Genomic DNA, 137340 nt, shown 5'->3' on the forward strand with positions numbered 1-137340 from the left:
TTGGCCGTCTTCAAGAAAAGCGAACCGCCGTACTAAATACCGTTATCAAGGAAACAGATTTTGATAGCTATTCTCCAATATGGAAATTCCTCCATGCAATATCTACGACTGCCTCGGGAGTCTTTAATTAGCCTCGTTGTATGGAGCGGAACAAACATTTCTATCACCATTCGTTTTCCTTCGGACTTTGATATCTTTTTTAACACTTCTTCCTTGATCTACGTACCAGTGTAATATATCTTGCACATTTTATCAACGTCACTGTTTAGAATCAGATTAACATACTAGGGTAAAAAGTCTCACCCACTTCGTCTTATATAATAAAAAAAAAATGCAACTGTAAATCCCAAGTGTAAAGTAGGCCCTATGTGTTAGGAGTTGCAGAGTTTGAGAAAGTAGGGTGACGCCATTAAAACTCGTCTCTATCTACAGCCGCAAAGAAATTACGATATTAGTGTTTATTATAGGCCTGGTAGATTTGAATGCACTCCAAATGAAATACATTGTAGTAATGTATTCCGAATCTTGTATATCGTGATATATATGATATAATGATAATGTGGTAGATGACAGCTGACAGAAAAAAAAAGCTCTTATAAGTATAGAAATGTGGCTTACTGTTTGAAATAGTTCAGGGAAATCGGTTCTTGGTTGGATTACCATTGTTGACCGCGGTGATCACAACCATGGTTTTACGTGAGGTGGTAAGATTCTGATAAGGAGGTGTTCCGTGCACGACCCATTTAAGACCGATTGTTCTACGTTCTACCAAACTACCAATCGTCCAGTGACATCTCACACGTACTGCTAGGATTTGTGAACAATGTGGGACTAGATGAATGAAAAGCATTGTTTGAATAGAAAAGTAACAATTCTAAATTAAGGATTATATTAATTTGATTTGATATGACACACGTCATGTCATGTCTTCTATGTCATCCTCGACTTAACCCGGAATAAAGTTTGAAACTTAGAATCATCGAAGCGAATCTCTTCTGCAGGATATAAAGTTATATTACCGTGCCTGTGAATTGTCATGTCCTTTTAAGGACCTGCATAATTATACTCGAAGTGTGTGTGTGTGTGTGTGTGTGTGTGTGTGTGTGTGTGTTTATGTGTTTGTGTGTGCGTTTGTTTGTCTAATTGATTGATTTATCTGTTGATTAGACCTATTCTTTTATGTTTTACTGGTTGTTTGTTTGGAGTCAATCCACGAAATGAAAAAATAATCCATGAAATGACTCCATGCTTATGCCATGGTCTTGTCAGAGGTGAGACTGTGGGTGTGGTTAAACCATTGGACGAAGTGATTCTTCGGAAACCGTGAATTATTCTTACAGAATGCGGGCAACAATACACAGCTCTAAGATATGAGTGCTCTTTGACTAGTTTGAATAAGAAATGATAGATTTGTTTAATCTAATTGAGGCGAGTGACTGCATAGATGAGGAGTATGTGTGCTGATACGTCGTTATGTGTGCTTCAATGAGAATATGAATATAATATATATATGTATATATATATATATATATATATATACGTATACATATATATATATATATATATATATATATATATATATATATATATATATATATATATATATATATATACATTTTCTAAGGACATAGAAGAAGACCGTAATCATGCCTAATACGTAACACGTTCAAGCGCACGAGACCACTGAACGCATGAGTATAAGTCATACTTCGTGCTTTGAATGAGCCTTTGTAAAAGAGTCGGACACTTTAAAAGGCCTTTCATGTTTTATTCCCCCCCCCCCCATTTGCTTAAAATAGTAACAAGCCCCCCCCCCAAAAAAAAAAAAAAAGACAAGATAAAAGGAGACATAAAAGAGACTAAAAATGCTTTATATAGGTGGATAGCTAATTACTTCAAACCACTGAGCGTGACTTTATAACATGAACACACCATGCAGTGGTGGCGCCAGCGCATTGCGCGTATAATATCATGGGTGGAGAGTTTGCCTTGCGTGTTACATGGTCTGAAGACATACCTCGTTATATCAGGTGCATTCTGTTGTCACGTAACTCAATCGATGCTATGCACGTAGTCTGTCTGACGCGAGTAGATGGATTTAGGGGAGAAGGAAAGTCGTATGCCTGTCGTGTAGATGCAGGTAATGCTGTGATAGTATTCATAATAACTCACAGGGAGTTCTGAATGAATGAACAAAAAGGAAGAAGTAGATGCATGATGATAGCTTGGGATGGTAACGCATTCACATTTTTGTTTTTACCTTTTCTTGTTTCTATTTTCAGTGCAAATTCGGCACTACATATTAAATGGAAATTAAGCATTCGTTCTGCAAGACACTGAGACATAATATGTGTTACAATAAACTGTTAAAGATCGAATTACATGAAGATGAAGGGGTAAGATAAGGATGAAGAGGAAGATGGATAGGGATCATTCGAACAGCACCTTATCGCTACTCTTCCCCCCCCCCCCCCCCTTAATTTCATCGTATTATTATCTAGCATTCTCAACTGTCGTGGATGGACATTACAGAACAACAACGATGATTTTGTATAACCTACATGAAGTGGCAGTTTTGGAAAAAGAAAGTATGGTAAACTTTACGTGAAGAAAAATAACAGAATGACTAGCTTTCTGATGACAGCAGCTTTCTGATGACAGCAATGTCTATGTACTGCCACGAAAAGTACAACAGATGATTTGCGGTAAGAGAATTGGCCGCCGTATCGGGGTACACAGCGGGGCGTTAAATCGGATCGTTTAACCCAGCTCAATGGCAGACCTGTCTTCACTCCAACGCTTGCGTCAATCACTTTTCAGCTTAATTAAACAAATTGAGCGATAAAATATTCATATCAGGTATTGCGCTTATATCGGGGCCACACGAATTCAAGTTCAATCCACCACCTCTTCCTTCCTCGCCCTCACCCATCCCCCCCCCCCCCCGTCTCTCTCTCTCTCTTTGTTAATGATTTTGTTTGAAAGCATAGGGTTCAAACTAAAATATCACCTCTCGGCTGAGCGGATGGAACGAACGTTTTGATAGCATTCAAGTTTGCATGCCAATTCGGTTTCTTCCTTTCTCCCTCTTGCTCGATGAGTAGTTTCCCCGACTGATGGGTGTCGTAATAATGGACATCAGAACCAGAAATTCTGACAGATGAATTGAAACATAGAGCACAAACGTAGATGTTGACTCTTGTAATGGTTAGGTCAGGTTATGCGCTTGTCAATAATTACATGTTCGTGAGGTAATTTCGCACATGAGTTGCGCCAACATGTCTGACGCTGGAGTTTGACAGCTTACGCTATCGGTTCAAGTGCCACGAGACTCTTAAAAGGTCATCGAACGGGTCTTAGTACCAGGGGAAGAAGTCCATGATTTCTTCATTTGCATAAAACAAATCTTGAAATGAATTTGAGCTTCAGACCAAATGCCATATGAATGTTGAACACAATATCGAAATTTTGTGCATGATTAGCTTTTTAAAGTAGCCACAGTTGGTGTCCTGCATACAGTATGCTGATTTTTCTACTTTTTGACGCTCGAACGTCCTTTTGCAAATACAATGTACATAAAAGTACGCAGAATCAGTACATACTTGGGTCATGTGCATTAGCGCCACTCTACGTTCTTGTCAGTTATTGCCTGATTTCTTTGATAAATAATGGCCTTCCCTTTCACGCTAAAGAGTCTCAAACGTTATTTTATCTGCTAACAACATCTTTGTCTCAAAGGTATGATTTGATTTAACCAAAAAAAAAATCACATCATACAATTTCACAGGCATACCTCCCCCCCCCCACACACACACACATACTTTCAAGCACACACAAGATTGTTTTGTTTGTGGTTATATTACCGTACCTGTAAACTTCAGATATCTGTAGGTTACCATTGAAATCCGGTCCAACCACCTATCCTTCATCTAATGGAACCAACGATGGCTAAGAAGATTGATCAGTGTTGTCTCTGAAAAGAGAACAAAATTAAACGTAAAAAACAACAACTAAATCATGAGACATGCTATATATATATATATATATATATATATATATATATATATATATATATATATATACATATATACATATATACATATATGATGCGAGAGATTGTTCCTTTAACAAACGTACGCGATGCCTTATTGTGGGAAGCATATAGTGAAAGAAATTAGACTTGAAGCGGACTCGAGAGCAACGTTCGCCTCAAGACTAATTTCTCTCACTATATGTATTATATATATACATACATACATGATATATATATATATATATACAATTGAAAGAGTATATATATATATATATATATATATATATATATATATATATAATATGTACGTGTGTGTGTGTGTATGTGTGTGCGTGTGCGTGCGTTGTTTAGGCATATGTGTAAAAGAATGCAAGTGCCGAGAACATTATCAAGATAACACGAGGTTTTCCGTAAACAGACATACAAACATACACACACACACACACACACACACACACACACACACACACACCAGATTTTGGCCCCCGTTGCTTCGCCAAGGCGGCATATTTTTCAACCTGCAAATGATACGTGACAAACCATATGATTGCCTGTAGGGTGTCAATTTGTTTCAATTCTTCGAAAACGCAAAGTCTGAAAAGAGAATTACGTTGAGACTGATTTTCAATGAACTTCTTATTCTGTCAGGGCTTGTTACATCCACAAAGTATACAATCTTTGCAAAATCATTTTGTGGTGGCGTCTTAACTTCTATCTCACTACTTTCCATACATTGTTTTTAATAAAAAGGCATTCGGTATGAGGACTGTTTCCGACGATCCATATGAATTCATTATTTGTGATCCTCTAAGAAAATACAAAGTAATTTCTTCATGACATTATGTTTTGTTTGTTTGTCGTTTCTTAGATTGTTGCAGAAAATACTGCCAGTTTTGTTCTTCTTCACCTATACCCATCAAGAGCGTATCAGATCTTGGAAATGAAAGTACCCTTGTGCAACATGGTACATGAGAAGCTATTATTTGGTTTTTAAGCTCAGAAGGCTGGTCATAGATCCAAAGACTTGGACAATTTCCCAAACCTGTCTATTTTTACATCACGGCCAGTGGAGAAACCCGGTCATCCAGAGAACAAGCGAGCTGTAATAATGGAAATTTGGAAACCGCTGAAAAACCGCCAAGGATGTCCCCAAGAGGATCGAGCCACTGTCCAGCAAGAGCGTGTGTGCGTGTGTATGTGTGTGTGTCTGTGTCTGTGTCTGTCTGTCTGTCTACCACTATTTTAGTACATGATGTGTGTATGTATGCAGCCGATAGTATTAAGATCTGCTCAATGCTTCGTTGTAATCATGTAATTGAGCTCAATTATACGAGGACGATGATTACTTTGAGTGTGTGTAAGAGAGGAACTGTGTGTGTGTGTGGGGGGGGGGGGGTGGGTTATCCCATCACAGGTTTGTCCCAGACGTTCTTTATTGATTAGCCCATTGGGCGACAGAACTTCATAATTGCCCATATTGTCGTGCGGAGGTCTACCAACAAGATGCATCCAGTATTGGGAAATTTCCGGGGTATCTAATAGTAAATGTGTATACCTCTATCGTCTTTTTCACCTTTCCTCTAGTCATTGTTAACTGAACACTGGACCTATATTGAGAAGAGTAAAAACATATCCCCGAAATATAACCGCCGAGCAGACACAGTCTACCCAGAAACAAAGTAGGGCTGCAACATGACGATGGGACATCGCAGTGCGACATTTTGACGAGACATGTATACATCTGTCTTCTTTTCTTTTTTTCGTTCGTGCCAGATACTGATAAACTTAGGAGGCAAAGTGTCAAAAGATTGGTGAGAACATTTTACAGTGTCAGTACATCAAGATTGTGAAGTAAATGACAATCCAAGAGAAATTGCATACCGGTACTCGGACATTGCACACACGAACACACTTGTACGAAATCATGAACGCATGTCTATGATAATTTTTATCGTTATTTTACTACTTCTACGAGAGAGCGCGCACACACTCAAGCACACACACACACACACACACACACGCAGTGTTCTTGTGAGTGTATTCATTTTAGTTACATAAATCATATTATTGCCCATCAGAATAATTCAAATGAGACCTTTATGATACCATGTCGCCAATTGTTTGGTTGAATGTCATCTTAATCACAATATCGAATTTGTCTGTGCCGAGGTGGTTTCATGCCTGTGCCCATTGGTGACATCAACCTCACTGGTCTTGCCGCTGCTTCGCTAAATTGCTAATGATCTGGGATGTCATCCAGAGTAGGGGTCTCTGTACCGACAAAGACGCTGGTGATGAACCGTAGTTGACCAGACCGATAGCCCAAACGAGTCTTGAGCTGAGCGCACAAAGTATCGATATATATATGTATCGTCAGAACGTAATGATTTAACAAGGCACCGACTGAGTCCTGCAACAGGGCGTGACTCGTTTAGAGCCAGCCGACAAACTACCGCTGCTCTCCACGATGAGGTATACGTATCAAAGAACCTGTAAACCCCCAACTGACCTTACAGACTGATGAGATTCACATGTCGATCCTATTACCTTCTCTTGATGAAGAACAACCAAAAAAAAAAAATGCAAGCGAAACCGAAGACACATATTTGATAAAGGTCAAGTTGACAGCCTACCGCGCATACATCTTCACGAGAACCAGAGATATTCCAAGGTCAAAAATAATCCATAAATGTTGACACATTTCTGCACCCAGAATTTCTAGTGGGTGCTGCTGATTCTTGGAAGCAGGCATCAGTGTCCCAACCCATCCTCACATCCACTCCGAAATTCAGCAATTTTAAGAACTTTGGTTCGGGTGCGCGGTACGAGTTCGACACCCACGAGTCATACAGTCAATATTAGTCATATACAGCCCGTGAGCTCGACAATAGGCAAATAAGGCCCATGAGGCCGACACAAGGCAAACAAGGCCCACGATCCCCATGATGTAAAGTCGAACTCGTGGGCCTTGTTTGCCTATAGGGTCGAACTCATGGAACTCTTTTGCCCTCTGTAGGACTCGCGGGCATGTTTGCCTATACTGTCGTACCCGTGAGCCTTATTTGGCTATAGTGCCGGGTTCATGGGATGTATGTCTCCAACAGGCTGTATGACTCATAAATTTCTTTTTGTCAACGTAGAACTCGTGGGCCGTATGACTCGTGGGTGTCGGTTTCGTGGGATGACCCCGGTTTTTCATGTCTTTTGACGAACCTGAAGCGCTCAAAGATTCAAACAACTCGATGTCGAGAATATAGTTTCGTAGATCGTATTGATTGTTGTACTTGTTCAATTTCGACCACAGAATAATTCCCCCATGACAACTCCACTCACCTAATGCATGCTTCTCATTTCATGCTTTCTTGATCAAAGACTATTTCATTGATTTGCAGTGTCATGCCGTTGCAGGAACTGTGAGTCCATCTTGGGTCCAGTTATGAAAAGGGAACTTTGTCATACCTTGAGCTAAATAAATCCAAAGAAACAATTCATAACTTAATGAAAGCTAAAGAAAATTGACTGATAGCTGTGAAGATTGTGATAATTGTTCTATTGTCTTCGAAAGGAAAACGACCAGCGCATCAATCAACATGTTCTAATTACTTGTTCTTCACCGACGGCAACGCATGACTCCGGTCCATTTGATTGCAATCATCAGTGTCCATCCCCCCCCCCCCCCCCCCCCCGACATACACACACCTCATCTTTTCCCCTTCATCTTAATTTCAAGTTTACATTGCAGGTTTCTCAGAGAGCACTGTTACAATAACCTTCAGCTGATCAGCAGGGTAGCCAAGCAGAGTACAACGGGGAGGATGGCCTGATACATCCCCTTGCCTGTTACTGGCCCCCACGTTTCTGAATCCGAGCTAGGGTAAATAAATCCGACGGAGGAATGAAAATAGGCTCTCTTGGTCCCAATTATTATCACATCCCATTCATTACTATAATGACGCATAATTGGCGTGATGTCGCGAACCATTTCTTGGGGTTCTTGTTCCCCACTTATTCACTTCGCGAAATGTCTTGGAGTGTTTAATCTACGTCGATTTCATGGGATCCAAATTGGGCGTATCGGATTTCTCTAAGATTTGGGATCCTTTGTGGTGAGAATGCAATTCTTCATCGAATCATCAAATCGGATCGCCATCGAACTCGCTCTCCGCGCCCAATGCACATCAGAAACTTAATTACGCTATTGGACAGTTTGATTCCCGAATAAACCTGTTGCGCATTCTTTTTTCTTGAACTCTTGTTTAGATTTCACATCGTACCTCACGAAATGCCTTACTTGACGTGGCTGGTTTTGAATGTGAATGATTGGAGGGATTTCTGCACATGTTTGTAATTGGCGACAGTGAAGTGCAAGGTATCTTTCGGACCAAAATGACGAATCGGGACCGCTCTACACATGCGATGAAAAAAAAAGCACAAACAAAACGATCTAACTACCGCAGTTTCTAACAACCTGTTTTACTACCGACACAGGCATTACTCGACAAGTCATGTGGCAATTGCCGATGATTATGCCGGTATGAACACAGGCTTAGATAGACGTAGGTATGCCTTCAAAAGGACAAAGTAACGGGGCACACTCGGAGTTTTCTTCTTCCTACCTGGGTGACACATTTGTCTTCGCTTAAATGTGAAGAAGAGAGAGGACGCGGTGTACCCCTTGTGTGTGTGATGGTGTGAATTGTTCCAGACAGACGGTCATTTTATCCGTAAGTCATAAAGGGGGGTAAACTTTCTCGGCTCATGTGAGTGTCCTTTATTGGACAGATCGGAAACTCGAAAAGAAGACCGGGAGAGACGCACAGGTAACAATCACTGACACATCAATCGCTCTACGGTGGCAAAGTATGAAAGCTCTCCCCCCTCTGGTCGATTGAATACCCGGCCAATAATCTCGTCACAAATCCTGATTTATTAGACTCAGAAGGAGATTCGAAGTTGCGCTGATTGCAAGGGCACAGTCATCCGAGTCCGCCCAGAAGATCGGCCGAACAATCCGACGAAACTTACACAACAAAGCGTATACAAGAGTCCGAAAACCTGAAGATGATTCGGGAAGATAAATTGGTATCTCATCACCAGCATGTGTGAAACGAGCATAGAAATTTACAAAAGGTGTCCTGCAAATCAATTCGTCTTGGTGGCCATCGTGCCACCAATGCACCCTTAACACCTTCCCTACATTGTCCAACGGTCTTTGACCCCTAGAAGTTTTTGAAGCAGGTATTTTTAGAGCTAATATTTCACATTCGTTCTTTCTCAATTTTAACGAGCAGTCACCTATACTCACACAAGGTTACACTTTGCATCTAAAATAGTTTGATATTTGTACAGACGATTTACTCACTACTCCTAATCTCTGGGAGGTAATATCAATTAATGAGGTCTCAATATCTTCTGATTCTGCTAATATCTTACCTATCAATATCATGGATTAATGAATAATTTATTTCGGACTCCAGATGCGTTCTCAGTAAGATTTTCCTGTATACAAATCAATGGATACTGTACTACTGAAATTTGAACGGTTATATTGTGCCGAATTTACGTCATGTATGTTCATTTCGAACAGATTATGGAGTGAAATTTCAAGCTACACACACATACACTCCCATACACACACACACACACACACACACACACACACACACACACACACACACACACACATATGATGACCCATAACAATGCAGAGTCGCAAAATGCATGCGTCGTTGGTCATAATTATATCGGAGTTATGGACCTTACCTTTTTTGAAGCAGGATAAAATCACAATGATTGTTGAAGCAAAACTCCACTAACTTTGAAAACAGAGTTCATGATTCAAAGAGTGACGGAATAAGAAATTCTTATTAGTTGTAATAAGACATACATTTAGATTGTATCATCACGGTTGATAGCTCAACATCTTTCCCCACAATGTCACATTTTGTGTGTTTACTGTATGTCAATCTCACGGACGTTTGTATAGCAATCCCTGGGAGACAACGTTATACCCCTACTCTCTTTCTGTGCAAGAAACAAAATAATTACTATTCCTACCGTCAAATCAGCATATTCAAGTTTCCATTAGGAATACCTAATACATGTAATATGAAGCTATTTCTTACACTTGTATAACCGTAATACCCGGCCCTATTCTTCTTGGTATCTGTTGTTGTTCAGTTTGCAAAGTTAATCAAAAAGAAATTCATCCACGTCACTTTCTCTGATTGATGCAGACAGAAAGTTCTTTTGCGCGTCATAACGGTTGTATTACAGTTAGTCTTTATATTTGTATGTTCATTGTAAAAACATGTTCACCTGATTAAACAACGACAACAAATGCCAGCATGAACATGAGCAGCGTTCATGAAGACTTCATGAAACGTTGTACTCTTACATAACAAGTAAACCTACAATGTATTTTCAGAATGCGATTAGATTATCTTTGCGTGAAGCTGATACTTAAGGTCACCGCTTTCTTAGGATCATTAGGAGTTGGTCTGTTCCTCACCTCAAAATCACAGAAGTCGACACGCTAGATTAAGCAGCATTCTGGATCTTCGTAGACCAGTTAGTTTCAGACCATTTGCTGGTAAACGAACCGCGTCGGGACCGGGCATGCTAGACGTAATACGATTTCCCCCCTCCTGACATGTCTCCGAAGCAAACACCGTGGCCCAAACTCCTCCGCCGTTTGTTCCATAATAATGCGCTCCTGGTTGGAACAATGACACGAAATGGTACATCTCAGTATGCTTTGGATGTTATTTTAGTCGAACATTCAACCACAGAAGATCCGAACAGTGAATGTTATGTGTTTTCTCCGTTTCATCACCCTGGGTGTTTTGTTGGTGTTGTTTTCATTTCTTCTTGTTGTTTATGAAGCGATCGATCGGGGCATTGCCGTGGTTTCACTTGGAATAAGCCCCGTACAACTTAACACAAAGCAGGAATAAATTCGGTTCTTAGTCCATGATTCTGCTCTTCACAGAAGTAATGTACATTTTATCCGGTTTTCTGATTTATCTGGAACGCAGTCACGTCCAGAACCGAGTAGTGCTCTCATAGTGAGTCTTGTTACTATTACGAACACTTTTGTATGCCTAAAGCTATCTCAACTTTACGCAGGCATAATTATTGTATTTTACGTCAATCACTTGGAAGCAATAAGAGATAAAGATAAGATGACGGATACATTTGATCGTATATCTTAAGCCAGAGATTGGCGATAAAATCATACCATGTCACGACGGCTGTCGGAAGGTGGATTCAGGTTGTTGGTATCCTTTCTATTTCTCGACGCTCCACTGTTTGTGATTCACATATTCATGTGCACCTTCTCCGCTCCATTTCGAGAAGAACTTATCAGAGAAAAGTATTATTCTACTGAATCAGGTCTACCGATGGCGCGTTATAGACTTCTTGAGGTGCTATGGTTCTTTTTTTTCTTAGATCAGACATTCCTTAACGCCAAATATTAATAAATGTATAGCTCTAGCAATTTCTCTTAATTCACTTTCTTAATATAGTTGAGGATAAAATCCGAACCAAGCCCGAGCATTTTGTTCATTTTAAGACTCTTTTTTTTTAAAGTAACGAATAACAAAATTCATATGATCCTTCAAATCGGTTTCCGAACTATCTTGTCGCATACGATTATTGACTCGAACACAAAATCAGCCTTCGATAAAATATTCTTTAAATGCTTTATCCCTTAAATGTTAAAGTGATTTCAATCATGGGACAAGGTCTTTTATTACTTCAGACACGTAAGTGCGATGGCCATTCATTTAGTCATGTTTATTTTAGAATTCAGACATATAAAACATAACGAAACATATCACTTCGGCATCAACAACATAATATCTGGCCAGAAGAATCTGTAGGTATTGCATTATCCATGATCTTACATCTCCGGGCTTAAATACATTCCAAATTGAATTATATTATCTGGTGAGGCATAATCTTCTTTGCGGTATGTAAGTGCAATTTTATCGTATTTCATAATCTAAGATGTAATCTATTTTGTGGTATACTGTAGCCTGAAAGAAATATAATCTCTCAAAATTACATATTTTCATGCAAGCTTGGTTGTTGTTGTTTATTGTGTGCCTGTAATCTTCTCTCATTTATATCGTAATTATTCATGTCAATCCTTATTAGATCAATTCGCCTGCGTGACTGTTTCTTGTCTGTTGTTCTGGACCCCATTTCATAAAAGATGTTAGGATCGCATCTCTTGCTGGAATGGCAATTTCACATAGCAACAGCCAATCACGAAGCTGGATTCTTGTCGTTACCATGTCAATTGTTATTGCTGCAAGAGTTGCTATCATGTCAACTTTTTATGATATGGGGCCCTGGTCTTTCAAAATGCACTTTTACACCCAAAACAGACGCACACACTTACACACACACACACACACACACACACACACAAACACAAACAAGCAAACATTACTGCTGCATCTCCCATTCATCTCTCATTATTTGATTCGGTACTTATGATACCAGTAGGTGTTTGATAAACTATCAAATTGCATTCCAAATGATGTATGGCACATTAATATTCAAAATTCATCTTTTTCTTGCAACCACGGTACACGTATCCATGTGCAGTCAACATAATAAACTTAAAACTCAAATCATACAATTTGATGTGTAAATTGTTCACACAGGCATTGTAATATTTTGGTTACAATAAATACAATTTTTATATTCATATCACTACCTTCAATATTCGAAACCCTGCAATCTGTAAATGTATACATTAAATCGCATAAACATAGTGTAACGTGACGTTAATATCGAATTCACAGATTTTTTTTCTTTCAGTCTAGATTACATAGATGTTATCAGAATGTAAAGGGTTTTTTTTGAGAGAGAGAGTTCATTTAAAGTAAACAAAGTCTGATGAAGGTGAAATCTGTACACATACTCAAAATATGATTAGTGCCATATATATATATATATATATATATATATACATATATATATATATATATATATATATATAATATGCATATACATATAACGAGTTTGATCTAAAAAATGAGTTAACTGTTAACCGCATTCTTGCTAAGTTGAGATATCTGCGATTAAAGCTGCTAAAAACAAAGAAGATGATAAGAAGATATCTTAATCATAACTTCAAGAATATTTCGTGTTCATGTTGTAAATGAGGAATCACTGGAAAATTTGCATTTTGCTTTATCCGATTATGGACTTATTTTGAAACGTTTAAAAGATGGCACTTAGTCCACTTTGCGATTAAACTCTTCATAATATGAACAGAAAGAGAATGAGAAGACAATACAGTGTGCAATGAATTAATTTTATGGTCAATAGCATTCAGAAGACACAGACCTTCTTTTTGTTGAGATCTCTGTTATTGCTCAAGAATATTCCATATTTTGTCTATTTGCGTGATTTTGACATTTGCAACACTTTTTTTTTCTGAATAACTTCCGCGTTTGGGAGCGAGAAATTCAAAATACTGTAGTGACAAAATCAAACGAGCTTCTCTGCTCATGGAAATTTATGAAATGTACACATTTTCACCTAAATCAAAGTAAGTAATTTGTCTATTTGCGTGATTTTGACATTTGCAACATTTTTTTTTTCTGAATAACTTCCGCGTTTGGGAGCGAGAAATTCAAAATACTGTAGTGACAAAATCAAACGAGCTTCTCTGCTCATGGACATTTATGAAATGTACACATTTTCACCTAAAATCAAAGTAAGCCTTGAGCAACGTCTAGGCAGCTAAGAACGCCTATGGTTTCAGAAACACGGTCCATCTCGCAAGTACCTTTTGAGAGGAAAAAAAAAAGAAGAAAAAAAGTTGACTCATTCTGTGTCCCTAGCGTGGGGTCAAACACATGCTTGAAAGAAAACTGTAAAGTGTAGGGTACTAGCATTTCATTGCTTTGTCCGTTCTTACTTCTTCAAAATTAAATAAAGACATGCTTGATGTCTACATATATAAACATTGTACGTGGCTTGAATGAATTCATCACGATTTAAGTACCGTGGTAGCTAAACTTTAACCGCTGTGATATCTGTATAGCAAAAAATGCTGCTGTGATATTTATGAACATTTGTTTGAAAATGTCGTCTTGTGGTGGTTTGAGATTACACGTTCACTGGAAATATTGTTGAATTACAACTTGTCAGGGATGCTCACTGGAACCAGCAAAGGAACGCTGCAGATATTAGATTTTAATGGGTAACTGGTCCACGGCGGTAATGTCACGCGGGTTCATCTGGTCGTCGGCCAATTAGAGACGCGCTTGCAAAACGGGTTAAGAAAGCGTTTGTAAGTCGGCGGCTGCTGAACCAATCACACAGTTCGATCTATCGCCTTGCCGAGAGGTGACGCCGTAACTGAACTGAATCGGAAAGTCTACTCGGGAGATTTCACAACGTTGTGTTGTTGTTTCCCGGGCCCTGTATCCTTTTCAGTAGGCCTGACAGAGTCAACAAAAAGCAACGTGCTACACCAGAAGTAACGGCGAGTTTGTTTCTCAAAGACGTGCTCACGGAACTTAATGTGTGTGTAGCTTTTGAAGATGATTCCTGACTGACCCACTTATTCAGTCTCAATATAAGTCCATGAACGAATGGTTTCATCTGTAGTTTACACTCGTAATCACGCTAGGTATAGAAACAGGCCCCCTGGCATATTTTTTTCCCAAACTCTTCTCTGCAGTGGACTGCAGATATCATTGATCGGACAAGCTTGACTCTTTTGTGACACATTTCCCCTGAGTCGAGAAGCCAGCAGAAACATTTTCATCAGCGGACGTGAAGTGAGAATTAGCTGGCCATGCAACCTGCTGGTGTAGCATCAGCTTTTTCCATCGCGTCGCTTACAGCGAGTCTCTCTCACCACCATCCCCAGCCCTACCCGCATCCGGCAGCCGTCACCACCTCTGCCATGATGTGCGCAGCGGGCTATCCACCAGCGGCGCTGCCGTTGCCGTACGCCAACGCCACATCGTGCTCATCCGCCACTTACGGGGGATCCCTTGCCTTGCCATCGGCCGGCACGACTTGTGCGGGACGCAGCGGAGTCGACGTATCCGAGATGTCGATGGTAGCGGCCGCCGGAACCCAGTGTGCAATGAGCAACGCAGCGGGGAGCGCTGGCGGGGGATCAATTCAGTTTGCCGCTTCACATCACCATCCCGAATCGTACTCGCGACAGGGCATTGGGGACAGCGCGGAAGTGAGCCGAAATCTCTCACTTATACCCAACTCTCGGCACGGTCTGATGGGAGTAGCAGACCTTAATATACCTCGATGGAGCGCCTACAACGTTGGCCTGGAGCCGGGAACAAACAGTGCAATTTCTTCCAGGATCTCAAACGGACATGGGCTGGACGCAATCCCCACGAGTCTGGGTAGTGGAGGCGGCGGAGTAGGAGGTGGCGGAGCGGGAGGAGGGAGCAGTCGAGATTACGCAGAAGCGCTCAACTCGCCACCGGCAAGTTATAGCCCAACAGGTATGTAGGTGAAACACAGACATTCATTTCACGGAATTAATGGCACATAATGATTGTGGCAGAAATGTGATCACTACAATTCAAAAGTTGTTATGACCTCTTTATCTGCAGCACCCTTAAATTCGCTGATATTCTGTTGTGTTTTAAGTCGAACTGCAGTCATGAATGAAATACTGTGTACAGTGAGGTGTCCTGAAACTTGTTCATAGATATTCTTTTTTTCTTGTTTGCATGTGTGTTTCCATCAAACTCATAAACGGCACAAAAGGCAATGCATCCTCTCATAAATATATGCAACACAAACAGTAGTTTCCCTGAATAGTGTTGCACTCACTGAAATAGAAGAAGAAGTAAAAACCGATGACAGCGTTATACTATTAGTCACCGTTGTCTTGGCTTTCGCACAAAACTCTTTCCATCAGACACATTTTCTTCCATAAGCAAGGCTGAATTTTCTTCCCGTTAACATCTGAAATATTCACTCTCAATTTTTTTTCAGTGTATCACACACATAGTGCTTTGTAAAACGTCAACCATAATCGCTAAAATCCTGTCGATATAGTATAACCGTGTATCTACGATATCGTCTGCAAAACGGCGCGACGCCCAGACAGTCAGTTGTTATGGGCGACTTGTCGGGAGGGGAAAAAATGAATCCTCTGACTAACAACCAAGACGTTGTGTAAATCATGTTTGCATAATATTCTCTTTAGTGAGATGACCTCATGCTATGAGTGTGTGAGCTTTTTCTTGATGTCCTCTGCGTATATCAGTCCTCACATGTCCCAGTTTTGTATGGCAAACAAAACAAAGAGATCTCTAGCGGACTTTCTGAGCAAAATGTCGCCGTCATTTTTCTTTTCTTCTCCAAAATAACTTCCATGTCTAAACAAAAAAAAAAAAAAAACAACAACAACAACGTAGACGTTATAGATGGCGCAATTACTTTCATCGCTTAAACCATGTGATTTCAGAAGACCGTATTCATGGTATATCACAGTGATAGTTATGATTCTTTCTACAGTATACGGGAAGTAATGTAGCCAAGTGTAGGCAGGCGATTCCTCAGTTGCGCAATGCCTATATCTCCACCTCCTACTCGATACATCTATATAGTGTTTGTAAAGTTCGATAGCTGAGAGAATTTGGTAGCAATACTCACGTGGCATCTTCGTCATCCTTCTTAATTTGGTTTGAAAAATGTTGAAGACAAATCTCGAAGAGACAGCGGAGTAATCTCAAGAAGCTCTTGTACAGACGATGGCTACCTCCACAATGCCTTCTCGTGCATTGCACTCCGACCTGACCACGTGACGCAGTTTCTCATACAGCGTCTTATATCATTGTGTCTTTGTATGCTCGCATCACACACGGCATGGTTGCAGATTTAGTGTTCCATGGGGATCGTTAAACACGAAGACTTTTCTCCAGACACATTATGGTGAATTCAAGCAGAGAGAAAATGGAAAAACGTAAAGGGGAAAAAATGAATGTATGCTTCGATGTGACGCAATAAGCGGAATGCATCTAAGGCAACAGGGGATAAAACGTATAAACAGTATAAGAACCTTATCACGACACGAGTAACCATGTCACTGACCTTTAAACTTACAGGAATCATCGCTTTCACAGTCAGAATTTCTTCAATTGGAATCAGTGCACAGTTTACCTCATCTCATTCATATTAAGAATTATTAAGTAAAAAGTAGGTAATGTAATCCCGACAGCATAAGTCAAGTAGGCCTACGTAATCTAGACTGTTGCATTATTTGAAACTTAGTGGCTCTGTGCTCATCACAGTCTCATAACTTCAATGATACATCTTCAGCGAATGCAAGATTACAACATAAAAAGCATTTATACCTTGCTATACATACACACACACACACACGTGATATGGAAAGATAGCCACTCAAATTGCTCCAAATTGTCATATCTCAGCTAAAATGACTTACGCCTTTTTATGTCCCCTCTTCCGATGCTTCCTAGCATATTCAGTTGAGCGATGATGATCTAGTTTGCTTAAGACCAACTGTTTTGTAAATATTGCGGTTTAATGGTCCAAAACAGCTGCTGACACAGAAATGTCGTCATGCAGTTTAGCTTTCACAAACAGGACACCGTCACGTGCTGTTTGTCTTTCGAGGTATATATAGAACTTGATAGAGAATATAGCATTCTGTTGTCAAATGTCTACAGATTACTGTAATTTACTTTGAGAAGAGTTATCTTATCCTTTTAGGTTTCTAAGACAATAGATAGTACTGAGAATGACAGTAGTTTACTACGTGCCTAAATATTAGAGAAAGTACTGATTAGAAGCGTTGTAATTCAAATTTATATTACCAATTTAAAATTGAAACGAACGATATACAGGCAAGCAGTGCTCGATTCAAATGTACAAATGATCTGTCAAGGTCATCTATAAATAACCGCCTCAGTGATATCTTAAACATCGTTGATGGAGATGAGAAGTTCACGAACACCGTAAAAAGTTCAGAAAAGGCTTCCCTCTTCGTAATGACCCCTGCTGAAGAACACCATGGATATTCTGATAGCTCTGCTTCAAAGGTCAAGGTGTAAGGTCTCGTTCAAAGCCCTCAGCTCAGGAAATACCGTGTAATGAATCTCGACCAATTCACCATCATGGCTAAGGTAGCATTCTTTTTCGTAAATTGTTTTTTTTTTGCAGTCATATAAAGATATACTTACAAAATAAAAACGCCTGAATGATCATTTTCTGTCACTATTGCTCCTCATGATGTGACTCGTCCATTGTGTTTGTTTGTTTGTTTGCTTGTTTGTTTTTTCGGTTTTTTTTCTTTGACAAGACGATACGAACAATTGTATAATTTCATATGAAATCGGTTTGGTTCGATGGAAGTCGATTACATTTGGTTCCTTCATGAACTGATAAATGAGCACGAAATATGAAATGATTATCATCTCGGTATAGCATAACTAAAGTTTTGTTGAGGAATCAAACAACTCATATAATCGAAAAACAACAACAACAAACTAACAAACAAAAACAAAACAAGCAAAACAAAGCAGTCTGCAGAAGATAATATGCAACATTATAGACGGTCGATGATGCATTTAGTGCTATCGTTATCATAATCAGGATGCATTTTTTTCCTTTATCAAATATCCATATTAATTGTGATACATTATATGCATATTTTGTGTTTCTGTGTTGCATAATCATAGGTCGCAATCTACTTCAAGGCAGAACATGAATTAAAGAATCATCGAATCTAACGTTTACTCTCAAATTGCGTCTGTTCGTACGACATGTCTCTTAACCATCAGATTATTAAACCACAGTCACAAAATCATATTTTTCTGTATTTTTTATGACTTTTGTAATGGACTTGGGTTTTGTTAGGATGTAAATCTTGGAAGGAGTATAACAGGAATTCCCATGCCTTGCCGAGTATAGAAGTGGGAAGAAGTAAACAATGACAGATTCATCCAATGCAAGTATGTTCACTGTAATGTTCTATGTAAATTTCATGTTGTAAGTTCAATTTATTGAGCAGCCCACATCTCTACAAGCTTGTATTTTACGTGGATCTCTTTTGCAATAATTAACAACAACTATTTTGAAAAAAAAAATAGTTTCATATATGTATGTTTATAGATTGTTGTAGTACATTGTTCGTTTGTTTTCCTTGAAATTGTATCTCGAAAACAAAAAATGTGATATTGGAAATGAAGTTTGATTTGAATTGAATTGAATGCTTGTAATAACATGACTATGTTGTGCCTTATAGAGAAAGCTCAAGCTGTGGAGATAGAATAATGGTCACAGTTCAAAAATGTAAGAAACAAAATACAACATTTTTCAGCTACTGGTTCTTTTTTAGGTTGCGTCCTAATGTTTTCTTTGAATGTATTGACTTATTGAAAACACTTCTAAAATAATGTACAAATCTCCGACATAGTAGACAGCGAAAAATGGCAGAGCCAGATTTTTCGTTTCTTCTTGATTGCCCGTAGGCTGGAAAAGGCGGGAATTCACAACTCACTGTAGGATGTGTGAATTATACAGCCAGTCAGTGACAAAGAGAAGTAGGAGGAAGGGGGGGGGGGGGGTGGGCAGTAGAGTGACTTAGTCTACTGTTTTAACGTCATATCTGAATCCTTCCTTTTTTTCTCTCTCTCTCTTCTTTGTGTATACCCATTATGGTAGCATGAAGGAGATCAGTAAAACTATAGAGCATTTTTTAATTTTTTTTTTCAAAAACTAAAAGCAGTGATTACTGATTTGAGAAAAAGAAAGAAATAGGAAGTCCAGTAAATTCCTCTCTCATGCAAAGTAACGTTTGTCATGATGCTGAATTAACATCATTTTAAAAACATATCATTTGTTGCTATTTTTGCTATGGATTCTATCATGTATACACACTGATGACTAAATTCGTGAAATCAGTAAACTTTGTGGTGCAGAAAATAAAGGGAGAAAATATGAGCGATGGTAAGAAAAAAAAAAGAAAATGAAGGAGAACGAAAAAGAAGGCAGATAGTGATATATCGTAAGGGAAGTAAAACAGATACACTAGTATTTGAAAGAACAAAACGTCAGATAGATAATAGAAAGATAGATAGATATGGGTAGATAGGTAGATAGAGAGAGAGTGAAAGAGAGAGAAGAACGAAAGGAAAGAAAGAAAAAAAAAAAGAAAGAAAGAAAGAAGGGGAGAGAGAGAGAGAGAGAGGGGGGGGGGTAGTATTGTATCGAGGAGACATGAGACAGTATGGCCGTGTCAGCCGAGCTCATCCTGGCGTTTTCCGCACGGGTGTGGGACAAGGGGACAGCGGGAAGAATTCTGCCCGGGTTTTGGCCGTATTCTCTCCACTCGAAGTGTGCCCTGAAAGGCGATATCGCCTTGCAATAAATCAATTCCATTTGCAGGGCACAAATATACATTTACAACATACAATCGTTTCATCTCCCCCCATCCCCCCCCCCTCCTTTTTTTCCTCAGAAGTGCCTCGTATCATTGCTTCTCTCTAATCATACAGATTTGTTAACTTTAGCTAATAGTGTTTGCGGTGGGAAATCGAGCATACACTGTAAATTTGTACTCCAACAGCAATTTATCGTTGTTTACACCTGTGGCATGCATGTCCTATGCCTGGGTTAAACCAAACACATTGTGAATGCGTAACCAACAACAAAAATACAGTACCCTGGCGGGGAAAAAGTGTATTTGATCGTAGTAAAGTGGTCTGTGAAATGAATCGAAACTTATTTGAGTTTGTCTAGGATTTTGACAATTTGCTTATTATTGGAAGTTTGTATGTGTCCCGATGAGAATTATCGTGCTTTTTTCTCATTTTTCGGTATACTTTTTTTTTCCTGGATCGCTTCTTACTGGCTCGGATCGAGACAAGTATTGCATTCATGTCATCGAGGCAGGCCAGACAGAGTTGATATTGAGAACATTACGTTCAAGTTGCTCTGTCCATGTTAGCCTGCAGGATCCGGACGTATGAGTCATGCGCCGAGTATTCCGAGCCAATCATACGAAATGAACTCTAATATCTTGCTTGTTCTGGCCAATCATCCGTGGTCTTTGTTTTTGTTTTTGTTTTGTTTTTGAGGACCAGGAAGAATGATACAAGTCGGCCCACTTTACAGAGAAGAGTAAACTTGTTTTTATAATCGCTCATCAAAACGGAAATTTACCAAAATCAGAAAAACATTTCACTAGAGTGAGGAGAACCTCGATTTTCTCTTTTTTAAAATTAGTTTTCAGCAAAAGAAAAAAAAACGGAGGCAACTTGTGTTCTTCCAAGTTGTGGCAACAGGTTGGAATGCGTCTATAGAATGTGACAGTTCTCGCGCACTTTCTCGCGTTCCTGAGGCATTGGTAAAACGGATCGCCCTCGTAGCTCGTTCGTTATTTTTTGAAAGCGCCGCGCCCAAATTTGCCAAAGAAGATGGATCTGTTTGAAGTGTTCGAGGTCAATGATGTCCGTATTAGGCCAAGAAGCGACGAAATCGAGTTTTAAACCTCGCGGAGAAAACGAATGCGTTCTGACATGTCGTTCAAAGAGAAAGAAGAAGAAATCGCCCGCCCTGCGTAAATTGAGGGGAGGGATGAATCTTCATCGAACGAGAATTCGCGATTTTTCTTACCCTTTATCAACTGAAGTGAACTTTATTGTTTCTCGCCATACCAAGAACACGAGCCTCGCTCTGCATCAAATTTAAGTCATAGAACTTGTCGAAATGTGTCGATGTCTGTCTTGTCGTCGGTGACATGTTGGTGGTAAAGACAGACGACTGCCGCCGATTAGTGGCACTATGTGGCAATTCAGACGTTTTATTCCACATCAATGGGCTCCGCGGGAAAACCATCAAACAAAGCTAAACGCGAGAACCGAATCTCTTCAAACTCCATCATGAGGGTGTTCGTCTGAAAAACACACAGTCGTTGATGTCATTTCTCCACCACCGACAGAATTGGCCCGACGCAATAAACCGCAATTTCTGCGCTCATTCTGCTTTGTTTTGTGTGTTTCCTTTTTTATTTTCGAGGCTTTGTGATTTGTGGCGCTCTCTTGCGCTGCTGACGAGAAGTGGCACGCTGAATCACGAGTGGTGGAGGGCTGCTCGCTTCGGCAGAGCGTCGACGCGGCGAGAATTCTTCGCCGTCGGTTTAGGACACAACACACGGGTGACTGGAGGGCATTTTGTGCCTTGGCCTGAGCCAAAATTTCTGTGAGGCTCTTGAGTCATGCGCTTCAGCGATCAACACTTGTAATTCCTCAAACGGAAGTAAAGAAATCTCTGTTGTTGTTTTTTTTTGTTCTGTTGCCGTTGTTGTTTGCAAATGATTATTTTTCATATAAAAAGTTTTCTCGAAGGAGCAACACTTCAATGAATAAACTAAGCATAAAAAGTTGATCTCAACCACGAGCTATACAAGGGAAGCATAATTGCTTCGTCGGTGAAAAAGAAAAATTAGTAGATCTTTGTTTCAATCTCGCACAGTATAATATAAAATGACCCTTAATCAATTCACAGCACACAAATGTTATCCACTGCGTGTAAAGAAAAATTCGCTCTTATCAGTAGACCTTGAGGTCCACTCGGTCGGCACGCCTTTAAACTATCGTCTTTCTTTGACGCGTGCTACTGTGACGAGCGTTATTTGCACACTTGCAAATTATGCGAAGTAGAAATGAAATATGCTCTTTGTTTATTAGTGACTTTTTTTTCTGCCTCCCCGTTTGCTTTTGGCACGGTTGATACGTTTCCGTCAACAGACGTGTACGAGATGGCTTTCATGTTAAGCCTGCGTGCGTTGAAATGGATAAAGCCTGCATGTCTTTGCTAAATACCAGTTTTAATTGATATATTTTATAAGGATTTGAAGATATGTACTCTTAGAAGAAACATTTATGGAATGCGTAAAGGCGTATACTGCCACGCATTTTACAAACGTAACATCGACATCATGTGAATGTCAACAATACTTTACATCTATACAACTATCTACGTTGAACGCTTAGGCAGAATATAATGATACAATATAGCGTTGTAATATCGTTGTATTCTTCTTCTTTTATATTTCTGGATTTTATTGATCAGAACGAAAACATTGTTCTTTTTCATAAATCATATGACATATACATTTTTGACATCACGAAACAAACATTTTAATAGCATTCAATGATAGTAAACTTACCAGGCGTCTGATCCTTTTTTTGACTATACTCTTTTGTATTCTTCTTGATAGCAGACAGGCTTCAGCTGTCTGGTTAGAGAATAGAAGGGGGAGGGGGAGGGGGAGGGTAGAGGGTGCAAGACTGTATGACTGGTGGTCATCACACAGCCGAACAAGAACGCATGATCATATGTCTTCCTCGTCCAACATACCTTTTTTTATATCCAGAGTCCCTCTCCTGGTGTTCTCTTTGCTCTATCGTCTCACGTCCATCCGTTCTTCCTTAGCCTTTCTTTGTTTCAATGTGGCTATATAGCGCCCTTACACTCATCGAGACTACGCGTTAAGTGGACGCATGATGATTATCGTAGGCTATTACACTGCGCCAACATAAAAAAGAGAACAATAATTGATCTTATTAACTTGTTCCATTGAAGCCATTATTGGGAGCCTAAGCCAGAGCTATTAAAAGGAGCGTAATCGCATGTTGGGGACTCGAGTCTCGCAAAACGACGGTGCAGGGGGGAGAAGTTGTATACAATGGTTCACTAAGTGTAAGCAGGAAACACAAATGCAGTCCTAAAAGGAACGAAAAAACGTGTTTTTCTCTCTCTTCTCACCCTCTCTCTCATTTGTCGTCTCTAACGGAGTATGAGTTTCATGAATATTTTGGTCATAAAATAATCCGCTTATTGTTATAGAGCGTATCAACTATAATCGCTTTTGATGTTTATGTGCGCCCTGCTTGAATGTGGTGAGTGGCATGATCTTATTTATAGGGTACCAAAAGAGAGGTTAACGGCTTCCAGGGATAAGGCACTATAGTTACAGGTTTCTGGAATACGACATGAAATATGTAATGCAAACATTCATGCATCTTCAATTTGTGACGAGAATTCGTCTCTCCTTTCCTTCGCAGTGATTAGTAAACCGGGGCTAAAAATTGATATCTGCCACGGGGTGGTCTCTTTCGCTCTTGGTTTTCCCCCTCTCTCAGAAAAAAGCTTCAACGTTTGTCAACACTTCTCAAAGATCTTGGTTCCCTCATTAGTACATGGCTATCCTAAATGCCATTCTTTAAACCACCGTAATTTTTCCGAATGAAATCATACTTGTGTAAAGGGGAAACATATTGTGGTTGTCGATGTGTATCAACTGAGTGCGTGTGTGAGCCATGTTTGTGCTCTCTTGTGTGTGCTTGTGTGTAATCGTTAGAGTTGGTCTGTGAGGTTAACCATGCAGTTCATAATGGCAGGATAGATTCTTTAACGAATCATGCTTCAGTTTCATCGTAACTTACACAAAGAATTAAACAAAGGCTTTGGAAGTTTGAACATAATCATTAATACACTGACAGGGGCCTTGGCAGCTAACCCATATACCTAGTTATCATAGTTTACCTATAGTTATCAGTCTAGAGACCACTGAAAACTGACACAATAGGAATCACACAGTCGCAGTACATATCTTCATGGTGATTTATATTTACGGCGAACTCACATCTTCAATCATATTCTATATCAAATGCAAATTTACATTTATTTATTCGTTTTCAATGCCTCGATCGAACGAAATATGCTTCCCATAATACTGAAATATCTATTGTGTGTATCTTTGTTTGATTGTTCCATTGTAGAATCATTTGAGTCGAATCTGGAACGCATGGTTGTTGTTTGTTTTTTCAACAAAAGGTTAATAATCGTTCTATGTCTATAACAAGCGACTTATTCGTTGAAATATAACGTATAGCATGTGACTGACTAATTTCTGTATCAAAGAAAAAAAATCTTATAAAGCAATGTGAATCAATATTACACGAATATGAAGACTTGCTAAGATCTCTTTTTTTACAAAATCTGAAGACATGCGCACCAGTTTTTCCATTTGTTAAATTCAATTGAGATTTATTTCCATTCCATTCGTTCACAAAAACGTAAAAAACACAAAGTGTACATAATATTATGTATAATCATTATTTTATAATTTTCCAGGAAATACATCATAAACTATCATGAAGTATAATGAACTATACATACACAATTTCTTTAGATAAACAAGATAACAATGTAGGCCTACACTTGAAAGATTGACAAAAAAGTTAGTGGCCCACTTAAAAGCAGAGCTTGTAAGACGTGGGTCACTTGAGACATAATTTGTATTAAATATCATCCAGAATTAATTCATATATTACCAAAAAAGAATCATAATAATCCAAACCTATTTTCAAATACCAAAAAGTACAAATTACAATAAATTAATTAGGTAATTAATGTGTGTTGATTATTTACTAATTGAGACACATTTGGTAGTATAGCTGTTTGATAATCACACGCGAGGTACAAGCGAGAGGATACATTAAAAATGACACGCAAGTCCTATACCTCTGACCATGGAGCTCCATGCTCTGACTCATTCCAAAGGTTTGAATTATTTTTCATCGTATTTAAAGTACTGTGTACATGTTTCACCGCTTCCAGCCTCTCATCTCGTCTCTCCCATAGATGTCCCTGTCCTCCCCCCCCCCCCCCCCATCCCCCGCTCTCTCCCTCTTCTCCCGCTCCTCGTCGTCGCGATTCACTTGTTGAGATTCGAGAGATCAGCAGAGATTTGTATACGGGGAGCTTTGTAGATCCCGACCCGGCTCGCTCTGCTCTTGCGCACACTCCACAAACTGTGACAATGCTTTGGACGTTGGCGTGGGTCCACAGCTGCGCAAGGCGTGTCGAGTCATTTTATGAAAAGGGATGTTTTCGTTTCATTTCATGTTCATTTTCATCGCAAATGAAACATTTTGGTGTACTCTCCATTCGTAACTTTCCGATCGTCTTTTACAAGTTTCTTTATAGAGACGATTGCTCAGAAAATGACTTAAATTTTAAATTCTAAAATTCATAATAGATTACAAGCTCTCGACGTCTGGTTTCCAGCTAATCCAACATGTGTTCAGTTCTAAAACATTTCAAGGGTTATATTATATTCTTCTGCTCAACCCTTGTAGAGGGGATGTTAAAAGTACAGACTACACGTGTGATTTCTTCTGTTTTCTCAGAAATTTTGATTTATCGAACAATACAAATCACAGAGTATAATCATGGATTTTACTAAAATGTTAATTTCACCGTATTACCACCATTGTTGCAGGACAATCACAAAAGTTATGATGGCTAATGATACTAGTAATGTCGTATTTTCATGATCTAATCGTGTTTTTTTTTCAATGGTTTTCCTGGTTAAAAAGAGGAAGGATTTGTATCCATAAATAGAATTACAATAAGACAATTGCACACACAATTGCACACACAACACCCAACATCCAATTTAAATATGTAAAAGTCACGTGTTCTAGTCCATTTGATAACATGTCGATGATAATGTATGAAATATCGAGCTTATCTACTGTTTAATGAACGAAATCGGCAAAGTCATGTCATTTTAGTTATGCTCTCTTAGTGCCTTCCGATGGGGTATAAGCAAAGAGGTTCCAACGGAAGATAATAGCACGTGATATTTCCCACATTGTGCTACCGCGATTTGTACGTTAATCCATTATTATATCTTGCTCACGCGACTGGGTGAATCACGAGCGGGTTTTACTGTTCGTGTCGTACAGGTGTACGATGAAAGCGTGCTCATCGGCGTGCACAATCACGATATTTTAACCGAAACGCACGTACATCGATTTAAGACACACAAACACGATGTTCCTCGCATTTACCGCGTCAAGGATGCTCAGATAGAACAAAAAACAGAGCAAAAAATAAGACATTACTCAGCCAACGTGTTTACATTATAAGGGTTTGAGGAAATCAGCTTTCTTTTCTTTTCTTTCAGGTGTGACTGTCTGTCTTTTTCATTTTCGATATTATCTCCGAGTGTTTGTGCATCAAAATTGTCTACCGACAGTTCGTTTCCTCTGTTACAAGACTCTGCCAAAAAATAAAGTACTGAGGAACAAGACACGGTCTGCCATAATTGCCAGCTGCACGAAACAGTTTGTTACCACGCAAACTCTAGCTTGCGAAGTACCCTAAATATATCATTTTAAAGCGGGATTTTCTGTGGTCTCATTCCGGATACCAATATAAAATTACCAGGACAATAGCGGTCAAGAATGGCAATCAAGCTATTGTCTTCAATATTAAGTAAGCAGAGTCGGAGAAGTTACATCTATATCACACTTCTGGCTGCAAGGCAGAAGGAGAATTTTCCGAATATTCCCAGAGGTGATCTGCCACATTGAGATACATACTGACACTGAATTCAAGAGTTTTCAAAAATAACGAAAGCTGGGTATAGCATTTTTCTTTCATTATCATCAGTGTCAATCATCGTTATAAGGCTTATGAAATTTCACAACAAGCAATATCATGATTATAGGAGTACATTCTAAACATTCAGCCGTTGTTGTTCATCCATTGTTGTGTGGTAATACATCAAGCCGAGTGAATTTTTATCTATTTTCGTAAACGTCTCCAGGAAACAGCTTAATAGCCGCGCACATACAGGTGCCAAGCCGACCTCATGAAATTCATATATTCCAACATAAAGCCACTCATTTCAGTTATTTCTTTATGACGTTCACGAGATGATTATACCTTCCATGCAGACCTCCTTCATTGGAATAATTCAAGATCGTGGCAATCTGAAAGTATTCTCCTCTAACAGGAAGGAAGTGTCTCACGATGTTTTGTCTCAAAGACACTGTTCCCGGAAAGATTGTTCTTAGTAGGCCTACACGTTTGCACAAGGCAGGATAAGACAAGGCCAAATTACATACCAAACGAAACAACACCGCGCACATGAATGATAGCCAGTCAAAACAATAACATTAGTTATCTCTTGGAACCACGTGACCGATACGTTTGCTTCATTTCACCAATCAAAATATTTGGAGCACCCGTTTGCGCAATTACATATACATATTGTACAGATGTACATTCACTTATAGCTATTGTTGCGCTGTGTCATGAAATCTGTATGTATACCGTGAACATTCTGTACTAATACAAAAATGCGGGTTCTTACTTTACAAAGATCTCTAGTTCTGTTTACAAAAGTGTAATGACATTGACTTGAAACATAAATCTGTATCAATGATCGCATGATTTTCTGGTATATTTCTGTGTCCCTGGCTCGTAAAATGAAAGAATGAGGAGGCACTCGACGTTATATCTGGACCATTAGATTGAAAGTTGAAGAGTCTCTGTGATTGATATCACAGTTCACCTGAAGAGTTTAGGAAGGTTTCTCTGTATTTAGCTGGCTTGATCAACCTGTACTGAGCTATCTATTCTCTCGTTCACAGAGAAGTATCGGCACGCTTGGAAGCTCTGAATCTGTATAAGAGAGACTATTTGCCGCTCTACTTTCTTCTGCAGTCCCCATCAACCATCTCAGTAGCAGACGACGTAACCAGAGCATGCAATGCTGTGGTACGGCACAATGGGTGGGGTCCATCGAGGACAGAACCTCGCCCGTACGACGAGATCAGGCGGGAATGCTATAGGTCGTTGCGCTGCTTGATGATTCGAACGAAATGACCCACTCAACGTCCAGTGCGCACGCGCGCGTCATAGTTACGTCTTGTTTTACGGTAAGTCTTACTCAGTTTCATCAAACGAAACTACAGGTATATCTGGGCTCGTTGATACATCGGTCCAATAGTGCCAACGAGCCTCCAGGCCATAAGCCCTTCAATTATTTCCTGCATAATTGCCTCAGATTCAACGCTTACTCGTAGCGCATTTTCTGCATTTTGTGCTCGCGCGCGATGTGGCGTTCTTGGCCTACGAAATGATACTATTATTACACACGGACTCACAGGCAGGAGGGATTTGTAGTTAGAGGAGCACGAAGTTGATAGTAAGATAGGTAGACCGATTTTTGCTGAGAGAAATGTAGAAAAGGAAAGGAAATAAAAATGCTGGTAAAGTGCTCGATGAAAAGTAATGCTAAAACAGGTTATTTATCTATCTATCTATCTATATATATATCACTTATTGTAAACGAAATAGAAAAAAGAAAGATTAAGAAAAAAGAGTTAGCTTTTTTAATAAAACAGGTAGTCTGGGTTAAATTAACGAATGAGTTTAGAGCTAATTCACTCATTATGATTTCATTATATTACAAATATTATCATATTACCATTTAGTCCACCCCTAAGTAAGATAGTTCTACAACGGACATTTCTGCAGTCAGATTCACTCGTCCATACCGGAAAAAAAAATGGTTGCTGATCAAACTTTTTGTTCCAACTTATCAATTCTCCTGTCTTCGAATATCCACACATATTTGACGAATCGACATGTAAATTTGTGTGAATCTATAGGAATTTCGAAATATCAGTCAATATGCAAAGATATATCTTCCTCGTCTTTATTTCGACACTTTCTCTTCATCAATTCCGAAAACACAACTTATCACAGTGGGTTACGCAAACTGAAAAGGTTGTAGCCGAGCTATTATCCTGCGGACTCTATAACCAACTTAGCCGGAACAATGTCAGAAATTCTATGCGCAAATGTGATCTTTTTTTTTTGAGTCAGAACGGGATATGAAATATGTGTGGTCCGTCCACACTCGAGTGCTCGATTAGAGTGAACTAGATGAAAGAATGATACAGCTTGTAATCTTCGTTAATGTGTCCCTCAATATCTCATCTCAGGTTCAAATGATCTCCTACATCTTTCTAAACAACACAACTACAGCTTGAGTGTATCAATTCCCTATGTAAGGACACGTCTGACTTACCTCCTGTTTTCTTTTGTTTTTCCTTTGGTTTGCTCCCCTCAAATTCATTTTTATTAATCACTGATTTCAATTTATCTTTGTATTTACCTGTTCCAATAATCGGTCTTTCGGAGATAGGAACTCTCCTTCTCAACCTCATCTTCTTGACTTTCCTTCTCAATGACGGCAATTCATTCCTTCTTTTGCAAACACTCGTTCCATAAGGTGAAAAATTCCTTTAATTTCCCTTTTAAAGGAGCTTTTGTAACTCCAGGAAACAACACACAGATTTCCTTTCCTATAAAATGTGTTATCATTATATTACAGCCGTAAAGTGCCAAGAGTTGTGTGAGGTTTTGTATTTGTATTATCCATATTTTGTGTCGTGATTTGCTTTTCGTGGAAGTAATGGATGCTTGTAAGACAGCTTCAAGACCTCTACGCAGGACTATAGACAATGAGGATGAAGGGACTTGCTTATAATATAATTATAAGCGCACAACCGCCGCACCCAGGGCACTCGAACCACCGACCTCGGGTTGACAGTCCGTTTCGCCATCCACTGAGCCATACCATCATCCCAGGCTTCAGGCACGAAATGTCTTTCGGAAGCGAAGACCGATAAATCGGACTAAGTAGACAGAATATTTGCTCACATAATCGCACCATTGAAGAAGATTTCAGCATTTTTGCTGTTTCACCTATCTACTGGAGGACGTGTCAGCTTATAATCACCTTCTTTTTTTCCGTTCTTGACAAACCCTCATTTCGGAATAATGGCAGTCTATTTCTATCTGTTTTTATACAGCAATATCTTATAAACAGCACTGGTTGCCTATAGTGATAGATAGCTTTTTTTTTTCTTCATTCGACTACATTTTGTAAATTTCGAGGATGAAACATCGATAGAAATCGGCACTTTCAGATGGAAGAAATGATGATAGTTTCACGATTTGAGGTTGTTTCTATTAAAAAAAAAAGAAAATCTTACTTGATTTCAGTAGGGACACGTCACGTCATGTAGAGTTCTTAAACTAGGCTTCATGACAACTTTTCTTTATTTTGTTCGTTTGTTTGTTGTCGGTTTTTTTAGCAAACTCAGAAACATATGCGTCTTTAACCTTTAGCTGTGGGTTCGACGTCGATCTTTGTGGGATAAGAGGCTTGTAGCGGATCATTGAAGACGAAGATTTATTTCATCTTTTTTTTTCAACGGAAATAAACTGCTTTGACGAAGTATGTCGCGTTCGTCTGTATCAAGGATCGAGTGGCAGCATCAATACATGTTCCTCTCCAGTACAGCTGGATTCATGCGGATTTATAATAGCAGACGTGATTTTTTTTTTTTGTCTGGTGTCATATTGCATATTATTTTGAATAATTATCCACCCCGAAGTCTCGGGCATTACTACTCGATATGAGCGCGATCCTGAATGATAACGACCCGAGCTTTAACCGCATCGTATAGACATGAGCATGGCTACCCATCCTCGCTGTTTTATCCTCTATCTCCAATCAAATTACCCATTACCAAGAGATCATTTGCTCAATCTAGCCAATTGTACGATTCCAATTTTATCGAAGGATAGCTTCAAATTAGACTTTCGTTGAAAAATCTTCATTTCCTCCCTTGTCAGAATTTGTGAAAGGAGGTACGACAACTTCTTTTTTAGTTCTAATTAACATTTTAATGAAATCAAAATTCAAATTTCATTAGAATAATCGTTGGCGATACATAGATATCTCTAGAGCTGAGTTGACAAGCAACTTTTTCTTTTGGAGAGCATGCGAACACCTAATAACATAAAGTTTTGTGTGTTTTTTTTTTTTTAGTTTTAGAAAAAGTATGCAAAACATGCGAACTTCGTAGTGTAAAGTTTGTGTGTGTGTGTTTTTTTTTAAAGAAAAGTTTCAACTTCAAAATGCGTGCAATGTGAATAAGCAGTGATCAGTGTGAACAGGAGAATGCGTAGTTACTATATGAATACTAGTTAAACGAATGTTCTCGCTTAAGAAATAAACACACACACACACACACACATAAAGCGAAACAGCACAAAACAGCACAAAACAGCACAAAACATGAAGTCGGCTTGAGGTGAAATCATTGAAAGACAGTGGTATCAGATTGGGTACAACTAATTTACCAAAATAATTATCCATACGACTGCTATACATCGAAATGCCCATAAACATTTGGTAAGCTGTTTTCAAGACGCAAGACAGACAGACAGACAGACAAACAAATAATCAATCTAATGTTCCTCGTACCAGTTAGCATTACATCATGTCTTGTGTGGGTAAATCGAATGCCACTCAGCGATTGGACAATCATCATCACGTGATGGTGTTTTTTTTTTGTTTGTTTGTTTTTACGTTCTCCTTTGTAAACGTTTGACAACTCAAATGATACCACTCTATTTAACGGTGATATTTTCAGCGCAGTGGGTGGAGTGAATTTTTATGTTCTTTGCAAAGCCAACAAATTGAAGGACCGATTATTCGCAACAAAAAGGGTGATTTCGGGAAGTAGCTTGTGATAAAATCAGGTACGCACATTTGGGTACGCATCACGGTCATTGTACTGCCCTGATGTACAAGTTGTTGATGATGCGAAATGGATTCCACTGAAAGATTCAAGCTGATGGTACGCGTTTAAATGTTCTTTGCCCAACATATGTAATTTTGCTGTCGGGACCACACAGAATATTCTAACTTCAGGGTGCTTCGCGCTATTTCGGGAAGGTTACGAGTCCCTAACGAAACCCCTCGGCATTTTTTAACCGTCCTAATTAGCATTTCAAAGCCTTTTGATGAAACTTTTTGTATGTGCCCTCCTACCATGAACGTAATGATGCTTGAAGATCCTCGTCCAACATATCAATACACGCTAAAACTTCCAGTCACCCCCCCCCCCCCACCAAGAAAAAGAAGAAAAGACAAAGTTATACTTTCGAAGGTTTGTCACCATCCGATGGTTGGCGAAGAGCTACTAGTATATAAATCATTATACCTTACATTTTCTGTACAATGACGATGCAGTGACAAAAAAACAGAAAGAACTTAATAAAAAAAAGTGTCTATTAATAGAAATGATAATGATGATGATGATGATAATGATGATAATAGTAATAACAATAATAATTATAATAATAATAATAATAATAACAATAATATAAATAATATTATCATAATCGTTGTTAACTATTATTATCATTATCATTGTTATTATTATTATTATTATTATTATCATCATTATTATTATAACTGTTATTATTATAATTACTTCAATCATGATAATGATAATGATAACAATAATTTATTGTTCCTTCTTAAGCACTTATACTGCAAACTGATCTGTTATCTGGTCTGCTATTTCAAGAAAAATAGAATAAACATACGCGGTACGTTCTAAACTACGACAGGAACATTTTGGCTTTGAGTTTGTGTGTGTGTGGGGGGGGGGGGGTTCTTGAAAATGTCTTCTTTTTTGTTAATTGTTGTAGAGTGTTCCAGGTGACGGATCCGGCAGCATAATGAGAATAAGCGCTCGGCTGCCTTAGTGTTTGTGCTTGGGATTTGAAGTAAATTTTTGTCATTTTGTGAATTGATATGATATGTGGAGACTGCAGGAGTGTTTAGTAGTGAGACAGCTACTTGAGCAGCAGTATCTATCGTGCACTTGTAAACCAAAGGAGCTTGTTTGTAATCACTTCGCCCTTTGATGGGAAGTCTGTGTATGAAAGGAGCACCGGGTGATCTTTTCTTCGCACCAAGTACCAGGCGAGTCATTCGAGTTTGGTCTTTCTGGAGTCTTGTCACATCGTTGGCATCATGTTCGTCCGTAGGGAATTTCTAATATCGATAACATGGAGAGAGAAAAAAAATGTTCACAGGAAATCAAATTTCCTCTCATTCAATCGCTTGAAGTATTCTTCGTTGTTTTTTTTTAATGCTTCATTTTAATCCCACCAAGGGAAAAGGCTTGCACGCCACTTGAAGATGGCGTCGCTGCCTTATTTGATCGGTGAATCCTCCTTATGTAAAACACTTTTATTTTCACAGTTGCTCAATGAGAACCAACATTGGATGTGTCAAGCTTGAAGATTCTTGAGTTTTGTGATTACATTTTCTTGATTCTTTTCCCCACGCAATAAACTTTCTCAGATTCTCACTGAGTCGTACAAGATGTAGGCCAAAAAGGGATGGTGGAAAGAATTGGGGTTGAGAGGTGAAAAAAGAAGACGGATATGGGAGTTCGTTGGGTTTGTCAGATTGTGGGGACCATAGGATGAATCAGAGGGCTGGAGTCAGTGATTCTTGGCCTCTTATAGAGACGTCATTGTCGAGTTTGAATCATCGATGTCCCTCTTATTACCCTCTTTGTGACGATGATGGCCGACATTATTATTTGTCAGGATGGAACGCCAAGTCACATCGATGCAGACAAGAAAAGTTACCCTCCCCTTCTCTCCCCCCCCCCCCCTAAAAAAAGGTTGTGAAGAACAAGGAACCAATGAAAGTAGAATCAGTGAACCCTAAAATGTCGGAGTCCAGTATTAACTTGCTCTTCGAAATAACAAAATGGACAGACCCTAACGAACGAGCGCGCTTTGAGAAATCGCGCGACATGCAGCCTTCGTTCACTTCGTCGTTTGGGGACCAGCGAGCATTCGTCATCCGGGCGTGGAGACACTAACAGTAGATTCTTTTAGGCCGCCAGTCTCCCGAGCGGGAGACGGCGGCGTATCGCTCGCCGAACCTGCCTCAAGGCATCTTGTTGTTTCGGTAATATCCCCGCGATTGGTCAATCCTACTCAGAGTACAATTATTAAATAATATCTGAATGCCTGCAAGGAAAGTGGGAGAGAGGAAGAAAATATCCCCACACGTCTATGTTATCATCGGGTATTTTCTCTTTTCAATTGCTGAAAATTTCTGGTGTTATTATTCTAATTCCATAGCGGCTGTGTGCGGTAGATCGAAGTTCCCCGCAGCCGAGGCGCAGCACCACAAAAAGTTGCCTGGCTGGTCGCGGATAGCTAGTGAGTTAACCCGCCAATGTGCGCCACTATCCTCGCAGACAATCACATTCGATTATTCTTCCTAATTTTCGCCCGTGACGTTGTGGTGGGCCTTAAGATTTAATTTCATTTGTCGAGCGATTTTTTTTTTTAATTAAGAGAGTAAAGTAAAGTCTCTCTCTCCTTCTCTCCTTGTCATCGATTCTGATAATTTTTATAGAGATCACATCACCATCAAATACCCAGCAAATATGTTTTTCAGTGTTGTAGTTGTCTCAATATAGGGATTAAACAAATTAATAACGCAATGTGGGTACTCTTATTAAAATGTAATGAGTCACATTGGTTCTGACATATCATACAAAATCAATTGATTACCTGCATTATATTCAGACAGGCATGTCTGATAATAAATTCCATGTCATAAATGCCGTTCTTAATATTGCTGAGACAAAAAAAAATCCATAGTCTGAGGTAGAACAAATTTTCTTTGCTGGATACGAAGTCTTGATGTGAAGTCCAGAGAGTGATTAACATCCTATACTCCTCTTCTATCTTTACGCAATTTCGAAGTTGTTTTATTAGGAAACTTACAACTCTGTACATGCATTAACTCATATTATGTGCTTCAGTAACATTTTAGGATTTAATGATTAAAGTGCACCGTAACAGTGCTCCTGTGGAAAATTAACCATGATACTTTTATTCTTCCTGTCACTTGACTGCAGAGGGACATTATGTCTACTGTTGTGTCTGTTTTAATTTATGAAGATGCTGGGCAGAGGGAACTATCTTTGACAGGATTATTGTGAAAGAGTTAGTTTTATTGACAAAGGGACTTCAGTAGATCAGCGTAGTAGAATCGTCGACTTGGGTCTTTACATTTACCATAATGAGCCTAACATGTGGGATGATATAGGCCTTGAAATCCTAACGTATTTCGGTATCAATCACCAATCAACACTAAATGTTCTCGTCAGCTATGGTGATTTTGAGACGAGCTCGTCGATTCAAACAGCGACATTATTGATACTGGGTGAATGGACACTCTGTCGTTGAACTGCCAACAACTTATAATGTTGTAATTTATCTATCTTATGAGAAGTTTGTGCCATTATCTTTTTATGGTTACCTCGGAAGCGTTAGTTGCTTTAATGCTAACTATATACCATAACCATACGATCGCCATATTAAAAGTTTACGCTTTCAAAACAATTCTCTCAAGATTCGGTCGTATATGGAAATTCATCTTCATTTACCTTAGAAGCAATTCTGATGCAGGGTTATCATGTAATCCACAAGATCGCTGTTGGCAGTGACGTCAACGGATTGCATTCGATCAACTCCTCTGTAAGCAAAGTGGAATAGACCACGGCACCACGCACAGAGATGAGAGGATATGTAACTTGGTGGCAGGAGGCCCTACTTCTTGTTTGTGGAAATGCACAAAAATAATGCAATGATAATAAATAGCATAATGCTTTCTTACCGAATGATTAGTTGCATGAAACAGCGGGAAGGAAGCAATAGCATTTCTATGAAAATATTATGGCAGTATTGATTCTATTGAATATCATGTAATAGACAACCTTCTAGGATAAAGGTGATGACTATGATGATGATGATGATGATGATGATGATGAACATTATCATCAAGAATAGACAGTAATGATAATAGCGAAGATTATAATGATACGTGCCGCAATACTACTTGTATTACATAGATAAGAATAATGATCATAATCAAAATCATAATCATAATCTAATAAGAAAATCGATGTCCTCCTTAACCAGACCATATAACCTCTGCAGGATTATTCGTATTGGATCTATCTCTTTAGCGATAGTTGTAATTAGTGTACAGAACATAAATTTAAAGTACAACTTTAGGTCTAAGAACTTTTAACCTTCTATAAAATCCTGATGAACGAACTGGTGGAAGTTAGTGTTGATGAGCGACGCATGTTGAAGATCAAACGCACGATAGGCACGAGTGGAACTGCGGGAAAAGGCTAGCTTTTGGGATCCTTTTATTCTTCTCTGGTTTGGTGATTTTGAACACATATCGGTATTTTCTCTAGATTGATCTATGATGAGACATTATGTACCCTGCCACAGAGTGAAACCTTCGTTGTTTGCTTCTACGGAATTGAAAATGCGTGGGTGTATTTATGTGCGTTAAATGTCGTGTGCATCTACAGGTTAGTATCATCTCTTTTTCTCGGATTTTCCCTTTTTGAATAAAATATTTTAGTTTGAACACACCTTTTAAAGAACAGAGTATTTGTCCCTTTAACCCACGACCTTCACCTGTTTTTCTTTCTTGCAAGAGTACTCGTGACCCCGACGATAACTCGACGCTTGCTCCAGAAACAAACCGAAAACAACTGAGACAACTCAGTCAAACAAACTAATATTATATGCCTTGCCGCGTTTACTGTTTCTCGTGTCCAAATGACTGGCTACAAAATCTGTGGCCCGCAGAAGCACTTAATGCTTTGGTGTAGAGAAGGAAGAAGGGGGGAACAAATGGTCCCCCGACGACATCAATCGTCTGTGAACGAGGGAGTGCGAGACTGGAGGTTAAGGTGAACCAGAGAGCAAGGAGAAGAAAAACCAAAGCCGCGACTTTGCTAGCATGTGGGGTTTTGTTGGCGGGGAAGCTTGCCGATCGATTCAGCAGAGAAATGCTGTTCCGTTGTTTGCTTTCTCTCTTTCATGACAAGTCACAAGAATTAGAAAAGTCATTTTACATGATCCTTCACCGTGCATGTCTTTCCAGAGGTTCCATTCTTATCAGTCTTGGTCTTACCACAAAATTCCTTCCGATCGCTACGAATATAATTACGTGCTTATCCGATTTCCAGAGTAAGAGAAACACATTTCGATGTAGGCGTAAGTACGCCTACATTGCAAACAGAAACATGGTTAGAAAAATAGTCTAGTTTAGATTGTAACAAAGATCATCACAGATTGCGTTATTTTGGTTTATGCCGAAGAAGTTAATTTGTCAAAAGTGATTTTAACAAACGCATCGGCAAACTATTATTAATTTAGGCCATTATCTTTTATTGTGAAGTACTAGTACTATATGAACGCATACGATGGATTCTGGGTGTTAAGGAGGAAACCAGATTATTGATAAAGCTAGATGGAGTGAACACAGAATAACTAGGTATAGATGTTGAAAATGGCTCTGTAGTCGAATGTTTTTGCTCTTAACAGGCCTCAGAGTTGCACTATTTCATGTGTGACGAGAGTCGCGAACATGTTTACGCATATTTTTAGACTAGGGCGCGGGGAAATCATTAGCTTCTGCGTTTGTTTTGATGAAGGCTGCAAATATGAAAGAAGTCGGGGGAAACCAAGAAAGACTCACAGGCGGAGAGAAGTCATTCGAGAGGCAGCCATCGCCCCCTGATGAAGAGGAGCCGTTTACTTAAAGTGTCGAAATCTGAGCCCGCCCAAAGTCGGAGCCGTATTAAGCTAATATTGCTTCCCCTTCCGCTTGAAATTGCCAAGGCAGAGACCGCATTACCGCATTTACTTACCCCGTGATGCATCGTGAGAGGGAACAGCAACAGACGCGATCACGCATCAACGTTTTTCATGAAAGACGATATGTAAATATATATATGTATATATATATATATATATATATATATATATATATATATATATATATATATATGTTTGAGCACTTTTTTTATCCGTATCAGACTAGCATTTTTCTCTTGAAATAAGACTAACTGTTGGTGCCTTTTACGCTATATAGTCATGAGCCCCTTCTTAACGGACGTTCAGTGCTCCCTGTCCGAGACACATTTTGTCAAGGTGATTCGACCCTTACACCTGCATAACCATACATTATTTCTCATAAGTTCATTCATTATATTACAGAAATAAAGGTAAAAAGGGTGTTTTACATTAAATCTTGTTAGGAGCCCTCTATCGACACGCAATAAAACACCCAACAATTTATTGAAATATGAAGCACAGTCTTTACCGGCAAGAATCGTCTCTATCAACTGCCGTATGTCTAATAGTTTGCTTGTGTGTCTGTCTAGGTGTCTTGGCCCTTTATTTTCACACAAGAACACAAACAGGTCTTTACCTGAAGCATAATAAGGGCTGTTGTTCTAGGATACAGCTGCCAGAATGATACTTGGATACTTTTATATCACTCGACTGTGTGTGTCTTTTATCTCTCCCTCCATGTAATGTTCTCTATCCATCTATCTATCCATCCATCTATCTATCTATCTGTTTGTCTGTCTATCTATCTATCATTACATCTATATATCTCTTTCTATCTCTATTTGTATTCATATACATATCCAACTATTCATTCATCTATATATCCCTCTATGTATCTATCCAAATATCTATCTTTAATGATCTCCTTCTTGCTACCCCTCCTCCCCACACCCGTCTCTCTCATCTCTCTTTGTCTTCTTGCATAAGCTCTAACTTGACATATGATGGATTTATCATAACGTAAACGAGACCACACGTTTGGATCTCGCCACAAATGACTGGCGCTAACCATGCACACGGCCAAGCCAAATATTGCCAATGACACTAATCGGTCCCAACCCTGCTCGTCCGTTAAGCAAAACTCTACGTGTCTACGTGTCATTTAAACCCGAAGTATAGTTGCAGTCAGCAAACCGTGTTCTTTTGCAGTTTTTTTTTTCTCTGGGTTTTTCTCAACATTGAATGGCACCATTGCCTTCTGGATGTCTTTTTGTTTAACTCTTTTTTTTGAAAGCGGTCTCATTTTTACTCATCCATTACAACCTTATTCAGTCACTAATCCATCCAGTCATTTGATCATTCTCTCATACACATCTATCAGTTTATATCTTAATTAATCATACGTATTTCTTCTTGATTAAAGGGAAATAATTTGTTAGTAACCATCTATCGATTCACCTATTCACTTATTGAGTCATTGCTCTCATCTTCTATTTCCTTGGTTGACCATGATTTCTAAAGATACATGAATGAAAATGTTATCATCTGTGTTACCATGTATTAAAAAGTCCATAAAAAACTAAACTGGGACATTTCAGGAGAGAAGAAGGATGATAAAATGATAAGATATCTACATAATAAGATATAATACCACACGTCTTCACTATTGCATCAGTGGCTTTGATAAACGAATAGACCCTATATAGATAAATATATTTTTCAGCTATGTCACATATAAAAGAGCCAAGGCCTATTAACTTAAATACGCCAAAGGAAATGGATCAATAGACCGTCGGAGGGTATCCTAAACTTTTTAAATCTTCTTCGCATGCTAGGCAACAATTACCTGTATATTTTCACGTAGCTATATAGTTCGAACATAATGATGAAACACCTTATTTGTTTAGGCGGCAAAAACGCTTCGCCGTACATTTATCACACGTACAATGCAACATCCATCATTCTTGTCACCTGAAACTGGAAAACTGTGATTTCTTAAGGCAGTAATATTAAAGCGTTAAAATTTTGTCTTGTAGTGCAAGAAAGATGAGTTATCATCTGTGGACGATTTTCCTTGCCAGTGATTGAAATAGGACGACAAAAAGCAGACTTATCAATTATAATAAGATCATAAATCAAGGATGTTTTCTTAAACTAAATGATTTTATTCTATTCATCTGAAGTCTGCACTTACAAAATGTATGATACTTGTACATATAGCTATAAATAAACCTCTTATCCCTACCCCCCCCCCCATTAAAAAATGAATAAACTGGAAAATTTACAAGACTGTAAATGTCTTATGGCAATAAAAGATCTTGCTATCACTGCCATAAACTACTGCAAACTAGTTTAATAATTAGAGTGACTTTGCCATACGTGCCTAGAAGTACAGAAAATACTTCTGCACAAAAAGAACTAGATGAACAAGTGTAATACATTAATACTGTAATTTCTATTGATTTATTATATTCAATTATGTTATGTTCGTTCTTTAAGTTTTAACTTACAATGTGTGTAATATGTATCCTGTATTTTGTTTCATCTTACTCTTTACTTCATGACTGAATTTCTCCTTTGTAATTTTTCTCCATTATGAGACACATAGCACTTAAAAACTGAAGTAATAAGCGCTTTATAAATTATATCTATTATTATTATTATTGATACGAAAATTAACCACGATGTAAAACGAATAATTACCGTTTTTAAAGATAATTGAAATGGATTTAAATCAATGATTTATGAATGCACGTGATAAACAGAAATCACGAACTGTTCGCGATTGAAGGACAGAATTTCCATTGTAATTGAATGATAAATGAAAGAGTAAAGAACACATGCATCAGTTTACGTGTAAGAAAAATAAACACTAGTCCACGAATTCATTCATTCATTCAGTTCGTTTTATTTCAAACGTTGATATTGATAAAATGAATTATCACTCGATGTGGAAATATATTTTATCTCTGAATAAACATTTCAAGATCATGAAATTGAGGAATATCATGCAATGGCAGTGGCGGAAAAAGTGTCTGCGTATTATAGGCTAATGAGTGTTGTGAAGGTTTCCGTTTGAGAGCCGTTATTGGGCAGATGATCTCGTTTTACGTGACTGAGAGCAGTAGATGAGAGCTGTTAGAAAAGTGTCATGCGGACAGAAGTGGGTTACAAGGTCTTGTGGTTTGAGGTTTGGACTCCGACTCTCTGACTAACTTAAACGATGCGGATAAACCAAGAAACTCCTATACACGTGTTTGAAGTTCCATGGCCGGATTTAAGACGTTATGTGTGTTATGTAGTTTATTTGCATTGGAAACTATGTAGTATGTTATATCGCTGTTCTCGAACTAAGTGAAATTATTTCTGTCGTGACGTAGACAGACTGGAAAAGTCCCACAAACGAAATTATGGTGGAAATTACAGTTACAATAATCATGATAATGATCGTATATATTAATGATACATAATACGTAAATGATTTTTAAACAAATGTCTGTCGGCAAAGCAACCGGTGACCGTTCTTCCGTCAAAGCTTCGAGTTCTTAAAAACATGAGTAATGACGGTAACCCTGGTAGAAGAAAGTAAGAAAATAAATATCTTAGCTTCTGTAGTTGCAGGATGATGTTGACTTTATGATTTGGAGATCAACTCACCTCCAGAACGAAACCATTTTGATACATCAAGCTAAGTTGACCGTTCACAATTAGCCTTTTTGGATAACAGTGAAAATCTCAGAAATCATATATCTTTGTAGTCCCTTCATACTTTCACATTATCTTATTGATGACAAGAAGTGGCAGGTAGGGTCAGAATGGATGATCATCAGCCATACAAAGACCTGTCGAGTGTATCCAAAGGAGAGTGATGCATGTATTCATACATTTGAATGGTTCTGATTATCTTGACGTGGGTGTGTGCCAGCTGGGGTATATGAATAAAAGAAGAGAGAAAGAGAAGGGACACACGTTAGAGACATAGAGAAGGGAAAAAGAAACAACCCACACGAAGCTGCAAGACTCTGTGCGTCACGTATCCATCTTGGTGGTAAAGTTGACCAATTCCCATTCCTCGTTAACACCGGTGATAGTTTCACCCGGGAGAGGTCAGCGTCGCAACCTCCTACTGCAGTGCCGAACGAGCGCGAAACTTCACGTCTCACTTCTGTTTTCTCACGCTGTTGGTGATGAGAACTAATACCATCTTCTCTTTCTCCCTGTTTTTCTTTCTCTCCCTCTCTCTCCTTCTTACACACACACACACACACACCCATACACAAAATACATGGCCACAGTGATAATATGAATTATAAAATTTATCTAGCATAGACTCTTGTCTCGTAACATCCTTTGCTGTATAGGCCTACTTGATAGGATAGTTGCTTAAATAGACATCAACTGCAAGTGTTTTTTCCCCTCTACGCTTAATAGCTCCTTAAAAAATTATGAAGGAAGCGGCATGGGCATTCTTGTGGCATGTACACGGGTTTATGGCGTATGCATTTCGTGCATGAACCATCGTCGTAATTGCATCAGAACGTAATTATATCCTCAACTCGCGCGCGACAAATTTTCCTCTAAATCGTTCTCAGTCTAGTGAGGCCGTAATCACCTTCTAATATGAGAGTCGTTAGGAGCCTATCAGGTGATCTGTCATCATTAAAAATGCCAACCATGTGGAATATTTATTAAAATTTGCGTGCCATAGACACACGAAAGAAGACACCGTCTTTTTTCCTTCCACTAGATTCCGACATCTTGTCGGCAAGCCCGATGAGAGAGCGTGTGTGCGTAACGTGAGTTGTTTGTTTGTTTGTTTGTGTCTGCGAGCCTGGTGTGAGTATTACTAATATTTCTACATGTGAGAACATTTCGTCAGGTAAGAGTTTGGGTGTATACGTGTGTCTATCCGTCTCTCTTTCCCCTCCCTTCTCTCTCTTTATCTCTCTGCGCTCTCATTTTTTTTTTCATTTCTTTGCCTCTTTTTATGATATAATATGTGTTAAATTTCTTTTCCCGCTTTTTAGATTTGTCTCTGTGTGCATGATTGTGTGTTTGGAATTTGTATCGCTTTGTGCAAGTACTTCGTCATGTTTTCACTCAATAGTCAAGGAAGTTGAAGCTCCTTGGTCTAGTATAAATCGCACATGTGTGTGTGGAGGGTGGGGTGTGTATAAACATTTTTCGGCGTAGTCTTCTCAGATCAGTACTTGACACCTTGAGGAGAGAGAGAGAAAAAATACTCGACAACATCTTCCATTCTCATGACGGAATAAATGAATCGTCAGCGACAGGCTTAATGAACTCTGGTTCGGTCCTTTCTCACCCATCGATAAATCGAGGCGACAGATCGAACCCTCTGCGATCGTGGTAAGCGCCGAGCAGCCGGTGAACCAGTACTTATTTCCCTTGCACCCCGACATCCCGGGGCCGACGGATAGTTGGCATCGTCCTGGAAAACACACACACACAAAGTTGACATCGAAGTCAAAGTTTTCACCCCTCGCCGTCTGACAGGAACTATCGAGACTCCTTTGATCTAGTTTTTTTTTTTAATCTTTCTTTTTTGATCAAGTTGAAAAATACTGAACTGAACAAAAATTGTTTCTCTGACGTAAACCATACTCTTAAGTACAAGACAAGTACTAAGGGAGTCAGTCTGAGTCTATTTTGAAACCATTTCAGCTTTTTCTTTGTAACGTACTATGATAAGTACAGCAAAGGAACTACAATATTTAATCAAGACTGACAAAAGCATAACAATAATGTAACATTAAACCCGTTGATATTTGCACAACAACAACAAAATATCTGTACATTGCACGCCAATATACAACGAGGCGTACTCTAGTGATATTCATTTTGTTAGCTTTATGTTTATGTACAGTTTTATCAGTACAACTATACAACGCCTTAATCAGCACTTTTAAGGTGCTATAATCACTATTATAGTGACTTGTCTATTGGTGACATCCAAATCTAGGTTAAGCAGACATAATATGGTTGTCCACGTCATTGTCTCCCCTGCAACACGGAGGCAGGTGAAATGGCTTAACGTTTGTAAGACTCGAAGAATATAAAATGACACCAAAGACGTGTGACCTGAAGTTCTGAACACTTTTCTTGTCAATAACAATGTTACATGAAAATTAGACGGCAATTAGATTCTTGATGGATAGTCAGGTTTGTTTTGCAGTAAATGTCTCAGTCAATGGAACATGTTCCATTCCAAGACCTCAAAACCCATGGAAATTAAGAAATTTCTTCCTTGTAATTTTTTTTTCTCCAACAATTTGGAGATCCGATTCCTGCCTTGCAGGTAAAGATAAATAACACACTTATCACGACCAAATCTAAATCGGAGCAGGCAATTTTTTTTTTCTTTCTGTTGATGATTATCCATATCCGTATTCTAGTTAGGCCAAAAGTAAGGATACGGGGATGGAAGCACGCACCAAGCCAGACATCATAAACATATCAAGTAAGAACAATGACTGGTGTGCAGGGGAGAAAGAACATGAGAAAAGGAGACAAAGGTTATATGAGACTAAGTGTAAATGAGACAGAGAGAGAGAGAAAGAAAGAGATAGATCGAGAAAGAGAGGGAGAGAAAGAAAGAGAGAAAGAAGAAAGAGAGAGAAAGAAAGGGAGAGAGACTCAGGAAGAGAGAGAGGGGGAGGGGTCGTGAGAGTTGAATGCTGAAGAGCGCGATATCTAAATCTTCAGGAGTAGTGAGTTCGTCACACAAAATCGAAAACCAATCTCGAGGAAATGCTAATGTTTGCGGCTATCGGATTTCCAGGCAGAGCTGTTGCTTCGAAAACAGTCTGAGAAGAGGCAAACTATAAATATACAAAGGAAAGAAAGAAGGGAAAGAACAAAATTTAGCGAAAATGGGAGATAGACTGTGACCTTTCTTCTTGCGTAAGTCGTCATCCTTGCCGGCATCTGTGATCTGGCCACAGTGTGGATCAACATGAACATTATTTTTTGGCTGTTGGCAGCATCAATATTGATTTTATGAAGAGTGGATGTGCATGAAACCGATCCACTTCCCTATTCATCAAATATTTGGAGATCGTTCACTGCCGACAAAAGAGTCGGATTATACCTGTCTGAATAATACGGAATTTTCCTGCTTTTGCTCTCTTTTTCCTTCCTTCATCTCTCTCTCTCATTCCCTGTGTGTATTTCTTGAAGGGCAGTTAAATTTTCTTCTGTATCCGCTTAATTCGTTCCTTCTTTTCTTCAACGGCAGTGTTTTGACGGCAGAATAGCCCGTGGAAACACCCGATGTAATCCGTTTTATCACAAGGGAGCCGGTCTGTGGCTGCATTGTGCGTTTCATCGGCCATTCTTGGTCTCTTTTCCCCGAGCGCGCCGCCGGGTGATCCGATTTGGATCCACTGAGCTACTTTTTTAACGTCGTCTGCCCCAGTGTAGAAACGGCCCCGGTGCCTCTTACTATACCGAACTTTAAGTATAGCAAGGTTGATGCCGCCAGAGAACAGCTTAGGGAGTACCGATTAGGAATATTGTCGTTCACATGCATTTTTCGTAGTAAGATGTTGAATTTACGATCATTTAAGAATCTGCAGTCTGTCCTTGTTGAGACGTTGTTATTGTTACCGACTGTTTCTCTACTCTTGAGAGCGTCTGACAGTCTTCACGAGATCACTCTACTCTCAAGACACAAACTATTCAAAAGTTTCTCATCTACACTTACTTCTCACCTTTGTCGATGCAGGATGGATGGTTATGAATGACCAACTGACACGACTGAGCAAACTATTTTTGATCGATACCGTATATGGTAGCTCTAGCATGAAGCCTGTCATCCGTTCGTCCATAGTTGGTGAAACTCGCGTGTCTATAACATCACCCGCCATTCACAATGTGTTTGGGCCCAGACGATCGAGCGCAAAATAATCTGACAACCAGGTTATCATATTTCCCTTCAGGGATGGAGTCGATGGAGCCGAGAGGTATAACGAGACAAGCGATGGTGATATACTTCGATGGAGGAGAGAGAGAGGGAGGAGAGAGAGGAGAGAGAGAGAGGAATGATAACAGGGAGAGAGAGGGTGAGGGGAAGAGAGATGGAAGGAAAGGGATACGCATGAATCTATAAGGTACTCGCCTTACAGATCGATAATTGCTCCATAATATTACGCGGCCAAACGTCGTGACATGTCGGCGGCCATCTTGTCAAGTAGCCTGTCTCCAGGCGTTTCGACGTATATGCCGTGAGTGCTGGAATAAGCTGATCGCGCTCTCGTGTAGTCATAAGAAATACCCAGTTTGTTTGTCTTATGGGCTTAGACATTTACATTAAGCAATTCTTTGTCTTTCCTTGGCGCCCATTTGCGTTCGAATCAACAGTCATACTAAGTTTTATCTAAAAGTTGCAGAAGATGAAGTAGAATGTATACAGCTGGTGTAATAACACATGTTTATTTTACGTTTAGTCTTCAAGAGTACGACAACAGAGATCAGTTCTTCAGAATAAAGCTTTTGAACTCCTTTGCACTTCTAGTCTATAGTAACATGATATAACTAGTTTAAGTGTTTCTAATGTTTTCATAACTACAGTTGTTCCAATCACAATGTTCTTCAACATTATTGCAATCATTATTGTTTGAGTTTGAAGCGAAATATCTCAGGGTCTGGGTTTGAAGGCTACCCAAGCTTGCGACGGTCACCATCTCACATCATGCAACGAGGTACTCGTCGTCGGTTTGCCCAAAGGCCTGGGGCGATTCTTGGGGCGATTTCTACCAGGCCGATTTACCACGGTCTCGATGTCTAAAGACTGATGAACAAATTCCCTTCTTCATAAAAGGTGTTGTTATTGATTCGCATTACCCTCTCGTTTGGAAATGGTGTCTAAATCCCGTCGCTCACTCATTTTATACTCAAAGGTGTTTCTCGCTTACTCCAGTCTCCCCACAGCGCTGAAAGTTATCACTGATAGCTTGCACTTTGATGAATCCTCTAGAGGACAAAAATAATGGAATAAGAACCCCGATATTGCAAAGGTGTGTGAGTAAGCTATTTATACGAATATCATTGAATAATTCGTTTTCATAAATTTCTTGAGGAGTGCATCAGCGTGGCAAAATTCAACCTTCTTGGACTATTGTCTAAAAACGTTGAATATATATATATATATATATATATATATATATATATATAATCTCTACATTTTTCGTTTATTGTGTGTTTTATCATTAATGGTTGGGTATAACATGACGACCAGATATCTCGTATGCAGGCAAAAAAGTAGGATTTTAGATATCAGATGTCCAATGTTATTGAGCGGTTTTATAAGATAAATATGATTGACGATGAATGAAAATAATGGTAGTGAAATTATGAAAAAAAAAATTTCAACACCAACCTCTTGAAAATTCAAATGACTGCAAGTTAAATGTCGTTGTCAACACCAGGTAATTGATCATGAAAATGTCGCATATTACCTAGGGATCGGGCTAAAATATTGCAAAATCCTTGCCAATTAAAAAACAAAAACAAACAGCAAGCTAAGATTGGCACATACAATGATTGGTCATATCAAGCGAGCTATCAAGGAAAATGCAACTTTTGCACACATCTGACATATGCTTCCTAAGTGTTCCACGCACGTACTGCTTATGTAGGGTTAATAAGATAAACATAATGTCAATATTTGCCTAATTAAAAGTTTGAAAAGTGTTTATTGACAGGTACATCGATTGTTCTCTCCGATAGGTTTGACTCGTCTCATGTAATTGGCCATTAAGGATAAACATGAGAATAGATATGTTTGAAAATATGCTACCATGGCATTTGACATGTCAGAACAATGTGGAGGATCACTCCATTGTAATCTGCGACGTTTTCTCTAAGATTCTATGAAGTGTTCGAAGAAACTTGTCTGATGATATACAGGCTGAGGTCTTCCAGGAGACGGAAGGCAACAAGACACCTTTCAGTACGTGTGTATCCGACAAGATAAGTGTTTCGCATCACGTAATCTAATTTTGTCGATTCATATTGATTAGATTACGATTCTACCCCTCTACGTAATCTCGCTAATTAGATCAAGAATTGAGGCAGTGGTTTTACAAATATCGAGAATAATCATGCCATGTTTTAGAACACTCGCTGTCATGTGCGTCCCCGATACCTTCTTAAACCCATTACACTAAACTTTTGGCACAACCATTAGTCTTATTTTTTCTCCCTTCCTCTCTCGGTCTCTCTCCCTTTCTCTCTCTCTAAGTCTCTTACTCTTTCCGTCTTCCTTCTCCGGCATAGCACAGCCATTTTCTCTGTCTCAGTCTGTCGTGTTTGCAATTAGCGCCTTCGACGGAGAGAGACCGCCCCAATTAATTCATTACAACGATCGCTAGCAATTAGGCTTAAAACACCATGTATGAGACACTCATTCCATGAGGTAAGGGACTGAAAGAAGGGCAAAGAAGATCTGGAGAAATTACACTCACTAGTCGAAAAGGGAGAGGCTAAAAGCATCGACAAACTTGTCTACATTTTCCTACCCAGCGTAGAATGTTTTCTGATCGCAGGTTTGTACCACACCACTTGTGCTCCCCCCCCCCACGTCTCTTTATCGTGACGTGAACTCTTTGTTCGCAAAGCTAGACAACTATATTAGGACGTATTTTCAAGTAAATGCAAGCTTCTCGCCTCTACACACGTTTGGCCGATGCATCCAAATATTGATTTGCTGCACTAGTCGGAATAATTTTCCTTTCTTCTGTGACGACATTAAACTTTGCGCATGACATGCAACACCGCGAGTGTAATTAAATTTGCCTGGTAAATGCCACGATTATGAGGGGTTAGTCAGGAAGGATCGGTTGCTAACAAACGTACCCACGCACACATACAACACATACATACACACACACACACACACACACACACACACACACACACACACACACACACACACACACACACACACACAACATGCACACACATACACACATCCCCACACCAACACTGCCTTTAAAGAATCAACTGACCGTTTCCATGTGGTCAACAAGCTAGTAGTAAAATCCCTAATAGATTTACATTGGCATGTTCGGCATTCTTGACTTCTAATTGTGCGAGTGAAGAGGAGAAAGTGATTAAAGTTCACATCTACCGTAGAGGCTAGAAGCCTTCGTTGATGTCGTATACTCATATGTCATACGTGCTATGGCACATGATGATATTTTGCGAGCACTTCGCGGTTTGTTCTGCTACATCACTATTCTTCCGTTCCGCGCAGACGACCGAGGTTCGGAGCTGCGAAAGCTATCTGCTGTAATGCGCGTGCATCTTCGGCGCGCCTCATTAGCAGGGTTATATATCCAGCTAATTGCTGACGCTAACGATGATGCTTTTACTGGTCCCTCTGCTAGATCTATTGAGGTAACTCCCCGTGAATTAGTGCCGAGTTTCGCGATTAATGATCGGTCGTGGTATGCGGGGAAACAGTCGTAGACGGCAATCCCGCCACCCAATGAGGCATAACATCACGGCGCTGTCTGTACACGTGTATATTCAAATCGCAGCAGGGATTGTTTATTTTGATTTGTTTGCAAAACTTTAATGTACTCGGTATGCGTGGTTTTCTTTTTACGTTTTGGTTTTGTAGGTAAAGTTATTTAAGTTGTGATTTGTTTTTTTGCTCTGACCATCATTACCTGAGTCAATTACATCTGATGAGCCGTTATGCTGAAAAAAAAAGACCCTGCTAAACCAATGAATTAGTGCTTGAGAATTTGCGAGGGAATCTGAGAGGACTTAAATTCTCTAACAGGAAAGGATAATCCACAAATTGGAGAACCAGCTTGGTTTACCCGAATACAGCAGTTGAATATGGCATAATCCGTTTCAGACCGTAGGGTCAGTTTTTTGTGATGTATTTTGCGCGATGCCACCTTGTTTTGTGTAGGACCTATTTCCCTATTCTGTAAGTAATCTACCTGAGTGTGGGCAGAGAACTTAGCTAAGGCGAGGTAAATTGGATGCGCATTATAGGATTGCTACTGGTGATTATCTAGTCCGTTGTCGCCACGGTAGCTGATGTTTTCTTTTGTCTTCGTTCTCTTAAAGCTCTTGCAATTAAAAACCTATATTTTATTCTTGTGTTGGCTTAAAAAAAAAAAAAAAAAACAAGCCCGGCTCACCGGCTGGCAATTTGGTCAAAACGCATCTCTGGGTTGGTGCAATTTGAATTTCCCTACTTTGTAAGACAAATTTCTGCTGGCGACTATTTCTACCATGTTTGCCTGCAGTAAATTACTCTACTTCGTGTTTCCACTTGTCCTTTTTCTTTCTTCTTTGTATACCCCTTCATCTCCTCCACCTCCTCCTCCTTTTGTCCTTTACGTCAGCCGCTCTCCAATTTCACCAATCGGGATCTTTATTACCAAGAAGAGAAGATGTGATCCTCGCTTTATAATAAATCTGATATTAAAAGCGAAAGTAATAGTTGACTAATGATCATAAAATAACAGTAGATGACTATCATAATCATCATCATTAAGAATACAATACGACTCTTCCCGCGAGTATGTTCCAAAGATAGTAGGTATCTTAAATAAAAGAGGACTCTGCTATCACTTCTAACCAAGCAGTGCAAGGGACCTATTTTCACATCTGCGTCAAGAGTGGCTTTGTTGTTACACCCCCTTGTCCAGGATTAGTGTGAATACACCGCGCGGGATGCGAACTGAGGCTCTCACTTTTCTGTGTTCTTGAGCCTGAACCACAGCGCTCTTAAAGGGATTGTATAGTATTGGTTAAGATGAAGATTCAGCTTTTACATTTTTGCGAGATACTACGTAGAAACCACTTTATCAAATGTTAAAGAGCATACAATTCTAAGAGTAATTCAAAGTTTATTCGACGAAAATCGGTTTTGAAATGGCTGAGGTGTCCAAAAACAAAGTGAAACAAAGTGACCCTAATAAAAGGTGGGTTCCACCTTTTATTGTGATCGCTTTGTTTGGATATCTCAGCCATTACAAAACAAATTTTCATTAAATAAACTTTGAATTCCTCATAAAATTACATGTTCTTTCATATTTCATAAGAGGTTTCTCGTTATCTCAAAATATCATTAAAAAGAAACACGTTGAAAACCTAAACACATCTCAACCGCGAGTATTTAATCCCTTTAAACTATATAGGAGAAGATAATGTGTCCGTATATCATGGTATGATAATAATTGTGTACTGAACCAGGCTACAATCAAGTACGGTATAGTTGAACCTGTATACAGTTTGAGACTGTGGACTTTACCTAAGGACAAACGGTTTGAAACTCCGTTCTGCCAATATCTTAATTGGTGTTCGTATAGAACTCTCCTAGTGATTTGGGGCTGAGGAACCCCCCCCCCCCAAAAAAAAAAAAAAAAAAAAAAAAAAAAAAAAAAAAACACCCAGCAGTGATGAATGAAAGTGACGAATTACGAATATTAAACAAAGTAATTGACCCTCCCCGGCCGACTGCACACTGCACAAATCATTTATAGAAATAAAGGAATTGATAACATAAGGCAATGAACCCGGAATATTCACTCTCCTGTTAAGTAACCGTTTGTTCCGCCAATACTCTTTTTGCAATCAATTCTTAACGGGAAACCAAAATCAATAGCGGAAATGTATGGTATATCAACCACAGAATGGATTCCGTCATTCTATAAATTCCTGGCATGGAAATATAAATCGATCTTTTCAGCTTCTTTCCCTCTCTCTCTCTCTTCTCGTTACTTTTTCCCTCTCTTCTTTCTCTTTCTTGGTCGCTAACTTTATTTCTGCTCCAAAATCCAGCTTGTCAGATGCACGCAAAATAAAATCCAAAGCAATCCAAATGAAAACGATTGGAAAATGCCGCCTTGCCACCCTAGTTTATACCACTTCTTGATTTTCCCAAACAGTACCAAAATAACCAACTAAAAAAAAAAAAAGCCCTCAACAACAGACGTCAAATAAAACCCCCTTACTGAATACCTCGTTAAGATGTTATACAATAAATATAAACACACACACACAATGTTTCCAAAGACACGGTCGATCATTCACGACAGCGAATGGATGTTGCCCCCCTCTCTCTCACACACACACACGCACACGTACACGCACGCACACGTACACGCACGCACACACACACACACACATACACACACACACACACACACACACACACACACACACACACACACACACACACACACACACACCATATTCATTCTTAAAACTGGGATGATGAAGAATAATATTGCAAAAGCACAGACGGCATCGAAAATCCATAGAAAAACCACGAATAAGATCATGAATGATGACGATGATGATGGTATAATGATGTTCTTGATGATGACACCAAGGTAGAGGAGAAGGAGGAGGATGAGGATGAGGATATTTCCTTTCAAAGCAACGATGATGACGATGAGGATTTCTGGATGCAGCATCTGATAATGATAATAATAATCTGGAGAAGAGTGAGGGTTGTATCATTGGTTGATTCAAATAAGCCTCTAACCCCCCTCCCCTTGCAGATCCTTACAGCTTTACCAGGATATTTTTTTTTCATATTTTCCTTCATTCCTTTGTCGCTTGGTAGCGCTTCTTCGGCCTCAAGCTTTGTGCGAAGGTCCACTCTTACTAAGCCTCTCAGATGACATGAACCAAATCCAAAGCTTTTAAAAGAGTTGCTGCACTGTCCGCCAACCTGAGTAAACATGGTAAATTAGAGACGATCTCATATCATCTCATTTTCCTTCCATCGACGGTATATTGAGGGGGAAAAAATCACGGTTGTATGAATTTAGCAAGATATATAATACGCCTGTAAACACGCAAATATAACCTTTCATGCGTCACTTTAACGGTAAGGCATTTAGTATATCCATATTAAAAAAAAGGAAATATACGTTGGAGGATTTTTCCTAGTTTATTTTATCTGCTTCTTTCTCTCTTTCAGATAGAGGGTCATTGCTTGATGCGACGATTAAAGGTAAAAGGGGGAAGATCAAAACAGTAATCACGGTTCTTTGAAAATATGCTACAGTTCCAGAAAGATAAATCTCTCGATGTAAACTAGTTTAGAATACTGTCAGAATATTTTTGCAACGCAGATACATTTATTAAATGTCTGTTGTGTATCTTCTTAAAGTAGTTTCCATCAGTAAAAAAACAAAAACAAAACAAATACACGTTTGCTCTTCCCACACGGTTTTTGGTTTAAAGTGTAATATTTCAATCTCAACAAGTCAAGATTTTGCTCATCAAATTTCTGCACTCTAGGAGCAAGAGGTGGACGCTATATCTTTTTTTAATGATCAGGAGTGAAGGTTGACTTGGAAGTAGAAAATACCACTTTTTGGGTATATCCGAAACCCATTTCATCATTCATGACGTCACAAGGGTATTTATAGACGATGGTATAACAATCATACTTACGGACGCATGAAAGAAGAATTAAAATCACATTATATTGTAACACGTGTACCATGGCATATAATTGTTCTCAATGCTACCATTTCGTTTTCCGAATGTGCAATCTACTCTCTCTCCCATCTCCTCTCCCCCACCCCCCTTTCCCTCTCTGTCTTTGCTCTCACATGCTCACAAGCCTTGGCATCATGCTTGCACGCACATGCGCGCTGATATCGTGTGTTGCAGATCCCCGGGGTGTCGGCATTCGCCCCCGCCGCCTTTGTTGTTCTTGTTTGGACGGGGTATTGTGAGCGCCAGTGATACCCCAGCCAACAAAGGGCCCAGTTTTCTGCCCCCTACTACTGATACAGTCGCCCCTGCCGATAAAGATTCTCGAGATTCCAGCCCCCTCAAGCAACCGGCTTGTGAAAATACCACCGCGGCGGTTCGGGGGTTTGTAAGAGGCGGCGAGCGATAGGGGTAAGGAAGAGAGAAGGGGGGCGCCTCGGCAGTGGACCATCCAGGTCTATCAGACCGCGTATTTTGAACTGTATACGTATCCAAAGCCTCTAGCTGTGAATAAAGGCTACCTTCCATATCCCCATCGTGGGGATTTCGTAACGAAATACTCCCATTTTGCTTCCTTAAAGATTTGTGTCTTTTCTTTTTGCTCTGCAAAAATTTCGTATCCTCACCTTCCCTTACTCGCTCCCTCTCTCCCTCTCTGTATGATGGTCTCTCTCTCCCGCTCCATCTCTCGCTGAGCTACATTTTAATTTCCAACGGAATATCTATTTCAGCATCTGTTTAGGATGAAATGGAGATACGAACGGATTAGAGTCTTGATTGGGATTCGAGCACCTTGTCGCACTAACACTGAGTTGCAGCTACTTCTAGTGCAAGGACATGAACAGACCGAGAAAGGGGTGGAGGAAGGGGGAAAGGAGAGTCTTTCGTGGAGAGAAAGAAGAGTGAAAAAGAGTTCCCCCTATCGTTACTATTAAGCAGGCCTAACCACCGCATCCTACTAACTCATATTTGAAGTTGGGTCTGTCCCAATCTTTCTGAGGATAACCTAAAATTGCAAAGATATTATACGAGTTATGCTTATGTTTACTCACATTTCGTCCTTCTGTTGCTAAGATATACCATAAAGTAAACCAGGAAATAAAGTATTTCATGCCTTTTGTGGTAAAGCAACAAACTGTTATGGTTAGATTATATTATAAGTTACAATGAGCTCTAAAGATGTTTCCCATCCGCCCTAGGGAAAGGAAAAGATTTAAACTTCTTAGACATTAAAAGTCCTTCGAAACTTGAGTTTACTTTACAGTGTTTTTAGTTAACTGAACAAATGAATTTAAGGGCAAAATACACATAGATGTAGTATATGAATGAATAGCTAAACAAATAACTGAATAGATGAATAAATGAATAGATATACGCAATTTTTGGTGCATTTGCAAGCCACATAGATTTCACATTTAATAGCTTGCAGTACTTTAGGTATTAGATATCGTTACCCAGGACATACACATGCATGGTCAATTTTGTTTTTCGGAATTCAAGTGTAAATATATAATTCTCTGAGCGCATGAAGAGAGTACAGACAGTTACTGCACTGCTAAGTTTCAAAACTGTTATATCAAAATTATGAAGCATAGATCACGAATGCTCGATAATCGGGACCATTAATGAAACATGGAGGATAATTGTACCGTTTAAATATAATAAAGCTTGAATTTGGGTGTGTCAGATCATGTAACCAATTCTACGTTGGTTTATTGTGTATGTATTTGTGTGTGCATCCTGGTAACCAGAAAAGACGTTACTGTTCCAGCAGATATTTTACTCGTATTGGAAAAGTGAGTGGGACTGTTCATGCATTCGATTTCTATTTATGATAACTCTTGAAGAGAATCAGTCTAACAATTACTTCGTAATCGTTGCCTCGTATAGTCAGCCTGATAATGAATTCAGCAGGAGTGTATATCTATTTCGTATTTCATTTTGAGAAATAATATAGAGAGAAAAGTTGAAATTTGAAAGTTTAAACAAATATGAACTCTCTTAATTCCTTAGATCGAGATGAGGGACAAATCCGAGTCTAATTTTGGATTTGTCCCTAACCATAATCTCGTAGATTGATTTCCAATCTGAGGAATTACGATAGAAGGCGTGCTTAGAAAGAGGAGACAATATATGTATATATATATATATATATATATATATATATATATGTATGTATATATATATATATATATATATATACATATATATATATATATATATATATATATATATATACATATATATATACATACATATATATATATATATATATATATATATATATATATATATTAATACATAGAGAGATAAATATTCAGACATAAAAATAGAGGTGCAGCGTTCCCAAGAGCACTCTATTATGGTATAGATGACAGATTATGGAGAAAGGGAAATGTGAGTTTGATTAAGTGGCGAAAGTAAGGACTAGGATTGAGCTTAGGTTCTCTATACATGCTTCTGGCAGAATGTAGGCCGTAATGATCGAGACTCAATCACTGAAGGATCAATAACATACCGAGTGGTTCGCCCTGTTCAACGATTCATTCATTTGAAATATCCATCCGCCCTTAGTCTTGTCCATTACCGCTGCGACTAATGTAACGCAAGGAGGAAAAGAAAGTATTAACGTCGGTGGATCGTACTGAGTAAAAACACGTGTTTGCCAAGGCGACATCCCTGAAACCATTCGATCGTTGTTGTTGTTGTGATTTCCTCGAACGTTCTGTCCCTCTGCCACCTCGTTAGATTGCCATTAGAACTGTACAGAATATCTCTCTTAAGCATCGAATGTAAGTGGGGTATGAGAGGGTTAAGTATGTGTTTCTTTCGTCGCAAAATCTTTTATGTATACCGTGGTTTGCCGAAGGCTTTTGCCCTTTGCATCGTGTGCCGCTCCCCAGATCTCTAAGTCCCGTGATTTAGGTTGTACGATAGCACAGATTAAGAGTAACTTATCTCATCGTATCCCTAACACCAATTCGGGCATTATCTCTGCTGATATGCTGAGAAAATACAAGCGGAGTGGAGAATAAAAGGGGGAGACTCGGGTAGAGAAATAGATGGATTCTCTCTGGGCACTGTCGTTACCATCATCTTCATCATCGCTTCATCAAAGCCAACCGACCCGGTTACACCTGTAGGTCGAATTAAGCCATATCCTAATGACACTGCAATCTCGAATGAGGCAATAACCACAGTCATATTACGCTGTCTAACCCTCACTAAAAACGATACCATGCCACATTGCCTTCTCCTCTCTCTCTCTCTCTCTCTCTCTCACATACATTTTGTTCCCTTTTCTCTGTCTCTCCTTCATTTGTCGTCTGCTCTTAAGATCCATGGTAAAGTGAGTGCAAGAGACATTGCTTTTCTGACCACTCTGAAGCCCATTTTACTCGCCATACTTCAATTTCCTGCAAGTTCGTTTTCTCCTCTCTTTCTAGTCTTTATCGTGACCATTGGTGACTATGCTTGTATTTGAAGCATCCAACCTCGTGTTAATGGCACCATGTATCACCATTGTTATCGTAACGCTGTCACATTATTTTCAGATTTTATTATAATTATGTTATTATAATTATTATTATTATTATTATTATTATTATTATTATTATTATTATTATTATCATTATTATTATTATTATTATTATTATTATCATCATCATCATCATAATCAAGATCATCATCATCATCATCATTAGCATTGTTATCATCAGTATTATGCTATCATTAGCCGGTACAATCAATATCACCCTAGTCTTTCCTTGTATATGAATATGTAACAAGGAATTCTTTGAGAAAATTTGTGTGGTGTGTGCAATAATCTTAAAGGCACAACAGCAAAATTGAGTACACAAAAGTAAGTGGAACAAAGAATGTTATCGACTGATGGAGTTTAGACTGATTGTTTCCTTCAAATTAAGAAATTTTGTTAATTTGAGTTTAGTTTTGTTCAGAAACGGGATGTGCGTATAGCCAAAGGTTTGAATAATGTTGTCAGGACTCCACAAACCGAACCAATGACTGCCATGATTTTTGTCTTCTGTGGGCAACGTTGGCTTTAGGGAGAGACGCGAAGTTTTATGAGACACGCTTAATTTACTTGCAAATAAGGAGCTGGCGTGACGTGCATGCTCGGAAAAGGGACAACGCCAATGTTACTGTTTTCGCGTTGTCGTCATTGGATATGAACACATTAGTCGCCTGGTTTTGAAACAGTAGGACGTTTGTTTACAGTGCCCTTTGAAAAGAGGGACTATTTGGTTGAATTCCTTTCTACGGTGAAGGACACGGGTAATAGGATAGCTATTGAAGAGCTGTTGACACCGGCGAGTAGGGTCAGTTTAGAAAGCTCGGTTTGATGTATCGTCAACGATCCTTGTTTGGAGTGGCCGTGAATGCAAAGCGATCAAAGTGATGGATCGCAGTAATGTTTGTGACACCTTCGAAAATTGTTACCAACAAACAAACTATTGATAGTTTTTACGATTTTACAATTAGCAAATCTATCAGCCTTGCCAGCTATTCAACTCGATCGTAAGGAAGAAAACAGGTTTGACAGTATGCCTCAAAATACGTGTTTGAGTGACATCTGATAAACTCGTGATCAATCGTGACCGAGGTGTGGATAATTGGGACAAATGGCCTCATTTTACGAGACAATTAAAGAGTGATTTCTGTACTTCATCTTCCGTCAGGTGTACAAGAGCACCAATGTGAGACCATGCAAGTGATGACCTTTTCCATCCTCGATGCTTTTTTAACATGTCTACGTCGATCAAATCGAGTGTTATTCTTGCCAGCATTAAAACTGGAGCAAACTGGCCAAGACAAACTTGATGAAATTGACGTCTTTTTCATTGCGAAAACTTTTGTAATGCATGACCTGTGTATTCTCTTATTATCAAATACATTAAACAAAAGTGAAATTGATTTTTAATTGAAGACATTATGTTTATTTTCTCTTTTTCAGATAAAAGTATCAGCGACCGTCGCGACAGCCATGAAGGTCTGGACGAAAACGACGACGACATCCTTCACGACAGCGGGGCTTCGTCACCCGACGAGGGTGGCCGAAAGTCTGCAGGTGAGCTCATCGGCAAGGAAAATGGTGTCAGCGCTGGTGGGGCCGAAACTCTGGGCGGTGGTACCAATGGGAACGCAGGCAGCAAGAGTCGTCGACGTCGGACGGCCTTCACCAGCGACCAACTCCTAGCACTCGAGAAGGAGTTCATCAGCAAGAAGTACCTAACGCTCAGCGAACGCGCACACATTGCGCGCTTCCTTCAGCTCAGCGAGGTGCAGGTCAAGATCTGGTTCCAGAACCGGCGAGCTAAGTGGAAGCGACTGAAGACCCACTCGTCCATCCTAGGTGGCGGTAATCGTGGTGGAGGAAATGGCGGTGGAGGCGGTGGTGGCGGCAGCGGAGGAGGCGGGAACGGCAACTCCAAGCTTGTTGTCCCCATCCCAGTGCATGTGAATCGCTTCGCTGTCCGGTCGCAGGAGCAGTGCCGACCAAGAATGGTAGAACCCATGGGCCAAGGATCTCAACACCATCACCATCTCTTGTCTCATGGTCCTTCACCTGGCACGCTCGGCTCGGCAGAGGGAATAGGTGCTCTACGCAACAGCATTACGTAATGCAGACACCCGTCAGACTGCAGTGATTTTCTTTCTAATGAACAAGAAAAAATTAGGTTTGAAAACTCCACTGTTCGGTTGCAAAGCATACAGTACCAAGGCATGTTTCTATAGGACTTTACGACATCCCTTGCACGTAATTATGTTGCAGCTGATATTTAAGTGTTAACCATGAGGTCGTATCGACTGTCATACATTGCTTATTCGTCATCTGAAATCTGTGCTTACCCCGTGGAGAGCATGCGTTAAACAGGCGAACATAAAAATGCCAATTACAAGAGCAGAGGCAAAAAGAAGCACACACACACACACACACACACACACACACACACACACACACATGGGCTTCATACATACATACATACCTGTGCTATGAGTATATTCTTTATAGCTAATATCCGTACATTCATCGACGTGCGTTCTGTGACGAATATTTCGACACTTTACAAATTGAGTTTTAACTTCATAATTTCACTAAATGATATCTTGTAGTAGAAATGGTGGATAGATTATCAGATGAGAATAGCATTCAAGCAATATTTTCTGACCCGCAACCGTTCAAAAGACACTGGAAGCAGCAGAAGATCAATATAAATAGCAAATCGAGCATTTTTCTTTTGTCTCGCTCACTACCCAAGGGAGATTGCAGGCTGCTCTGAATTGTTTCATATCTTGGGAACACCTTCGTTTTGAGTTTTCAAGACGTAGAAATATGGGGGCGCTGTGGCATAGTGGATAAGACTCTCAACTCCCGATCGGAGGACCCGAGTTCGATTCCCAGTGCTGACATCCTTGAACAAGATGTTTTTACCCACCACGTTCCTCTCGACCCAGGTGTATAAATGGGTACCTGGCAACACCAGGGTAATAATAATGGCAGGGCCCTCTGGTAGAGCAGTGGCAACACTGAAGAAGCTACCCTGGGTAAAGAAGACATTATTATTCTTATTATGATAATAAATGTAAATGTCATACACAACCCCAAAGATGTGAGATCAATAACGTCGCACGGGAAGCACAAGGTTTTGCTGAGGTCACTTCTATGAAAAACGTGACAAAAAAGTCGAATCACATTCTTTTTTCAATTAATGAAAGAAAGTTGACGTGCAAGTGAGCCGTTTTTTCCTATGTCAGGAAATATTATACGATAGTTGGACAATTAAAACTGACTCCGAAGTTGAATGTGCAATAAATGAATATTGAGAGAGATGATATATATTTCTCCTCATCTTTGTCTCTTTCCCTCTCCCTCTCTCCCTCTCTCTCCCTCTCTTTCTTTCTTTCTCTCTCTCTCTCTCTCTCTCTCTCTTTCTTATGTTATCTGAGCCAATGTGTGTATTGTAACTTTTGTACATCATTAGACTGAAAATACGATACGAAATAGCATTGTTTCAGTCATTCGACGGGAATGGTTTCATAAGAAATTTGGTCAAATCAGATTAATCTAATCAATTTCTTATCGCAAGGAATAGTACATTGTGGGCATTCTACATGTATGCACACTGTCTCAGAATGATGAACTATCAATGTTGACGATAAAGAACAAAGGAAGAAAAACTCAAAATTCCCAGACACCAAAAACTGAAAGACAAAGACCAAATCGCTATTTTAAGATCAAGCTGCTTCAGCGTTAGCATAACAAGACTGCGTATGTTGCAATCAGTTCACGTTTTAGTCAGCAACATTCGGGATATTAATCAAAACTACAATAAAAAGAAAAAAATATCGTAAATGATAGAGATTTCTCAAACACTAAATCTTGATATTCAGCATCAATGCGTTTGCAAACTCGATTCTTGTATGGAATTTTCAAACAAGACATCATCAGACCTGTTTTTGATGATTTTCAATAAACTGGTGAAAATGCAATACCTCGTTGGACTCGGAATGGTGGAATATAAAAGTAATAGAATCACTGCGCAAACTGTTTGGTATCAACAAAACTTTAATACCTACTGTTTCCAAACTTTCCTTACGTTTCATTGGAGTTAGGAAAAATCACTAGAAGCAGAAAAAAAAAGAATAAGTTTGGACTCAATATATATACATGTTGCAGTGAAAGTTTCAGTATATCTGGTGAGACCCTTTGAGTAGTTGCCAATGTGTTCACCATCTGTTGTTGCTCTGAATTCGGACTGTGTCTTAGTGGTGTGCGTCGTTTCTAATTACTGTAAATAGAATCATTAATTTATCGCGTAAATTAAGAGCAGCGTTTTCTGAGAGCAGTCACACTATAATAAAGGGAAGGGAAGATGAAGAGAAAATAAAATTGACATCAAAATGATGATGGTGCTATTTGAAATATCTTGGTGTTTGACAAGGTGCCGTTTTTCTTGTGTACGACTCAGCTTCTTCATGGTTCTTTTTTGTTCTTGTTTATAAATATATCACAATTCCCAAGGTTGAGTGAATTCAACATACACACACACACATAAAGACAAGCTACATTTTCTCTCTACACACCTTAGGGATATAAATGAGTATACTAGTATATATATACATATATATGTATGTATATATATATATATATATATATATATATACATATTTATGTATATACGTTGTACATATATATAGTGTATACTATACACATACATAAACACATACACACAAAGATATATATATATATGTATCTATATATATATATATATATATATATATATATATATATATATATATATAACACATATATGCAGGGAGAGAAAGATTCAGGGCCATATCCAAAGCCAATTATGAAGATTGCAATTAGAAACAGACACTACAAAGCACCTATAAGGATGTAATTATGAGATTAAAGCGACCCAAAATATACTCTAATAGTGCAATTTTTGTTCATACTCTGAACCAAAATAAATCGTCATTCACTGTGTTATCTAAGTATAAACAAAGTGAAAAAGAAAGAGTGAACAAACGGAAAAACCAGCCCAAATCACACACACACACACACACACACACACACGCACACACACACTCAAAACGGTCACGTTTTTAATGCTATTATATTTTGACTCAAAAGTGTCCTCTACTGATTGCAAGTGCATGTTTCACAAGGTTATTGTGTATTTTCGACTTTTAGAAAATGTTGCCATGTTTGATACTCCATGAATACTATTTGGAACATGACGTCACTTTTTATGACAAAATTTTCCAAATAGCACACTATTTGGGAAATTATGTCACACAGCAATTGTGACATCACAAAGGAATTGTAACATCGCGCGCTATTTCGTACAGTCACTTCGTGAAATTTAACGAAGCAATTGCGACATGGCGCCCTGCTTCTTACTGTCACTGTAGCATCCCTCCACAACATCGCATCCATCACACGACTTCTCCACTCATTTCCTTCTTCCACTGTTAAAATCTATGATCCAAAATATTAAACAAATATACTCTGCCTAATTTCGAGTTTCTGGTTAAAACTATTGGCCTCGGTGCCTCCAATAGTACTATTTTGTAGTCACCTCTGTCCATAGTTTTAAACAGAAACTCTCAGGGCAAATATATTTGTATACTATAATATTATGTGGTCTCCTGTGCTGATTATCGCCTCCATGTTATCCTGTTTGAAAGGTTATCACTCAGCAAGCAAATCCGTGCACACGTTGTACATGCTGAAGTCCAGTCCCTGCAGTTCAGCTGTATAGCGTCGCTCTCTCGGCCGCGCAGACGGGAATGACAAGCTCGCAAATTGATTTACCTGTTCTTCTCTGGCTAATATCCCTTCCCTCCTAAATCAAGACGTCACCGTACGGTAAAGCAGTTGGCGGAAATCGGCGTCGCGTGAAAGAATGCGACAGGCGGAGAAGAAGCTCCACGGTCGCTCGGTATATACTCCGCGAGTCGAACCTGTTCCAGACGACGGGTCCCCGAGAGGCATGGCGCTCTAGTAGACACGATGCCCCCTCAGAAGACCCGTGACATCTTGTTTCATCCCAAGCAGACGGTGTTCTTCAAAAACTTATGCATGTCTCTTTACCATATCTTTGACGGTTTAGCTCACATGCTTCTTTCGATTCTGTAGAATTAATTTTACATACATAGTTATAACAAAGTCATAGCCTGTGCACACGTCTGCCAATTACACATGTTTGGATTACATAGATTTTCCAAATGAACGAATGTGCATTAAATCTACATGAATTTATTCAACTAGATCAGGGCCACTTTATCACCGTACAGACAATGATTCGTATCATTTAATCGGTGGCTGGAATAATGCGATTCTCTATCACGTTCATTTCCAATGGAAGTGGCAAGCTAATCCTTTTCCTAGATTAGCCAAAACCGTGCCAGATCTGATGTATATCAATTCAAACTATACCATGCACATTTTAGCCACATACGTAGAATTCTAGAGAAGCTTGATAGCTTGGCGCGCTAACCAGAAGCCTCTTAGAATGAGACAGTTTTCACTGTAAACCTGTTCAACATGCATTTTTAGATAACATTCTCGAAATCACAGAAATCACAGCAGGTTTGAGTTTTGTTGGAGTATAGTGAAAGAGATTATACAATTTTGTAGGAATAGTCTGATATTTATCTAATACGGGTGATAAGACAAGAACGATATTGCTATTCACTATTCAACATTTCTATGAATAGTGTACTACATGCATATTCATAATTATTATACAGATAAATCAAAACATTTTGTACATTGTACTGTATGCATAATGTGCATATAGATGAATAAGTAAACAAATAAATATATGCATATATATATATATATATATATATATATATATATACATGTAGAGAAATATTATAGATAGAATACTTAATACATATACATGTATATTGAATGTGTATGGGAGTGTGTTTTGTGCAATTGTCTTCTACTTATTTTTTTCCGCGATTGTTGATTGATTAATTTCTTTAGATGCGTCGAAGACAGTGTAATTGGGAAAGGAAATCATCTCTATTAATTTGATTGCTTTACACGGGAGTGTTCTAAACTAGAAAAAAAAAAACATTATTGATTAACACATGCCTGATGTATTGAAAATGTAATGAAACTGCTTATGCTATCATGGGCTGTACCTGTGTATTTTACACGTCAGCACTTTCATTTAGGCCTACCTAATGGGACTACTGAGCGGTACGATTAAAGAAGTGAGACTGCATATCCACTTAGCTGTGAAAATATTATTTCTACTGTACCGTCATGCGCGTATTAAATCGAGAAGCAAGACTGTCGTAACTCTAATATTCCCTTTTGCTCTCCCCCTGTCAGCGACTAGTCTCTGTGTAATAATTCATCCATCTTCAAATTGGGCCATGCTTAACACGTTGTCGGTATCACAATCGCAGATGACACGCACTTCAACAAGCCACAAAGCTCAGAGGGGGGGGGGGGGAGGGAAGAAGAGGGACGGCGTAAATATCATCCCTGCAATGTCGGATAACAGGACTTGGTTCTATGATGACGCTCGGGCAGCCTTCGTACCCGTATAAAGCCGCTCACCGATGCATACAGTCATGAATCTGCCACGGACATCCTTTTCAGCAAGCACGAGTGCCGATGTCGAAGTAATAGACCATCTCTTCAGCAAGTTGTTTATCAAAATTTGTGAGAATATAAGGATTAGGTCACTGAATGGTTGTCTTCATTTTGCTGATGTCGCCGGAGGTCGGCAACAGGTTGCCGATCAAAAATCTTCTGGCTAGGAAGACCAGTCCAAGATCGGTCCGCGTCTAATCATCGACAGTCACAGTTAGGATTTTCTTTAACAACAACAACAACAACAACAACAGCAACAACAACAACAACAACAACAACAACAACAACAACAACAACAACACTTATATGATTATACTCTGTATTTTCTAAATACATGTAGATCGTTTTCGACGTAAGAAAGGGCGCCCCCAAGGGATGGTCGCCCAAAATAATAATACAATGCATCGTTCGTAGCCTAGTTAGTACATTGTACTGTCACTGGACGGTTTCAAGCCAGAGATTTCTCAATGGACGGTAAAAAACATCTCAGAGCGAGCCTAGATCGCACTTGGTAGGTCTTGCTGTATAGTTTGTCCATTCTGACGGTGTCTCTGATAGTCTCTTGGCTCGTTTTTTTCTTTCTCTCTTTTGCCAGTCGTTTCAACACTAATTGGGTTCCAAACTCTGTTCCGACAAGAGGTACCTTGGCCTATGACCTCTGTATGTGATAATTACGTCGGTTGAAACGTTTGAGGCATATTCCTACGTCATCACGACGTTTGAGTTAGTTGACGCATTTTATAGAAATTGTTGCAGCCGCAGGACCCTCGGGTCACACCACCAGCTTGGTCTAGCGTGTGCGTCACTGTCTAACTTGCGTTCTAGATCCTCCCACGCGGTGCGACCGCGATTATCACTTCTCGCTATCATCACGATACATTTATTCAGTCACCCCAATACAATGCAAATATCAAACGAGTAGTTTGTCAAACCATTTTTTTTTTTGATTAGAGGGCTTAATCGGAACTAGATTTGATTTTATATGTTATATTATACGGTCATCATGAAAGAGTATGTATTCTGATTTTGTCAAAATGACAAGTTATTCAGAAATTGATAAGCACTGAAAAAAATTGTTTCCTCTGTGTTGGGTAAGACTCAATTACCATTTTTCCTATCTTTGGTGACAATAATGTCAAAACAGACATTTCGATGAGCCATGCAATATTCGCAGAGTCGAACGGATCAGGTGCCCTTGCTTTAGTAAATGATTACTCCGGAGAGTGTATAATGACAGACGTATGCTGCTTCTTTGCCTGTTTCCCCGTCTCTCTCTCTCTCTCTCTCTCTCTCTCTCCACCAATCTCCCCCCCCCCCTCTCAGTCAGTGTGTATGGTGCAAATGTTGCTGTTGTCGTTTTTTCCATTGAAAATGTGTTCATCATAATAATGGTATGGTAAATTGGTAAAAATGATGGTGATGATAATGAAGATGATGAAAATTATAATAATTATGATAATAATAATGATAATAATAATAACGATAAATATAATAATTATGATATGATAACGATGATAATGATGATAATAACAATAATGATAATAACAATAACAATAACAACAATATAATGATAATAATAACAATAATAATAATAATAATATTAACAATAAAACACCGTATTTATATAAAGCATAGCACAAAAAATATTTATCCATGGGGTCATATAATATCCTTGAAAGTGGACAAGTCCCATCTTACCCAATACTTTTCACTCATCGAACTGCACACACCTCAACTCAGCTGGCATTAGACACAGTCTATTTTGTAGACATTGACTATAAGATAATAAGTCTTGAACCTGCGCCGATCTCCTCACGGGGTATCGAAGTCACTTCTCCTTAGGTAAATGAATAGACAAGTAGATAGATAGATAGATAGATAGATAGATAGATAGATGAATAAACAAATGAATAAACACATAAATACATTATATGAATATATAAAAGGATTCAAAGATAAATAAATGCATTATCATATAGATAGATATAGATAGATAAATAGATAGATAGATAAATAGAATGATAAATGAATAAATAGATGAATAAATGAATAAATGAATAAATAAATAAATAAATGAATTATTAAACAAAACGAAAAAGCTACTGAGGTATATCATGCGTTGTTCGTCAAATGGTAACTAAAATCAGAATGCTTGGCATTAGCTTTAACCATGAAGCCACAACGTTCAGATAAGATTTAAGAGCATTTTCGAAGGATCGGAAATTCGGCACAGCGCTTCAAGGGAAAAAAAAAACATCATTCTGCTTACCCACAGTGTGGGTACAGGTTGAAATAACAACGGGCAACTACAACTATAGAACTAAAACAGTGGAAACTAGAGAAACACTGAACAATTGTGACGCCCGTATAAATGCTGCACCCACTGACATAGTGAATTTGAGGAGTTATCAAGTGTCCGACATTGAGTTAACTATACTAGATATCGTACTCGATCTGCTGGTCATGTTATGTCCCTTTCCGCTGCGATTAGTGTTCCATTGGAAACCTCCTTGATTGCCTCGGTCCTAAATGAGCTAACGTGAATGTAGAATCTGCGGGATAGATATTTACACGGTATTTACAGCTTTGTCTAGATGGTGCAAACTTCAAAAGCAATGCTGTAAGAATATGTACATATCCTTTAATTTGATCCTCTTTTTCTCTACCCCCCTCACGTTCTCTCTATTTCTGTCCCTCCCTCTTCTTTCATTGTGTAGTGGGAACCGACTTTTGTATCGGTTACAGTTCACACTCAACTGTAACAGTTTTTTTTTTAGCCTGAGTCAATTAGCAACCTCTTCCCAGAGTACAAGGCTGTACGTGTGTGTTTGTTGATCAGAAACGTGCAGAGTCTGCGGAATAGATAATCATCGCCGCAGACCATTGCAAACCTACTTCAGTGAACGTTGCAATAATGAACTTGTTAACGCGTGCTGGATCAAAAAGTCGTTGTGTGAAATCCCCACGGGTCAGTCGCGAAAGTTCACCTGAAGGTAGGCACCTAGGGTTTTCCATACGCATTGGACGCATGTTCGAATCAGATCGGCAGGAGAAAAACACACTTTTCTGTTTCTTTTTCCCCCTTCTTCTGTTATTACCGTAGATCACCTCCCTGCGTATATGTAGACGTATTCCAACTCTGTGTGCGTTACTAGATCTAAACACGGATTGCACAAGGACCACGTCGTGAGGGAGTATTTTCCGACACAATTTACAGTCTTTTTTCCTTCATCCACAGCACGACAGGAGGGTCTCTTCTTCAAACTACGTTTTCGATGAACGATTATTGTTAGTGTTCACAGTATGCTGCCCTTAGTATGCATTCTTGGGATGGGATTGGAAAAGACGAACATGTTGAGTTGTTACTGTTGGTTCTGGTGGTACTTCACAGTCAGCAACTTAATTAATGATTCATAAACTGACTGTAGCTCTAGCTGATTTAGGGGAGTCCGTTACGACTGCAGACGAACTTGATAAATCAAAATCAAACATTTCAGGTTCTGGCGTTGTCAGCTTGTTGCTACACTGACTTTGTAGTCAACATTTTACTCGCCTATCGCTTTGTTTTATTTGTTTGTTTATTCATTCTCAAGTTTACCTTAAAATACACAGAACAATGCATAAGTCATACATGAATCAAAGAAAGATTACAAAATGAATGGATCGTCCATTTCAGATTCATTATTATGATGATTCTGTTCTTCCATGGGGTCCAACAGCGCCAGAGCGTTGAATGTAAGTATATTTTCTCTTAGTACTTATTGTCCTATCCACGTACTGAGGACGAATTGTAGATAGCCACAATATTTCCTGACTCCTATGGGTTCAAGATTTTTGTGGGGAAACCGGTGCTGACCATGAACGTACCTATTACTTTTCCCGCGATTAAGTCATCAGAGTTACATTGACATCATACTGAACGTGCGTTCAATTCTTCTATGAGGTGATGTTTTCCCTTTTTCCTTTTTACATGATTAAATGATAATAATTATCTAGAATATGTGTGAACACAATGCAATAGAACTGAAAGTCATTTAAATCTACCTTTATAATTTCCTTCTTGTGACCAATTATCTCTCTCATTTTTTTCTTCTTTGCAGTGGTTCCGTTGATCGCCACAAGGGATTCCAGTATACACCAATGTCCCCTGAAGACTTAATATACCTGTATGCACAGCTTGATTACATATTTTGTTCCCCTTCCTTCATCTTCTTTCGAAGGAGTCGTTAAGCCAGGGGATCGCATCTCGATGCACGCAACGTGTTGATCACTTCCAAGAATGCTCAAGTCGTCTTCAGACTTGATTTGAGCGCTCTACTGAATGCATGATGAAGCAAACGGAAATCCGCGCCAGTATTTTCGACATCTGTGTCTCCATAAATAATTTTTAACCCGATGGACTTATATATCTGGAACTTGCCGTATTCTACAAGATTAGGTCCCTCCATCCCCCTAAATAAAGCAGCCAGAATGGACAGAATGGGAACTTTGCAATTACAACGCAGGATGTTCGAATTCGATTTACCAGTCCAGAGCTCGGGAGCGACTCAAGGGCGAATTTCGGATTCTCGAAATGAGTTTCGGTGATGATGCGCACCGGCGGTGGACACCAAAGGACCCGAATGTGATGGTATATAGAAACATGTTCCCTTTGAATCCTACTGACGGAAACAATGAGAGAGAAGGGAAAAGAGAGATATATATGGAGAGAGAAAGGGAGAGAGGAGGAGGGGGTGAGAGATGCAGAGATTATAAAAGATATAGCGTAAGTTCACGCAGGGAGATACCAGATAATCCGGCTTCGATGGCCGCCAAAAAGATCTCCCCGGCAGATTATAAATTATGTATTCGAGTTCACATTTTAGACGATAGTGATAACATTTCTACCCTTCAAGTGAGAGCCAGTGTCATGTTCAGTCATCAACAAAGCGAAAGAGGAAAAAATAAAGAAGAAGAAAAACCTGAATGCACAAAGGAGAGGAGGGAGAAAGTCCTGGGGAAGAAGGGAATACAGAGACTGCGCCGTCTTAGCTGATTAATGGTAGACTCTCGGGAGTAAAGAGATACGGTGTCAAAATGTTGGTGTAATATTTCCCTTGACTTCCACTTCGGGTCCGACGATATGACGCGGCAGTTACACATTTTCGACTGATGATCCGGGGCTGCCCATAAATGAATATGTTAATTGGTAGACTGGGTGTGAGCGGCTTGCGCCGGTCACGACATATGGAAAACTCTTCGTTACGGAGAGCGGAGCGACTTTATCAACCGCTGCTATAGTTACACGGATGACGACGGGCAATTCAATTGGATCACTGTGTCTATTGGACTTCTAACTCCCCACACGGACTATACAATGAATAATGTCTTATATCTTATCTTATATCCCTCATTGATGAAATCACGTTCAATCATTGGTCTACATAATAAAATAGCGTCATATGACCAAACATAACATTGCCACGATGTTAATATGCAGTATGTTACGACAAAATGCTGATGGAGAAATGTGCTATACCGTGACGTAATATTAATTGTATAGTGCACTATATCGTGAATATTACGTCATAAATAAGAGATTGATCAATGCTTGTTTCCTCGATAGCTTGTGTCAAATGCTATCAGCATCGGCCTCATGGACCAGTGTGTAAATCGCTTCCACCGCGGTACACTTACCGTCAGCGCGGCAATATGAAAACGTTTTCATTCTACCAATTTTACTATTTTTTGAAGATTCATCAGAGGAATATAAGATAAATATATCATGCACAAGTGAAATTATGGATTTCTCGATGACAAAAATGCCACTTTTTCTCCGAGGATGCACCCCTCGGGAAATAGTGTTATTCATGCCACCTCGGAATCCATAATTTTAAGTAGAGCCTCTCAATGCATAGTATGTATGCATTTTGTTAGGGTCCCATATCGTACGAGCTTTGCTTTTTAGTGGGACCCTCCACTTCCGTTCCCATCCTTAATTAACTTGTACTATATGCATATTATATTAAACAAATATAATTGTTTTCTTCATTTTCACATGTACCTTGTTAATTCACGTTTTTGCAATTTTTACATATATGTTCTGCTCATACACATTGTAAATGATTTCTTTGTTTATTTGATGGAAATGAAAATAAATTTGAACCTGTTTAGTAGCTCCATGGTATGTAACTCATGATGAGTATAAAATGGCATCAACACTGGGTCTTACGCTTGCAGACGCAATCAGACAATGCAAAGGAAGAAAAAATAATCTAAACAAAAGCATACAAGTCAGATCGAAAGCTCGAGGAGTAAAGCCCGAGGAAAGATCAGCGTGGAGCATAAAACATATCTACAAACATACATACATCCGACATACACACATACATACAAAACAATACATTGTATCATACTGTACATAAGGAGAAAAGAGAGAGCTTGTTATCATGGAAGCTACATGACATTTTGCTCAAATTAATGTAAATTGCACGCGAAAATTGCTGCAGACGTCTTCGATCAATGAACATTGCTTCCAGAGACTGAATTCGTCGTTTCTCAGTGACGATTCGGTCACGCCATGTCGTCTGATCAAACTCAATAGTACATTTCCTACATATATATACTTCAAAAATGTTCCCACAAAGCTTTACCATGTACCACATAACAGCACATGATTTTTCTGCCTTTCTCATCTATTCCTAGCCGACGTTGGAATGGTCATGGAGCGTGGCTCGTTGATAAGTTAACGAGCCGTGTAAGTAGCCAGCGAGTCGGCGAAGTGAACAAACCGTGACATGCTTTCACCGGCCCGGATGTTCTCCCTCTCGCTCCTGTCTTTTCCTGGCGTAGGACTGCTACTAAAGTGAAAAGCGCTAAATATGATTTGACTTGACATCTACAAGGAGCAGCCAATGTTCGTGAAGAAATTAAACAAAAAACAAAACAAAACAAAACAACAAAACAAAGTAGACAACAAAAACTCGAAGCAAAGACAGCTACACCCACACAAAACAAATCAAAGCCACAAAATAAAAACAAACAGAACTCGCAATCGGCTCCTTATGCCTCACAATTCTCACTCTCATTACACTTCTTCCAACTTTCTTCATCATCATCACAATTTTCCATCTCCAAATGTGTGAATAAAAACAATCACTTACAACACAGATCGTCGTGTTGTTGAGGTTTGGCGGATCGTTTGCATAGTGATGAGAAACCGAAACACTGCTATCGACAGTGGCAGTGTGGCACTGCAAGTTGCTCAAATGCATCAAAAGAGGGCGCTCTTCAGACTCGCGATTTACTCAGGCTGTTACTTATTCAGGGCTCCATTTCATAAAAGAAGTTAGGTTAGCAACTCTTGCTGGAATAGCAACTTGCTGTTGCAACAACCAATCAACAATCAGGAAGCTGGATTCTTGTCGTTACCATGACAATTGCCATTCCAGCAAGAGTTGCTATCATATCAACTTTTTTTTATGGAATGGGGTCCTGGAAGATGGAAATATTTGACTCTTTCACTTTGCATTTCTCTGTGTCATGTCTTTATGGAATATGTGGATATATGTATATACAATATATATATATATATATATATATAATATATATTTATATATATATATAATATATATTTATGTTTATATATATGTGTATATATATATATATGTTGTTTTTTTTTTGGGGGGGGGGGGGGGTTAAATAATTTTTGTATTTGTATAATTATGTTAATTCTCACAGAAATCATATCCACAATATCGCCAAAATGAGGGCTGTTTATATCAGGTATTTGACAAGCTCGGAAGGGTAGAAAAGAGAAGCAATTCCAATGAGCTAAGAGAAGTTCTTCTAGAGAAATTCCATTCTGGTATTATGCTTTGTATTATGTTTTGTGTGAAATCAAAGAATAAAGCAGTAAAAATTTGGTTAAAAACTTGGATTAAAAAAAAAAGTTATTAATGGTATAAGTTTAGAGAGTAGTGTTAAGACGAATTTTAGCAACTCTGTCTGATCCAAGTGTTGAGTAGCTTTCCATTCACTTTACATTTTTTATTTTTCTCCAAAGAAGACATTTCTTTAGACTCATTTGTTCTTGCTTTATAAGAATAATACATTTTAGCATGTCCTCGTCATGTGGATAAGTTCTGTCTGAGCCCCCCCCCCCAAAAAAAAAAAGAAAATTAGTGAAATTTTGTGAACAAATCAAGTGAGAGAGCTGCTCAACAATTAGAGCACATAGAGTTGCCAATTTGTAATTTGTCTTCATCTCAAAACTCCATCAATTCATAGCTTTGTGAATGTGTATGATTTTCTCCCAAAATGTTCACTGATTTACTTCTCTGATTTTTCGGTTTTCATACAAAGCAATACAATGTAATGGAAATTCCCTTTAGGATATAACGTACTGACTATGAGAAACGTGAGTGGGTGATCTACACTAAAGTTTCATATTTGGGTCACGCACATAAACACACTATAAGTTATTCATAATGCAATTAATGTGTAGCATTATAATTTATTTCATTTACAAAACATTGATACTTACTGCTCACTGCTGTGCAGTCAGATCGCACATTGTACATTGAAGTGGTTATAAAATCTGATGACATAATCCGTGCTAAGTACAAGAACCTTTTAAAGGCTACAATCTCTTTCACAACACTTGCATATACATCAAGTACATGAGAAAATACAGGATAATGTCACTTACAAACAATAAATGCCATCAAAGACGCAGTTTTACACCAGTGTTTCTCACATCATCTCATCAAAATTCCGGAACAGTATAAAACTTTCACACTAAGCGGCACTTTTAAAAAGCTACCGGTATCCGATTGTCAGATCCTATGTTAGCATTACCTTAGGTACTTTGGGGATCAAATGCAATTTTTTCAAAGAAAAAGTTGATTTACACCCTGAACCTATCAAAATTCAGCAAAACTAGAGAAATTTGTCCAATCCCACGTGTGAAACTTCACAGCATGTTAAAATTGGGGGAAAATGTAAAATTAGTAAAAGAAAGTCATGGGGGGCATACAGATTATCTTATGGAAAATCAAAAGCTTGAGGACTTTTATATCTTGACATACACATACACACACACACACACACACACACACACACACACACACACACACGCACACACACACACAAAGAAAAACAGCACATGTAGAACTCTTTAGGGAATGTAAGAATACATGCCAGGCAATGCCATATCAAGTGCATTGTGTTCACATTAGACATGATAAGTACAGTACATGATCATGTATTACAAGAGTGTGCGTATTACACCAATATAATCATCGTTTAAAAGATTTAGATTGTAGAGCTATATGTAAAAAATATCTATGCACTCACTGACGACATACATTCATTTCATTCAGACCTCTTGAAAGAGAAGGTGTCCACGCAATTTGTAAGAGAGTGTGAATAGCTTACTCTCTATTAATAATAATTACTTGTGTTACAAATACTGATGGTTGCAGACTGGATAAAATAGGTCATAAAGTTTCATACAAGATGTTAAAATCTGTGCAACACTATTAAATGGGCACAAGCAACTTCAATGCTAATTCATTTAATGTACAGAATTAAAAGATACCCAAGAGTAAAATTCTGAATGTAATTGGCCAATCCATTCAAGATACATGTATAGCATCCTTCTTTTTTTTTCCATTCCTGAGAATTAAAGTAACATTGCTGGAAACTTCACAGCGCATCAAGTTTAGAAAAAGTTATGAGGCTTAATGTAGAATTCAAATGGACTCTGGGGAGTCTAATATATCAATGGATGCTCTCTCTGCCTAGGAGAACAAATGCCAATACCTTGTTCTGAAACAACGCATTTACTGAGAGTAGATCAATAGAAAGATTAGATAAACAAGTGACAGTCCCCATTTTGTTTTAATTATTTTCTTCCAGACTGGCATGCTAGGACTCAAGATGCACCAAATACATTTCTTCACATCGCAAAATCAATAGACATATGCACTTTCACATTAAATGAATATACTAGCAACTCCAAAACAAATACTACCTGGAAAGGAACAGCTTATCACCTTCACGTTCACATAACCATTTACTTTTTCCTGGGGAAAAATACAAAATTGCATTGGTTGTTACTTACACCATGTACATCACATAAAATTCATAAAAGTTTGTTGACTACAAGACTATTTATATTTCATTCAATACAAAATTCTTCAAAACCCTTTGCTCATTAAAAAACAAAAAAAACAAAAACAATCTAATATGTATTCAGCACCTTGAAATCCTACACTGCTTTCAGTTACATCACATTGCATTGAGTTCAAAGAAGCTAAGGTTCATGTGGACTTTTGGGAAGTCCCTTCACACATACTGTAAAAGTGGAAATTTTCGCGGTGGTGAAATTTTCATGCATTTTGCGCTACCAGATACTAGCACGAAAATAAAAACATGTGAATATATTCTTGATTCCATGGAATTTAAAAAACGTGATACTCTTCTTGCCTGGCTGAGTGCGAAAAATTGGTCGCGTAAAAATATCCACTTTTACAGTACATCAAGAGTCTTATAAGAAAAGTCCTTATGCCTAATAAATTATTCTGCAAGAGATTGGGATTGTCAGCACCAGCTTCACATCCACCGCGTGAAATGAATCATTTACTAAATATGGACACATAATTGTCCATTTTCTGTGCCACCTCACTGGAGGGCTAAGACAGTAAGTACTGACACCAGCAGTATAATTATTATAAAAATGGTAATTAATAACAGTCATCATCAACCAAGAACTCATTCATAACAATGGGAACAGCCCAGCCCATCCAAAGTTCTTGCACCATGTTTACATTATCCTCTTTATCCTCTTTATGGACAATAAATAAATGAAATGAAATAAATGTTTGGAGGTAGCCCCATTGGAACTCAGTACTACAGACCAGGAATACAACATCCAAATCGAACCATTTGGATCACTTCATTTAATGGGAACATGAAACCCATGCGCATCACCCTGCAAAAGGCAAATTTACAGCTGCACAAGTTTCAAACTTGATGCTGGGTTTACATTATGTTCCTGGTGGCCATGGCAATCCTGTTTCAGGCCATCATAGATAAAGTGGGATGGATATGAGCAGAGACAACATGGTGGCACAGGATGGGCAAATGTAACAGGCCATGACTGCTGCGGATGCCCGGCCAGAATGTTACACTGTCATAAACTGTGCCAAGGCAGTCAGAGAGCGGATGAGAAACCCAGTAGCCCGATCTAAAATGGGTGAGCAACAGATTACTGCATCTACAATATGAAACGAAAAGACCAAGCAGTGGAGAAACAATGCCCAAACCTGAATATCGAGAAAAAATGACCGAAATTCCACGGTGCACTGCATTAAAGAAAAAATGAAGTTTGTCAGGAAAATAAAAAGAGAAAGAGGCTGTACAATTCGCTTGTGACTGTATATGATTTGTTGCGTTTAATGGCATTTCTAGTCGAGGGCTGACTATACACGCTAGCAACTTACGGGTTCTCGGACAAACCAATTCGACTCTTTCTTTGATTTACAGGCCTTACTCTCATATTTCACTAAATTTGTGACGCCTTTCGTTTTCTTTCTTTCCTCTTTTTAATATCTTCAATAGTCAAATACATTTATGTCTCAGTGTTACTTATAGCTTTGGTCCCACATGCAAAAATGATAGTCATCTGATAAAGGCTCTGAGAACATGTATACAAAATTTGCTTGCGTTGCAGTGGTTACTATATGCCTGCAATTTGAATAAACTCCATATAATTCAGATCATAATATAGAGTGCGAGAATAACACCCTGACTGCACCAGTTTCTACAGGGGCTCAACATGGAGACAATAATATATCAATGCCTTTGGATATTGCATCCTACCAATAGGTTCCAATCATGGGATCTTTGAAAATGATAAATAGACATACAAGCAACCTGATAATTACAAGGAAATAAAAAAAAGCTTTGATTCTGTTAGTATTATCAGGATTTAGTACACATATAAACATAAAGCATACAACATAAAGCATACAACAATCACACTGCTTTTGAAAAACACACAGAATTTGGTCATGATCCTGTATGTTGAAGAACTGAGAGTATATAGAGTAAACTGTTGCAGTTCTGATTGCTTTCGAAGCAATGGAGAGCCCTTCCACATGCACTACTGTCATTAAAACATTAACCTGGAAACACAGGGCTCTACAAACACTACGCATATTCTGCTTTCTGTGACACACTGACGTCACACACCAGGTGCATAGCACCCTTCTTGTATTTTGGAATCGGTATTTAAGGTTAAAATCATGAAGTTCGTAAACACAGAATTACCTTCTCATTCCAAACTTCTCTTTTTTATTTATTTTTTTTAAAACTCTACAAGCTGTGAGATAGTAATATTTGGACATACATGCATACAATGATCCCAATCAATCACATGGAAGACATCTTGTAATGTGAAGTCATAGTGCCTTTCCACCACACCGTGGTTAAATGCACATTCAAATATTTTAGCACCTACAAGTACACACTCGCACCTAGTATCTGGAGTCAAACCCACACCAACAGTGCACTTACTGTTTACTTTCCTACCAGGTACAATATCTATGCACCTCGGCAGAGACAGGCATGTTGCTCAGAGACAAAAGTGGCATGTCTGGGGCTTGAACCCGAGACCTCCTCGCAGCAGAGCACAAACCACTAAACCACAACACCTTTCTCTTCTGAATGAATGCTCTTCCAATCTACCTCCATAAACAGATCTTATATGACTGATGATTAAAGACACTCAGTCGTGGCGAGTGGTTTGTGCGGCACGGAGACGAACGCAACACGCTGCCTCCCCCATTCTGTATCAAATGTAGTGACCCTCGAATGAGAATAGCGCTGGCTCAATGGGTCAGCGAAAATACGGTAGGCTACAAGAGAGCTCCCTGTGCTTATCTCCTAACCCAAAATGGCTGTCCCAGCGAGCCACGAGAGCTTCCGAATGGACGCACACTCTCAGTGCGCATGCGCATGAAGAGAGGCCAAAAGAGCGCGCCACGCGTCTTCTAGCCTCTCTCCTCCAATCACCGCAGCTCGCGGTGACAATATTTGTGTATGATGCGTACACACACATGCACACACACACACACACACACACACACACACCGCAGCGTCTTCTGGCCTCTCTCCTCCAATCACCGCAGCTCGCGGTGACAATGTTTGTGTATGATGCGTACATACACACGCACACACATACACTAAAACTTGTCTCAGTGGTAGCATTACACAAACTTCGGTCGTTCGGAGTTTACGTACCATGAGGGATGGCGATCGGCTGCCTTTAAAACCTGCACACCAAACGCCAACTCCTATACTCAATACCCCCTTCCGAATCTATTTGCCGAGGGTCAGATCAGGCTTGGCAGAGATTTATTCGCCGGCTCTTCGGCAAGTCTTGGGTCTTTTTGCATACTTTCAACACTTCACATGTGTCCATCATGTTCATAATGCATAGCAAACTGATGATATAGCTCCACCTAATTACTGTAAAAGTGGAAATTTTGTAGTGTGGAAACTTTTGCACATTTCGCACGACCAGAAACTAGCAAAAAAATAAAAGCTCACAAATATTCTTGCTTGTTATGGATAATATTATTTAATGTTTTGATTACACAGAATTAAAAACATGTGAAATTCACCTCATCCAGATGAGAGAGACATTACTTACATGAAATTTTCCACATTTACAGTAGAAATCATCACTCAAGTCACATGTAGCTGGAAAGTTGCAACGCAATTTCCTATTTTTCAACACCTTGCACTAGCTTCTTCATAAAGTAGTAACTTCTATTTTTGAAATGGATGCATTTCTACCTTTTTTTTCTTACCCAGTAAAGCACTTCAAGTAAGAAAGATATTATACCAATGATGGAGGCGATACATAGAGAAAATACTGGAGTTTGAGAGCATTTCAAAATAAAGATACAAGGAGAGACATCTTCCAATCTTCAAAGAGGAGGCTGGATCAGGGCTATGACTGGTGCTGGTCATACTGCTCCTTCATTTCTGTCCTCACGTGGGATCAGGTATTAAACAAAATCATCATCATTCCACAGATAAATTTGCATCATCATCATCATCATCATCATCATCATCATCATCATCATCATCATCATCATCATCATCATTAATAATCATCACCATCGTTATTATCATCATCATTATCATAGGCGTCATTGTCATCACCATATCTTTCATTTTGCTTGGTAGACGTCTTCTTCTTGCCAAACACACACCTCGAGTGCAGTCTAGAGAGCAAACAAGCCTACAGTACTGTGAGAACGGGGACAACAGATCTGGCTTCTCTGCTCAGCTGCGATGGCATTGTCCGGTCACTGGTCAGTCACCATCCTCCGGCCGGCGTCATGAGACGGAGGCATCTCTTGGCTGGGTGAGATGATTCCTCAGGTCCTTGTAGGAGTCCACAATCACACCGCCCATCACGGGATCCATGATGTTATTGGGTGTCCAAACCTGTCATGGATATCAGGAACAAACGACAAAAGAACACAGTGAAGGGTTGGAAAGATGTCTATTGAAATTTAAAAAGAAAATATCACCAATAACTTTCTCCATCATGCATTCATCTCCCTGTTATCTCTTATATTTTGCTCCAGGTATGCAGAAACATTGTGTGTGGATGTTGATCACAAGCTACAACCAATTATCATCAACATGTAATACATCTCGTACAGCAGTGCAGTATAAACTCCTTCATCAGATTCAAAATCAACCTTGATGATAAACAATGGTGATTGTTCCTCATACTCTGAGGCAGTACTTACAATGCAGTAATTACTATGCAGTGATATCACTGACATATGATTGACTGATTGATTGATTGATTGATTGATTGATATTTAACAGTTTGAGTGTGATATGTATTTTGTGTTGGGTAATGTAAACTTCAACAGTTATTTTGTAACACACGTATGCATTTTAACCTGCCATTCATTTTGAATGAAACAGTAGAGCTTGTTTTTGTGTAATGTTTTACTCACATTTCCTTGCATATGAATAAAGTTATGACTACAAACAAAAACATCTTTGTAACTCAGTCTACATGTTCATTTTGTTAAAACACCTCCTCCACTGTCAAAAACTTTGATGCAATGGTCAAGCTTTAGAATACTAAACAGCCTTCCTCCATACAACTGGGTACAGCTTCATGTACCAAGCACACGACATGCTTACCTTGAGTTTGAGATTGGAGTTGATGATCCAGATGTACCTGCAGTGGTCAGGCCGGTCAGACACTGGTTCAAGCACCCAGCCGCTGACCCCATTCTCACCCCGCACGTACTCCGGCCGGGGAGGTTTGTCTGGGTGCTCCACTGCTATCGCACTGGACACATAGCGCTCCCCTCTCTGCTCACACAGCCTAACAGAAACAAAGTCCCTGAGGAAAAGGTGGGAGATTCAGTTAGGGACATTGATGCATTGGGACTATTTTCTTTCCCTCCTCTCTGTATTTTTTTTTTCTCTGTTTCTCGCTGTAAACTTAAAATCTTGCTTCTAAATTATCCAACTTTGGCTGCCTTGTTGCTATTCATCATGGCTTTTTGGCATAAAGAATTGCAAATGATTACAAGCAAACAATGATCACATACCAATGATTGCATGGTTGATGTCAAGGCTGCATTAGATTAGAAGATTGTTATGTAGAGCAACTTTTTTGTGTGTGCCTACAGGACTCTAATTCCATATCTGTAAAATAACAGCAAGACATCACCCCTCAAAAAAAACCCCAACAAACAAACCAACAAACAAAACCAACACACTTATCTATTTTTCTCTTGATGGTGTCCTATTCATCAATTTAGCAACATTCACATGATCATTACTGTACTAATATACTTTCAACCTTGATTAATTCTTGACTGATTTCAAGGGATAATTTTCAGCTTTAAAGGGATGTATAGTTTTGGTGGAGACCTAATTCAAGTTTTTAACATGTTTTGGTGAGATAATGAGAAACCTCTTATGAAATATGAAAGAGCATGTCATTCCATGAGGAATTCAATGTTTATTTGATGAAAATTGGTTTTGAAATGGCTGAGATATCCAAAACAGAGCGATTCTAATAAAGTGTGGGACCCACCTTTCATTACGATCGCTTTGTTTTACTTTGGATTTGGATGCTTCAGTCACTTCAAACCCGATTTTCACCAAATAAACTTTGAATTCCTCTTAAAATGGTATGCTCTGCACTATTTCTTGGTATCTCGCAAAAAGTTAAAAGCCCATTTCTCATCTCCACCAATACTGCACCATCCCTTTAACCTGAAGAAGAGTCAATATAGAACTGTACAAATCATCAGCCTCATGGAATGATTACCTCAGTTAAAAAATTGAGATAAGTGAAGGAATCTAAGTACCTGCTGCTGAATACTCCTTTCCCACCCGGAGCTGCCAAGCTGTAAACAATGTCCACAAATTCGTTGATTTGCTGCAGCCTACAGATCTCCAGCAGGGCCCCATTCCACGAAGCTGACTCGTCCACTTTGTTCCACAGCAGCTCCACCATGGTTTCCACGGGAACTGGCAGGATCGCCTTGGAGTCGCCATGCAAAAGATTGTGATTTGGACAAATAGTCAAAGTTTCCCAGTTTAAAACACTACTGACATTATAGGCCGTGTGTTTGCGAGTAAGATTGGCACGTTTAAAAGACTCACAGAAATAGCGTTGCATACATGCATTATGCTCACTAAAATACAAGGAAAAGTAGAAATTACGCGGTGCGTAAAATATGTCCCCGCCGGAAGTAGCATTTAGTAGCAAAATGTACAATATCGGTAAAAAATCAAGGTCAAAGGTCAAAGAAGTCAAAGGTCAAAATTCTGTGTAGAAGTTTTGAAGCACTCAACTAGTGCCATCACAAAAAGCAAACGGAATCGAAATCGGGTTAGAAATGGCAAAGGAGTAGCATTTTGTAGCCAATTACAATATAGGTCAAAAATCAAGGTCAAAGGTCAAAGAAGTCAACGGTCAAAATTCTGTGTAGAAGTTTTGAAGCCCTCACCTAGTGCCATCACATAAAGAAAACGGAATCGAAATCGGGTTAGAAATGGCAAAGGAGGAGCATTTTGTAGCCAATGTACAACATAGGTCAAAAATCAAGGTCAAAGGTCAAAGAAGTCAAGGGTCAAAATTCTGTGTAGAAGTTTTGAAGCCCTCACCTACAGACTGTAGTGCCATCACATAAAGCAAACGGAAATGAAATTGGGTTAGAAATGGCAAAGGAGTAGCATTTTGTAGCAAAATGTACAATGCAGGTCAAAAATCAAGGTCAAAGGTCAAAGAAGTCAAAGGTCAAAATTCTGTGTAAAAGTTTTGAAGCCCTCACCTAGTGCCATCACATAAAGCAAACGGAATCGAAATCGGGTTAGAAATGGCGAAGGAGTAGCATTTTGTAGCCAATGTACAATAAAGGTAAAAAATCAAGGTCAAAGGTCAAAGAAGTCAAAGGTCAAAATTCTGTGTAGAAGTTTTGAAGCCCTCACCTAGTGCCATCACATAAAGCAAACGGAATCGAAATCGGGTTAGAAATGGCGAAGGAGTAGCATTTTGAAGCAAAATGTACAATATAGGTCAAAGGTCAAGGTCAAAGGTCACAACTGAAATTCTGTGTAGAAGTTTCAAAGCTCCCATGTAGTGCTATCATATAAAGCAAACAGAATCAAAATTGGCTCATAAATGACAGAGAAGTAGCAAATTGAACATTTTGATCACACTCAGACGCACAGACAGACAGACGGACGGACGGACAGACAGACGGACGGACACACGGACACACACACGTACGGAGCCCGTTTCATAGTCCCCTGCTCGAACTCGTTCGGCGGGGACAATAAGAGAACATTTGGGAGATACCTCAGCTATTCATTAAAAAAAAAAAAGTCATAACAATAATAATACAATAATGTCTCAACAGCCACCAACGGACAAAACACTGTTTAAGACGTCAATATACTCAGAGATTTGAAAATAAATAGGTCACAAACAGACTGGATGGTGTGCTACAAGAACATACATACTTGCTATGCTGGAAAAAGCCACCATGGCACCAGGGCAAACACCTTAATTAATTATCCATCAAGAAATCATTGTCCAAAGTAATCAAGACACAGACAAAATATCGTTCTGACATTGACTCCAGTAAAGTTTCAAACAAAAGATGAAAAATAACATGCAATCTTATAATCAACTAAATCCAACTGCTACCATACTCTTATATGTGACCATGCACCAAACAAGCCCTAGGGTAGGGCTTTCTGCATCTATTTAAACTTACTTCAAAGGGATACACGACCACTCTTTGTTTAGAATTTCATCAATTTAAATAACAGCTCATAATTTCACATAGTGCAAGCGGTGGTCAAGATGTCAACACAAGGGTAGTCTTTAGATGGGCGTGAACCACATTTAAAATCAGAGCTTGCCCAGCAACAGGTGAGAGGAAGGCAAGAATCAATTACATGGAAGTACTTATGCATAATTGATGCGCATCCTAATGTGGGTACAATATGTCTCCCCACAGACCTAATATACATGGACTGTTCACTGCAGTCTTTCTTTGATGTAATGATTGTCGCTGACACCTGATTATGTGCATCTTAATGAGTACATTCAGGTGTCTGGACAACAACGATTGTGTGATCATGTATCGTCACTAACAAATGAATATTTTCCCTCATTTCAGTCTTGCTTCGCTGATGTGCCTTTTTTGCAAAGACCAAAATGTCTTTGAATAAATACAGATGATGAGGAGCAGCAAACCTGAGATCATGACAAATCTTGTGTCAAAAGATGGGTAATTGCTGATTCGTACATTTTGGCACACGCATAAGACCATGCCTAATGGCAAGACATATCTGTTCTCTACCATTACTGTCTCTTTATGCTCTGGAATAAGCTGGGGAAAAGTGAAATATTGAGATCACTAATGACAATCATTCTGCCAAACTTTCAGCTTTCTTTTAAAAACTGCCTGCTTCTCCAAAGCAAAATTGTTTGAGGGATGATTTCCTAACATACACCACAACTGCACATTCACTTTACTTGATTTTTGTGAGTTATTTTCTTCTGCGCATATAGTTTCAGATTTTTAGAATCTCCGTCTTGTTCTTCTCCGGCTTGCTGGCGGTGACAATCATGGGATCAAAGCAGTGAAGCATGCTAAAGATGTCTTTGTGGCGCTTTTGAGATGTACTGGTGCATGAATTAATTAACGATACGATGAATGTCCATGTGTATTAAGTCCATGGTCTCCCAGACTACAGTCAATGTCACTCACATCCAGTTTGTAGAGCCTCTGTGAGATGCCTGGGTAGGAGCCACAGCACACCACCGCCTCATCCTCACTGACCACCTCCTTCCAGATCTCATTTTTCTCTAGGATCCCCTGCAGCTGGCGCAGAGAGTCTCGGGCTTTCTCAATGTACTCCTGCTCCTGAGTGGGTCACAAAGGGAGAGAAATGGTGTAAGATCGTATGCTACTACCATGCTAATCTGTACTGATGATGATGTTGTAATGATACACCACATTGTGACCCTCCTGGCATTGCTACAACTGCTCATCACCAATCATAACATGATCATAGTATTATTATGAAAGTCAACGCTGTGAGGTATAGCTGAAAAATCAAAGGAGGAAGTTGAGACTAAAATGGCACGACCGCTGAATGGTTACAACTCTGTTACTGTGAAAACATACTGCCAAGGACTAAAAAGTTTGAACACCTTTTGGAATGTGTTCAAGAGCATGTTAATTGCTTGCATTTGATAAAGATATCACTTATCTATCACTGTTGAGTTTGGAAATAATTGCGTTGATGCTAGCCAAAAATGTCGGCCAGGTGTGTATTTGGATGGTGATCTTTACCTTTGCCGTTGCAGCGAGGTCTACGGTACTGCCCCTTTGACTGTTTGGCAGCGACTGGAAATCTGCTGTCCGTGACGACTTGAAACTAGAACTGGACACCTCACTGTTGATTGACGCAGTGTCATCAGATTCTGGGGAAAATGCAGTGAATAAGCAAGAATACTTACATGACCTTTGGTGTTACCTTAATGTGAACCCTAACATAGCAGTGATTATGCAATAATGCAGATTATCATCTTATAGGACATTTTATCGGTGCATTACAATGGCATTTTCTTGTCCGCTTGGTTTTCACTGTGCAATACAAGAGCGTAGTGAACGAAATGCACAGACTAATGTATTAACTCCCTATAGGCTACCATTGTTAGCGACTGTGCAATAATACACCATATTTTTGCCTCATCTGTTGCGTGAACCCTTGCTACTGTAATAAATTTGCAAAATCTTGTTACAATTCAGAAGTGCACAAACATTTTGCTACATATGCAAGTGTGAGTCAACTTGAAATCTAGTAGAAGTGTGGTACTTTTTTACAGTTCATGCCTTCTCTGGATAATGATTAGAAATAAGAATAATTATGTTGGATGGCTTTAACTCATGGAATACAAGGGAATACTGCAATCGTTAGGGCAAATATTCCCTGGTATCTCATTCATGGCCACCCAATATTGTACAATTACACTGTGGATTCTATGGTGCCTTTTGTTATGGAGGAAGCAAGATGCCATTTGGTGCCATGTGATAGATCTAGTGCATTACCAGTTAAGCTGTATGTCAGTGCTCATGACAGCAAATTTCAATGGACATTGGAACCAAATACTGGCATCTGTACGTTACACTTACATTCACCCTTAAATGATATGTTGAACCATTTGATACGAGACTGGTCGGCACATTTAGGCAATTGCTTCTACAGTGTCACAATTTCTGATATGACTATGTAAATAGCGCCTCTAGCACTATTGGGGGACAGAGACACAACATAGCACTCAAATAGCTGTAGATAAAATAATGTAAAGCATGATCAGGATATGACTATGTAAATAGCGCTTTTAGCACTATTGGGAGGCAGAGACACAACATATCACTCAAATAGCTGTAGATAAAACAATGTAAGCACGAAGAGTTTGCTACAGGATAAATCCTAGATAAATCCTCCCGTACATCGTCGGTTGAGAATGATAAGGGCGTTAAGTTGCCACTAAACCCATAGTGTTCGAAACAACTTTAATAACGCCCTTCTCATTCTCAACAGACGACATGATAACTATAAACTATCAGGACAGAGTACAACCCCCCCCCCCCCCCCCCCTCAATTATCTTTCAGTGAGTGGAAGACAAGTGCAGGTATACACTTAGGTACTATCTTGTACAGGGTTGATATGACTGCAATCACAACTCTTCTACACATTCACTGCAAGACAAGCATAAAAAATATTACATGGGTCCTGTTTGCTCTAATATCTGCTTATGGTATAACACGTTTTGAAGCCTGGTTTGCCTCATTTATAGCCCACTGAGACGCAGTGCTGTTCACTGTGGCATACTTTATAGTTGGGAGTCAGGAGAACTGCAGAAATGTATATTCCACCCCTATTACGGGCTATTCAAAAATCAACATGGAAACACAAACCACAACGAAAAACAAAAGTTTTAAGTGCAATTGGGAAGTTACTTCCCAGGAGAAATAGGTATTATGAGCAATATGTCTGCACATGTGCAAAGTGGGTCTTCTCTCAAAGTCTTCTCTTTTGGAGATTTCAGAAGTAAAATCAGCCCAGTAATCTCACCTTCAGGAGTGTCATAGGGTGAATAGAACTGCTGGCCACCTCCCTGGTTGTATGATCGGATGCCATTTGATGCTATGAGTGGAGCCCGCTCATCCACATCATTTCTGTCAAACATGGCTGAAATCATGAATAGATACATGTACCTTGTTCAGTACACTGCATGACATACATTTGCTGTATACAAACATTTTAACTGTTCTGAAGATCATACTCCGACATTTTATTATTTGCCATTCAAATAACTGTACGAGGTAAAAAAACAAACAAACAAACATTCTGGCAAGGATACCTCCCATGTATCTTCCATCAGACATATTCCACATACTGTCAAGTTAATGGTGTACACTCTTGACAAACACCTTATACTAGATTCAGTATTTGATAGAGTAAAACATAAGTGAGCTTTCTTTTACAGTCAATATCTGTGAGTTCAACATGATGATTAAATTGAATGGGTACCTATGTTCATGACACATTGTCTTCTCCTAGCCCCCCCCCCCCAAAAAAAAAAAAGAGATAAAAACTAAGTACTGTAAAAGTGGATATTTTCTTGCAAATAATTTTTCACACTTGGCCAGGTAAGAAGAGTATCATGTGTCTTTAATTCCGCGGAATCGAGACATCATCTACTGGAACGTGCTTTTATTTTCGCGCTAGCTTCTAGTTGCGCGAAATGTGTGAAAATTTCAACACCGCGAAAATGTCCACTTTAACAGTAATTGTGAATATAAAGAAAATCATTACATCTTCTGAACAAAATCTAATAAGATATGGGGATGAAGAGGAAGAGGAACATGGAAGGGGGTACAAGGAGGATAGGGGCAGGAATAGGAGGGGAGGAAGCATAGAAAGAAAGACGAAGATGAAGAGTAAGACAAGGATCTCACGAACATGTAAGAGTATGACAGTTTGCAGTAATTGTTACATAGTATGTATAAAATATACATTTATAAACATCACAGAAGCACTCTGAGGGTGCAAACCTCCGCCAAGCAGCTCATTTCCACCACTGATCTTGCTCTTCCATAGAGATCAGTTATTTCCATCCATACGTATGCATGTTGAAATCAACCGATTTCCCAATATAGAAGCCTTTTGTTATATCATCAACTTTCAGCTGCAAGGCGCGCCTCACCCTATCAGAAACTACGAGTGCCTGTATGCAAACCTCAAAAAATGCACACCTAGAACTCCCAAGGTCATTGACCCAATCTGCCAAAATATTGAAAATCTTTCATAGAATCTGCAAAAAAAAAATCTGGATCACTACCAAAATTTAATCATCTGTTTCTTGTGTCATTCCCAGCCTTTCCTGTAAGTTTCATCCAAATCCATTGACAACTTTTTGAGTTATTTTGCACACAGACAAACCAACCAACAAACGCCAATGAAAACATAACCTCCTCCCTTGGTGGAGGTAATAAAAGCTGAGCCTTACTTTCCAGTTGTCTCTTCTCCTTGGGCAGAACCCGAAAATCCAGCATCCAGAGCTCCAGCCAGGCCAGCACCACGCTGCAGATTAGGAGGAAGACGGTCATAACGACTGTGGTCCCCTTTGGCTGACAATTTGCAGGGTAATCCTCGGCGGACTGTGGAAGCACAGAAAGAATGACAGAAACACAAAGAATATTAAAGGAGACCTCCAGATGATTTTCAGACTTCTACTTTTGAACCACCTTAAATTAGTTAAACTGACTACAGAATTTCAGAATTTATAAAGATTGGAATGAAGAATGAGAACGCTTTCAAAATCTATAAAAAAATGCAATGAACAAGGATGATGACATAAGCTATGTTCAGACAAGGGCAGTTTTGGTCGGAGTAACTTTGGAGGAAGGGTCGGAGCAACTTCGGAGGAAAGGTCGGAGAAGTGCCCGTCTGAACAAGGTCGTGGTAACTTCCTCTGGTCGGAGGAACTTACCATGACCTCTTCCTCCGACCAAGGTTCTCCTGAGTTTTCTCAGGAGTATCTCGCTACCACGACTAGCCGGTCGGAGTAAACTGCCTGTGCAGACAAGCCCTCGGAGTATCTCTGAACTTACATACCCTACAACCAAGGTAAATCTTCCGGGTTAAATCGAAATGTTGACATTTTGCGAGTACACGTGCGCGTGTAGTGCAATTCTAACCTAGTCAATCGCGACAAAGAAGCTCTTGCTCAGAAATTTCATCAACAAGAAAGAAGATGACAAATGCCGCTGGTAAAAACAATTGTATGGTTGATGTGCGCAGCGCTACCACTTCCAGAAGTTATACCGACCCTCAACGGCGATCCCTGTGAAGGCCGTGGTAAATTGGTCGGAGTTTCTTCCCATGACCCTCGTGTGGACACAGGGTCGTGGTAAGATAAGTATAAATTCGAATTTTAATTGCTGCGCCATAAAATTTTACTCCGACTAGGAATACATCTGAACATGTCTATAGCAGCCTGACCATAAGAATGCATGAGTTTGGGGCTCAATCAAGCAGAACAAAAGAAGAAGGCATGCATAGATTATACACAGGTGAATGTGCAAGCCAAGCGGTATTGCAATGGAATAACACTGCTACATTTCTGAAATATGTGAGTCTCTATGTCATCATCATTGTTCGGTGTAATTTGTTTAAGATTTTTCAATGTATTGGTTTCTCTGCACAAGGACCACAATAAATTCCACAAACCTATACATGGGGCTTTGAATTTATAGGTTTGATACAAATGCATGTTGATTTGTGTTGATTCATGATACCCTAAACATCACTTCTGTGGTGAAAGGAGTACCTAGAAACATTCCATATATTTTTATATAATTTTTCTTCTATTTTTCTTCAGATTATTTGGATACACCCACGAAAAAAAACCCTTCAAAACCAAGATTCTGGTTGTGACCTCATCTGTCAATAATTGCTAAAGTACTGATATGTTTAACAAAAGACATTGAAACGCACCTTCCCCTCAAGTAAGCATAACTTGTATGTTTCTGTGATATTACTGTGACTAACAAAAGACATGGCGAGGGAACGTGCAAGTTATGCTCGGTCTCGGGGAGGATGCATTCCAATGTCTTCTGAGTAGTTTGATCTACTAAGTTTTTATAAAGATTTGCTGTTGCCACGGCAATGCATTATGGAATACTAACATAAATGGTGTCTTGCACATCTTCAAAAGAAACACAAAAGCAGGTTAGCAGTTCCATACAAAACTAGATATATCGCTACGGCGAATGATATGCCTCCGCCATAATGCATGGTTCTCCTAATAGGTCTATATTACAATGTCTTGACAATGTGTGATGACAGTTTCACACAATTGGCAAAATATTAAAATGACAGGTTTGACACAAATGTGCTGAATGTTCACTTTCCTAGAACTAGCTTCAATTGGATGAATGATTAAAATGTCAGAGTGCACGTATTTGGGGAACTGATGATTTTTACTTGACTTTTGACCCTTTTATAAGTTTATGCATTGAGTAATTTTCAAGGTATTGAGAAAAAGTATAATTTCAGTATCAAATGGGAAAATAGCATTATCTAAACCTGGCCTTTGACCTTTGACCTCACAGTTCCAAAGAGAATAACTGTTAGGTTGAACATGCATAAATATGTAAGTTTCATGATGATACCTTGAGTTACTTTTGAGATATGGAGGAAAAAGTGCAATTCAGCATTTTCACTTGACCTTTGACCTTTTGACCTTTGACCTTTTGGCAAGAAACTTCCCACAAATTATATATTGGGCAATACATGTATACATCAAGTTAAAAAAAAAAAACCTTCCGGCATTGCATAAATATAAGGAAAGTAGTGATATTTTGAGGAGTTGACCTTGACCTTTGACCCCCTGACCTTTGAACCATGATCCCCAACTTCCCTAGATAATCACTGCCCATTGGAGTAAGCATATATACTAAGTTCCATGAAGATACCTTGAACCATTTGCGAGATATGGAGAAAAACATGAATTTTCAAAAAAAAATTTTCACAAAATATCCTGTGACCTTTGACCTTTGACCCCGTGACCCTAAAATCCAAACAAAGTATTATCCCCCCAGGATATACCCTCATACCAAGTTTGATGTAAAACCACCACACGGTTCTTGAGATATCGACAAAAACAAAACGGGACGGACGGACGGACGGACGACCCGAAAACATAACGCCTCCGGCCACTTCGTTGGCGGAGGCATAAAAATACACCCCTTTCAAAAAAATTAGAATTTTGCACTTCTATCTGTTTTCACATCAAGTTTACCATATTCATGGCAATTACATTTTCATTCAAAGGAGAACAGAGAAGGATGTCTTCCCTTCAAAACTTTCGGTCTGGTTTTGACACAGGAAGTTTTTAAAAAAAAAATCATGATTTGGGTATATAACTGAACTACATGGAATTATCATTGCTATTATTACAGCACTGCAATAATTTGGCATGTTACATACAACTTATTACTTTTTAAATTCATTAACAAAATGAAATGAAAACAAAGTGGAGATTTGAGTTATGGTTAGGTGATGACATCATCATATCATCATATCTGCTTTGCGTATGTGGTTATAACAGATATTAATATATGAAAACATGTTTCATTTTAAAATTGCACAACTTCCTCATTTTCTTTTCATATTTGACTGAAAAGCAATACCACTTGTTTTGTTTGAATTCAATCTACTTCTTAAAGTCACAAGGAATATGAAGAGGCAACGCACTTTGTGTTTGTGAAAAATGAAAACAAACTAGTCATGCATGTTGGAATCTTGCCCAGTCCTCACGCACAAAGGAGAGCAAAAAATGTTCTCCATAACAGGGCAGTATAGGGGGGGGGGGGGGGGGGAGGTAGTTCCATACCGAGAGTGTAGCCCAGTTCAGGATGAAGACAACGGGGACAACTTACCGTAAAGTCAACATATAGGAAGATTTTTGCGACGACTAAACCACTGGTGGCTATTGTAGTGATCTGTAAGATGTAGACAAAAGTCAAGAATTACAATACGCCCCTAGCACTAATGTGACTGTGGCAGCACAATGCAAAATGACATACAGTCAGCAATTTTTGCAGTTTATTACATTCAACACTGGCCAACACATATGTGAACAAATTAAGGACTAACGTTAGAAAAAAATCCATCATAAATACATGTGTTTGAACAATGTAAAAGTGAAAATTTTCATGCTCGGTTGAAAACTATGCCTTTCACATGGCAAAGCAGTACTTTGCTGCCCATTGCTAGGTTCTGGGTAAAGCAGAAAATTCACACAGACAAAGTATATCACGTTAACATATACACATTCAACTGGGACTCTGGAACTATACCAACATCATATTGCTTAAATACGTGTTGTTGATTTGATGTGACCTGATGGCCACATGCCAGAGAAAGCCTTACCACAGCCCAGATCCAGTGTTTACTTTTGAAGAGGGCATATGCGAGGAGGAGAACCACCATCCGAAACAGCGCCGCGGCAACAATGTCGAAGAGGGAGGTGGTGAAGTTGTATAATCCGACTTGACAATTGAAGCCATCTTCAATTCCTAAGCCTGTTAGCTGTGTGAATGTGCATGGGGATGAACAGGATCTTTTTAATCTTTAAAATCGGTTTTAAATATCACATGATACAGACCCTTCTACAGATAAATTGAGTAATAAATGAGAAAAAACAAAACAATAAAAAATCCAGAGATCTTGCGAAGTTTTAAACTCAAAAGCTCCTTCTACAGCTTTCTAGTGGATACATTTTACATTTTTCACACATTATACATATTGTTTGCTATGGTGTTTCACTGGAATGTTTTGTTATTATAATGTTTTGCCATTGTTGTACACTCTGTTCATTTCACAAGGAACTGTCTACATTACTCATTTGCTACATTATTATAGAGAGTCAAATGTATGCTACGATCTGTCGGAATATGGATATGAAATTTGAACTAAATTTGAATATCTGAAAAAGAAAAATCCCATGAAAAGATTTTTCCCTCAAACACAAAAATTTGTATGAAAAGGATATATCCCCTTCACAAAAAAAAGAAAAAATTGAATAGAATATGCACATTACAGGAGTACTTTAACTAAAAAGGGGGCACAAATAAATTCTGTCAACAATAGGAATGAACATCACTCTTTCTAGCAAATCTCATCATTTTGAAAATGCCATAACATACCAGCACAGTACATGCTGTTTATGCAGTGCATGCACTAATGATTTCATTTGAACATGCCCACAACTAGGCATATGTGCACTCTCATGCACTTGAAGTGGATCTTTGCTTTGCTATCTATCAACTGTGTATCCTAGAAGGTGATGTACATTACAGATTGCTGGCAGCAACATCAATCAAATCAGTTTGGGAAGCTGTAATTGTGACCATTCCTAATCTCTAACTAGCAGGTTTAAAACAAAGTACTTATGCTCTAGAGATGTTTAATTCATGTGAATAGTACCATGTCACCATAAGGAGAGAGTGAATGAGATTGTGTGTGTGTGTGTGTGGGGGGGGGGGGGGGAGGGAAGGAGAGACGGGTGTCCATGTGTACAACTACACTTCAAGGGTGTAAACCTGTAGAACTGATTTTGCCACAATTTACAAAAACAATAATAAACGGCAATTACAAAAAGGTAAAAGTTAACCAGCAGAGATGCTGGAAACTCTTTGTTACATCTAACCTACCATGATATATATAAACCACAAGATGGCAACGAGCAGCAAGTCAAAGGTGGCCATCAGGCAGAATAGACGGCGGATGCTGGAGAAGTTGTTCTGGTCACTCGGCGGTCCGGTTGTGGCTACATTGGGGATGTTGGCGTGGGGGTGACCGGGAGGCATGGGTGGGGGCAAGGGGTGCCGGTCACTCCCTGTGCTGCTGTAGATGAGCTGGGCAGCGACCCGAGCATTGTGGTCTCTTGCCTCCTGCTCCCTAGACATGGCGTACTGTAGACAGAACATATAAAATAATAATAAAAATGATGACAATAACAGTGATTACATAATTGAATAATCAATGATAACAATAATAACAATTACAATTATAAAATCCATGTTTTTATCATTATCATTAAATTGCTATCATTATCATTATAATCATCATTAAATCATTTCATCTTCTTCACTCAGGGTAGCCTATTCACTATTATCATTGCTTCACCAAACGGCTATGCCATTATTATTACCCTCACATTGCCAGGTACCAACTTTACCTAGATTGAGAGGGATATGGTGAGTAAAACATCTTGTCCAAGGACAAAGGTACTTGACAGGAATCGAGCTTGGAACCTCCGATTAAAAGTCTAGAATTTTATCAACCATGCCGCAGTGCCCCAATACATTAAGTGTGTGATTTGAAAAGGTGAATGTTTCTACTCTTAACACAAAGCATGACACTTTTTTAAGCATCATGACCATGTAAAACGGAGATGATAGGGATAAAAAGAAAAGGAGAGAGCATCTGATTTGTCATATACTGTAGAGGTGGACTGAAAGAATCAATGTTGGTGGATATAATTTATTATCAAATCCCTTCACACAGTACAGACACAACTTTTCAGGACTCTGCGTGCTGTATTTTATATCCTCTATACCATATAAACCTCAAGTACTGTCGCCGTCACTCCAAGCCAAATTTTGTTTTCCTTCCATGTTCTTGCATATGGTACAGTGTAGCTTGTGACAGAAAGACAAAGGAGTGTAATTTTCCTCCAATGGTCATCAGGGTCCAAATTATCCTCCACCCGAAGAGCTCATCATCACATGAGGCAACTTTCAATTTCTAATATTGTATGAGGACCATTTGCTCTGAAAAGATGATGAATCACTCTGATCACAATACAATCTGTTCATGAACAATTTCTTTGTCAATCTCTTCCTAATCAGTCTTGCAAATTTTTATACACTGCAACTCTTCATCAGAACATAACAAATCGCAAGTGACACTTAATCGGAATAACCTCTATACAGCATTCTATAGTCCAAGATGTCACATTGTAGCTTTTCATACTCGGTTGTCTTCACAGCCATATGAATATGTATTATGCTACTGTCAATGGAGAGCACAGAGTTACATTATGCAATGATTCTGCCACAATGGCAGCCCCTTTTCAAAAGTAGGCTTGAATTACACTGAAGTCATTACAAAATTATCCTCACTGTTGAGTGGCTACTTCTAGGATGCTGTTATGGTAGCTCCAACTACCATCACTTAAAACTGCTATGGATCCAAAATGCACCCGTATATGAAGTCGTAGAATTAGAAGCACTGTAAGTATGAACACTTTTTATAGATTAAATGCTCCATCAATACATTCTTCCATAATGGGTCAACTTTCATGACTGAAGAAGTTGAAAAAGCTTATGCTCACTACATGTTGTAGATGAAATTTTGTACAGGTGAGCATCCATTTTTTAATAATTTATCAAACCACACAGCACTCCACTACAAACATTTACCCCTACTCTTTCAGCTATTTGGATGTTTTGTATTCATAATAATTAAAAAAAAACTGCTACAGGTGTACATGTAGGTCATGTTTGACTACACTCAAATAATAGTATTATAGGGCATTCATTAATAGTAATGCCCTGTGTATGTACATGTATGTACATGTATACTGTAAGTGAGAAATGACATGACAACAGTTTATATGTACAGGTCAAATCCTATGCGTATGTGGTGTGAAAATGACCCCAACAAACATGCAAATAAATATAAGACATTTCTTGTTCCAACCACATTCACAATGAAAATGATCACACAAATAAACACTGAATTGATGTTCAGGCAGTGTATTAGTAATAACATTTTGGTATAAAATCACTTCAGTATACAGGTAATTACTTCAATACAATCGCAAATGCAGTCCCTTGTTAAAATTTGATGAAAGTTTATACGTCCATTGGATCACAAGTTTTATAAATCCCCAGGAATTGTCTAAAAAATAATGCACAATGAACAGATGAATAATCCACTCTAATGTAAATCAAGGGAAACGCACTCCAAAATATAAGATCCGAGATGATTTGTGCAAAATCTGTGTTGCGACGACCACTGTAGTGTTTCTCTTCAATTTGTGACTGATAATCCAACAAGTGATTATCCAGCAAGTCACCGAGCTCCAATGAAGCAATGTCCACATAAATGAAAATGGGCCACAAATGAAGGCAAATCTACTCTCTGCAGGCAATGATATCTCCAGGCCTTATTTCCACAAAATATAATAGGTCAGCAGGTAATAGAGGACCAACTATAACACGCAGTTTCTGAGCAGGATATGACATTACTCCTGGAGTGAAGGTATTGGAGGCGTTCTGCCTACTTCGCAATTTCTGTGACTTATTTAAAGGTTCCTTCAACCACTGTGAAACTTTCCATAAGGATCCCCAAACTCCCTCTAAAGTTCCAAAGCTTTCTACACACCATGATTCATTACCTATTTATGTACACATGTGTGAAGGGAACTCCCCCATGGGGTGCTGTGCTTGAATATACACGTGTACTTTAAGCACTTTCTACTGTGTTCCATCAGTAGGTAAATATATTAAGTAACTGTAAATTCAGAAATTTTAGCGTGGATTTAAATCTCACAAATTTGTGAGCATCCAAGATTTGCAATCTAATTCGAATGCACGCGAAAGTTCTTGTCTACAGTATATGCATTGAATGTTAGTGACAGTTCATGAAAATTTATTAATGCTGCAACTATTTCTGGTTTTACAGTATGTAGGCACTGCATAGAAAGTTCTGGAATCTTTCCTTTCACATGCAAGTCCTGTAGCTTTTAAAACAAATAGAAACTTCTCCACTATTCTGATCAATCCAATACATGCACATGAATACATGTAAGAAACTATCAACTCATAAATGTATATCCATATCACTCTTGCTATAAAAAAATACTAATTATTTTTCATACACATCATAAATCTTTGTTCCATGAAGTAAATTCAAGCACAACAGTACTCATTAATGATTCAGAGCATGGGTACATGTATTGGCAATTCATGAATTTAATATGCTCAACAAATAGACATAGAAGTCACTAGGACCTGTGCTCCACTGAAATGAAGAACACTCTTACAGTGCACACTCTGGAAAAACTAAACTCTGCTTTCAATGTGTACTATGGTGATTGGGCCGATGACAGATGGTGCATGTTTCACAAAAGTGATGAATGATTCCAAAATGACAGAAGAATGGATAGGGATAATTGCTTATAATAGAATTCAGTTTAGGCCAAATGATTTTAACATAAGCATTGCATAAATATTCACGGTACACTCGGCATGAGTAGTTCATAATAGAGCAAACTGGCTTACACTCATATTGCACAGTAACCATGACAGTTGCAAATGAGTCCACAAGTTCCAGGCCTTTCAGAGTCCTTTTTGAGTGCAATAGAACGATTCACTGGTAAAAATCAGTGTCTGTCAAAGATAAGTAAAACCAAATACTAGTAGAGTACAATCCCTGCCATTAATACAATGTGAATAGCAAGATACTGCTAGGGACTCACGTAATCTATTCTCAAGGTACGCAGCCAGTGCTGTGATGACCTTTGATCAAGCAAGTACCAAGTACACCATCAAAACTCGGCAGTCTGCCGGTATGTCTACACAGCAGGAATATTGACATTTTAAAGTGTGACTGAATTGTCTTCCTGCTCTGCTTTTTACAAACCATGTGACTGATACTAACAGACAAAGTTCAAGTGTACTTGTTATGTCCTTCACAAACAGTCAGAGCTGAGCTGCAAGTTTAATTGGAGGAAATTTTTAAAAACTGTTTTCTCTTTTTACAACTCACAACTGCTTTTGGTCTACTACGTATTTGTCACGTGTAGGTATCTCACACAGGAAGGGCATGTCCGTTATGGAGGGCTGAAGTATAATTGCACTTTCATTATAATGATAATAACATCCAAAGCAAAGCTGTCGTCTCTTACAATGTAAGACTCACAAATTTTAATCTAGTAGTAGAAAGCAAAATGAATGCTCTCGATTTATTTGAACATGGATGCAGGCAACAATAACACTTGAAGTGGTTAATTTTGAAAGTAAATGAAGTGAGTTAATGATAGCCTGAATTGAGCACTGTTGTCGCTGGTCGTTAGAATGTTAGAGAGCCAAGCTGTGAGCTATTCAGTTTTCTTTTTTTATTCATGAATTATGAATGGTACTTGCCTGAAATGGATCATAAGTACTCATTTTCACTTGATTTCAGTTAGTATGACACATCTACAATGTATTACCATGTACTTTAATATATGATATATTTTTTTTTTAATTAATCAATTTAATAATTGATTCATTTATTTGGTTCTTATCATGGGGGGGGGGGGGGCAGTCATTTTCCAAAGACTGGGGGAAGAAAGAGGTCTTACTCTTGGTTTGACCTCACAGAAAACTACTCCTTTTAATGATCAAAATGTAATGAATGTGTTTTGTTATTGCAAAGTGCTGGCAATTCAGAGGACCCCTACCTTTGAACACAAGCTCCAAAATAGTGACATGACCTTTTAATGATATACTTTTTGTATTTCTTGGGCATTTCATTGCTTTCTTTTTTTTTTTGCCTTTTAATGGGCTAAACTCTAATCTGCAAAGATCATTGGTGACACTTCAAAGACCATTTCATAAGTGATATCGTATCACTGTTCAAATAAAGAGTAATGTCAAGTGATCATTGCCTTTCAACCCCCTTATTAGGAAACGACCCCTTTTGACCTGCTTTGCTTCCCTGCAGAACAACCAGCACTGTCTTCTTTTACTTATTTTAATTTATTCTTTTTTTCTTTTCTTTTTTTTTTTTTTTTTTTTGGGGGGGGGGGGGTACAATGTATTCTTTTCATGATATGACATCACTTGAACTTTGAACAAGAAGGGGTGGGTACATGTATGTTACGGTGTGATACGCAATACAGCGCGTGTGCTTTTGCGTGTGTGTATACATGTTAGTGTGTGTTTGTGTCTTGTCTGTGCGGAAGAATACGACAGTGAACAGAGAAACTTCACAGCAACTCTTGGCTGTTACCAAATAAAGACCTTTCTATCTGTTTGTTTGTTTGTTTGTTTCTCCCTATCTGTCTTTGTCTATCTCTTTTGTTGTGTATTACACTAAAGTAGAATATTAGACATTTTCTACACTGCATTTAGAAGTAAAGGAAATTCATTTAACAGTCACTGAACTAACTTTGATTTCTGCATTTCTTGCCAGTCTTCAGGAAATTTATTTAGTCATTGAGCTATCAAAAATTTGATCTTGGCATTTCTTGCCTCTCTTCATGGCACAGACCACAGATAAACAGATTGTGTATTAAAGGGACAGGTCAAGGGCTACCATCCATGTAGTATACAATATTTCTTGTAACTAATTCCACATACTCTGTCGAACACTGAAATCTTGGAAGGAAATGACATCGTAAGACTTTGCCAGAGAAAGAAAATTCTATAAATCTTACTTACAGGATGCTGTACATGGCCAAGACCTTGCCCTGGTTAGTGACGTAGTGACATGTGTTTAATGGACAAAGCACCTTGTACATGAAATACACTGAGATAGTGACCGGTAGTGAGTCAAATGTCTTGTGGCATGAACATGTGTGTGTCAAACAACCCATGCTTGAATATACCATTTGCACAGAATCCCAACACATACTGACTGACATCTTTCTGTAGACATGCCATCTTATTTGGCAGAAAAGATCGAATACACTTTACTTACTACAATCCTAAGTCTTGGGCTAAATCTGTGCTCCTAAATTACAAAAGAGTGGCTGTGGATGGTTCAGTGATTTTGCGAAAGAAAGGCTAGCATGGATGGTTCAGTGATTTTGCAAAAGAAAGGCTAGCATGGATGGTTCAAGAGGATGAACAGGTTAAGGCTGTTGGAGAGTTACTGTACGTGAGGCTACCAGCAGAGGCTGGACCAGTTGCAGAGCTAGAAATGCAACTAAAGTGGCATCTAATCATTAAGACATGCAGCTTTCATTAGTTTAAATTATAGCATATGCATAAAGCTTTTACTGACGTATTTCTTCCACGATCATAGTGTCCTAGTTACTTTGTTGTTGTTTTGTTTTGTACCATCTACATCTGCTATTGCAGATTATCATTATTATTATTATTATTTATTTGGCTTTCAATCACAAATATCATATTACATTTTTCGAAATCAGAACATACACTGGAGTGGTAAGGGTGCACCAGGTTGGGCAGCCCGGGTCTGGAAAGAGCCAACTAACTGACTTGGGCCCTCAGGCCATCCTCCCCAACCCACCTGGTGCACCCAAAACAGTCAGTTTACCATATAAAAAATACAAATTTCATTAAGAGGCATACATAAAAACAAAACAAAAACAAAAACAAAAACAAACACAAAAACAACAACAAAAAAACAAAACAAAACTAGAAATGTCGCTATGGCGACTGATGCCTCCGCCATAATGCATGATTCTCCCAATAGGTGTATAGTACAATGTCTTCACAATGTGTGATGACAGTTTCACATAACTGGCAAAATAATGAAATGACAGGTTTGTCAGAAATATCTTAAATGTTCACTTTCCTTGAACTGGGTTTGCTATAATTGTCTCAGAGTGCAGGGACACATATTTGGGGAATTGAGAATTTTTACTTGACTTCTGACCGACCCTTTTATAAATTTATGCGTTGAGTAATTTCCAAGGTATGAAGAAAGAGTGTAATTACAGTACAAAATAGATTTTTTGGGGGGGCATTAAAACCTGGCATTTGACCTTTAACCTTTGACCTTCAGGCTGGAAATATCCCAGAGAATCTCCATTAGGTAATGCATGTATTAGAAAGTTTTAAAACTTGTAATGCAAGCATTGCATATCCTAGTATATGAGGGAAATAGTAAAATTTTGAGGAGTTGACTTTAACCTTTGAACACTGACTATTGACCCATGACCCCTAAATTCCCTAGATAATCCCTGCCAGTCAGTACATGCATATGTACCAAGTTCCATGAAGATAGATCAAACCATTTGCAAGAAAAGCGATATTGCAACATTTTCACCTAACCTTTGACCTTTTGACCTTTGACCTTATGACATGAAACTCTCTCTGGAAAATCTTTACTCTGTAGTACATGTCTACACTAAGTTTCAAGAAAATACCTTCGGGGCATTGCATAGATATGGGGAAATAGCAACATTTTTAGCATTTGACCTTAACCTTTTGACCTTTGACCTCTGGCCAATGTCACTAAAATCTACTCAACTAATAGCCCCATCATACATCATCCTTGGACCAAGTTTGGTGAAAGCTGCTTCATCCAGTTTTGAGTTATCACGCAAACAGATAACTTTTAGGATTTGACCTTGATCTTTGACCTCTGTCCGATTTCTCTAAAAAACTAATCAAGTAATTGTCCTATCATACATCATCCTCCTGCAAAGTTTGGTGAAATTTGCTCGATCCAGTCTTGAGTTATCGCGTAAACGGATACAATTTCATGATTTGACCTTGACCTTTGACCTTTGGCCGATTTCACCCAAATTCTACTCAAGTAATTGCCCCATCATACTTTATACTTGGACCAAGTTTGATAAAATTCCAGTCAATATTACTCAAGTTATCGCGTAAACGAAAGCGGACGGACGGACAACCCGAAAACATAATGCCTCCGGCACCACTTCGTGGCAGAGGCATAAAAACAACTGCTTCTTTGTAAGTGTCAATTTAAGATATGTGTAACTACCAATCTTTCTTATTCATTTCAAATATCAGAGGTGACAATTATGACATAATGAAATGTGACAATGCAATGTTTCCTTCTTATGTTTCGGCATTCCAATGGCAGTCTCATAAGCTTTCATAATTAAAAGAGTGTATACATGTAGCTAGAAAAAACAAAAACATGTTAAATGTAACTTTATTCTAATTTTTTTTCTGTCTTTTTTTTTTAAGTGAAGCAATATTAATGTTTTTCAAGTAAAAATCATGCGTTTATCAGTATCTGGGAACAAGATATGAAAACAAATTAAACAGACTTTAAAAATACATACTTTTACTTTGTTGCGTTCTATCCTGCAGTAGGCGTACACAAAGGAGTTTAAACTACAAAATGGTCACTATGCGTACACAAATTGCGCTTTGACATTGGCAGTGGTCACACTTCCTGTTGTAAACAGAGACATGACTGGTCAAGCAATTGGCAGCTACTGATGGCAATATGGAGTAATTGGTTTAGCAGTGATGATAAAAAGCAATAAAGATAAAAGCGCAACCATATCATACTTCACACATTATTCATCAGACAGTGCTTGTACAAATGTACATCATGCCACGTCACAATTTACTGCGCACACACAAACAACAAAATAAAGTCTAATTATTAAAGAACATATCAGAATAAGAATACAAACAAATGACATAAACTAGGCAGGGTAATGAACATAGTAAGATATATAATCCTTTTCAGAGAGATACCACTTTATGCATCATTTAAGCTACATACATCTACATTGTAGTTAAGCAACTATTGGCAGCCTCTCATACTCGAACAATGAAACGCAATTAGCCTTTTAGCACTGAAACTACTCGCAGGCTCCCCTCTTGAAAATCACTGAACATCTCACACCTGTCCCCATGTGTGTGTTTGCCTACTTGTCAGTACATAGTATACAAATATATGTACAATGTGTATTAATGTTTACATCCAGGTTCGGTGTTCCAAGGAGGTACAGGTCTCTCATACCTCCTTTGGTGTACAACATGTACAATAAAGGTGCCGTAATCATGTGTGTCTTTTCCCTATATCATCTCTGTATGACCCGAGCCCACACTTTCCATTTCCAACAGTTATGTAAAATTCATAGCTTCTTTCAGTGGAAAAAAAAAGTTTGGTACCCAGGTGACTGAATTAAAGGAGTTTTTTCTTTCAGCCTTCTTTTGTACTTTCTTTTCCCAGTGCTACAGCCATGGTTTACATGCACAGTGACTGCTTGGTGGTTGCGCAACTGTTACTAGTAGTCTCTCCAAACCAGTCTGGTGGTAGCCAAGTCACCACATTGTGGTTCTTCAAAAAGCTCGCTCACACTCACAGTAGATAATCATGCCATCAGACTGCAACACTTCCATGCGAAATTCTTGGCAATGGTGCCAAAATCCACTTGAATCACTGCTAGAAGAAACTCCAGTGCAAGTTGTGAAAGTAGACGGTAACTGCAGAAAAATTGCAATAATCATCATGTGACTTTCACTCAAGTGGGTGGATTCCTCCCTGTGGTCAATGCGGTATATCTAATTAGCTTTCCAGACTTATGATATCTAGGCTTACTAAGCCATACATGTAGCTGCATCACGTGCGCAAAAAATAAAATAAATAAATAAAATAAAAATACTACATAGCAGGTCTAACTCTGTGATTTTCAGTTTGACGTGTGAATGATCTTAGGTTGCAACCATTTTTATGATATTCCTAATTGTTAACTAGATATTTTAAAAAAAATCAATTAATGTAAAATCAGAATATTGATCAAAAATAAATATCAAACTAGAGCAAACAGACTGGTGTGCACAGTCCACTAGGACGGCTGTGCTGTCACGCTATCACTACTGTGCCATTAAAGTGGCTCTTCATTTACATTTTGATAAAGCTCATTGAACTTGACCAGACCAACAGTCAAGAATGAATCTTTAACCCTCTCTGCACAAAGGAAACATTTCCCAATTATCTACATCCATTATACCAAACAATGTTTTTTAATTACTTGATTTACACCCAGTTGAATTCATAAGCAGAAAAATAAATTTTAGCGAAATTTGGTGACCTTTGTCCTTGACTTTTCGAACCTGTCAATGCAGAAAACTAATCATTAATTCATGTCTATCACACTGATCAAATAATATTACCACTGGACTTTATTGCTGAAGTTATAAATGGCTAGGGAATGACCTTTTCAAACAAAGTACAGTGACCTTCGACCCTGGACTGAATACCCATATGATGTTCATGTAAACATTTGTCAATTTCTATTTCTACCCTATGCACCATCTTAGATGATTATTATCTAGCTAAGTACTGGCATGAAATGACACCTAACTGAAAAAGTATAATGAACTTTGATCTTTAACTACTATCATTTCATGGAAACAATTGTTTATTCATTCCTACTCTTCTACCATCTCATATCGCCACTAGACATTCCTTGATAAAGATACAATTGAAAGAAAAAAAAAGCCAATTATAGCCAAGTTCAGTGACCTTTGATTTTGAGAGATTTAAATGACCACAATCTAATCAGAGCATCTCCAACTCATGAAGCATACCTGGACCAGGCACTACGAAAATTCATTGAGTGTTTCTTTCTTTCTCTGTGTTAAATGACAATACCGAGATGAGGGATGGACAGAGGAAAACACTGAACACAAAGTGTCTCCAAGGGCTTTCCAGGTGGAGGCATTAAAAAACAAACAAACAAACAGACAGATAGACAATGGCATCAACTTAACACAACATGTTGAAGAGCAATTAACGTGATGGCTTTGTGGTTAGTGATGCCTAACTCTGACCACAATAACTAAGCAATCATGTTATGTAACTACCTACTGGCTACATCACAAATATGTTAACTTGATACCACCATGCGTCAAATATGAACACATAACAACAACAAGATGCTGAACAGCAATAAAAGTGATAACTTTGTGGTTTTAGTGATGAATAAATAGTGATGAATGATATTTTAAACACCACTATAACTAATGTATGATGTCATAATTATTTATACCCACTGGCTACAACACAAACATCACAAAAATGTTATTTTGATGTCAAAACAAACATGGACATGCTCCGCCGCTCAATTCAGACAGCACACATCCAATGTCAACTTCAATTTGTATTTTCTCAAAACACTCATGAAGTGTTGTGATGCTATATCAAATTTCGGTTCAATTTCTCTTGAACCAGGGACAACGACATATTCGGCCTTCACCCATCTAATCAGCTCTGATCCACTTTCACACCACAAATCACCTGGCACCAGTGTAGCACCTATCATAAAAGAGAAATAATCTAGGACCTTCATGGCTATCAGTTTGGATATGATTATAAGACTGCATGAAATACAATCTTAGTAAATGATTGAAGTGAAAACAAGGAAGCACAACCACTGACTGTCAACAGAATGCCTTTTAGAGTCGTGTGTTGCACAACATTATGAAGCCATAAACTTGATAAATATACTATGGATTGATTTTATGACTACACAGACATAATTCTACTTGGATGAATGGAACTGACATGAAAAGTATAACACCATTTCAGATTTTATCTCCTCATTAGGTTCATTATGATGATTGATGTGGGAAGAAACAGGGGAAAAAAATATCATATCAAAAGCATTTTAAATCCAAGGATTTACAATGCTTTTGAAAGTCAAGTGACAAAGTGTGTATATCCTGCTCTAAATAGCATTGAACCTTGAGGTTAAAACATTCTGTATGTTAATGACAACAAAAGTCAAGATGAAGGTGTCCGAGATATTCAGGGCTAGTCACAGCACTCAGTGACAGGTATCTTGAACTTGAATTTTCTGTGTTAAGTCGGTTTTGCAATGTCACCACCAAGCCGAGAGCATGCTTAATGTGGTCTTTGTAATGAATATGTGCTGTGTGTGTCCACATTTGCTTCCCTAAAACACACAAGCATCTGCTTCCTAAATCATCACCTGCTCAAGTTGTAGCACATTGTATACACTGTAGAATATGAAAATGCATGCCTTGGATTGCACCCAAAAAGCTATCGTTCTATCATTTGGCATGGTTTGCCATATTGCTTACATCAGAAATGTTCTCACACAAGAGCTACACTGTATAGTACATTATGTAAGTAATCCCAAGAATGTTCTGCTTATGGGAGAACAAAACAAGTGACCATGTTTATAGTCAACTGCTGTCTGCTATTTGACCAATCAGTAAAAGAGTATTAAAAGCACACCCAATCATGTAGGAGAGTTTAGGCACACACAAAAAAGACTTAAATTTCAAAAGGATTTATTGACTAGCAAGACTGACATCAGTACTTGTTTGACTCATATTTTTTGTTGGTGAGGTTCTGGAGTTTTTCGAAAGCTACTAATCCACGCACGAGTATATATATCCATTTGTAATCTATCAATTATGCTGAATAAAGTATTCAGTTCTACATAACATGTACAGGGAATAATTTTTCAACTCAAATTTGATTAGCAATTTCAGCTGATGGACAGTATTTCAAATGATATCCTGTACACTTCTATGGAAGAAAACTGCTACACAAGAGATAGTTTGTGTAGCAGTGGTGTAAAAATGCATAGCAAATTGCGATGCGATACCAGGAAAATTATTCCCTGATGTAGTCCAAACAATCTGGGCAGAACCTTAGGTGCAGAAAACCCAACTTTTCTCTACATGTAAGCTTCAGCAAACTACCATCTTATTTCTAACATCTGCACAGAATTGGATTGAAATTGTGGAACTATTTTACTGAATAACTGCAAATATTCAGTCAAACCCGTCAATAGCAGTCATCTTCTTTACAACCTCCTACCAACTCAAATCATGTCATAAAGACCTGGAATGGTGACCATCTACCAAACATAGCCACTTACGACTTGATTTGTCTCCTACAGGCAATAATTTATTATTTGTTAATGCAGCCACAGACTCTAGGTCCAGTCCTATCAGTCAGGGTACCACACAGCTAAACAGGTTACAATTATTCCCTCACTTCCAAATTTATGATTAGTACTTAGTCTTATTAATTTTTGCATGACATGTGTTTTGGGAGATAGACAGATGCATGTGACAAGTATTACAGATACAATGAAATGAAGTACAAGAAAGGGCTGCGAACCTATGTGTAGGTTTGGCCAACTTTGAAGTTTCCTCAGTGTGACCACTATGTACAGGTTTGACTGTATCACACATGCTACTTCCATACAAACACACAAAGAAAGCAACAGGACTGTCAGAACATCGACGACAAACAGTTTGAAATAAGGACTGGTTCACTACGATGCAAACCGGAAGAACAACAAACAAATGAACAAACATTCAAACAGATTGTGTGAAAACAGAGAGAACATGATTTCAACCTGTAACAGAGGTAAAATCCTCCAGAATTTATGCTTTAATTGGACGGATAGAAAAAAATGAAACAAAGTGAATACATATATGAGGATATGGCACTGGTGCTACACTAACGGCAAGCTATGACGTTCAATATCATGAAATGCAGCATGTAGAAGACGTCATAAAAAGTCTGGGGATAAGAACGTGTATTAATATCATGTTATAAGCCAGTTCATAGTTCCTCTTTGCGCACGAGCAGAAAAAGGTCATTTGTACCAACAGGCATGATAGTTTTTTTAATTAACTGAGACAATTCAAGCATCTGTGATGTATAATGACTATTTATGTAATCCTTATAAATAGTGCTTGCCAGTACATTCACCTGACAGCAACAAAATGTTAATTAAAGCCTGGCATTTGGCAGTATAAATAGGAAAGTTTGTTAATGCATTCAGTGCAAAACAATGAAATCGATGCTTCCCTAGATGTTATTAGACCAGTTCTGTAATGTAATAGAATTTCATGCATGCTTTGTTAACAAAAGTTAACCTTAACAACCATAAAGCTTGCTGAAGTGGAGACTTGCCCTACGTAGCAACAACTATGTAAATTCCTTCCTATGGAACTTAATGGGAGAGAGCAGGTGAATAAAATTCTTTATTGCTAGACTGTAGGAAAAGAAACACCCATAAATTGTACTACATTGATGGACCATTCTGGTCATATGGTCTGCAGAAGTTCATTAAAAAAAAAAAAACATAATTCCATAAATTGTTAAAGCTGGCACGCTCATGCACTGAGTCACTTTGAAACGAGTGAAGTGCCTATCAAACCAACTGAGAAAAAGAAATGTAATTTGCACATACCAGCACATGAGCTAATTACGAACTGGCTTATACTAGACAAAAGATGTTAGTCGCAGCAATCACAACAAGAATCACTTTAATAAAGAGTTAATCAAAAGCTAAACAAGAAGCCTGTTAGTGTTGCTGGTGGTCTACACGTAGTTGAACAAAGCTGAAAGGAAGTATTGGGCAACTTGCATTGTAGCTGGCAGACGAAGTCACATCCAGGAGGGCACGGTCATTAGGCTGTATGCAAAGTGAATAGAAACACAAAGTCTAAAATACTCATGTTTTCCTATTTTAAAAAAGCTTGCAAGCAAGGCATTACATATTAAGCTTTGGATGATGCTCTTGACGGGCATTTTTTCCTCCATACAGTCATGTTGTATGTTCTACATGTTATCATCAAACAATTCATGATTATGACAAACAAACAAACATGTTCCTCTAGTTTGTATCTAGGTACGTTGTGCATACATTATGCCGTGGTCTTTCACTGAGGGAAATCATCATGACTTTAACCCGTTGAGGACGAGTCCCGAGTATACTCGGGCAGGTGTCTATGGGAAATGCGTGTTGTAGCAAAATCAAACCGTCCTCAACGGGTTAAGCATGTTTAAGACAACAAAGTGTTTTTTTTCTAACTTGTTCCTTTGTCTTTCTTTCTAGCATTACTTACAGACTCGACTGTTTTAATTCAGAGTCAACTTTGATGAGGTAAGATGCGTGACAGCACTACTGCAATAGCAAAGTTTGAAAAGCGTGTAGACAGTGGACAGATGCCTGAATAAAGTTCAACAAATTATAACACAAGAGGGAACGAACACCTGCCCAAGCAAATTCAGACGTGGATGCTCAAGATGTCTGTACTCAGGTTTACAAATATTTCCTTAATTCCAAACAAAGACCTATTTGTCAAAAATACAAGCAGACATTTACCTCATCATGATACCTAAAGAGGTGTTGGATTAAATTTTTATTTGCTTGTCAAGGAGGGGGAGGGGGCTTAACCCATTGAGGACGAGTCCCGAGTATACTCGGGCAAGCGTCTATGGGAAATGCGTCTTGTAGCAAAATCAAACAGTCCTCAACGGCTTAAAGTGCAGGGCATCTTACAGTTGCATATTGTAAATATCTGTGCAAAGGATACTACACAGGTATGCACCCACAAGTTTCACATAATTTCATGAAGGGAGTGTATGATTAGTAACTTCTCTTTGCCAGGTTTAAAGATAATATAAAGTTTTGATACCTCAAAAGTTTCCCTGAGTTTCCTTGTATTAGTTTGTGTTTCAGGTTAAAGTACCTTTCATATAACTAACACTGTGAGACTTATTCGCCCCAAAGTGCTCTCATGTCTTAGTAATCATCCAATAATGGTTTCGTACAATACGTGTTGATTGTTGCGGTACCGCGTTGAGTCAAACTAACGGCTCGTTCGAATTTTTCAGAGCCGCTCTGCTCTGGTACGAAACCATTACTGCATGATTACTAAGACATGAGAGCACTTTTGGGTGAGTAAGTCTCACAGTGTTAGTTATATGAAAGGTACTTTAACCTGAAACACAAACTAAGACAAGGAAACTCAGGGAAACTTTTGAGGTACCAAAACTTTATATTATCTTTAAAGGTTCTCTGACATACAAATGTGGCCCGTGACAATGGTTTCAGGCAAAAGTCACAAGAGCAAATTCCCTCCTAGGTGGGGTACAAAGATTTTGACCATTATTTTTGTTGATTTTTTCTTTTTTTGCAGAATTAGAGTCTTTGATATGTTTTCTACATCTACACTAAATTCCATGGCATAATACTATGTCTTCATTATCAAAAATGAAGTTTTAAACACCTATATTGGATCACACCAGTCAGTTTCAATATTCTTTCCAATGGCACGCCAATATCCCCAGTGTTGGTACGTTGCATGTTTCTTGCATATTTCTGTGATATTAATGTGACTCACAAAAGACATGGCAACAGAGCATGCAAGATATGCTGAGTGGAGGGGAAGGTGCATTCCATTGTCTTTTGTTAAAGATATCAGTACTTTCACAATGAATCATTGACAGATGAGGTCCCAACAGAAATATTGGTTTGGAAGGATTTTTTGTGGGCATTTCCAAGTAATCTAAAGAAAAATAGAAGAAAAATTAGTTAAATATATAGAAAGTTTCTAGATATTCATTTCACTGCAAAAGTAATGTTGAGGGTATCATAAATAAACATAAATCAACATGCATCTACATTATCCCAATACAGAGTCATCTCTGGAACACTTAACTCTGAAATTAACTGCATTAATGGGCCGGAACACACACACACAAAAATGAGAAACTTTTTACTGGAACCTAGAAACCTGACAAATGACTCTCACTTAATAGGTTAAATACATGTACATCTCAGTTATATTCTCCAACAACTACAACAAGCAAACCAGGAGAGCAACCACAAAAATGCATATCCCAAGGATGAGCCCACTGCAAATTCCGTCTTGTAGCTGCATTGTCGCATGTGGCCACTAACAAACAGGAGATGGTTAAAAAAGTGCGCGCTTGTGCACAACTGATACATTGTACATTGTCTTTTTCCAGTCAAACGTACTCACGCTGGGTCATCCAGCAAAACTAGTGTAAGTAGAGTGGGTGTCAGTATCAACACAGTCATGCAGTCTACTGTGGACATGGATATACAGGCCTGTATGAATTTTCAAAGGAATCCTTATCACTACAGGACATACTAGTAATTTCAACATTTATCTCGTATGATGCATACGTAAGAAAAGGCATGACATACGGCAGCAAGACCTGGGCAGCATTTCATGAAACTGATGAAACACCTGATTAAATGCCATCCTGGGCTACAAACAGGGCTAGTAGAATGGGAAAGGGGGTGGGGGGGGGGGGGGTCCAGCTGCCTCCCCCCCCCCCCCACACACACACACACACACTCTTTTTACCCTGGAAGTGGCATTAGAAAAAAAATAGACCAGCTTGTCAGCTGAAGAAACCTGGAAGTGGCACCAGAAGTTGTGTTGAAGGCCTTTTCTTTTTTTTTTTTTTTTACTTGTTACAACTGTAGCTCATGTAATCCTGAAGTGGGCTCCCCCACTTTTAAAAACATTGCGCCGGTTCAGCCCTCCCCCACCCCCCACCCCACTTTTTTGCACCCACTTTTTTACTCTGGACGTGGCACTAGAAAAAAAGATAGACCAGCTTGTTAGCTGAAGAAACCTGGAAATGGCACCAGAAGTTGTAATGAAGGCCTTCTCTTTTTTTTGCTTGTTAGCTCATGAAACCCAGAAGTGGGCTCCCCCACTTCGGAAAACATTGCCCTGGCCATGACAAAGATGTCAAGCGTTCAGTGCTCCAAAAAGATTGAAATGAGGATGGTTAGGTGGATGAGCAGGGCCTTCCTTCAGGACAGGAAAAGCAAAGAAGACCTCCTAGTGTTCCTAAACTTGTTCGGAGTGGCAGAGAGAGAGAGAGAAAAAAATGTTTTTGATACATTGAGGTGTTACGTGCATGTAGGAAGGACAGATTAGTAGCAGCCACAGGTTACAGATGGCTACAAACCTCTTGACTTGGTGTTTCCTTCGGGAAGACAGCATGACCTAAGAAGAGAGAGCTTCAAGGGAACTGTGGACATCCAGACGGACATCACAAACCAGACAGACCAGAGAAAAGCCACAAAGATAACATAATGTTCAACCCAACAGAGTATAAAATACAAAGAGTACATGGTGATGATGATAAGATAATTTCTCAAAGAATCTCCATAATTAATATTCACCCAGTTGAATTCTTATGAATTGGAAAACTGGATCTGAACTTGTACGACATGCGCCAGTTTGCTGATAACAATCGGCTCCTTGTGGCATTCTTCCAGTGCAAGAATGGTCCTTATCTGCGTCAAGTTTTACAGGAAGTCCTTCCATATGAAGAATGCCAGAAGCTGATTGCTAATCGGCAAAACATTGCATAGCATAAGCTCAGATCCATTTTTCTGATTCATAAGAATTTGGAGATATGTCCATAATGCTTGGTTAAGAAAGCAGGTCTACAACATAGCAAGTTCTATAGTATCACAATATTTGACCAAATTACTGGCAATACTCTGGATCTGGCAATCCAGAATGGTCAAATTTAGGGCTTGTGATATATACAACTGTATGTAAAGTACACATAATTTCAAAATATTCCAAATTCACAGGAAAAAAAAAAAGTTAGTGAAGATTTGCATGTAGGTAAAAAAGAAGCTTTAAAGGCTACGACATTACCACACTGCGCCCAATATTACTGCTTTATAATTATCTCTTCTTTTTTTTCTTTTTTTTTTGGGGGGGGGGGCAAAAGTATCAGGTATCTCACAGCTTGAGCTCATCTCATTGAAACCTCTGTCATTTGGTTTGTTTGATTGTATTGCTTGATAGAATTGAATCTATTAAATCAAGAAGTGGTATTGAGCTTAATACAATGACATGCAACTTTTGGTACAAATGATTTCATAATATAACAAAAACAAGTTTCAAGTTACCCCTTTCCCCTCCTCCCCCCTCCCCCCCCCAAAAAAAAAAAAACCAACAACAACAACAAAAACAAGATTAAATTACTGACTTTGAGAAGATATTCTTCAGCAGTAAGCTTTAATCAAAGAGAGAAAAAAAATATATACAATGTGTATTTCTTGCATCATGTTGAAAGTCCTAAAGAGTTTCAATGGCGTGCTTTAAGCAATAACATAGTTTCACAAAACCATAAAATAGCTGAAGAAAATCTGCATGAGAATAATTATGAAACTATGACACTACCGCTGCAGCATTTAAATCACAATGACACAGTCAAGAATACCCCTTTCATTGTTGTTGATGCCACTGAAAAAAAGTTCACTTTTTAATACATAAACTGTTAACCGTGTATGAAACACAAGGAAGTGAAACAATGCATAATCATTCCATAAGCATGCATGTCTTGCCACAATTTCTCATGGAAAGTGCTACACTCGTATGTAAAAAAAAAATAACAGAGTAGGCTTATGAATCTCCATTCATTCAAACATATACACAAAATGTAGTAGTGCTTTATTTGTTGTGTTTTTGTTTTTTGTCTTTGAATGGTGACTACTTGTACACCCTATACCAGGTATTGCATTTTTGTCTGCCAAGTACTGCTACAAGCATTTACAACTATAAAACTGAATCTATATAAGACCACAGTCTGACATCTATATCGGAGAATTCAACTGCAATTTTGGTGAATGCAGCAAATGTAGAGTGACTATCATTTTCTCAAAGCCCAAACTGACTTTGATAAACAGGGCCCTTGCTTCTTCTTTTTTTTTCTTCAAAGAAATCATCTATTAAAATCCCTTATAACAAATCATTAACTAAACATCATACCATATGAGACGACACTGTCTGTTGCTGGTGACGGATACTTACACTATTCACAGACATTCTTGGAATCCAAAGCAGAACAAACACTGGTCTCCAAAGGTTGATGAGAGGAAGATGCCGAGATATGGCGTCTGCCGGCACAGATCAGAGTGCACAAGTCGGCTACACTGTAGCAAGAAGTGGAGTACAGTACAAGTACAAAGGTGTATATAGTGAGACCAATAAGCAGTAAGTTGTATGGGTGACGTGTGTGGAAGGGAGTATCTTGAATAGAAAATGGGTCTGGATAATGACTTTGATGCCTTCCTTCCTGCTATGCTTGCATGCAGGTTGCACAATGATGTCAGTGCAATTGACTTTGTCTGACTTTGAAGTACATGTAAGTGGTTTGGCTGGTTATCAGGACTGAAAGGAAGAGTACAAATTGTACATGTACTGTATGTTAACCCCATACCCCCCCCCCCCCCTCTAAGAAAACAACAACAAAGGAACACTGCACCAAACATTGAAAACAGCCATTTTGGTATAGACACTGAATTAATAACACTTTCATCCATTCTTCACAATGAAAAGGAACAAGAGGTGTGGTGTTGAGGGTATTTGTTTTATTGTTTTTCAAAACATCACAACTCAATAAAAGTGGAAACAAGTTTGATTAATTGCAATGTTTGTCAATACCTACAATTTGTGGATTATAAGAATGAACATCAGCATTCACTACTTACATAATGTAATTCAAACCCAACCTTGTAGCAAACCCATTCAGATGAAGTAATGTGTCTCGGTCCAACAGAAAGGCCACATTAGTAATGCAATATGGATTCTAAAGGGGGATTTAATAGATAATCTCCATTCATTGACAATCACATGTACTTTCTAGACATGTTTGTCGAGTGGAGAAGAAAACACTCCAGCATGCATACCAAATGGAAAATGAAGTACAGGGAGGTTTAGAGAAACATCTGTAATGATTTGTGCTGTGAGAAGGTGTTTTGTGTGTGTGTCTGTGCGTGTTACATTCTTGTAACATCAACTGTCATAGAGAAACCATGATACATTACAATATTGGGGCAGTTGTCAAAAGAGGCTGCACTTTCACTTACACTGACAATGATGGATGGCAATCTGATAACAGCTAGTTTTTTTGAAAGTTTTGGTATAACCTCAGTGTGATTTATTTAATACTTGAACCTGTAAATTGACAGATAGTCAGTGGTATTTCATCATCTTACACTATTGCCAAAACACACTGGATGGACGGGCAAAGTCATGGAGTCATGTATATGCACATGGGAGGTGCATGAAACCTTGACCCAAGTCTCCAATATGTACTAGTTTCCACCTTTGATATGGACCACATTGAGTTTAACTGCAAGGCTAAACCAGAATCTATCCTTTCTAATGCCAACTCTAATCCTATTCCATATCTCAGGTATAGGGACCTTCCACAGTTATGATCCCTACCCAAGATTGAAAATAACATTATATACAAGGTAGAGTAGAGTCTACTTTCATTTACAGACTGTTATACTCACATGTTTTTAAAGCTTTTCCATGATGTCATTAAGATAATAGTATGGATGGTGATGATTAATGATAATTAATTATTGTTATAAACATTGCTGGAGGTGAACAGAAATTGGAGTTGATACAATGTACCATGTGTACTCACCTGCTACTCTGTACACAAGGTACATGTTTGGTTGAAATTAGCAACTACGCTTTGTCAGGGCATGGTAGACTTATGAAACGTAATGCTCCTTGCACTGTGGACGTACATGTATGAGGGCATTTATTCATTCTTTTCCTCCTTTTTATTTTCCCTCTCAGGGGAAATTACAGTTTACTGGTTTTACAGTAAGTTATCAAAATTGACATAAGAGCGTATCATGGGTCAAATGGGGGCGATTTGCAAAATCTACATGCGTAAAAATAGCAAAAATACAGCTACATTTTGTAAAGTTATACACCAAAATATCTATTAGAGCCCATTATATGGGTGCAATTTGCACACTCAATATGCATGAAAACTAGCCTTATAAGGATTTAGTGGTACATAAGGAATGTCGGACACCCCCAAACAGGCTAGAAAATCAAGAGTATATTACACTCTTTTCAGAGTGTCATATGCACCAATTACATGTAAAGCCCCATAATTATAGCTCTATGATTCATTAACTCTATGTGCCACGTTCGCGCACCTGACTCAGTTGACTGTGTGCCAAGTACGCACATTTTGCTCAAATGCACAAACTCGCCCAAGCTGAATGATAACTTGCCAAATGCCATGAAGTACAACGACTCACTTGCAGAATTCCACTCCTCACACATGTAACTTGCCTTGCCTTGTGAGTGTTCCATAGGGTTTTTTAAAAGTAAATTCTAGCTTTCTGTCACAGTTGTCTCTGCAAAAGTCATGCCTCCCAGACCTGGACAATAATGTAGTTACTGGCCACTTGTGAGAATAATAATCATAGCTTTGTCATAAAGTTTATATCAGAGCACAACTTGGCACTTTCTCTCCAATTTTAACTCATAGCATTTAAAAACAAAGTGCTTTCCAAAATCGCTTGTGTGTAGCAGTCTCAGAATACTGGTAAATGTGGCACACAGGGGGTTTTAATACGCCGTAGCACATAGAGTTAAAAGACACAGAAATTAATCATCTTAATGTTTCTCCGTCAAAGGAGAGACATGAAGTTCCAATATAGGAACAGTATTGTTGTCTACAGAAATCTGTCATTAAACAGGGGATATTGGATAGAAATGTCATTTCATGAGGTCACAACTGAGCATGGCCAACCACTCTATTAACAGTCTCTGCATGGGGCAATCATGTTATATATGGACCTGTATTATCAGTACTACGATAGCACCCTTAAATCAGTCAGTGCATGTCAAATCGAGTACCAACCGTATCAGCCACCACCCACCACTTACGGTACGCCACATGGTTCCTCTAACACCCATTGGTATTCCCTGCGCGGCGCGGCGTGATCGAGCAGACCCTAGACAAACAGGCTACTGTGCATTGGCACACAACGGAATGTAACGAGTGGTAAACTTCCGTGCTTCAATCATGATTTTAAATGAATGAATTCTGCGTTGTATCTGAAGCAGGGGATCACTAATAACCTATTGCAGGGGACATACATGTATGTTCACTCGCAGCCTTGGCGAAATTAATCTGTTAAATAATGATTTTTAAAAACCCAAATCTTATCCCAATTCGTCAGTCTGTTAGAGTTTATTTCGTCTACACAGTTGCTGTTTAACGAGCCCGACCAGACGCCGTGCGAAGTGTGAATAGCTACCGATTTACGGGCAGCCATTACATGGACACACACACACACACACAAGCCTCGCCAGCATAGTTGGTTTGCGCAATTTGTGATGAGGTCGGATACATAAAAATATTCACATAACTGTTGTGGCGAGATGGCGCAAGTTAGGATGTTAAAAAATGGAATCTATTGTATCGCAGACTACTGCCAACTTTGTCACACTTTACGCCATGATCATGGCAATTTTCTGCGATGCAACGTTGTATTAAGCTCAATAATCCTGCAGCAGAGAGCAAAGGCATGCGAACTTGTGATCGCACAGTGTTCGATGTGTCAGCTCCGCAGAAGCGCAGTATGGAACGCCGTTTGACAAGTGATAAGGTCACTAAAAGCCCGCCTCATCATGTGATGTGATGAAGCAGGCTTTTAGTGACCTTATCACTTGTCAAACGGCGTTCCATACAGCAAGAGAAACTCGCCAGCTGCTCAATGTGTGGTGGTTCATGGGATATCACCTTGGCATACGGTGAATGAGGTACCAATAATACAGGGCTGTACAGTGCACAATTGCCGACCCCCATGATACAAATTGGCTCGCCTACACGTGTACGAGTACGATGTAAAACTTTTCAAAATTCAAATTCAAATTCAAATTTATTTCACATGCTAAAAAGAAAACATCACGTTCACAATAAAACAGAAGAGAAGAATATATACAAACATAGCATGTGAGGGATCAGTAAAGGCCATACAGTGTATGAAGCCTATCGAGGCCGATTCCCTTACAAGCAATAAATAGGACGCAATTTCCATCAAATGTCATTAAGGAACAAAAACAACAGAGAAACATCACAACAATAAAAAAGAGGAAAAAGTGGCAAAATTATTACAATAATCACTCAATGGCACTTTGGATTAAAAATATTTTGTATTTACGTTTAAAAGATGACAGTGTTGGACTCTCTTTAATAAAAGTTGGCAACTCATTCCAGCATTTTGCTCCAGTGTATCTAATCGTAGTCTTTGAGAACTTATATCTGTAAAAATTAAGGTAAACATATCTCGTTGGCACATCTAGTGTTGAAGGCATGGATTGCACTATTTGGGGTTGACCGAAAGATCGGTCTGTATCTGTCCGTCGGGGAATGTTCCGCGGAGACTGCGTCTGGCTTCACGGATCCCCTCCGTATACAGACCGAAGTCAATGATTGCGGCTCCTGTGTGGAGCATTCGCGCACAGATCAAACGTTACGATAAACCAAATTTCAGACAGCTTTTTTACATTCAAACAAGTTTGACATGATATGACACATTATGAAGCAATATTTGGGATAAATTTCACAATTGTGCAATCGAAATACTCACATAAACTCGGTTATAACGCAGACATTTTATCGATATCGCAACATCGCCGTTCGCAAGCTGTAAGTCGCCATTTTGAATCTGTAAGCCAATCACATGCGAGGTACGTGTTTTAGTAAAACAAACAGGTAGAAACTACCTCGCATGTGATTGGCTAATAGATTCATAGTGTATGTTTCTGCAGTTTGAACGTGACGACGCGACAGGCTGTGTTTTACGGTGAAAATTCTACCAAAATTTTGGATTATTCATTAATCTGGTGAGTTTAATGTATTCTTAAAAAGCTAATTTCACTATACAAGCTTTAATTTGCCGACCTAGGGCCGTGAATTAGACGCAATCGAGAAGGGTGAGGTACCTCACCCAATTTTCCATAGAGACAGTGGTTAAGAACATCCACACAGCAATGGGTACTGCAACCTTCCGTCTGTCTACGGAGGACAGCGTTAATGGCAAAATATAAAAAGAGTCCTCCGGACAGACGGATCTTTCTGTCTATATTTGGGGTAAACGAATTATGGAACGTGACAGGTAAGACACCTTTAAAGTATGAAAACATAAATGTAGCCACTTGCGTAATTGCACAATTTGATCAATTTTCAAAATTTTCAATTTCTTAAACAGTACTGCAGTGTGTGCAAACGGATTTATATTACAGAGTATTCTTATTGCACGCTTTTGCAACATCAAAACACGATTCAATAAATATAATGAACTATGACCCCATATTTATTTACTTACTTAGGAAATTCAGTAATTTTACTGGACCTCTAACCGTTTTTATACAAAATACAATAACTAGCTTTATCGATTGTCACTGTTCTGTGCTACATTGTAGCTAGCTTCACATGCAATTGCATAAAGATCTATCTAAATAGATAGATCCAAGCACGATTTTAGCAACTATACTTGTCAAACAGCGTTCTGTAGATTACATGTATGATGTGGTGTACAACATAAGGGGCCTACTGCGTACTGGGTACTGTAAGACAGGTTGCTAGCTGCTCAGCTTAGCAAACAACTTAACACTAACAGTTGTTACACCTTCACAAATAAGAGTAGACTAGTTGTCTACGCTCTACTCTAGATTTAGGACCAGGGTTTAGGTCCCCAAAGTTCATGATTGCGCCCTGGATGGATTGCCCGACAATTCAAGTTCTCTTCAACAAGATAACATTTTTTTTTTTTTAAAATGCTCCAGCTCAGCTCCGCAGCAGGGGAGGACGGGCGGTAGATCGAGCACAACAGACGGTGCGCACCTGGCTAAACAGCCACCATTGCATGGCGGCCTGGAAGTGGCCTGTGGTAGTGCAGGTGGTAGTCTTAACTCTTATAAATACACATTAATTTAGTTGTATCTTTCATCTAATTTACTGTCTAACAGCTAGATCTACAATATTCACATACTGTTAGTGCTACAAATCAATACCTCTATCAGTGACTTCGCCCCAGCAGTAGTTGCTTGGTGAAGCCGATGTCGGTTTCGTTTCCCTGTTGCTGTTCCTTGGCTTGCTGAAACTACAATTTGTACCCAGCCAGTACAGTCTGCATGCTTGATCGTACGTTCTACGGGTACGCATCGAATGCATCCACAACATACACCGGTTCCGGATCGGAGTCGAAGTTGAAAGGTGAAACAGTGCAATGGTATCTCCGCGCTCAACACCCCTCCTATCAGTACCACGACAGCGTAGTGCCTTACCATACACACGGACACACAAAAGACGACGTACAATAAAAAAAAAAAAAAAAAAAAAAAAATCGTTTGTCCACCAAAATGGCCACTTTAATCTATCTTTTTAAAACTATCAACCACTGAATAATTGCCCATGTCCCACATGTTGAAAAGCTATAGCAATCCCATCCAAACGCATGCACTCGCCTCGCACACACACACAATAACTTGCCGAGAAAGATGAATTGAAAGATGAAGATAGGTAGGCCTAAGGCCCTATTTTTACTTGATTTGAATTTATTTCCACTTTGAGTTCACAAAAGTATGAAACAAACATAACTAAGTTACAATGATTATTTCAATTATTACTATACAATAATATTTTGTTAATTCTTTTTTGTACGAAACTAATTGAAACAAACGTATGTACTAAACATCACTTGCAACACTTGGAGTCAAAAGAGCCAATGTTCACAATGTCAGAAAAATTATTTTTAAGTGCAATTCTACACCGTGTTGTAATTTTCTTGTGAAAATTTACGAGTAAAACCAAACAAACATCAGAATTTGACTTTAATTCAATTTTAATCTAATTGTTTTCCACATTTTTCAAAAAAAAAATTAAAAGCATTTGCAATAACATCATAGTAAACATACAACTGAAATCATATTTGGAAGGAAGACAAAATGTATCGACCATAATGATGCCATGATAATTATGACAATAACATTAATTGATAAGCAAAAGAAAGGGGAAACATGTAATTGACCACGCATTCATACAAGGAAACTTGCACAGTTGTTTAAGATAAGAGAGAGAGGGGGGGGGGGGCGTGTGGGGAGCGGAAATTGTTGGACACAAATTCATAGTGATATCGATGGGGGAAAAGGGAATTTATTTCTTTTTTTTTTTCAAAATCCTGAAACTAGGATGATCGCATATAGGTTTGAATTTCTCTTGATAAGTGCCCGGAGAATGAAATTTAGCGGTAAATAGTAGACACAAACTTATAGTAATATGACATTGTAAGAGGGTAACAGTTTAGACACAAATCCATAAAGTATGATAGTACTGAACGAGAACAATGTCAGTCAACTTTTCAGTCCTCGCAGTTGCAGATTATTATAGCATGATAAAGAGCTCGCCCATCAGACACCTTGATTTAACGTAACGTCCGTTTTGCAATCCAAAGGCAATGACAACAATAAGACAGTTTACAGTTCCACTTTGTGCATGAGCAAAAAATAGTTGGCTTTTTTTTTTTGGTACAATCAGGCATGTTGGTTTTTTAAGTTTTATGCGATAAACATGCATGATGTAACGATCATTCATGCAATCCCCCCCCCCCCGCCCAAAAAAAAAAAGAAAAAAGAAAAAAAGAATGCTTCATAGCACACCCACCTGACTGCAAATATAATTCTGGCATTTGGCAATATTAATAGAAAAAAGTTATTAATGTACTCAGTATTCAATACAAAAACGATGGAATGGATGCCTATAGCGAAGTGTAAACTGAATAAGAAGTAAACCCGTCTATTGGTGGACCATCTCGCCACCTGGTCTATACGCAAGTTCTTTGTTTTTTGAACATGGATTCCATATATGTATTTCCATATTTATTGTTGAGTTTATGCAGTATGCCTCTTTGAAAACGAGTAAAGTTCCTAACCAACTGAGAAATAAAGGAAGAAAGATCGTTTTGTACCAATGTGCACACAAGCTAAATGTGAACTGGCCTGCTCGGGAACGGAGAGAGAATGCAGAATCTAAAATCTGGTCAAACGACATATAGAAAAGAGCACGTCTTTTGACAGAGAAGCAAACGAAAAACAACAAGACAAATGGGGGAGGGGGAGGGGGACATCGCAGCCACGTGAAGTTGAATTCGACTTCAGAGTAATTGCGGCCATTAACTGCGGGGGGCTTCCAAAGGAGAACAAAAGCACTTTCAATGGGTTATGCAATGAGCCAGGTGCGTTGCTATGTCAGTGCATATCTTTTGTTAGGCATACTGTCTTGAAGCCCCCAGTTAGAAATGTTTGAAATTGAAATTGAAATTACCACAAAAAACAGTACCCAAACCGAAATGGTCTATAATGATTGTGCTTGATTTCCAGTATGATATACATATATCCGCTTAAAACGATAGAAGCCGCAGCAAACACTTCTTGCATGGACGATGCATTTTACAAACCTTAAAGAGGAATTCCACCTCAAAAATGAATTAATAGAAAGAGATAAAATCGGATAAGAAATAAGGTAGATATGACATTTTGAAAATTCATATTTCTTAACCAGTTCTTATGAATATTCAAATGAGCGAGTCAATGATGTCACGCCCTCACAATTTCTTATTTATATTATAATTATGAAATACTGAGCAATTCTTATTTCTAGCTCATGCAGGCAAAATTATATTCCCATACCAAAATATATCAGAGTTAACATTTGTTCTTTTTTTCTTTAGTCTGAGTTCCTTTAAAGGTCCTGTTAACCTTTGGGAACAGTGATTTAAAAAATGTTCAAGACATTACTTTTGATGCATATGTGTAGGTCAGTTGTATCTCAAAACATCCTACCAGATAAAATTTTTGCAATAAAGCCTGACATACAAGTGTGTATAAGGAGATATCACTATTTTTCTCATTAAACCGTAACTGTAGACGGTTTAGTCTCGAAAAATTTCTATTATAACTATTGTTCACATTTTGTATATTTACCAATACTTAACCTCAAATGCACTGGTTCAAATTTTTACATTGGTTGTTTCTATCCCTAACTCACATTTTAGAACTATTTTGAAGCACAAATGCTGGGTTTTTGTTTCATCTGCAAATGGTAAATTATGCCTTTAAGGTAAGTTTTATATTTACACGGCTGAAATCTGAGATTTTTATAATTTCTGTATATGAAATGAATAAGAAATTGTGAGAGCATGACATTAAAGGACAAGTTCACCTTCATTAAGATAAGGATTAAGAGAATGCAGCAATATTAGTAGAACACATCTGTGAAAGTTTGAGGAAAATTGGACAATCGATGCAAAAGTTATGAATTTTTAAAACTTTAGTTTTGGAACCGCTGGATGAGGAGACTACTAAGGCTCGTGATGTCATATGAGTACAACAGTATAAAGAAAATGTAAAGAAAATTCAACATATTTTCACTTTTTTCGCATAATAAAAGAGCACTTGACTTGCCTCTTTCTAAAGGCAGTGGGAATAAATACCCATAATATATGTCAGTACCGAGTCAGGGAATGTGTATTTTTTTTCAAAAGACGAAATTATGTGAAATTCTCTTTATATTTTCCTTATATTGTTGTACGCATCTGACATCACACTGCAGTAGTCTTTTCATCCCATGGTGACTGCACAAAAACTTCAAAAATTCATAACTTTTGAACGGATTGTCCGATTTTCCTCAAACTTTCAATGAAGTGTTCTACTAATATTGCTACATTCTCTCAATCCTTATGTTAATGAAGGTGAACTTGTCCTTTAACTTGCTGATTTGAATACACACTGTACTCGTATTCATAACAATTGGTCAAGAAGTGTTAAAAAAAATTAAATTTCAAAATGTCATAACGTCCTTAGTTTTATCCGATTTTGATCATTTTTGCACTGTTCTGCAGGGATTTTTCTCTCTCTCTTATGAAATTGATAAAATCTTGGAGTGGTTTTCTTCTTTAATGCCCTTTTCTTGTCGACTACGTCGGCCTATTGCTCCCCTTTTGTGTTATTGTGAGTGGTACAATGATTATTAATGGTTTGTTCATAAAAGTAACATGCTGAACAGACAGATTTATAGCTTGCTAGAAGCTTACCCGACCTAGCAACAACCAAATGAATACCTGACTAAGGATCTTAACTGAAGGGAGCAGGCGAATTAAACGCTTCGTCTATGCTGTTGGGGGGGGGGGGAATCTATTGCATGAATAACATTACAAAAACGGTCTATTCAAGAGTTCGGTCCACACCCCTTGTGAAGGCGATGCGCAACATGCGGTTCTTTTGTCTCCTTGAAACATAATGGAGCATGCAAAGGTGATTGAATTGTAGACAGATGGCAATTGGCGAACAATTTCCCCCTCCTTCGATATAGCCATCCCTTCTTCCTCTAAATTCTGCCTTTCCTAAATCTATCGTCTTTAAAAAATAATAAGTGTTTTGAACTGTGGTCCTCTCTATTTCCTTAATGTTATATCAATCTTGAAGAAAGATTAAAAAGGATAATAATCATCGTATGGGGGGAACGAATTTCACCGAAAAAAAAAGTTGATAGAAATTTCGACGAAATGTGTACCTTGTAAGTGCAAAATGAAAATTAATGAAACCCCTTTTTATTGGCAATCTAACATGGATTATAATTATGAGCATATCACCTACAGTTTACAGTTACAAGTGTCAGTATTTGCCAAAAATCAAAATAGGACCTGCATACATTTTTGTAATGAGAAAAAAGAATTCCACGAACACTTATCTGTCACAATAATGGCCGCTGAATATCTGTTAATCACTTGACATTTTGTTGTTGTTCATTTTCCATCTGTGAAGATGGCTGGATAGCCCATATTCAGCTACACTAAGCTGGTCTTGCATGGGGTCCAGTTGCATGTGGGGTGGGACCACTTCACCGGGTTAGACACCCTGCTCTTTGCGATGAATGAATGAAGCGGGATCTTTTACGTGCATGAGCTGTGACTCTCTCATACACGGGATCTCCATTTTATGTCCTATCCGAGGGACAGAGTGTTTTGCCTCTTGCTAGAGGGGACGGTATGTTTACACACAACATTGCTCAGTCCAGACTCGGGTTCGAACCCGGGCCGCGTGATCGTGAGGCAGACGCGCTACCGACTGAGCCAACTGGCTTTTGGAATTTTGGCTTAATTTTGACATTATTTTTGTGAGTTCTATATAGCAGCATTGAAAACATGATATAGTTTGGAACGAATTACATGAATGTGACTGCAATGGGAAGGGGGAGCAAAGCATCAGAAGGGTTGTAATGGTACCCCCCTTGGAACGGTATCTTTCTCCATTCACACATATTGACTTCAACTGGAAGGTGCTTTATACCTTCGGAAACTTTCACGCCTCCCTTGAGTCAACGCACGGAGGAAGTCTCGCATTTCACCTGCAGGTGTTGTGACAAATACATATAGGATGACGTAACAAGCAATACTGCTATGAATTTAGAATGAGCTTACGGGTAGCAGTACATAGTTCGTCTCATACATTTAAAACAAGATTACGTATGAAGTGATTTTGACGATTAAAGACAAAACAATACAAAACATAATGTGTTGTTTATTGAAGAATAATCTTCAGAAATTCTTCACATTACGTTTGTAAAACATTATGGAATGAAAAAAGAAATTTTGAGTTTTTTATGTCTAAATAGCCACAATGAATGAACACACATTACCTACTCATGCCACTTAAAAACCACATCGATATACACCATGTACACATTCATTCATCCATGCAGCTACTCGGAAAGTGGACATAATTATAACTAAATGAAGGGAGAAATACAAACAACTGAAGATACATGTGATACCCGAAAGGAAAGATAGTGATCTTTCTATTTCATTTGAGGATGAACTGACACTGTGCATAGCCAGTATAATGGGACTATAGGTGTTTGCAAGGGTCTGTAAGATATCTGTATATGAATATAGTATCGACAGGGACATTGGCAACATTATGACGTCATTGTCTTGTCTAATTTACATAATGATGCATGATTGTGATTGTGACTATTTCGCGAAAACATGTTAACTCTGAAATACCATAATATTCCTTTCTTATTGAACGTCCTGTTTAAATGAATCCTAAGTTGCCATTCCGTTTTACTGCTTTTTTAACTTATGCTCTCCCAAGTGAAACCGGTTCGATGTCTCCTTTAAAAGGGGCAATGAAAGGTGACATAAACCAACACCTGGGGAAAATCTTGTGTCTGCACATTTTTCTGAGCGTTTCCTTTGTGCTGTTTTCCAAGCTTGCCTCGCATAGCAACAAGTGACGGCATTTTGCGTGTGGTATATAGTCCATGGGCCAGGCCAGATATTGGTACCATCTGAGGTGGCAAAACCTTTTTGGTGTCATTTTGTTTGTCGGGCATAGATATGCTTATCAAGCTATGATAGCATTTCCAAATGAGTAGCTTAGTCATAGTAAATGAATTTTTAACCAATTTGGTTTCGTTGTTATATCCCTATACTTCTGAATCGAAACTAACCGCCATACAAAGAAGAGCACAGTCTTCTGTATGTTCCATAGAGCTGTAAAATGCAGCTCTATGGTATGTTCACAGGTGTTCTGTTGTAAACGCGGTGCGCTTAGTCTTTATTCAAGGCAGCGAAGGGAATATCCAAAGGTTATGATGTCCACAGCGCTTAGTCCTTATTCTAGACGGCGAAGGGAATATCCAAAGCGTATGATACAGTGTATATCCTTTTATCTAAAAACAACAACAACAACAAAAGCAATTCCTAGTGAATTTTACCTTATTTTTCAATCATTTATCATTTTCCTGTGAAAACGCTGCGGTGAAAATGCTGATACCACGCCAATGTCGCTTTATTTCCCTCCAACAATATAAGATAATGCAAAAACAATGTACCGGTACACTACGATACATTATAATGAATGATATTGTAAATGAACAGAGTGATTTTTGTTTAAAACTGATGTATTTGTTGATAGGGTAGTATAAAAACAGTATAGATAATCCCTTTTATGAGGAACTTTAGATATGATAACGGTACATTGGTCTAGATAAAGAACTAAGCGCACTGCGTGACAGCTGTGGACATCATAACCCTTTGGATATTCCCTTCGCTGCCTTGAATAAAGACTAAGCGCACCGCGTTTACAACAGAACACCTGTGGACATACAGAAGGCAGTGCTCTTCTTTGTATAGCGGTTTAGTTTCGATTCAGAAGTATAGGGATATAAATACGAGACCAAATTGGTTAAAAATTCATTTATTATGACTAAGCTACTCATTTGGAAATGCTATCATAGCTTGATAAGCATATCTATGCCCGACAAACAAAATGACACCAAAAAGGTTGTGCCACCTCAGATGGTACCAACAACCCATTTTTCGGGTCTTGGCCCATGGACTAATAGGCCTACATTATGATACTCGACGTTGAACAAAGTCGACGTTGAACAAAGTCATTTGACTAGGAATGTTAACCGCCTTGGCAAATTATACGCCAGAATAGGTCATACCAAAGCCGACAGATATCGCCGGAACGAGAGGTTTTGGTTTGGTGTGAATGCGTGGAAAGGTGACACCAGATGGTCCGATGAAAATTCCAGAAGTTCCATCTTCTATGATATTATTATCTAGGTAATTAGCCAACCCATGTTACATTACGCAGCTCTCTGTCTCTACACGTCTCTCTTTAAAACACCCTGCTGACACTTGTACTATGTATATGTATAAGGGCCTACAATGATTTTAATGAATGTGCAAAGGCTATCTGCATCTTGCAGAAACACACACGTTAATGGAGTTTAATTTATTTTCAACAGGAATTCGATAAACGGAGGTACAGAGAGCGTTGCAAGAATAAAATCTGTTGGATGTGCAATTACATGAGGCTCTTTTCTGTTGAGGGTTGCACTTTATCTTTAGTCAAAAAGGTACTAAAATTATACTAAACAGAACAAAAGGACTAAGAAGAGATGCAAAATATTGAGAATTAATCTGTATTATTTTCATTGCTTTATTTGGAAATTCAATCCATTTAAAGCTAGCTTTTAGAAATCAGTAAATTTAAGCAAGGACTTCCGCGAAGCATTCAGTAAAATTATTAAGAAAGAAATGAAAGGTGAATTTAACCCTCTAGATGTGCTACATTAATTTCTTGTTCATAAGTTTGTGCGTGAAATTTGTGCAGATTTGACTTATTGGCACAGGAAAGGTTAACATTCTACATACATGATTTCCAAGAACAGTGAAACATGACCTGTACCAGCAACGACCACACAGTTAAATAAGATGACTTGTGCTGGCATACTCTCACAAGTCTGTTGTTGTTTTTTACACGAGTCGTCTTTATAAACTTTACAGCTTTAACGCAATTCAAAGTGGAAAAAATAAATCCTTATCATATTGTTCTGCAATGATTAATGTCTGAACAATAGATTGTAACTTTGTAAAAAGGAGGGGTATTGACAACAATGTTTTTTATGACATTTTGTATAAACAAACCAAGCAGAGAGATTTTAGCTTACACGTTCAGCGCTAAAATGTGAATATGCCTGTGATGAATGTTTTGTTTCAAACAAACATTAATTACCAAACTTTGAAAAACCACAACCAGTTTATCTCAACACAATCAAAAGTAGAATTATTCAGCTTTTGATTAAACTTTTACCAATCTGCTTGGTTAACTTTACTCTTCTGAAATGATTCACGAAACAGAGAAGAGTGTTCATGTAAGCAATAAAGGGACCAACAGCGCCTAAAACAGGTTTGCACTCACGGCAAGGTGCCACATTGGTATTCTTCATATTTGCATGATGAGTAACGTGATGATGGTTTAGGAACATGCTTTGAGATTATCGTGCCTAGCATTAAATCATACATTCGAAAAAATTGACGAGGGATGTTAAACGTATGCAGTATAGCTTGCGTAATGGGCAATTTAAGGGAACCGGAGATTAGCACCGAGACAGACGGGTTTTTCTATAGGAGGCATGCAGTGAGTGGCGGATTTTCTCCTTTTGTTCAATTCGACTTGCCTTGCTTCACATAGCAACAGATACCGGGAGTCACTCTACATTTGAATGAAATCTAACCTCTTGAATGGATTTGCTTGATTAGGAATGTTAAAGTTCTTTGTCCCTTTTGCGATCTCGAAACTCAGATTTCTGTAATAAGCTGGTATATCGATGTCCATATAGATAATTCAGCCGTAAAACAAGAAACTTCTTGATGATGGAGTATGAAGGGGGGGGGGGAACAAGAATCTAGATTTCCAATAAATTAATTCGGACTCCGAAACAAATATTACAAAAAGGGAGCGTATTTTCGACTTACAAGTGATTAGTTTTACATTTCTTAAGATAAAATAATCTTGAAGTGTATTAAGATTTCAAACGCGATTTTGGGAGACATTATCCTTCAACTGTGCAAAATTTCCTGATGTTTGCGAGAGGGCTATACGACCTTTAACCATGCCCACCTACTAGGTGTTTCAAAAAACATTTTCCACTTTTCATTCTTAATAATTAAAAAACTATATATCAGATAGCATTGTCATTGATATGAGTGATAGCTGAATAGTGTACAATTTGGTTGAACGTGGTTTAAATATGAAAGCATAAATCAGTTTCATGAAATCCATGATTAATTTCACAGTTAGGTTCCAGAGTTTGCCCTATTTTCAACCCTCTGTACAAAATTTCACTTTGCACAGGGGTCAATGGGTGTGTATGGGAGTGTGTGGTTAACACCCTGACAATGGTCCTGAACAATAGCCAGGGTTTGAATGCTTCATTATTTATTCATGAGAAATTCCACTATCACAACTAGTCTTTATTCAGCCCCTGGCAGTATCTGTGTAAAGTCAAACGCCTGCCGATACTGTCGTTGAGTCGTGACAGTGCTCTCCCTACTTCTGAAAAACGAAATTACAATGAAAACCTTCTGTTCTATCGTAAACATGGTGACAGGAAGCAAAGAGTATACACTTGTGTATATGGAGCCTTAAATCTACTGTGAAACAAATTGCCCCAATGATAAATGCTGCTGAACTCTTTACCAAAAATGATCTCTTTTTATCGAAAAAGCGAAAAATTTGTCAGACTATCTAATCAGTTATAGACAGTTGTATTAAAATGAGGAACTTTAGATAATTTATTCTTATTTATATCCCAAATTTAGTGATATGTGAAGCAAAATTTGAAAACGATTGCCAGCTGGAACGAAATGTGGTGTTTGCAAGCATTTTACCGTGCATGAATTCAGACTAGCAGTGCCCAGGGCAATCCACATGAATTATTGATTAAGCATTCATGTGCCAGGGAGCGCCAGACTGACGCCTAGTCAACAGGTGGTTCAGGCATGTCCATTGTTCAGGGCCATTGTGAGCACACACTCACATACACATCATTGGTTCCTGTGCAAAGTTCAATTTTTGTACAGAGGGTTAAAATTTGACCAAAATCTGAAACCTTACTTCAAAATCAATCTTAGATTTAATGAAACTGATTTATGCTTTCACGTGCAAATTATCTTCAACCAAATTGTACACTATCCAGCTATTACTCATATCAATGACAGTTTTATCGGATGAATAGTTTTTGAACTATTAATGATCAAAAGTGGGAAATGTTTTTTGAAACACCTAGTAGCTTGGGCCCCGTGACAGAGAAACTGCTTGTGCAAATGAATATTTCGTTTGCAACACTAGAAGACAAGGGATTTTGTCATTAGGGCAACCAGTACACACTCTTGCCCTTTTAGTAGTAACATTCGGCATATTAGCTTGCCTCACATAGCAACAGGCGCCGAGATTTAGCATGGATATTATCTGCATGACATTGGGAGACAACATGAAAGCAGAGACTTAGTACGTATTTGCATGGAATTTGACTTCTGAAAGGACTCGGTTGATTATAACGTTTACTGCTCCCGCTTTGTTGTGAAGATGAGGGCAAAGATTGGCTCATCTTTCATTGGCAAGGGGTGGCTTGAATGGTTTATTACGTCACAGGATGTTGTTTAGCAGACCCTCTGTGGCGTAGTCGGAGGTACGAAGCGGGTGAATTGCCGAGCAAAATGCAAAAGAAAGTTTGACCTGTTTCTTTTTTCAAACCCTTAGTCCCCTCTTGCTTTAAAGGGAGAAATGGAAAATACCTCCGTGGTCAAGGTGAGAATGGAAGTACATTTTCAACCAAACAAACACAACAAAGAATGTTTCATTACAATCGGGCAATAAATTCTTAAGAAATTTATTGAATTCCCAATTTTCACATGTTTTCCCAAAAATGTAATATCGATCCTAGTCACGTCGGCAAATTAAAAAAGGAGATGATGTCATATCACGTCGAAAATCTCTTGTTTGTTTGTGCAGAAGTCTTCCATATTTTTCTTTTCACATGAAAAAGAAGAAATGGGAGACTAATTAACATCGAACAATTCCGCAGAAGTGAAGTTCTTACACCTGTACGTTCTAATTTAGTCTGAAAAACGTAGATTGTACTGACATAATTCAGATTCTCATAGTTGCTCGAGACTTCTTTACGTTTTAAAGTCAGTGGTAAATACACAGACATTCTCATTTGACCTTTGTTCTGCACATGCGCAAATCACAACTGTGAACTCCCTTATTGGACCAAGCAAGATTGGTGTTTTTCCCATCCCTGTATAGTCCCCTATCGTAAATGGAAAACTCCCTGTTAAAGTTGATTTTAAGAAAGACAGAAAATTTTAAATCAAACAGACACAACAGAGATTGCTTTATTATGATCAAGTAAACACAGGAAAGTTATGGAATTCTACATTTTCACATGCTTTCCCAAATATGTGATGTTAATCATTGTCACGTAGAAAAACTAGATGAAGAGATGTTATAATTTTGAAAGTCTCCTGTCCACATTTTCCTCAATTCTTAAATAAATAATTTTCTTTTCACGTGAAAAGAAGAAGAAAAAGAAGTTGTAAACCCTTTATGTCGAATGCTTCTAGAGAAGTGAAGTTCTGGCAATTATGATAGCATGGCAAACAATCATTGGAAGATCATCGATAAGTTAATTAATACAACGAACCTTTCGAAGAGTGAGTTTACTGTGATGACATCATTTCCTCTTCGCTTGTACATTTGCACTTGAGACAGTCAGGCCTATTACTGTTTCTGGGAAACATGTTAAACTGTCTTTTCCACAACATCACTTCTCTTTCGAAATCGCAAAAAAAAAAAGGAACGGTCTGCAATGTCACATGAATTTGCTACTTTTCTTTCATTTTCGTATTAAAGTACATTAGGGCTTGGAGTTTACCTTTAAGATCCGGAGGGCAAAAATGAATGCTATAAGTAGGTGAACGCGCCCGGCAAGCCTAACCCGGGGGTGAGTATAATTTGTGTAACTAGCCTTCCATAGCAAAAAGCGCCGAGGTTTTGTATGCGTTTGCATGGAATTCGAATTCGGAAAGGACTCATTTGACTAGGGATGTTTAACGCACCCACTTTGGGGATATGTAAAGGAGGGATTTGGAGTAATGCTAATCATTTTTACACCAATGAAGGGGAAGGATTTTGTCATTAGGGCAATGACTGGCTATCATGCTCCGCTTTCACTGACCGAGCTGTAGATTGAGGAAATTACGGTATGTAATTTGAAAGGGAAATAATGAAAGCTTTTAATCATTTATAACAGCAACAGAAACAACTTGGCGCGTCAGCAAGGAGTTCAAAATGTTACGTAATGCATTTTTACAAACTTCGGCTGTTGAAAGAATTCCCTTGAGAATTGCTAACCACTTCTATACACTTGTCTCTGTTGAATGTGACATTCACGCCCTATTCGAACGCTGAACCTGAGGGAATGAATAGGAAGGCAGGTGACTTGACGAGGAAGATTAAAAAGATTGGCTTTTCTTTTCATCCTTAATTCCACGCTTGCCTTTAAAGGGAAAAACACGCTATGGTCGAGTTTAGTCTAAAACAGAACATAAAAATATCAAACAAACGCAATAAAGAATGTTTAAATGTATAATCAGGCAAGTATAGGAAAGTATCTAATGGAATTCTAAAATCTCACATGACTTTCTAGAAATATAATATCAATTAGAGTTACGTGGGAAAATAAGGTGAGGGGATGATATTGTCACCTCGAAATCTCTCATTGTGTTTGTGCACAAGTCGGCAATAAGCATTCTTTTTTTGCATGAAAAATGGGAAGCAATAAGTGAAGGAATATGCCCTTTTGCATCAAGTAATTTTAAAGAAGTAAATTTCTGGCAATATCATGGTATTATGGAGTCGAGATCAGAAATGTACTTTGGACAAAAGGAACATCTGCAATGGTTTTGAACGAACCTTATTCGAAGAATTAGTTTCACTTGTGCGTTTTGTATTTGGGACAGATATTACGGTGTCGAAGAAGCATGTTACAATCTGATGTCCCTCAACCTCATTTCACGTCCAATATCGAGAAAAAAGGTCTAGGCCTACTATTCTATTTGGATGAGTTACTTTGAAAAAAAAAATCTTGTTAAGTAGAACATGGGGTCGAATTTACCCTTTAAGTTGTGGAAGGGAAACTTTAATGCTATAGGTATGTTAACGTCCTTCTCCAAGCCGAGCCTGGGAGAAACATACCGTGTGTTTCATTGTGTGTGTGATCCTTTCTTTCTTGAGTCGGTAAAGCTGGCCTCACATAGCAACAAGCGCTGAGATTTTTGCATGTATTTGCATGTAATTCTATTTTGAAAGGACTATTTGGCTAGGAGTGTTAACCACACCCACTTTGGATCAGGTGATGAGGGTCAGGTGATTACGCTTCCACCAATGAAGACAAGGGATGTTGTCCCGAGAGCAAGATGTGACTATATTTTGCTTCTTTGATTGGCTGTAATAGAGGTGCATGTAGTTTGATTTGAGAAAATAGTATAAAAGGGGGAGAATGACGTCTGGTGCATCAGCGACGATGTACCAGTCTGCCATCGTGTCGCCTCTGAAGGAGCGTGTGTGAGTGTTGCAGTGGACCCTACTCTACTACTCAACGTCCCTGCACCTGCATCATCCTCGTAAACCGGGCGAAGAAGAACACAGCCGTTTGGGTGGACATCATCCTCCGGGGATAGCGCGGTGTTCTCGTGGGCTCCACTTTACCACAACCACCGATAGTTGTAAGTGATACGTATACGCTGTATTGGGAAGGATGAAACTAAATCGGAAGATTACGTTCGACATTTAATATTCTTTCGGCGCAAGCATTTGAACATTTCTTTTTTTGTGTAGCTAAAACGGGGAGGTTGAAGAGACAACCTAACCTCCCTGGCTAAAGGGAGGGCCATGCGTTATGGTAGAATACAAATATGACTGTACATGTACTTGGTTAATTAACCACTGCATGTCCGTGTAATACATTTTCTATTACAACCATTCACCACAATTTAGACAGCCAGTGTATGTCTTATTACGGTTGTCAAACCTAAACTATTTTGTATTGACGCCAGGTCACATTTTGTGTTTTGTGTTTTTTTTTTCTATTTCCTGTCGCTAGGTGTTTGGCCAGTGACGGATGGCATCGCGATTCCAATTCCTGACTTCACTCGGCGTGCTGCGGGACAAAGACAACTACCGACCACAAACATCTTCATTGGCTGCACCCAGGGTGTGTTTACACTGAGCACGATAATGGCAACTGTCCTGTTTTTGGCTGTGGTGCCCCAGAGAGAATGTCTGGTTCTGTTGTAAAAACAAAACAAAAAATTGCTAACCGGTGCCAAGTCACCCAAAATGTTTTTCTTATCTCAAAATCGACAGTAACAAAATCACCCACCGCAGTAAAGATTCATTTTGTAGCAAATTTATCAGCTGGGGAACTGATGTAACAGAACCACTTCTTTTTAGCGCACCACAGGGGGAAAAAAACCCGGACCGTTGCCGTTACCGTGCTCGGTGTAAACGAGCTTTAACTGCTAGAACTTCCGTTTTTAATGGTGACCGGGAAGATTCACTGAGAGAAGTAACTGTACTGTATAACAATTGGATATTGTCTGGTAGAATCCGTTTTGGGCTCTTAATTGGTTTACATACTTTTTGAAGTGGAGAGTGGAATACTAAATCCTACAGAAGAAAAAATATCAAACTGTTGTACTGTTTTTTTTTTTGTCTTCGTTTCCTGGTCATATTTTAGAGTGCATGTACTAAGTATAATGTGAGCTGGTTGTCTACAGAGCAAGCAAGAGATGGGGTGCTGTTTCGGGCTCTTCGTTTACTGTTTGAGGTGAAGTGTGCTGTGTCAAAGAGGAAAATGTGTGTCCATGATATGTAGTGTATATACGCACACAACAACACATAACAGGGATAACAACACACAATCCGGACATTAAAGGACAAGTTCACCTTCATAAACATATGGATTGAGAAAATGCAACAATATTAGTAGAACACATCAGTGAAAGTTTGAGAAAAATTGGACAATCGATGCAAAAGTTATGAATTTTTTAAATTTTTGTGTTGGAACCGCTGGATGAGGAGACTACTACAGCTTGTGAGTCATATGCGTACAACAGTATAAAGAAAATGTAAAAGAAAATTCAACATATTTTCACTTTTTTCGCATAATAAAAGAGCACTTGACTTGCCTCTTTCTAAAGGCAGAGGGGATAATATTACCCATAACATTTGTCGGTAACGAGTCAGGGGAATGTGTACTTTTTTCAAAAGATGGAATTTTGTGAAATTCTCTTTATATTTTCCTTATATTGTTGTACGCATGTGACATCCAAGTTATTCATACACTGCAGTAGTCTTCTCATCCAGCGGGTACTGTACAAAAACTTCAAAAATTCATAACTTTTGAACGGATTGTCTGATTTTCCTCAAACTTTCAATGATGTGTTCTACTAATATTGCTACATTCTCTCAATCCTTATGTTTATGAAGGTGAACTTGTCCTTTAATGCATAAACATAGAACAATCACTATATGTAGACATATGATCGAGGAAAAAAATCTGTTCAAAAGAGTGGTGCAATGAATGCATTTCTTTGTACTGTCAAATCATCACTGCCTTCAGTAGTTAGTGATAAAAAGACAGTACAAAAAATGCATTCATGCAACCACTTTTTCTAACAGCTTTTTTTTTGACACAATCTAAGAATATGCAGAGCCGCAGCTGGGGGTGTGCAGGGGGTGTGCAGGGGGTGTACTGAGTGCTCAGTGTGCAGGGCCAGCGGGCAGCTGGGGGTGTGCAGGGGGTGTACTGAGTGCTCAGTGTGCAGGGCCAGCGGGCAGCTGGGGGTGTGCAGGGGGTGTACTGAGTGCTCAGTGTGCAGGGCCAGCGGGCAGCTGGGGGTGTGCAGGGGGTGTACTGAGTGCTCAGTGTGCAGGGCCAGCGGGCAGCTGGGGGTGTGCAGGGGGTGTACTGAGTGCTCAGTGTGCAGGGCCAGCGGGCAGCTGGGGGTGTGCAGGGGGTGTACTGAGTGCTCAGTGTGCAGGGCCAGCGGGCAGCTGGGGGTGTGCAGGGGGTGTACTGAGTGCTCAGTGTGCAGGGCCAGCGGGCAGCTGGGGGTGTGCAGGGGGTGTACTGAGTGCTCAGTGTGCAGGGCCAGCGGGCAGCTGGGGGTGTGCAGGGGGTGTACTGAGTGCTCAGTGTGCAGGGCCAGCGGGCAGCTGGGGGTGTGCAGGGGGTGTACTGAGTGCTCAGTGTGCAGGGCCAGCGGGCAGCTGGGGGTGTGCAGGGGGTGTACTGAGTGCTCAGTGTGCAGGGCCAGCGGGCAGCTGGGGGTGTGCAGGGGGTGTACTGAGTGCTCAGTGTGCAGGGCCAGCGGGCAGCTGGGGGTGTGCAGGGGGTGTACTGAGTGCTCAGTGTGCAGGGCCAGCGGGCAGCTGGGGGTGTGCAGGGGGTGTACTGAGTGCTCAGTGTGCAGGGCCAGCGGGCAGCTGGGGGTGTGCAGGGGGTGTACTGAGTGCTCAGTGTGCAGGGCCAGCGGGCAGCTGGGGGTGTGCAGGGGGTGTACTGAGTGCTCAGTGTGCAGGGCCAGCGGGCAGCTGGGGGTGTGCAGGGGGTGTACTGAGTGCTCAGTGTGCAGGGCCAGCGGGCAGCTGGGGGTGTGCAGGGGGTGTACTGAGTGCTCAGTGTGCAGGGCCAGCGGGCAGCTGGGGGTGTGCAGGGGGTGTACTGAGTGCTCAGTGTGCAGGGCCAGCGGGCAGCTGGGGGTGTGCAGGGGGTGTACTGAGTGCTCAGTGTGCAGGGCCAGCGGGCAGCTGGGGGTGTGCAGGGGGTGTACTGAGTGCTCAGTGTGCAGGGCCAGCGGGCAGCTGGGGGTGTGCAGGGGGTGTACTGAGTGCTCAGTGTGCAGGGCCAGCGGGCAGCTGGGGGTGTGCAGGGGGTGTACTGAGTGCTCAGTGTGCAGGGCCAGCGGGCAGCTGGGGGTGTGCAGGGGGTGTACTGAGTGCTCAGTGTGCAGGGCCAGCGGGCAGCTGGGGGTGTGCAGGGGGTGTACTGAGTGCTCAGTGTGCAGGGCCAGCGGGCAGCTGGGGGTGTGCAGGGGGTGTACTGAGTGCTCAGTGTGCAGGGCCAGCGGGCAGCTGGGGGTGTGCAGGGGGTGTACTGAGTGCTCAGTGTGCAGGGCCAGCGGGCAGCTGGGGGTGTGCAGGGGGTGTACTGAGTGCTCAGTGTGCAGGGCCAGCGGGCAGCTGGGGGTGTGCAGGGGGTGTACTGAGTGCTCAGTGTGCAGGGCCAGCGGGCAGCTGGGGGTGTGCAGGGGGTGTACTGAGTGCTCAGTGTGCAGGGCCAGCGGGCAGCTGGGGGTGTGCAGGGGGTGTACTGAGTGCTCAGTGTGCAGGGCCAGCGGGCAGCTGGGGGTGTGCAGGGGGTGTACTGAGTGCTCAGTGTGCAGGGCCAGCGGGCAGCTGGGGGTGTGCAGGGGGTGTACTGAGTGCTCAGTGTGCAGGGCCAGCGGGCAGCTGGGGGTGTGCAGGGGGTGTACTGAGTGCTCAGTGTGCAGGGCCAGCGGGCAGCTGGGGGTGTGCAGGGGGTGTACTGAGTGCTCAGTGTGCAGGGCCAGCGGGCAGCTGGGGGTGTGCAGGGGGTGTACTGAGTGCTCAGTGTGCAGGGCCAGCGGGCAGCTGGGGGTGTGCAGGGGGTGTACTGAGTGCTCAGTGTGCAGGGCCAGCGGGCAGCTGGGGGTGTGCAGGGGGTGTACTGAGTGCT

General features: G+C 39.1%; 3 protein-coding genes across 3 annotated transcripts; 2 read left to right on the plus strand and 1 right to left on the minus strand.

Annotated features, from left to right (window-relative positions):
* The first annotated feature begins 14861 nt into the window (after positions 1–14861).
* Positions 14862–15548, plus strand: LOC139722603 (uncharacterized). The gene has a single exon (XM_071633905.1). It carries the CDS (start codon positions 14862–14864, stop codon positions 15546–15548), a length of 687 nt encoding a protein of 228 aa, XP_071490006.1.
* A 4752-nt stretch (positions 15549–20300) lies between these two features.
* LOC139722604 (uncharacterized) lies at positions 20301–59599 on the plus strand. Its single transcript, XM_071633906.1, has 2 exons — positions 20301–20409; positions 58932–59599. Exons 1-2 carry the CDS (start codon positions 20301–20303, stop codon positions 59597–59599), a joined length of 777 nt encoding a protein of 258 aa, XP_071490007.1.
* Positions 59600–79321: 19722 nt separating this feature from the next.
* LOC139722543 (stAR-related lipid transfer protein 3-like) lies at positions 79322–119270 on the minus strand. Its single transcript, XM_071633832.1, has 12 exons — positions 119172–119270; positions 113142–113263; positions 93459–93719; positions 92176–92334; positions 91683–91745; positions 88247–88388; positions 86809–86925; positions 85019–85149; positions 84431–84586; positions 81512–81687; positions 80328–80532; positions 79322–79607 (listed from the first exon to the last, which is right to left on the minus strand). Exons 2-12 carry the CDS (start codon positions 113154–113156, stop codon positions 79497–79499), a joined length of 1536 nt encoding a protein of 511 aa, XP_071489933.1. The 5' UTR covers positions 113157–113263; positions 119172–119270; the 3' UTR covers positions 79322–79496.
* Positions 119271–137340: the final 18070 nt, after the last annotated feature.

The sequence above is a fragment of the Diadema antillarum genome, unplaced genomic scaffold, assembly GCF_040938485.1.
Source record: "Diadema antillarum isolate AM-2024a unplaced genomic scaffold, OU_Dant_1.0 scf00000167, whole genome shotgun sequence".
Taxonomy (NCBI): domain Eukaryota; kingdom Metazoa; phylum Echinodermata; class Echinoidea; order Diadematoida; family Diadematidae; genus Diadema; species Diadema antillarum.

Bases quoted from the DNA above. Each gene is read 5' to 3' on its own strand.
- LOC139722603 (XM_071633905.1), top strand. From the start codon at position 14,862: ATGCAACCTGCTGGTGTAGCATCAGCTTTTTCCATCGCGTCGCTTACA.
- LOC139722604 (XM_071633906.1), top strand. From the start codon at position 20,301: ATGGCCGTGTCAGCCGAGCTCATCCTGGCGTTTTCCGCACGGGTGTGG. The intron at 20,410-58,931 runs GTGCCCTGAAAG...TCTCTTTTTCAG, and splicing joins GTATTCTCTCCACTCGAAGT to ATAAAAGTATCAGCGACCGT.
- LOC139722543 (XM_071633832.1), bottom strand. The intron at 86,926-88,246 runs GTAAGGCTCAGC...TCATGATTTCAG, and splicing joins GGAGAAGAGACAACTGGAAA to CCATGTTTGACAGAAATGAT. The intron at 85,150-86,808 runs GTGAGATTACTG...CATTTTCCCCAG, and splicing joins ACCCTATGACACTCCTGAAG to AATCTGATGACACTGCGTCA.